The sequence below is a fragment of the Lacerta agilis genome, chromosome 16 (genome assembly GCF_009819535.1).
Source record: "Lacerta agilis isolate rLacAgi1 chromosome 16, rLacAgi1.pri, whole genome shotgun sequence".
Lineage (NCBI taxonomy): Eukaryota > Metazoa > Chordata > Lepidosauria > Squamata > Lacertidae > Lacerta > Lacerta agilis.
Window position 1 is genome coordinate 24,257,016 of NC_046327.1, and position 131,409 is coordinate 24,388,424.

Consider the following 131,409-nt stretch of genomic DNA (forward strand, 5'->3'; position numbering starts at 1 on the left):
CACCTTGTTGGAGAAGCCAGCTCTAAATTATTATTTTTTTCCCGCCTTGGAGAATAGCTGTTGCTCATTATCCCTCCAGCTCCCTGGCATGCATTGTGTTAGGTGAGTCACCTGGGAGAAATCTGATCAGGGAATTAACTTCCTACTGGGCGGAACAGCCGCAAGGTATCAGCACCTTCGCCCGTGATTTATTGCACATCAGCCGCACACAGGAGAGAGTTGAATATTTATTTCTAAGCACAATAAGCCTCACAGGCCCAAAGCCAGCCATCACCTCCAGTGCCGTTCTTCGATTTACCTGCCTTTCTTATTCCCTTCCAGAGCATGTCTTTATCGTATAATTGAAAGATAATGTCAAAATTAAATTCGAAAAGTTAAATGGTTTAGCACAAGGCACTTCAGAGTGAGGGACGAGTCTCGGTGCTTTGAAATGAAGCATCAGCGAGGAGCTGTCACTCTCAGGCCAAGCATAGCTCCTAACCTTATCTTTACATTACATAGAATTAAGTGGCACAGGTTTGAATGTTGTTTTAAAATTTCAGTTGCCTAAAACAATTGTTGATCCAATTCTACAGAGGCATCATTGAAACTGTTCTCTGTAATTCTATAACAGCTTGGTACGGTACAGCCTCCAAGAGAGACAAGAAAAGGCTCCAACGAGCTGTAAGAATTGCAGAAAGGGTAATTGGTGTTAGCTTGCCTTCAATAGAGTCAATTTATGCTACCCGAGTTAGGAAGAGAGCAGAGAGAATTGTAGCAGATCCTTTACATCCCGGTCATCATCTGCTTGATTTACTACCATCTGGACATCGCTACAGGACTTCATATACAAAATCGGCCAGGCACAAGAATAGTTTTTTCCCTTGTGCCATTAAATTGTTAAATTTGTAGTTGTATAGCTTAAGGGGGGGTAAAATATGGGTGGGGTTTCTTTGCTTCTTTGTATTGTGATAGGAACAGTGTCTGTATGTTTACATTGCAATGTAGCCGAAACAAATTCCAAGTATGTTGGAAAATGTACTTGGCCAATAACAACAACAACAACAACAACAACAACAACTTCTCTCTTTTTCAGTTGGGGGCTGCATTCCCTAAGAGATGACCTGTCAAGCCACATGCCAGCTGCAGGCAGAGTGAGAGACAAAAATGTTCTAGATCAGTGGTTCCCAACCTTTTTTTGGCCATGCCCCATCTGAGCATCTCTAAAATCCTGGTGCTTCCCCCCCCCCTGTGGCATATAATTCTTATTATTCAAAAAGTGAACTCCTATTCACGTGGAGGAAGCCTAAAAGGCCATTCACTGTTAATAACTCATTCTCGAATTGCCCCCCCTTAAAAATCAAATTGTCCCCCTGTGGGGTGTGTGCCCCACTTTGGGAACCACGGTTCTAGATTAAGTAATTTGCAGCAGGAGTGGGGAGCTGTTCGGGATCTTTATCCCCCACCACCACCTCACAGGCCGACTTCGACAGGTAGAAAAGGTTGCCTACCTGTCAGTCATCTGGTGTCATGATGACATCAGGTGACTGATAGGTGGATATCTCCACCACCCATCAAAGTTGGCCTTCTGGGGGGGGCAGGGGGTCTGCATCACACAGGAAATGCCCTAGTGAAACAGCACCCAGGGGGATTGAACTCTCGGTTCATCAGCTGATGAGATCTTTGAGACTTCTCTCGGTCCTGCCACCCTCACAGGCAAGCTTGCAGGAGAGGGCCTTCTCCATGGCTGCTCCCAGTCTGGAACTCCCTCCCTGGAGAAGCTAGACTGACTCCCACCTTGTTATCCTCCTTGCCAGCAGCTGAAGACTTTCTTGTTCCAACAGGCTTTGGGGAACTGACTGCTTTTAATGAAGGGGCTGGTGCCGTGCTGCTTAAATTGTAATCATTTCTGTGTTTTAAACAGGTTTTATACAGGTGAAACTCGAAAAATTAGAATATCATGGCAAAGTCCCTTTATGTAAGCAATTGTCTTCATTAGCTACTGGAGTTTAATATATGAGATAGACTCATGACAAAGAAAGAGAGATTTGTCAAGCCTTTCTTTGTTATAATTGTGATGATTATGGCGTACAGCCGATGAAAACCCCAAAGTTGAAATTGTGAATTTGGGGTTCTCATCAGCTGTACACCATAATCATCACAATTATAACAAATAAAGGTGTGACATATCTCGGTTTGCATGTCTTGAGTCTATCTCATATATTAGTTTCACCTTTTAAGTTGAATTACTGAAAGAAATGAACCTTTCCACAATATTCTAATTTTTCTTGAGTTTCACCTGTATGTGTGCATCAATCAATCGATTTTATTTCAGCTTTATATGTGCATCGTTTTTATTATATTAATTTTAAATTGTTTTTAACTATTGCTTTTTCTATGTTTTAAGCAATTCTTGTTTTTATCTGTGAGCTGGCTTGTGTTTTTTCAGGGGGGAAAGCCAGGGTATAAATAAATATGTCATGGAATAATAGAGTTGGAAGGGACCACAAGGGTCATCTAGTCCAAACCCCTGTCTAACGTGGGGCTGAAACCCACAACCCTACAATTAAGAGTCCTTGAAGGATATTATTAACAACAACTGGAGGGTTCAGTGCTTCTCTCTGCAGGGGTCGACTTGCCAACACACTAACCACAGGGTCTGCCCCCCACCCCCTGCATGATGGGCATTGCCATTCAAATGGTGTGTACTGGGAAATGATATACAATGAAATGAAAAGGATGTTTAAAAGAACGTTTGTAAAAATATAAAAACAAAACGCCAGCTGCCTTTCTTTTGGGAATTATAGGGATAGAACTACCTAAATTGTATAGAAATTTATTCATGTATGCAACTACAGTGGCAAGAATGTTACTTGCCCCAGAATGGAAAGAAACCGAGGAAGAATGGATACAATTTTTTTTGGAATATGCAGAAATGGCGAAACTTACAGGAAGAATAAGAAATCCAGATAACAAACTTTTTATAAAAGAATGGAAATGCCCTAGGGCCTAGGGCTAGGCCAACCCCAGCCTCTCTTACCACCAAAGGAACACAAGTGAATAGCAAAGAGAACCTGCACAAAGGACGCTGACACAAAACCCCACACATACATTAAGTAAAATAGAAACATCCCACCCCACCCCACCCCCACCCACCATGGCCCCCTCCACCTCTTCCCCCCTTTTCTTCCTAATGCAACACTCATGTCTCAGCAAATGAAACTGACCTGTAGAAAATGTAACTTGGGGGGGGGGGAGACATTGCACATGCTTTTGTAAACAAAGAAATCTTTAATTAAAAAAATGCCTTAAAAATAAATAAAAGAATGGAAATGGTTTATTGAATATTTACCGATAAATTGTAAACAGATAAGAACACCGGCAGGATTATTGTAATAACCTGCAGCTGCATAAGAGTATACATTTAAAGAAGATAAATAAATGAGTAAGTTAATTTGGATATGCAGAAGATATTACAAATAAATTTAAGGAACCGCAGAAAGAGGGGGAAGGAAGTCAAGTTTTAAAATGTCAAAATGATTGTGAAATCAGTGAAATGTATATATCTGAAAAGTATAAATAAAAATTAATAAATGGTGTGTGCACACTATGTCTTGTGATCGATTATGAATGGCAGGGCTAACCTGCCCCCCCCCCCAAAAAAATTTAACTCAAGTTGGCATCCTTGAACAGTGTCATGCTCTAACCAACTGACCTATGCAGGCACAAATACCCTGTTTCTCCTAAAATAAGACATAGCCATAAAATAAGCCATAGCAGGATTTCTATGCATTTGCGAAATATAAGCCGTTCCTCAAAAATAAGCCATACCCCGAAAATAAGCCATAGTGACGTGGTACCTCCCATCAAAACAGCCTGGGGAGGCGTGGCTATGCAGCGTACCGATGCGACACGGTTAAAATAAGACATCCCCTGAAAATAAGCCATACTGTGTTTTTTTGAGCAAAAAAAAATATATAAGACGGTGTCTTATTTTAGGAGAAACACGGTATACTCTGTGTTGGACTGCACTGGTCATGCTGGCGGGGGGGAGGGGGTGCTAATGGGCCTTGTGGTCCAAAACATCTGAAGAGCAACAGGTTGGAGAAGGCCAAAGTATTGTCAGGTCTGGTTTGAGACTGGGAATGGGAACACAATTAGGCTTGGGGGGTTTCAAACAGCTGCCGAAAAGGGGTTTTTACATCTTGGCGCTTGCAACTTCCTCTTAACTGCAGCTGGCATAGTACCAGCAGAGAGCAAGCCAAGCCAAAATGCATATGTGACAGAATGGAGGCTGCAAGAGTGTTGCATCCACAAAATTGAACCGGCCTGCGATTGAGGCAGCAGGGTTTGCTGCGGGCAGCTGGGAACAAGTCAAGCTGCACATTTCGCAGAACGGGGGACTTTGGGATTTCTCTCTCTCTAGAATCGGTCTTAGATTAAGGAGGAAGGATTTCCAGTGGCAGCCAGGAACATAGCTAGGGTTGCAGAATGCAGGCTTTTTTTAAAATTAGTAAGCAATAAAATGATAAAATATCATTTCAAGATAATAGCCTCAAGAGCCAGGAATGCTTTTCAACAGCTTCGGCTGAGAAAACCGCTACAGCTGTTCCTAACTGTGTCCCCATCTTCCTCCCTGCTGAGTTGAACAAGGCTAAGGAGGAGGAAACTGAGAAGCAGTACCACCCGAGATACTGGTTGTCAACAGGAAGGCAAGCAGCTGGGGGCAGACTAAGGGTGATGGGGCAGTGCCCCCCTTGCCTTAGTGGACCAGAGCTGTCTGCATTTAGTACCAGCTAATAGACGCGGTTGGTGCTGTGGTCTAAACCACAGAGCCTAGGGCCTGCTGATCAGAAGGTCGGCGGTTCGAATCCCCACGACGGGGTGAGCTCCCGTTGCTCGGTCCCAGCTCCTGCCAACCTAGCAGTTCGAAAGCACGTCAAAGTGCAAATAGATAAATAGGTACCCCTCCAGTGGGGAGGTAAACAGTGTTTCCGTGCACTGCTCTGGTTTGCCAGAAGCAGCTTAGTCATGCTGGCCACATGACCCAGAAGCTGTACTCCGGCTCCCTTGGCCAGTAAAGTGAGATGAGCACCGCAACCCCAGAGTTGTCTGCAACTGGACCTAACTGTCAGGGGTCCCTTTACCTTTAATGGACAGGAGCAAAGGCTGCTGATGCAACCAAAAACACCAGTGCCTGCCACATCCCCTGTCAGAAGGCTAATAATAATAATATTAATAATAATATTTATACCCCGTCGATCTGGCAGGATTGCCCCAGTCCCTCTGGGTGGCTTCCAACACATATAAAAACATAATAAAATATCAAGCATGCAGCTGATTGAACCTGGGATAGCTCAGTTGGTAGAGCATGAGACTCTTAATCTCAGGGAGGTGGGTTTGAGCCCCATGTTGGGCAAAAGATTCTTGCATTGCAAGGGGTTGGACTAGATGACCCTTTGTGGTCCCTTCTACAGTTCTATGATTCTGTGATTAAAAACATCCTGATACAGGGTTTCATAGTCGCATAGCTGTATAGTTCTCCCTCTCCTCGACATCTGACGGGAGGGAGGGCGTTCCACAGGGAGCGACGCCCTGTGGAAGGAGCCACAGGAAACACCCTCACCATAACAGGCTATTAAGACCCAAAGCCAGAGGTTTAACAACTTACAATGAGTCTCTAGAGTTGCAGGCTGCAGGGTGACAAGCAATTGAGAAGAGCAGCTGACCTCATGAAAGGATAACTGTGCTTATCTCTGTTAAATGGCCTTGAGATTTACAGATGAAAGGCCGTAAATGTGTTAAATGTCATTAAGAGGTGTTAATCAGCAGCCCTTTATGGGTTGCCAGAGAAGTGTGTTGCCTTCGGGAAGATTAAGGCAGGGAAAGCATTCTGATGGCCGTGCAGAAGTACCAGTAATGCCTTCTTTCATCATTCTCTTTTGGGGGGCATTGAAGAGAGCCCAGTGCTTGTGCTCCGTGTCCGAGAAACGCTCAGATCTGCCTTTGCTATCCGAGTTACAGGTGTTGGACTGCCATAGTAAAAAAAAAATAAAAAATTTTTCCTTCCTTAGAGACCAACTAAGTTTGTTCTTGGTATGAGCTTTCGTGTGCATGCACACGAAAGCTCATACCAAGAACAAACTTAGTTGGTCTCTAAGGTGCTACTGGAAGGAATTTTTTTATTTTTTATTTTGTTTTTGCCATCCGAGTTTGGGCAGTGTGTATGGAGGTCCTGGGATCCAAAGGAAAGCAGGGCAATAATTTTGACACTAGCCTGGCTGCAGGAGTTGAGTTGTCAGACTGGGAGGTGCACAAAGTGCCATCTTTGGGACTCTGCTCCGGATTTGTGTAGGGTTTACTCCCGAGCTTTTTTTCTTCTCCTGAAGATTTCCTACGAGGCAGAGGGTATGGCTTGTTCCTCAGGGTTTGGTCCTGAAGCCTTTCTCAGGAATGAGTATAGCTGCGAGGTAGTGGGGGTTCGGGATCAGAATTATCTATGCCTGAGTTCATCATCTCATATTTTAAGAGATTTAGCAGTTTCCAGAAGGGGTGAGTGGTTTAAAGTGGTGCAACAAACCAACAAGTGTTACCATGGCACTATAGAAACTAGCAAATTTATTACAGCAGACTCTCTCTTTCTTAAATTTGCATTAAATATGGAAAATTAATTTGCGTTAAATTTGCATTAAATCCATCAGATGCATCACATTAAAGACAGTGTATGGGGGTCCTACAGGGATGCGGGTGGCGCTGTGGGTTAAACCACAGAGCCTAGGGCTTGCTGATCAGAAGGTTGGCGGTTCGAACCCCCGCGACGGGTGAGCTCCCGTTGCTCGGTCCCAGCTCCTGCCCACCTAGCAGTTCGAAAGCATGTCAAAGTGCAAATAGATAAATAGGTGCCGCTCAGGCGGGAAGGTAAACAGCGTTTCCACGCGCTGCTCTGGTTCACCAGAAGCAGCTTAGTCATGCTGGCCACATGACCCGGAAGCTGTACGCCGGGCTCCCTCGGCCATTAATGCGAGATGAGCGCTGCAACCCCAGAGTCGGGCACGACTGGACTTAATGGTCAGCGGTCCCTTTACCTTATGGGGGTCCTGGGCTGCCCAGATGACAAGACCCCCCTCTCAGCCTAACTGATGGGGTCCAAAGGAAAGCAGACCAATACCTTTGGCACCAGTTTGGCTGTAGGAGTTGCCGGAAGGAGGCTTACAAGGCACCATCCAACTGTCTTAGGGACTCCACTCTGGATTTGTGTAGGGTTCACTCCTTAGCTTTTTCTTCTCCCAAAGATACCCCTCAAGGCAGCTGAAGTTTGGGACCAGAGTTTTCCTTCTCCTAGATGGGCTACCTTCCCAGGTTGACGAGCCCCACCTGCCCCTCACTTCCCTCTACAACACGTGCAGAAACCGCCTTCTTGACCGTTGGACCCACACTTGGTCTCGTCCGCTCAATCCACCAGAGCCGGTCTTCGCATACAAGGGACGTCCCTGTGAAATGTGTCATTAGCTTTCCCAATGTCATCCTCTCCCATCCTCACATTAACTCACCTCATTAGGTTGTGATTCTTCTACAAGCCTTTCTCGCAGAGGTGATTAAAATAGTTACCGCCTCTGAGCCCCATCTATAAGATATAACAGCAGGATGATTAAAGGGGTCAAAAGGTGGACAGCAACCAGCAATTCCCTGGTGCTTTAAAATACTCTGATCTTCAATTCCTCCAAAACTCTCCTGCAGTCAGAATAACTGAGGGCTCCATCTGCTGGCTGACAGAAAATGACGGGCAGGGCTTCAAAATTAACCTGCCAGAAAGAAGCTATTGCATTCTGGCGTTGAATCTAGAACAGGCACAGGCAAACTCGGCCCTCCAGATGTTTTGGGACTACAGCTCCCATCATCCCTAGCCAACAGTGGTCAGGGACGATGGGAGTTGTAGTCCCAAAAACATCTGGATGGCCGAGTTTGCCTATCTAGAAGAAGCAATCTCTTCAATTGAATGGGCTCAGGTGGGCACAAATGAAAGCCGTTGCTCCCGCTGCAACTCTTTCTAGAACCAGTCCACATCCTGGCTAGAATGCAAAATCAATGGATTATTTGGAAGTTGAGGGTGCTTCACTCTTAGATATCAAGGTTTACCGAGATGAAATTTCCCTGTGTTGTACAGTTGGGGGGGAAATGGAAATGGAAACTGAGAACGTCTCACTGTATGAACAAGGAATTGGCAAGGATGAAGGAGGACCATCACAGCTCTTAAAATCATGAGAGAACTTTCCTGCATCACCGTTGCAAGCCCTGGCACAAACAGCAATCGAGCACAATCTGTTGAATCATCCCAAGATATTAAGGAACAGTAAGCTGCATACATTTTTATAAAATAATTCAGGCTGAAATGCAGAAGAAATAGGAAAGGGTAATAAATTAATCAGCTACACCATAGCTGTTTGTTTCTACTTTTAACTTGCTTCTTGTTTTGCTTCCACATTTTGATTTAGGTTGGCTCGTTTCTTTTGAAAGCTGTTGAGCTTTCTTTTTTGGAAATGTGGATTTGGCACATATTATCAGTAAAATTTAATACAAAAAAAAGAAGATCTGGCCTATGTATCTAGGTGCGGAAAAGCGAATTGCAATTTGTGTGTTTCCCCCCTAAGTGTGAATGCCAATATATATTTAAAGAGTCTTCCATGCACATCATCTTTTAACGTCATCCAAATGAGTGGCTAACGCTGCTTTCTATGGCAGCGAGATCCATAGGTTAACTATGCACTGCCTTGCCCTGATCCATTTGTAGGCAGGGCTGAAGCAATATAAAGATGATAGCTTCCGCCACCGTTCACAAAGAGTCCATCCTCTGCATTCTACCATCACAGCAGCCACATGCCCTCCAACTTTTCTCCGATGAAAATAGGGATGTCCTATTCCATAATGGACCACGTGGGTGGTGCTGTGGTCTAAACCACAGAGCCTAGGGATTGCCAATCAGAAGGTTGGCGGTTCGAATCCCCGCAACGGGATGAGCTCCCATTGCTTGGTCCCTGCTCCTGCCAACCTAGCGGTTCGAAAGCACATCAAAGTGCAAGTAGATAAATAGGTACCACTCCAGTGGGAAGGTAAACGGCATTTCCGTGCACTGCTCTGGTTCAGCAGAAGCAGCTTAGTCATGCTGGCCACATGACCTGGAAGCTGTATGCCGGCTCCCTCAGCCAATAAATCGAGATGAGCGCCGCAACCCCAGAGTCGTCCGCAACTGGACCTAATGGTCAGGAGTCCCTTTACCTTTATTCCATAACAACAACAACAACAACAACAACAACAATTTTATTATTTATACCCTGCTCATCTGACTGAGTTGCCCCAGCCACTCTGGGCAGCTTCCAACATATAGAAAACAATGGATAATTTTTTTTAAAGGATAATAGAAACAAAAGCACTGGCACCACCTTACAAGATTGTTGTAAGTCCTATGGATATGATTCAAGAGACGTGCTTAAGCTCCACAGAAATCGCTTGCATTACATGTATCAGATAGGCTCCGGTGTGCTTAGTTGGCTGTGTGACCTAAGTTTAAAATGCATATCGCTTCATGATGTCAAGAGAAAGGCAGTTGCAATGACTGTTCAGTCAACCGGCAGATCCATAGACATGCTGGAATGCTGCAGCTTCAGCCGTAACTTGCAAGTGATGCTGGATCAAAAATGCCTCATATTGGATCAAGATGGGGAATTCCCGGAATGGCAGATCAAGCCTTGGACCCCCAGTTCGAAACACGCCAGTGGAGCAGGAGATCCTCTGGAACTGCATCTCAGCATTGACATCGTCCCTCGGTGTGCCCAGTAGCATGATTCGGTCTGGCTTTTTTCCGATCTGCTGCCACAAGTCGCAGCTGCTTGCTCAGCTGTGGGTGGGTGTAAGAAGGAGACTGAGTCATAGGCCATGTGAGCGCTTTCAGTTTTCCTCTCCTTCATGCCACAGCAAGGCTGCTGCACTCCTCGCTCAGCCTGGTGTGGAGAAAATGTGTGGCATGTGTGTGGGGGGGAAAGGGGTAAGTCTGTGTGTGATACAAAACACTGTAGTTAACTTAGGTCAAGTTTTCTTATGTCTGGGATGATCCTGCACAGGGCCTTTCCTGTTGCAGCACCTTGTGAGTGATGAGAGGAGTGGTGGTCCAATATCTGAAGTGCCATGTGTTCCCCACCCCTCTAATGAGCAAAGGAGAAGGCCCTGATCTTGACAGGTAGCATTCGGAGAATGTCATGGTAGAGTCACAGGAGGACGGGAAGCAGATTGTACCACATTACAGTGGTACCTTAGTTTACAAACTTAATCCGTTCTGGAAGTCCATTCTTAAACTGAAACCATTCTTAAACCGAGGCACGCTTTCCCTAATCAGGCCTCCCGCCGCCAGTGCCCTTCCATCGTTCAGATTCCACTCTTAGACTGAGGTAAATTTCGCAAACCGGGACACTATTTCCGGTTTTGCAGAGTTCGTAAACCGAATAGTTTGTAACAGGGCTGTTCTTAAACTGAGGTACCACTGTATTTTTATTATTAATTAATTATCACTACACACACCCTGCCTTTTTCCCTGCCAGGTGGGGGGGTGGTATTTGGGCATGCTCTCCCCTCATACATCATCATCATCATCAATTAAATTTCTATACTGCCCTTCATCTGGAAATCTCAGGGCAGTTCACAATATAAAATTACAGTACAATATAAAAACAACAAAATGCATAGTAAAAATAAGAACAAGTCAATAATCCCCCCCCCCCCCCGCTTTCCCACAAACACATTTAAAATTGGACTTTCACCTGACTGCTGACTCACGGCAAGGTTCAAAGTCCTGTGCAATCCCATACCTTCTTGTCTATAAAACCCCTGAAGGAAAAACAAGAGGATTTGTTCTGTGTGGGAAGTTTTTACCTCACAGGAACAGGTCAAAGAAAGCTTTAAAACATGGGGGTGGGGACGTGGGAGCCCTGACCCCCATGGCGAGTTGACAGGTTTAGACATCTGAGAGAGGGGCACTTGTCACTCTAGGAATTCCCACCCACCCCATGGCAGGTGTAATGTATCAAGACCAGGTTCCCACAGCTCTGCAGTAAGTTGCCACCTCCCACTTCTCATGGGCTTCTTAGCACCTGCACATCTGGCAGAAATCCAACAGGTGATGCTTCTGCTTTCTCTGCACCTGTTGAATGGATACCTGTCACACAAGCGGTTATTTTATCTCATTTGCAGCTCATCTTCCTTCCAAGGTACAATACATGGAGCTCCACCTTTTTTTTATCCTCACAGGAACCTGGTGAAGTTGGTGAAGAGGGGCAGGGAGCACAAGTCAACACAGTGAGCTTCAAATCTGAGCAGGAGGAAGTCCCTCCCAATTTCAGTCTAACCATGTTTCTCAAACTTGGGTCTCCAGCTGTTTTTGGACTACAGTTCCCATCATCCCTGGCCACTGGTCCTGCTAGCTAAGGATGATGGGAGTTGTCGTCCAACATCAGCAGGCAACCAAAGTTTGAGAAACACAGGAAGGTCAAATGCACAGCAAACATTTAAGGCATGCTTATGACACTTTAACGGTCATGGCTTCAAGGGTGCTGGGAACTGTAGCTCTGGGTGATCTTGACAACTCTCTCAGCACCCTGAAAAAACTACAGTTCCCAGGATTCTTTGCGGGAAGCCACAACTGTATATTGTAAGAGTAATGTATGGCGTGGTTGTAGCTCTGTAGTCAGGACTGCACGCCGGCTTTTAGCAGTTTGTTAAAAGCATAGGAACCTAGGGAGAAGGACTTTGAGGAGCTGCATTCACTGCGAACTCCGAAAATTGGGATCCCCTCCAAACCCGTGCCAAAAGTTTTGCAGTTGTTTTGCAGCGCAAAGCCGGCATTTGGGGCTCCCCCACCCCAAATGCTGCAAAAACGACTGCAAAACTTTAGCACAGGTTTGGAGGAGGTCCCAAATTCAGGGGCTCATAGTTAATGAACCTACTTTGAGGCAGAAGCAAGGGAGGATGGGGGCAGCTGCCCCCCTATCAATACCAATCAATACACATATTAGGTTCTCCCCCCCCCCAACAAAAGCCTGTCCCCCTAACAAAAATCGTGGCTATGCCCATGGGCAGAACCTCTCCCCCCAAAAAGCACCTGCAGGGCTCCTGGCTTACATTTTCAAGTAAGTAAAGTGATATATATGACCATCTAAAGCAGTAGGTCCCCATTGGAAGTGAATGGAGTAATACAAGTTCCCAGATTCTGGAACTCCCTCAGTAGTTAGACTGGTTCTCTCCTTGTTATCCTTCCACCAACAGGTAAAGGTGTTCTTGGTGCAACAGGTTTTGAGGAGCTGACATTTAATCAGGGAGCTGGAGCAGGGCTGGATTTAGGTTTGATGAGGCCCTAAGCTATTGAAGGTAATGGGGCCCTTTATATGTCCAGCTGTCCTTTGTCAACAACAAATTGTCGCTGTTTTTTTGTGTTGAATATATGCTATATGGCAATTTATGGACCAAATAGGTATCTAAAGCCATTTGCACATAACAAAATATGTATTTTATCAAAGTAATTGTTGAACTGAAATACAATTCAGAAGAAGTATATTAATAGTGAAATACAATTAAGAAGTATATTAATAGTGGGAAATTGTTAAGCTTGAACATGAAATGATTTTTTTTATTCGTAATAAACTTAATAATGCAAACACATTGGCATTTGGCAATAACAAAAGTTCCTTTAGAAACACAATTTACAAAGATTCATAATGAGCAAACCAGTGATATTTTAGGGAGTAGGCTAGCAGGCGGGGCCCATTACTTACATCATAGGAGCCTACACAACACAAAACACTGTTGCTGTTTTGTTTTACTTGTTTTTTTATCTTATATTTTGGAAATGTACATCCAGGTTTTTTTCCCTTTAAATTTTTTTGGGGCCCCCAAGAGAGTAGGGCCCTGAGCTATAGCTTGTTTAGCTTATACGTAAATCCGGCACTGATGGAGCCATGCTTCTTTTGCTGCGACAGACTGTGTTTTGCAGCGGGTTGGGCTAGATGATCTTAAGGGTCTACAACTCCGACCAAAGAAGAGTGGCAGACAAAATTGATGAACCATGTTGAGATGGCACAGCTTACATGCAGAATTAGAAACCAGGAAGAGGACGTCTTTAATAAAGAATGGGGATAAGTTTATAATTTATTTGAAAAGCTATTGTAAACAATTGCATAACATTGGTAGGATTGGCAGAAAACTTGTAAACATTTGAACTATGGATTGACAAATGATGTATAAGAATAGAGTTATGAAAGAGATGCAGAGGGGGGAAATCATTACATTAAGATCCACAGTGGGGAAAGGAGGGAAGTCAAAAGGCATTATATGTCTATGTATTTGTTTATGTAAAATAGAAAATGCAAAAAATATAATACTAATAGACAACCCTAAGGGTCCCTTCCAGCTCTAATAGATACACACACACACACACACACACACACACACTCTGTATGTGTAGTTTTAATTCTATTGCTTTTCAATGATTTTTACTTCTATGTTTTTAAGTGTTCTTATTTTATCTGTGAGCTGTCTTGGGTCACTGCCAGGCAAAAAGGCAGTGTGTGTGTGTGTGTATTTATACGTAAATATGGAATTTGCAAATCTCAGTAATTTGACGCTTATATAGCACACAGCAAAAGAACATTGTAGAACAGTGGTTCCCAACTGGGGGTCCACATAGCCCACCCAGGGGGTCCTCAGCTCAGCACCATTCACATACCAGAAATTATCATAGAGATATCCAAAAAATTCAAAAGTAGGGAATTCATGGCTTGGCTTTTGCAAAACGTATCTAATTGGGAACCACTGCCGTAGAGAATAAATGGGAAAGGTTTTGGAGGGGAAATATATTTAAAACAGTATCAGCCAGAATGAGAGGGATTGCACTGAAAATGAATTACATGTGGCAATTCAAATGAATTGCAGTTCAGCTGTCCTGCATCACCTCCAATCAATCTTCCAGTTACTGGAGAGGATGTGGAAGTAGAGGAGTGCATTTTCATCTGTACCCAAGGGCACGGACATTATGATCCAAATTTTTTTATTGAAACAATATTCTCAAAGAACGGGTTCAAACTACACCTCAATTGCCACTATTATCTATTTTTGCTGTGATCAAATTTCATGAAATAAATGAAATAAGAAATTGATCAGTCAGTAGAGTGTGGGACTCTTAATCTCAGGGTTGCTGGTTCAAACCTCACAATGGGCAAAAGATTTCTGCATTGCAGGGGGTTGGACTAGATGACCCTTGGGGTCTCCTTCCAACCCTACAAGTCTATGAAAAATGGAAAGGCTGACCTCCTGGAGGCAGGCAGCAGAGAGGCTGTAGACAGTGAGCAGGGAGCTATTTGTAAAAAGCAGGATCATTAACGTCTCACATCGAATATAACTGATCTGTACAAAGGATTTTATGATCTGAAAACAAAGACTCTTGCAACCCAATAAATGTTGTAATAAAAACAATTTAACATAAAAATAAAAAAGTCTAGATTGAGGTCAGAAAACATGGAATTCATAAAAGACTTGGGGGGGATACTTATTTAGGAGACCACTGTAAGCAGATGAAAACATTAGCAGGATTTTAATCTCACTTGTAATGTAACAAATACTATGGATCATATGGATAAAACATACGATTATGATAGAAGATGCTGTTGAAAATATTGGCCTTAGGACCCATGGAGGGGATGGGGGGGGAGGTCTCGAGATTTAGAGAAATCTCTTTATATGGAAATGCATTCGGTTTTGTTATAAATTTACATTTGTAAAATCAAGTAAAAACTATAAATTAATGCAAAAATGCAAAAGAAACCGAGAAGCAGGCGCTAGGACCCCGCAGGGCGCTCCGGGAGTGTCTCGGAACAAGCCAGCAAGTGGCCGTCTTTCTTTTTTTCCCGGCCGAGTGAAGGGGAAGTGAAACCAGCTCCGCCCCGTGCCAGACAGAAGCGCCTGGGACGGCGGAGGCAAGGCTAGGGGCGCGGCGCGCGCGAGGAACCGGCTTTTCAAGACCAGCTCGCCGACGATGTGGCAACTGCCTCGCCGGGCCCGAAAGATCCAGGGTGCATCCCAGGCTCCTGCGGGCAGGATGGCAGCGGAGACGTCGTAGCAGCGCGGGCCGTGCTGACTCGCCCGGAAAAGCAGCGAGCCCGAGCGCGGCGCCAACAAACCCGCCAGCGCAGGCAGCGCGCAACATGGACGCGGAGAGCGCCAGCAGCCACAGCAGCAACAGCAACAACAACAACAATCTGCAAGGGAGCCGCCTGTCCGGGACTTCTTTGGAGAAGATCGTCGCCGAGTCTCCGCCGGAGTCATACAAGGTCTACAAGCGGCGATGGCTGCTGCTGGGCGTCGTCTGCCTGCTCAATTGCTCCAATTCCATGGTGCGTAAAGAGCGCGCGCGGTTGGTTCTTGCTCGTCTCCAACTTCCCAGATTGCGCACGGTCGCGAGATTCCTTGCGCCGGCCGGTTTCCCCATCGAAGCAGCCCTTCGATTGGCCCGGCTTGGAGCTGCGGGGATTTCGGGAGCCGAGAGGCAGAAGCGTAGGAAGGTCAGGGGGTACCGGGTGCGGAAATTTTTTGATCCCCCCCTGCAAAAATGGTTTTACATTATTTCATATTTTCTTACAAAGGAATAATAACAAGTTGTTATAATAATAATATGAAAAACTTTTATTTATTCCCCGCCCGAAGTCGGGTTCAGGGTGGCTAACATCAGATACATAACATTGGTATAACATCAAACAATAATTAAATTACCTCCTAAAAACATCTCAAAATCAAATTAAAGTCTAATTAGATGGCTTTCCACAGGGTTAGGGTTGGGAACAGTAAGTGTTCCACTGAACTGAAATTTCAGCTTTCAGGACATACCGGTAGGAAAACAGCCAAGTAAATAGCTATTTTGGTGGAGGAGGGTCAAGATATTAACCAATATGCATGAAATTTCATATATAGCTATATAATCCCTAGTATAGTAAGATAATACCTTTGGAGCAGGCATTTTCAAAAAGGAAAAAGTTTTTTTATGAACCGCCCTAGTAGGGAAGTAATTGTTCCTTGATCATTTGTCAACCCCCCCCCCTTGCTATGTCCCTCACGAGAGGAAAATTTGAATGGTGCATCTGGCAACCCCAAAGTTTAAAAAACGCCTTCGAAGTGGCTGGATGGAGGTGCTTTGGAAGCGGAGAGGTGGCTGCGTGGCTGGATGTTCTCGGTTGTTAGCAAGCCTGACGGATGTGTCAAAGCGCCTGTCGTTGGAAGCTTGTGTTTTAAATCGTTGCCTTTCTAGCTTCCGAGGTGCCGGACAGAAGGTCTCGCTGCCCCATGTTATGCATGGCTTAGAATCATAGAATTCTTTTTTTAGAGTTGGAAAGGGACCCGGAGGATCATCTAGTCCAACCCCCTGCAATGCAGGAATATGCAGCTGTCCCATACCGGGATCGAACTTTCAACCTTGGTGTTATCAGCACCATGCTCTATCCAACTGAGCTATGCATGATCCGCACAACACCCCTGTGAGGTAGGTTAGGATTGGAGAGACAGAGGGACTGGCCTGTTAGGGATTTTTATTTTTCATTTTTTGGAAATAATTTTTGTTTGATTTTACAAATTTAAAGCTATAACAATACAACCATACATACCCACATTTACAGATTCCTCCGAATCTCTGGACTTCCCACCTTCCCCTTCATGGGTCCTATTATTAAACCTTTTCTACTGCATCTTTTCCAATATTCTATATTGAATATACTGTAACTCCATTGTCTCCATAGTACTGTACTTGCTACCTTACAAGTGTTATTGCAATCCTGCTAATAATGTTTTCATCTGTTTACAGTGGTCTCCAAGATAAATTATAAACTTTCCCCATTCTTTGTTAAAGTTTTGGTCTTCTTGGTTCCTGAGCTTTCCGTTCAGTTTTGCCATTTCAGCATAGTCCAACAATTTAATTTGCCATTCCTCTCTGGTAGGGACTTTATCTTCTTTCCGTCTCTGGGCTAATAGCATCTGTGCTGCTGTCGCTGCATGCATAAAAAGTCTTTTCTACTCCCTTGGAATACCAGCACCTACAATTCCTAATAAGAAAGCCTCTGTGTATATATATATATATATATGAACATTTTTTTTATCATTTCCCAGAATGCTTTTATTACCTGGCCTGGTAGGGATTTTAATGGGGGTTTCTGTGGTACAATGCTCAAATCCAGCCTTTCTCCACCTCGGGTTCCCAGATGTTGTTTGGCTACAACTCCCATTACACCCACACCATTTACAGGTGGGTAGCCGTGTTGGTCAGCACTAACAATTACCGGTACAGTAGAGGTGTGTTTTGGGCACAAGATTCAACTGGTATTTGCAGCTTTGGAAAGCAGACTGATCCCATCTTGGAGCTAATCTGTGTCTTTTGGGGCCAATCCAGCGTTTTGTTTCCTCATTATTTCAAGGTATTTCAAGTACAGGTAGGTAGCCATGTTGGTCTGCCATAGTCAAAACAAAACAAAATAAAAAATTCTTTCCAGTAGCACCTTAGAGACCAACTGAGTTTGTTCTTGGTATGAGCTTTCGTGTGCATGCACACTTCTTCAGATACCTTCATGCATGCACACGAAAGCTCATACCAAGAACAAACTTAGTTGGTCTCTAAGGTGCTACTGGAAAGAATTTTTTATTTTATTTTGACCCACACCATTTGTTAGTCTTACATTATGCAGTTGTGGCTTCCCCCAAATAATCCTGGGAACTGTAGTTTGTTCAAGGTGTTGAGGGTTGTTAAGATTGCACAGGGCTGCAGTTCCCAGCACCTTTGACAAACTACACTTCCCAGGATTCCTTGGGGGAAGCAATGACTATTAAAGTGTTAAAATGGATTGTGTGCATGGGACCTCCCTGTTTTCTCAAAGCTCTGGGGCAGGATGCTCTAAGCTGCATGGGGTATTTTAAATCCCGAGTTAACCATTCCTAGGCTGTGGTCACAGTCTGACCAAACCGGAGAATCATAAACTTTAATAGTTGGAAGGGATCCCGAGGGTCATCTAGTCCAACCCCATGCAATGCAGGAATCTCAGCTAGATCATACCTGACAGATGGCCATCCAAGGAAGAAGAGTCCACCACCTCTTGTGGGAGTCTGTTTCGGTGGGAGTGTAATCCAAAGTTAACAATCCAGAGCCTCTGAACATGTGCAGAGTGCCGCTTCCTCCCCTACACCAAAGCCCCGAGATGAGCTCATACCCCGACTCCTCTCAATTTGCAAATTTGTCCCATTTGCCTTTAGATAGAGTCGGCAGGGGCTAAATTAAAAGGTGCGTCTTGTTTGCTTCGTTCCTTGATTGATTTATTGGAGCACCAAGGAGCAAAATGTGTGTGAATCAGAATTCGGAAGGTGCAAGTGTTGAACTCCTTGGAATGGAATGTTTGGAATGCTTGGAATGTTCAAATTTGGGGGTCATTTTATGACTGTTCCAGGGGTTGAAAGGCCCCCTTTTTAGGACGAAAGGCAAAAAGGTTTGGAGCTTTTTGGTTGAGAGCTGAGGCAGTATGGCTAATTTTCAGTGCAGATGGGAGCTGTAGCCCAGCAACAATTCGTTCGGTGCAATGAGCGGGTTATGTTTTCCCCTCTCATTAAACTAGAACATGGAGTCACCTAAGGAGTCTGGTTGTCAGATCCAGAACCAAGAAAAGGAAGTACCTCTTTCTGCAAAGAGTAATTAATCCGTGGAACTCCCTGCCACAAGATTTTTTTTATTGGAAGTATCAGGCTAACACCCTTGCCATTCATTTCCTTCATATGTATGTTAGAAAAACATAGGGAGGCAGGTGCTACCTCTGGTTTGCCTGGAAGGAGGGAGCTGTGTATCTGGCTGCACCCACCATTGGTATGTTGCCCCCAGAAGGTTACCCACAAGGCAATGTGGCCCTGGGCTGATAAAGAGTTCTCCATCCCTATTGAGTGTCTGAGCAGGCCAGTGTGGAGGCAAGCGATCCAAATACAATGGACCTTGGGGCTGATCCAGTAAAGACGTTCAGATGTTTCTTCAAACATTGAAGTGGCCCTACCAGAACATAAGAAATTCTTGAACGAGGTGATGGGCAGGGTACAAAAATGTATTATTTTTATTTTATTTTATTACCTGCACATTCTCCAGCAGCAGAGATGCTACCATCTGCCAGCCAGGCCTTGCTGACATTAGAGACCCAACAGATCAGAAGCTGGGTGCCAAGGAGTGGATGGACACAAACCAGACACCATGAAAGGCGGCACTCAAAAGGAAGAGACAGTCTTTTCCACCAGTGTTATTTAAAGTCACGGGCGCCGCGAGGGGGGGCTGTCCGCCCCGGGTTCCAGGGGAGGGGGGGTGACACTTGGGCCAGCCCTGCCCCACCGGTGGGCCTCGAGCAAGCCGCGGAGCGAAGCCGCTCCGCCCCGCGGCCCATCCGGGGTCTGCCCGCTGGCGCCGCTATGGGAAGCCCCAGGAGCCAGCGCTCGCTTGGCGGGTCGCCGCTGAAGCAGCAGCGCCGGCGGGATGGACTGCGCATACCCGGATTTCCGGGCATGCGCAGTCTGTCCTGACACATGCGTCATGATGTCACGATGCATGCGTCAGGATGCCCCGCCCCCAGGGGGTGCCTCTGCGCAGCAACGGCGCCCCAGGGGCCCAAGAGACTTCCTACGCCTGTTTAAAGTGGGGTGCATGGAGTCCAAAGTGGGCAGAGCAAGGAAGGAAAAAGTTACCTTTGGTGCAGGAGGCAGGTTTTGTATGCCACTCTCTGACCTCCTCCCAGGAAAGCAAGAAGCATTTTTTTTTTTTAGTGTTGCAGGACACATTACAGCCCAGGAGACTGCAAAGCAGTGAGCAGGATGCCCTGGGGAGAGACCTCTGGGTCCAGGGAGTGTTGTTGTTGTTCAGTCGTTCAGTCGTGTCCGACTCTTCGTGACCCCATGGACCAGAGCACGCCAGGCACGCCTATCCTTCACTGCCTCTCGCAGTTTGGCCAAACTCATGCTAGTAGCTTCGAGAACACTGTCTAACCATCTCGTCCTCTGTCGTCCCCTTCTCCTTGTGTCCTCCATCTTTCCCAACATCAGGGTCTTTTCTAGGGAGTCTTCTCTTCTCATGAGGTGGCCAAAGTACTGGAGCCTCAACTTCAGGATCTGTCCTTCTAGTGAGCACTCAGGGCTGATTTCTTTGAGAATGGATAAGTTTAATCTTCTTGCAGTCCATGGGACTCTCAAGAGTCTCCTCCAGCACCATAATTCAAAAGCATCAATTCTTCGGCAATCAGCCTTCTTTATGGTCCAGCTCTCACTCCCAGGGAGTGAGGGAGGCATTTCAGCCACTGATTCACTGCTGGAGGAGCACACTTTACCCCTGGAAGGAATTGCACAGGGAGACTCTGAGTCTGGAAAATAAACAAAACACTAGGTTTGTTAAATAGAATATATATTCAGTAGGAAAGATCCTCGTTCTATCTCAGGTGGAGATGCAAAGAGACATTCTTGCTCTTTGTTTGTGTAATTTATGTATGCAACAAGATTTATATACAGTACTTAAGTGGCTTACTCAAAATAATACAAAATATTCTCAAGGAACTACCAATATAAGCCATAGTTTTAAAAGAAGAGCCTCATGCTAGCTGTCTACTTCTCCAACCAGCTCGGTTTTTGTTTGTTTTTTTAACAAATTGAGGCCAAGAGAACACCAAGGACTTCTACTCAGGAATGGGTTGTACCTGCCATGAATGGCTCCTATGTTAATTCTTTCTTCATTTATGCTTCACGTAGCTAGCAGCTATCTCGAGCGCTGTCCGGCCTTTCCCCTCGCTGTGCAAACAACAGCACATGTGCACACACCACATTTGAAAGCTTTCCTGTTTGTTTTTAAGGGACCGCAAGACTTTGCTGAAGGTTGCTACAGCAGAGTAAAGGTAAAGGTAAGGTAAAGTTGCGGGTCAAACCACAGGGCCTCTTGGGCTTGCCGATTGGAAGGTCACCGGTTCAAATCCCCGCGACAGAGTGAGCTCCCATTGCTCTGTCCCAGCTCCTGCTAGCTTAGCAGTTCAAAAGCATGCCAGTGCAAGTAGATAAATAGGTACCGCTGCGGCGGGAAGGTAAACAGTGTTTCCGTGCGCTCTGGCTTCTGTCACAGTGTTTCGTTGCGCCAGAAGCAGTTTAGTCATGCTGGCCACGTGACCCGGAAAGCTGTCTGTGGACAAACGCTGGCTACCTCGGCCTGAAAGCAAGATGAGCGCTGCAACCCCAGAGTCGCCTTTGACTGGACTTAACTGTCCAGGGGTCCTTTACCTTTTACCTTACAGCAGAGTGACTTCTCAGGTAACCCTCTGGAGCAGGGGTAGGCAACCTAAGGCCCAATCGCCTTCTCAATCTGGCCCATGGACGGTCCGGGAATCAGCGTGTTTTTACATGAGTAGAATGTGTGATTTTATTTAAAATGCATCTCTGGGTTATTTGTGATTTTATTTAAAATGCATCTCTGGGTTATTTGTGGGGCATAGGAATTCATTCAACCCCCCCCCAAAAAAAATATAGTCCAGCCCACCACATGGTCTGAGGGACAGTGGACCGGCCCACAGCTGAAAAAGGTTGCTGACCCCTGCATCTGGAGTTAGCAGTTGACGTCATCAAAGCACTGTTGAAAGTCAGTCTCCCTCCTTAGAAATTCTCCAAACTCTGCGCTTCCTGCCTGTGTTTGCTTGTTGGTTTGTTGGTTTGTTGAGGGATACGTCTGCTGAGAAACGGAGTGTTGGTTTGAGCTCAGAGTGGGGTGAAGCCGTGGAGAAGCAGTAATGAAAAGGCAACGATGATAAAGATAATGAGAAGTTCAGATAATGAAAGAGCAAGCTCAACAAACATGCCAATTAGATGATTAGAGGTGTTCCGACCTGGCTTCTTTCCAGGATATCAGTCAGAGCTGCCCGGCCCATGAAGTGAGGTGAGGCAGTCGCCTCAGGCGGCAGATCTGCCCTCCACCTCAGGCACCTGCCATTGCCTTTTCCTCTTACTCTCCTGCCACCTCCAGCACACATTGTGGAGGGAAGGGGTTGAGGAGGAAAAGGATGTAGGGCTGTGGGGCTGCAGAGGAAGAGATGGTGGCAGTTGTGGGGCAGGAGCTGCAACAAAGGAGGCAGGAGCAGCAACTTCTGTTTTGCCTCAGGCGGCAAAACTTCCTGACCCTGATAGTGGTCGTGTTTCAATGAGAAGAACGGCAGACTTTATCTGTGGCAGAATTCTTAGTCTTTATTGCCTGCTGAGTTACTTCTGTTCCTTAGTCAAATGTACAGTGGTACCTCAGGTTACATACGCTTCAGGTTACAGACTCCGCTAACCCAGAAATAACGCTTCAGGTTAAGAACTTTGCTTCAGGATAAGAACAGAAATTGTGCTCTGGTGGCACAGTGGCAGCGGGAGGTCCCATTAGCTAAAGTGGTGCTTCAAGTTAAGAACAGTTTCAGGTTAAGAACGGACCTCCAGAACGAATTAAGTTCTTAACCCGAGATACCACTGTACTCCAAAAACTGTGTTACACTTTGGACTACTTTACTCATGGCTTAATTGCTTAATTGCTTAATTGGACAATTAAGCTATTTGCCACACTTAACCTCTCCTTTGTTTTCATTGTGACCCAGACGTTTCTGTTACAGGTAGGTAGTCATGTTGGTCTGCCATAGTCAAAACAAAATAAAAAATAAAAAATCCCTTCCAGCAGTACCTTAGAGACCAACTAAGTTTGTTCTTGGTATGAGCTTTCGTGTGCATGCACACTTCTTCAGATAAAATTTCTGTAAGCAAAAGGAGTCTTCTGGGTTTGTTTCCAGTTAAACCAATCTGCTTTCTGTTCTCTTGCAAACAACCAGTGATACGTTCGGAGGGACAAGATGCACAAAACAACAGGATTGATGTGGACTTGTGGCCATATTGCACATTGACGTGCATCACTTGATGACCCTCAACTGAATGTGTGGGCCAACTCTGTTAAAACCAGTGAGGTGACAAAAAATGAACGGGTGCCTGTAGCAGCTACTCATTTTGACAGCTACTGCAGGCATCTGTTCAGAGCCACCTTCCAGCTCTCTTGAGGCCACCGTTTTTCTCCCACACATCCGGTCTAATTCAGACAGAATGGAACAAGGCAGCCAGTGCATCATCCAGGGTACAACCCCCCCCCCCACTACAAAGGATGGGGAAAGGCTCCTAGGAGTGCAAAACTGGGAGGGAGAACCACCAAGAAGCTTGTGGGTCTTTAACGGTAGTTTGTATCCAGCATCTTAGAACAAGGATGAGGGATGTCAGGCCAGAGGTCTGAATCTGGTCCTCAGGGACTCCCCCCAGGTATCACACACCCTGCCTGGGCACAGCTTTCACCGTCCCTTTTCTGCACTGCCTTTGATTTTCGCCTGGCTGAAATGTGTCCTTGCACTCCAATAATGTTGCTTGTTTGCCTGGACGGAGGCTAGAGAGGAGCATGTGTGTGTCTGTAGAAACAGGCCTATTGCACAAAGGTAAAACGTTTTTTTAAAATTGAATGCTCTCATCCTTTTTTGCCTCTGCCCTTGCCCACGCCTAGCATGGGTTGCCCAGAAGTGTGTGTGACCCTCTGGCTATAAAAGGTTTCCCATCTCTAATAACAGAAGATGGCTATTGATTTTGCACGCTGCTTTTTGTGTGCATGTGCATGTAGGAGAAAGAGCACTCTCTTATTAATGTGCTATAAGAAAAAACTGCTCCTTTTCCCTTTGGGGTACCCAAGAGCCCATATAGAGTGCTTTTGTAGGTTCTCTATCGGTAGGAGAAAATAACATAGGCCAACTAGAGAATATTCAGAAGCAAAGCAGCTAGTAAGCCTGATCTTTGTTAACTGTTGTAACAGGGTGCTCACAACCACACGCTGGAGGCAGGAGGGGAACCCCGAACAATGCTGTGCAAGCCCTTGTATAGACATTTTGAAATTGCCCACCCTGGAGCCCAAGACCCCCCCCCCTATACATCATACATACATCACAGAAGGGGGTGGTCTACTGTGGCGATAACCAATGCCTCACGTGTAGCCTCACACGGGGCATCAGTTGTGGGGATTGTTGCTGACGCCTCCCATGTGTAACCTCACACGGGGCACCAGCAATGGGACAGCCTGCGGATGGGACAGCCGGTAATCCTGGAGCCCGCTCCCACCGCGCCGTGAAGAAAGGAATCCGTTAGCTGCAATCTGAGGGTTGAGTCTGTGAGTCCGTGATGATTCTGCGTGGATGTTTGCAAGCGTCTGGTCCAAAAAGGTTCCGAAGAGGAAAACTAAGCTAAAAGGTGGCCAAAACCAAACGGCCAAATAAAAGACTTTTTAAAACAAAAGTGAAAATAAAACAACTGAGACTGCAGTCTGGTGAAGAAGCCTACCGTTGCCCTGCATGGTTGGTTTCGCTTTCTGTTTGCGACTGGGCTTGTCATGCAACGTTGTTCTCGCGCTTACTCCTCGGCTTTCTCCACACCACAAACAGGGAGAGGCAGCTATTTATTGAGGGAGTAACCAACGTCATAATCAATACAACAACCAATTACAATTCTGTTGCTGCCCTAAATTGGGCGGGAAGATGATTAACTGACCGTTGCTTAATTCAAAGTTGGAGCCACTTTTTCCCCGTGGAGGGATCCCAGCAGTGAGTCGCCTGCCGGATCCTATTGCCGGATCCAGGGCGGAAGGATACAGTAAAAATAAGTACAAATAAACACAAATAAACACAAATAACCACAGGTGCGAGCGCACCTGCAAGGTATATTCCCACAGTCTACAACAGAATCCTGTCTGACATGAAACCTGTTGATGGGTTTTTACCTGGCTAGCCTGGCTATTCTTTTGTGATGATAAATACTTAATTCCTGAGTCCAGGTCACAGGCTCACCCTATTCATATCTTAAAGGTAAAGGGACCCCTGACCATTAGGTCCAGTCACGGACGACTCTGGGGTTGTGGCGCTCATCTCGCTTTACTGGCCGAGGGAGCCGGCATTTGTCCGCAGACAGCTTCCGGGTCATGTGGCTTTAACCCACAGCGCCACCCACGTCTTTATTCATATTTTTAAATGTGCCATTTAGGCAGGATTTGTGAGCAAAGAGACAATGGGGAGGTACCGTATTTCTCATTTCCTCCCTCCTTGCAGAGAAACATTTGAGGTCAATTTGGGAGAGACAAAATGATTTCAGGACTTTTTTCCTGTACTGTTTCAGACATGCGGTGTGTGTGTATGTTTGCTTGGTACATTTATATCTTAGATGTTATAATTCTCATATCAATGCATATTCTGCATCGTCAGCTCTGCGTATTATTTCCCCACCTCTGCACATTGCATTCCTGCTCCTGAGTTCTGCACTCTTCACTCTGGGATTACCATATTCCACTTGTAATTAGCTAGGCAGGCTCTGTCAATTTGTCGGAGAACCTCTTTGATAGCGTTAAGGCTTCATTAGTTTCATTTCCTTAGGCAATTTCAGTTCATTGCTCTTGACAATTTGACAAGTGAGGATGTATCTTTAAGAAAGAGTTCAAGTTGACCTTGAACGAAACATCAAAGGTGTTCTTTGCAATTTTGCAAAATATACTCGTTTACCACCTAAAAGGTACTCCCTGGTTAACTCTTTTAATTTAACTTCCTAGTTTTCAAATGACTGAAGATTTTGACAGATTTTTCTGAGCACTTAGGGTCAAAAGAAAGTACGTGATTTCTTCGTTCTGTGAACCGCCCAGAGACCTCTGGGTATAGGGCAGTATATAAATTCAATTAATAATAGTAATAATAATTTAAAACAACTGTTGAGATACTTCATTCCGAATCCGCTAGACATGAGTGTTTTCTTCTATGTATGGGTTGTTTTTGTGTACAGTGCTTAGGAATGCAAATGATTAGGCTGTTTGCAAATGCATTAAATAAGTAAATAAATACTTCAGCTCCCTGCGTGGGTTTCAACTAAGGACTCCCACTAGCAGAATGGGGTTTCCCCCCTGCACCCCCCCCCAAAAAAATGGCTCGGAGGGTCAAGAGAACCCCAGAATAGTTTGCCTCTCAAATAACAGCATTCTGTGCCCATTGGGCAGTTTTGCAGGTTCATTGGCCTTCCTTAGGGTTTTGTTTTTGCTTTTTAAAAAAAGGTTTTGCTGCACTTACGTTAACTTGCAGGTTCTCCTGAACGTTCTGATACCTTCCTCTAATTTGGTAATGATTTTGCTCTTAGCATATGATGCTTTGCTTCCTCGCTCGGTTTCGCGAAGAGATGCCCAAATGCACCGCTTGCAGATTTTTCTAGTAATCGAAGGTGTCTTAGAATACATGTGTACTAAATTTCATGGGGGAGGGGAGGACGTAACCATTTTCATACATCCTTTTTCTGAGTCGTCATGTGAGACTTATGCGACACCTGTGGGAACGTTTATATTTGAAAATTACCGTATATACCCGAGTATAAGCCGACCCAAATATAAACCGAGGCACCTAATTTTCCTACAAAAACCTGGGAAAGCTTATTGACTCAAGTATAAGCCGATTCACCTTTGCCGCTGTGGAGGTGGCGGAGGAGGAGGAACGAGCAGCCCGAAAGCAGCCCTTTGGGCTGCTCCTTCCTCTTCCTCCTTTGCCAAGTTTGCATTTATGTGAGCAGGTCAGGAATGGAACAAGCTGCTTGGGGAGAGTAAAGAACCGCTGTATGCACACGAAAGCTCATACCAAGAACAAACTTAGTTGGTCTCTAAGGTGCTACTGCAAGGAATTTTTTAGTTTATTTTGTTTTGACTATGGCAGACCAACACGGCTACCTACCTGTAACTGAGACTAAAACTAACTGACACAAAGTGGCAGTTGGTCCTCCCTTAGAGTGTTGGACTTGACTGACACCATCCCACAACACCTGCCTGTGGAAATATGCGCGTATGGCCGGGCACACTAGAAAAATGTAAAAGCAGGATGCAGGTGGATGGGTAGATAGATCAGTATAAATAAATAATTTGCCTTTCGCCTGGAGATGTGTCTTGCACCAGTCTCCTGAGACCCAGCCAAACACTAATTTGAGATTGCATTAATTGCCTGGAGCCTTCCCAGCTACAATATGAATCCACTTGGAACATCGAGCTGCTAATGTCCTAAATGGTTTTCCTGGATTTGTCTTTCCTTCTTAAGCAGGATGCTTTAAGTCACCTTCAGCTCTAGCAACATGTGGCGACATGTAAGATCTTAAAGGAAATCCTGCCTGGCCCTGCGCAACCCAAGCTTCCTGTCTCTCTACCTCAGGGGACAGCAAACTTTTTCAGCAGGGGGCTGGTCCACTGTCCCTCAGACCTTGTGGGGGGCCAGACTATATATATATATTTGGGGGGGGGGGGATGAAATAATTCCTATGCCCCACAAATAACCCCAAGATGGATTTTAAATAAAAGGACACATTATACTCATGTAAAAACATGCTGATTCCCGGACCGTCCGTGGGCCGGATTTAGAAGGCAATTGGGCCGCATACGGCCCCCGGGCCTTAGTTTGCCTACCCATGCTCTACCTCAGTGTTCCCCAACCTTGGGCCTCCAGCTGTTTTTGGACTACAGCTCCCATCATCCATAGCTAGCAAGGACAGTGGTCAGGGATGATGGGAGTTGTAGGCCAAAAACAGCTGGAGCCCCAAGGCTGGGGAACACTGCTCTACCTGATAGCTCAGTTGGAAAGAGTGTGGTGCTGATAATGCCAAGGTTGCAGGTTTGATCCCACTATGGGGCAGCTGCATATACCGGTACCTGCATTACAGTGGGTTGGACTAAATGATCCTCAGGTTCCAATCTATGATCTTTCATTTTGACCATGTAGCAAGGTAAAAAGGTAAAAGGTAAAGGACCCCTGGATGGTTAAGTCCAGTCAAAGGCAACTATGGGGTTGCGGCGCTCACCTTGGTTTCAGGCCAAGGGAGCCAGTGTTTGTCCACAGACAGCTTTCCGGGTCATGTGGCCAGCATGACTAAACCGCTTCTGCTGCAACGGGGCACCGTGACAGAAGTCAGCGCGCACAGAAACGTTGTTTACCTTCCCGCTGCAGCGGTACCTATTTATCTACTTGCACTGGCATGCTTTCGAACTGCTAGGTTGGCAGAAGCAGGGACAGAGCAACGGGAGCTCACACCGTCATGTGGATTTGAACCACCAACCTTCTGATCAGGAAGCCCAAGAGGCTCAGTGGTTTAGACCACAGTGCCACCCGCATCCCACCATGTAGCACATTTCTTTAAAAGGATCTGAGGTAATGTGCTCTGCAAGTCTATGATTCTATGTTAAAGCACTGCCTGACAACGAAGCTTGCAGATTTTTTTCTAGCTTTCTTCTGCATAAATACCCATTTTAGTTACCTGTGGCCTAATAGAAACAGACATAACCTGCTAGGCAAAGCCTGATTATGCGGAGGTAATTTCTGCATGCCCAAGGAAAAGCAGGGAGTGGCTATTTGGGAATTACAGGGACTGAACCACCTGAATTGTATAGAAACTTATTCATGTATGCTATTACAGAGGCAAGAATGTTACTCGCCCCAAAATGGAAAGAAGCAGAAGTCTCAGCAAAGGAAGAATGGATACAAAAAAATTATGGAATATGCAGAAATGGCGAAACTTACTGGAAAAATTAGAAATCAAGATAACAGATTTTAAATAAATGGTTTATTGAATATTTACAGATAAATTGTAAACAGATAAGAACATTGGCAGGATTATTATAATAACCTGCAGCTTCATAACAGTATATATTTTAAGAAGATGAATAAATGAGCAAATTAAGTTAATTTGGACATGCAGAAGATATCTATCTATCTATATAAAAATGTTCCCATTGCGTGCGCGCGTGACACCACCTTGCTCCGTAACCGCTGCACCAAACAGCATCAAATTAGTACAAAGAGTAACATGACCATCCAGGACCTGGCCAGAGCAACAATGCCTGTATCCTCACCTAAAATGGCCGCCGCAACTTCGTATGCTCCGAGAAAAGAAAAAAAACACGGAGCAGGAGGCATGCCTGAGAGGTCGCACTGAGTAAGACCAGCTGGGGTGCGTGATTTTGGGACTGGGTAATTTTGGGACTGGGGTGGGGGAGAATGCTCTTTAAGGTCGCCAGTGCCCTCACCTAAAATGGCCGCCGCAGCTTCGCATGCCTGGTGTTTTTACATGAGTAGAATGTGTTCTTTTATGTAAAATTCATCTCTGGGTTATTTGCGGGGCATAGGAATTAGTTCATTTCCCCCCCCCCCAATATAGTCCAGCCTACCACATGGTCTGAGGGAAAGTGGACCGGCCCACGGCTGAAAAAGGTTGCTGACCCCTGCCCTAAAGGGACAGGGAAGAATGAAAACAGGAGCTTCCAGAATACTTTCGGGGGTCAGGAGAATTTTAAAAAGCAAAAAAAAAAAAAAAAAAAACCAGCAATGTGTGGCTGGGTCAGCTAGTTAAAAATAAATTTAAGGAACCGCAGGAAGAGGGGAAAGGAAGTCAAGCTTTGAAATGTCAAAATGATTGTAAAATTAGTGAAATGTATAAACTTGAAAAGTATAAAAAAATAAAAAAGGAAAAACATGGAGTGGCTGTTTGCAAGGCTGACAGCACAATCCTATCCATGTCTCTTGAGATGCAAGCCCCATTGAGTGCAAGGGGGTTTATCCCCAGGTAAGCAGGTGTAGGGTTGCAGCCTGATTTGGTAGCAAATGGCCATCACTGATTGTGTCTAGACATTGCTACTCACAGATGGCACCTCAAACATAACTACCTGCAAGTTTTGTGTTGTTATGCTATAACCTCTTTCCCCCTCCATCTGCAGCTATGGTTGACGTTCGCTCCAGTGGCTGATAAAACAGCAGAACAGTTTCACACCTCCATGGATATGGTCAACTGGCTGTCCCTTGTGTACCTCGTGATATCCATTCCAGTCGGGTTCATAGCAATATGGATTCTGGACACCGTCGGGCTGAAATGTGCCGTAAGTTGAAATGGAGGCTGGCGTGAAGCGGCGGTTTTTGCGTGGTAACCTGGGAATTTGCCTGGAAATCTATCACGGATTTCTTTGTTAGATAAAGGTAAAGGTACTCTTGACCGTAAGGTCCAGTCGCAGATGACTCTGGGGTTGCGCGCTCATCTCCCTCTATAGGCCGAAGGAGCCGGCGTTTGTCCGAAGACAGCTTCCGGGTCATGTGGCCAGCATGACTAAGCCGCTTCTGGAGAACCAGAGCAGTGCATGGAAATGCCGTTTACCTTCCCGCCGGAGTGGTACCTATTTATCTACTTGCACTTTGACGTGCTTTCGAACTGCTAGGTGGGCAGGAGCTGGGACCGAACAAAGGGAGCTCACCCAGTCATGGGGATTCGAACCGCCGACCTTCTGATCGGCAAGCCCTAGGCTCTGTGGTTTAGACCAGTGTTCCCCAACCTTGGGCCTCTTTTTTTCCTACTTACTGAGTTTTGTTGGATAAAATAACCTCTTACAACTGACTTGCCTGCATCCCAGGCCATCTTTCTACTAACTCCCTTGTTCTAGTTAAATTCAAAGTATTCTGTCATTGCTTTTTTTGCTCCCATTACAACGTTTTCATCGTTCAATAGGGAGTCGTTTAATCTCCATCTTTTCCTCCCCAGTTGGGCCTTTCCTTTTAAGTTTAGGAGTAGTGGATTGTGGTCCGATATAGTTCTGGGCAAAATCTGTATCTTATCTACTCTTCCAAGTAATTCTTTTGTCGTTCAAATGGCATCAATTCTGCTGGCTGAACTGTATCTAACACTGCTTCTGGCATGTAGCTCCAGGAAGGTTGACAAGGTGAGAACGTGCTCCTCAGTCTCATGGAGGTTTCTTGCCCTCTGTTGTGCAGTTGTGTGTCATGTGGAGTGGCATCAAACCCCTAGAGGCCTAGCTAATGTTTTGCACAAATAAAACCAGACAGTGATGCTAAATGGGTGGTCATATTTGTGTGTCTTGACCAGGGGTCTGCAACCTTTAAGACACAAAGAGCCACTTGGACCCGTTTCCAAAGGGAAAAACAACAACTGGGAGCCGCAAAACCATTGCGACATTTAAAACAAATATAACGCTGCATATATTGTTTCTTACCTTAATGCAATAATAATAAAAAACGTATAGGAGCCAATGCAAAGTAATAATTAGTAAAAACAACAAGAATAAGTTATTACTTTTTTGCATTGACTCAGGGGCGTACCCAGGATCAAAACTAGGGTGGGGGGGCAAGCCATGGTCATTCAGGTTGTGACATTTCAGCACGGAAAGGCGAATGAAACCAAAATTTTAGGGAAATTATATATAATTATAGCAGTGCTTTATTACAGTAGTTATTACAATTATTTGCTTGGTTTTTTTAAATTTTTATTCTAGTTACATGTCTTATACCATGGGTGGCCAACTCCCAAGAAACTGTGATCTACTTTCAGCAGTGATCTACCCCCGTTTTTTGGGGTTCAGCTCAAAGTTGTTTTTGGGGGTGTGTGGTGGGTGGGAGAGAGGGCTTCCCCCTCTAAGATAGGTTGGCAAGCGAACTAATAAAGAAAGAAAAAGGGGGGGTGGAAAAGTGGGGTGGAAAAATATAAATTGGGGGTGGGGTGGGGTGGGGAGAATATCTATTAAAAATATGTAGTAGTTTAAAAAATAAAAATAAAGGGGAAAAATCTTTTTCTTCTTTTTCCTTTTTTTGAAAACAAAAACAAAAGGGGAAGAGAAAAGAAAAAGGGGGGATAGAGGGAGAAAAGGGTAATAATAAAAATTCAAATAGAGTGGCTGCAGCAGCTGTGGGGGGTGTTTGTTTGTTTTTCGTTTGTTTGTTTGTTTGTTTTAAAAATGGGATTTCTCCCCTTGGATTAAAAAAGGAGGGGAGGAAGAAAAAGAGAGGGGGGTGGGAGAGCAAGGCAAAAAGCAAAAAAGCAAAAAACAGATTGGGGGGGAATCACGCCAGGCACTGCAGCGCGCCGGCCTCGGGGCTCCGGGCCCCCGAGCCGCCCTTGGGGCCATCTTGAGCATGTACACCGCCCGCAGCGAGCGCTGGCGAAGCACCGGTTGGCGGAGGTTTCAGAAGCAGCCCAGACATTTTTGCCGCCGCCGCCCCAAAGCAGCTCTACTTCATCCTGTCGGCGGCCATCCCCGCCCTCTCGTCACGGCGACGCCTGGCCCGCCTGCTCCGCCCTCCGCGCGGCCGCTTTGAAAAGGATTCCGCCCGACAGGGGCCGCTCAGAACAGGGGCCGCTCCAATCGCCACCGCCACCTCCCGCCGCCTTTATTATCCCGACTCTTCTCTCTCTCTCTCTCTCGATAACTTGCAAAGCCCAGCTCCTTCTTCTCCCCGCCCTAACGCCACCCTCATTGGCATGTTCCCCTCAAACAGGAACAGGCATCCCGGCGGCTCATTGGCCGGACGAAGCATCGCTCTCCCGTGCCCGCCTCCTGCCTTCATCCTCAGTGGCTACCTCGGCGGTAAGGCCCCGGCTCCGAGCCTATGCGCCAAGGCGGGCGATCTGTCCTGCCAATCGGCACGCCGAGGTGGCAAAAGCTCAGCCCTCCCCACACGCTTATTGGTGTGAAGAAGTCGCTTCCTCTCTCTGGGAGTGGTCAAGGTGGACATCAATCTTGGGTCTGTCCTCGGGAACCCCGAGAGGGCTGAGAAAGACCGCCCAGCTGTTCAACGTTGATGCGGATTATTCATGGTTTTTTTGGCCCTTTTTTTTGCCGATAACCATTTAATTATTATTGAAAGGGCATTGAAAGGGGGCATGCCGGAGCCGCGGGAGACCTGTCAGAGAGCCGCATGCGGCTCCGGAGCCGCAGGTTGCTGACCCCCGGTCTTGACTTTTTAAAAAAGAAAGAAAGAAACGGTTTTGGAGGAACCGGACCCAGATCAGGTGGTGTCAGAAACTTGCACCAACTTCTCACTTTCCCCAATGAAAAGCACTCCCTCCCAAACTGCTGTTTTTCTCAGGAAGCAAATTGTTATATGGGTGCTTTTCTTTTGGGACAAACTGCAGGTAAACGGGGAGGCAATTTGTTAATCCCTCCTGTACTGCACCCCCAATCTGATATTTTCACCCCTCCCATTGTGAGAATTTGCTCAGTGGATGTGAAACGGTGAGATGAATTGTGCCTGTTGGCCAAGAAATGTAGGGAAATGAAATAGTTCTGGAATTTCAATTGTTGAAATTTATTCCGTTCTCATGGATGGCTGCTTGAAATTAGTGTTGGTGACGTGGTTTCTTCTACTGCAGGTGATACTCTGTGCCTGGCTGAACATGATGGGAAGTGTAATTCGAATTTTCAGCATCCTCGATTTCCTGGATCTGGGCTCCCTCAACTTTGTGTACCTGCTTGTAGGACAGTGCCTCTGCGGCATGGCCCAGCCTCTCATCATTTTTTCACCCACCAAACTGGCAGCCTTATGGTTCCCAGAACACCAAAGGGCCACAGCCAATATGATTGCCTCCATGTGTAAGTAACTGGACCAGGGCATGTCGAGCCAGAATCAGTGTTAAATGCTCAGACTACACCGCCCTGATCATCAGCCTCGCCACCAAATTCTACACCGGCTGCAGTTTCCGAACCATCTCCAAAGGCAGCCCCACATGTAATGTATTGCAGTAGTCCAACCCAGAGGTTACCAGAGCATAGACAACTGAAGTTAAGCTGTCCTTGCCCAGCCAGCGGCGGAGCTGGCCCTCCAACTGAAGCTGATGGAAGGTACTCTGTGCCAGCATGGCCACTTGAACTTCAAATCAACAGTAATGGATCCAGAAGTGCCCCCCCCCACCCCCGCTCCTCACCTGCTCCCTCAGAGGACTGGGTCCTTATTGACAGGAATAGCAGACAGTCTGGAAACATACTGGTATGACTGCATGGAACCATACAAAAAAAGAGAAAGCAATACAGTCAAACCTCAGTTGTCAAACGTAATCCGTTCCGGAAGCCCGGCTTCCGAAATGTTCTACAACCGAGGCACGGCTTCCGATTGGCTGCAAGAGCTTCCCGCACTCAAGCGGAAGCTGCATCGGACGTTCAAAAACTGGAGCATTTACTTCTGGGTTTTTGGCGTTCAGGAGCCGAAACGTTCCAAAAAGGAGCCGTTCGGGAGCCGAGGTTTGACTGTATCCCCCACACAGAAAAATAGCATGTCAGGAAGAAAGTTGGGCTAGAATTCTTCCCCCATCGTCCTAGTTTTCTGTGTGAATGGATTGTTTTCTATGGAGGGCCATTCCCCCACGTGCTATCTGAAGTGGTACAGTTCAGAAACTTTCTCACCTGCGATTTATTAGTGTCTTTAGGGGGTCTTGAAGAAGAGGGCCCAAAATACCTGGTATCACCGCAGGGATATCTTTGGAGGAGCAGCCCTCAAATCACATTTCCGAGAAGCCACCCAACGAAAGGGGTTCCAAAGCAGGTCCTGAGTTCTAATCCAGTACAGACGTGTGGCTTCTCCTTTTGCTTTCCAGTCAGCTGGCTTGCTTTTTAAATGCTCGGCATTATGTTTCAGCTGCTTTGGAGGGAGAAGTCACATATTTCTCTCTCTCTCTCTCTCTTTTTAATTTCCATTTAGCCAATCCCTTGGGCATTCTCATCGCTAACTTGCTGTCACCTGCACTTGTACAGAAAGGAAAAGATATCCCTTTAATGGTAAATGAAAGCTAATCAATTTTAGTATTCTGCACCGCTTACATATCCTTGGCAGATGAGTTAAACCATTTCTCCTCCTCCTCCTCCTCCTTCTGCTTTCTACAGCTTGGAGTGTACGCAGGGCCTGCTGTCTTCGCCTGTGCCTTGGCCACATTGGGCGTTCGTGACAAGGTCCCGCCAACCCCACCATCAGCAAGTGCTAGCCACTCCAATTCGCCATCATTCTTCGGGGGCTTGAAGCTGGTATGTCCTTGCAAGCAAAGCAGAATTATTAACTCAGACAAAGGTACAACGAATGCTACGTGTCTCTATAGGACAGAAAGAAACGTAACTGTTGTGTCATATTAGATCAGTGTTTCCCAGCCTTTTTCCAACCGTGGCCCACTTCCAACCTTGTTTCCTTCCAGTGGCCCCCCCATGGGCATAGCCAAGGGGGGCAGGGGGGCAACTGCCCCCCAAATAAGTAAAAATCAATACAAATCTGAGGTTGTTCCCCCACTAACAAAAATCCTGGCTATGCCAATGCCCACCCCCATCCTACTGTTATGATACGTCCCGCGGGGGGGCAAGTTGTGAGACTGACCCCCAGGTAGGGACGAAGCTTGCGTGCCCTCCTGGCTACTCGAGTCCAGGGGCACGTTAGTAATATGTGATTGTTCCCCAGCTTGAAGAACAACACACACAACCCATTTAGGCTAAAACTACTTTATTGTAGGTAAATTGCAGAATATGTTTCTGCTAGCCAGCTCAAATAGTCAGAGCTGTGCATAAAAGCGTCTAGGATCTCTCGAGCCAGAACTGAAAGTAAAGTACAACAGTACAGTACAAAACATCACGTGTGTGGGAAAGCTGGTAGGACTAGTGGCTTTCCCACAAGATAAAAACAGACACAGTCATGTGAACCTCGCTTTTGCAGCTCGGCTTGTAATAATATCACAACACCTACCAGTAGAAAGGTAGCTATTTAAATGTTTTGTTTGTCAATAGGACATGTTTGTGGGACGTGGGCGGCGCTGTGGTCTAAACCACTGAGCATAGCACTTGCCGATCGGAAGGTCGGCGGTTCGAATCCCCGCGATGGGGTGAGCTCCCGTTGCTCGGTCCCTGCTCCTGTCAACCTAGCAGTTTGAAAGCACGTCAAAGTGCAAGTAGATAAATAGGTACCGCTCCAGCAGGAAGGTAAACAGCGTTTCCATGCGCTGCTCTGGTTTCGCCAGAAGCAGCTTAGTCATGCTGGCCACATGACCTGGAAAAACTTTTCTGCGGACAAACGTTGGCTCCCTCGGCCATCAAAGCGAGATGAGCTCCGCAACCCCAGAGTCATTCGTGACTGGACTTGACTGTCAGGGGTCCTTTACCTTTACCCTTTTAGGACATATTTTGTTTTAATTATATAATAATAATAATAATTTATTATTTGTACCCCACCCATCTGGCTGACTTTCCCCAGCCGTTTCTACAAAATACAATTACATAAAATGGTAGGAACATAATGAAATATTGTTGAAGCAGAGAAACATAGAATCGTGGAGCTGGAAGGGACCCCAAGGGTCATATTTCTAGTGCATCCCACTGCTATGTAGGAAACTCAGCTAAAGCATCCATGACAGATGGCCATCCAACCTCTGCTTAGAAACCTCCAAGGAAGGAGAGTCCAGAACCTCCTGAGGAAGATCCATCTTCCATGAATTATAAAAAGTAAACAATGATTATTTGACCCTAGTTATTTGACACAGAGGGGGAAACCTACAGATACAGTCCAGAAGGTGCACAGGGAGTTCCATATATATGGGATAATTTTAAAAGGCAAGTGGTCTTCACTGACCTGGTGCAAAAATATCTTGTCATCCAGAGGAGCCCTGGCTGCCTAGATAAAACACTGTAGCCCCAAACACACTTACTTGGGAGTAAGGTCCACTGAACTCAGTGCAGCTTTCTTCTGAGTAGACACTTATTTATTTACTAGATGCAAGTCAGCAGCACCAGACCCTGCTCAGCTGGATGCTGGGGTGGATTGCACCCTGCACCTTGCAGAGTCAGGACCAGGCTGCCACCGGGCCCAGCACTGGCAGCAGCAACAAGCAGCTCCGGCTCTCCCAGCCCTACCCATTGCCACCCCACCACCGCACATACCTGACCTGGGGGTTCTGGATCGCGAGCCAGTGTGGTGTAGTGGTTAAGAGCAGTAGACTTGTAATCTGGTGAACCAGGTTTGACCTTGGGCTTCTTTGAAGTCTCTCAGCCCTACTCACCTCACAGTGTGTTTGTTGTGGGTGAGGAAGGGAAAGGAGAATGTCAGCTGCTTTGAGACTCCTTCGGGTAGTGATAAAGCGGGATATCAAATCCAAACTCTTCTTCTTCTTCTTCTCTTCTCTACTGGTCAAAACGGGAGCCTCACCAGTCACCCTCTCCCGCCACAAACAAACCAGGACTGCTCCAAGAAAACACACGTGGCAAAAAGGAGTGCTAGGCTCTGGTGGGCCACTCACTTACCCTCTTGTGATTGGCCAAGCGGATAGCCAACCAATCAGGATTTTAAAAAAATAATGATTTCTCCCCCTTCACTTCTCACTTCCCTCTGTGGCCCCCTAGCCTCATGCTGTGGCTCCACATTTACGTGATTTTCACCTGTGGCGCCCCCTTGGAATCTCCTGGGCCCCGGTTGGGAAACATTGATGTAGATGGTTGAGTATGGTCTAGCTCAGTGCTGCCCCTGCCAGGAGTCAAAATGCCCACTTCCCCCTTCCCTGTTATGGAAAACCCATTACCCGGAGATTAAAGCGGGATGAAACATCATACAAAACATGGGCTCCGTGCTGCTAACCTGCTGCCCCTCCTTAGAAGACCCTGATCTAGCTAGCAATTATAGGCAGAAAGAAATGGGCTTCTCTGTATGTATCTCAGCTGGGTGAGGAATTGTGCGTACTGTACAAACCACTGAAATTAAATGCTCTCTTTGTGGAACGCACTCCCATCAGATGTCAAGGAGATAAAGAAATTTTTATCTCTTCTTACACAACTTTTAGAAGACATCTGAAGGCAGCCTTACACTGGGAAGTTTTTAGTGTTTAATGTTTTACAGTGGTACCTCTGGTTGCAAACAGAATCCGTTCCGGAGCCCCATTCGCAACATGAGCAGAGTGCAACCTGAAGCGCCGTGTCTGCGCATGTGTGTGGCGTGGTTCGGCACTTCTGCGCATGCGCAAAGCGCAATTTTTGTGGTTCGGCGCATGCGCACATGCCAAAACCCGGAAGTAACCCATTCCGGTACTTCCAGGTTCATCGCGTTCGTAACCCGTGCCGAACACAACCCTCAGCGAACGCAACCAGAGGTATTATGTTTTTATATGTGTTGGAAACCGCCCACAGTGCCTGGAGCAACCCAGCAAGATGAGTGGGGTACAAACAAAATCATCATCATCACCATCATAATCAGAATAATAAATGAAGGGTGCCCTAATGAAAAAATTTACCAGGAAGACTAGCATGGGAGTTGCATTGATTTATCCTCCGCACTCCCTGCCTGAAAGCTTATTAGCACAACTTCAGTCAACAGGGCTCACTTCTGAACAAGCATGTGTAGGATTACATCGCTAGGCACCGGGGTGTCCATGTCTGTTTCAAACTAACTACAGTTAATTGCCTTGCCTGAACCAGGACAGAATGTGGCTATGTTCAAAACTATAGTCCTTCCAAACTTGCCAAGATCAGACTCTGGTTTCTTATCTTAGATTGTTCCAGTAAACTAGAGGGTGGATGGAAAGTTTGTTCAGTGTGCTATCTGGAACAGACCAACACAACTGGCTGGTTCAGGATTTACACACTGATTGGAATGCAGCTCTTAGATTGCACACTTTCCTGAATTTTGTGATACAATTTTAGTCTAAAAAATGTGCAGAAAAATAGTATTTTGTATACAAGATGGAAAATTTTGGGCGGAAATGCATTGAAAAACACATAAAATGCATGCAAAAAAGGATAGAATCAAATACACACATACACCCACCCACCCACCCATGTTGTTGTTGTTGTTTTAAAAAATACCCTACCAAATGCAGGTTGGATTGTGATTGAGCATATTCAGAAATGACATGGAATGTAAATAGTCTGAGCTCTCTATCCCTAGTTTAAACTAACCACAGTTCCTGGTTCAGATGAAACAAACTGCAGATAGTTTGCAACAGTAACAGATGCTTTTGATCTCCTTCCTTGCAAAGGAGAAAAGGGAAGAGTGGGATTGTGCACATAGCACTAAACTGTTTTCAGGGCAGCTTAGATCGTAATAAAAATCAAACCAAAGAACACTGAATACAAATCCTGAAATGCAGCATTAAGCGATTAATGTAAGAGCAGAAAGAATTAAAACCACACCAGCAGCATAGAGTTTGACCTAAAGGCAATCCAGAAAAAAAAATGGGAGTAAAAGGATCAGATTTAATGTGACATCCAAACCAGGTCAGAGCGAGATACTGGAAGAAGGGAGATGACACCTGTTCTGGGATCCGCTGACCAAAGCAACTGCTTTCTTGGTAACTTGTTTCAAAAGAAATTAAGATCTTGTGGGACATCTGTGCCTCTATCCCAGGGGTCAGCAAACTTTTTCAGCAGGGGGCCGGTCCACTGTCCCTCAGACCTTGTGGGGGGCCGAACTATTTTTTTTTGGGGGGGGGAATGAACGAATTCCTATGCCCCACAAATAACCCAGAGATGCATTTTAAATAAAAGGACACATTCTGCTCATGTAAAAACACCAGGCAGGCCCCACAAATAACCCAGAGATGCATTTTCAATAAAAGGACACATTCTACTCATGTAAAAACACGCTGATTCCTGGACCGTCCGCGGGCTGGATTGAGAAGGCGATTGGGCCGCATCCGGCCCCGGGGCCTTAGTTTGCCTACCCATTCTCTATCCCAAGCTTTCTGAACGTATCTCTAGTTTGACAAAAGTCAAAGGTTTCCAGCAGACTGTTCAGTTACACTGGGGGGGGGGGGTAGTTGCAAGTTTTAGAAAACTCTGTATAAATGTGTATACCAGCTTGCTGGTGAACGATTTGCTGTTTTTTTCCCTGCCAACTCGTGCCTTGTCTTCCGTTTTTAGCTCCTGCGAAATACATCCTACATCATCCTGGCCCTTTCCTTCGCGACAGGGATAGCAATATTCACCTGCTTCAGTGCTCTGTTGGAACAGATCCTGTGTGTCAATGGATATTCAAATGTAAGTTGTTCCAGATTTCATCTGTGGCTTTTTGTCGTCTTGCGAGCTCAAGGGCGGGCAGGTGGAGCCAGGAGATCGAGAAGACAACCTGGGAGGGGACTGCAGAAATCCAGCTTCTGCCTATCACAGGGAGAAGCAGGGAGATGTGCAGAGGTGGTGGTGGTGGTGGGGTGTGTGTGTGAAAGTCTGCAGGGAGGTTTTCACCAGCGCTCCCTCCCCTACCTGGATACTCCAGCCCTTGAACCTGGAACCTTCTGCATGTTAAGCAGATGCTGTGCCACTGAACTGTAATCCTTCTACAATAGGAATATAAGACTCTGCCTTATACCAAGCCGGATTACCGCCCCATCTAGCTCTGCATTGTCTGCACAGCGACTGATAACTGCTGTCCAGGTTTCAGGCAGAGGACATTCCCAGCCATTCCTGGAGATACCAGGGATTGAACATTGGGTTCACAGAATCACAGCTTTGTAGAGTTGGAAGGGACCACTGGGGATCATCTAGTCCAACCCCCTGCAATGCAGGAATCTTTCATTCAATGCTTTTTTTCTTTTAAAAAATGCTTAGGGGTACTCTCATTTTGACTCAAGAAAACTACCATTTTCTAGTTCAAATTGGGAAAAATAAATACAGTAAATGGACAAAAGTACAAAGATTCACAAAATGTTTAGGGGTATGCGCCCCCCCCCCTGCATACCCCCAGGGAAAAAAGCACTGCTTTCACCCAACGTGGGACTTGAACCCACAACCCTCAGATTAAGAATCTTATGCTCTACTGGCTGAACTGTTCCTCAGGGATATCTTGCATAAATAAATTTTAAATATATGCCAACTTTTGTAAACCACGTTGAGTTGGTGTTTGTGTGTGTGTGTGTGTGTGTGTTTACAATCAAGCGGTGTATAAATTCTATGAAATAAAATAAACTTCATGAAATTTAATGAAAAAGTGCCATTCCCTTGTTTATCAGCTTGGACCTATACAGCCAGAATTCTAGTTAGGAGTGGGCCTTTGTGGAGCAATGGGTTGGTGTGTCCAGAAGGTTGGTGGTTCAAGCCCAGCCAGGGACAGGTGTAGGCAGGATTGCTCCCTCCTCCACTCCTCTCTCGCTGCGGGTACAATGTAATAAGTGATCCAGGGAGATCCTTGGGTTCAAATAAATATAAGATCTGCCTGGTACTGTGAGTTGGGGGAAAACGTTCCTTCATTTCTAGGCTTCAGTATGCTGTCATTACAAATATTGGTAATTCAGCTGCTTTGAAAAAATACAACTAAAACTAATGTTGGTTGGATAAATATCAAGCAAATAAAACTGAAGAAAAAATGTAGCTTTATTTTCTGTGGTTTAAAATGAAGCAATTTGGATCTCTTCATTACACAAACCCTGTGTAGCGCCATCTTATCTGGTACGACATAATTAACGACAAGATCAGAAGACTCTTGATGGCTTTCCAGTGAAGGGAGGCAGGGTGGGGTGAGAGAAATGTGCTGCACCTTATTCTTAGGTGCCGCAATCATTGGGTTGACGCCAAGTAAATTGCCATCAAAGTAGGCTCATTGAAATCTATGGGCATTGCTAGTGCAAGGTCTTTTGGCTGCGCAATGGCTCTACCTTGCCTTCTCCTCTCCCCCGTGTGTATCTCCCCTATCTGCTTTTGGGGCTCCCCTACTTTCTGGAGAAGATTTGGGAAGGGTTGGGGGGAGGAGGAGAATGGGAGGATCCATTGTGCAAGTGGAAGTCCTTGCAGTTGTGGATCTACTTTGTCAAACTCCGCTCTCTGATTTCAATGGGTTTGCTCTTAGCTGGAGTTTGCCCATAGCATTTAATCCAGGCATAGGCAAACTCTGCCCTCCAGATGTTTTGGGACTACAACTCCTATGATCCCTAGCTAACAGGACCAGTGGTCAGGGACGATGGGAATTGTAGTCCCAAAACATCTGGAGGGCCAAGTTTGCCTATGCCTGATCTAATCAATCCCTCATTTACAGTTCTTTTCAGGTCTGAGTGGCGCCTTGTTCATTGTGTTCGGACTCATCGGGGCCTTCTTCCTTGGGCTGTACGTCGACCGGACAAAGAAATTCACAGAAGCTACAAAGATCTTTCTCTGTCTATCTGCGCTGGCTAGCATTGGATTTGCAGTGGTAAATGCCATTAACGCTGTGTCTCTTAAATTGCCATTATTGGGGGTGCGCAAGCACGATGGAGCTGAATTGCTGAAAGTCGGCTCTGCAGCCTTGTCGTTGCTCAATTTAGACTCTCTTCATACAGGTGTCTCAGCTGAGAAACCAGTCCTATGCTTTGGCAACCATCACCTCACTCTATGGGTTTTTTGGATTTGCTATCTATCCTGTCGCTATGGAACTAGCGGTCGAATGCTCTTATCCCGTGGGGGAAGGATCCTCGTCAGGGCTGATTTTTGTGATCAGGCAAGTAGCAGAATCAGGATATCCGATCTCTTCTGTACTATGCGCTGTGTAGTTGTAGTCTTAATATATGGATTCTTTCCGAAAGCCTGCCAGGCCAAGGTTAAAGAAGAAAGAACTGGAGCAGGGAAGGGAAAACTCAGGCCCAGGCGTCAGTTGCAGCTGTCCAGGTCTTTCTCGTGTGGCCCAATGGATTCTCCCCAGGCCACTGCCAGGAACTGGAGTTGGGCAGGTCAGCAATAAAACACCCAATGTCAGTGCACAGAAACCAAAACAACGCAGGCCTAGCGGTCACAGCAACTCTTCCCAGTAGGTCTTGCCCCAATGAGGCAGCTCCACCTTCCCACCACTCTCTAAGGCTCCTCCCCTGGTTCCCTCCCCAGCAGCCTAAAGCTCTGCCTTCTTGTCTCTTTGTTCTGCCCTCTTCATTCCTCTCCATGGACTGGGAGACCAGGAGGAGGGAGCTGGTTGCAGCAAGAGGGGGAGGCTCCCTGGCTTCTTCAGCGGCCTGCCTCATCTTGTGTCTCCTGGCCCCGCTCCTCTCCTGCCTCTGATTCTGAACTGCTCTCTGCCACACCCTCACTAAACCCTGTTGCCTCTTCAGCTTCCAACACCTCCTTTTCCCAGTCTGTTCCCTCTTCTCCCTCTGACCGCTCATTGTTGTCACACCACTCCCCTGGCTTCGAACCTTCTTCCCCTGGGGGTTCCCCAGTTGGGGTCTCCCACCGCTCATCTGCATCCAGCCATTCCATGACATCACACCCTCTTCAGTCCTACTTGTTGCCCACTTCACCCAGGCATAAACCCTCAAAAATGTGCCTCTGAACTGTCCTGATGCCTCTTGGTTGCCTGGATAAAGGGTGTGTGTATGTAGAAACTAGCCAATGGTACAATTCCTTGCTCCACCCACTCTTGCCTCTGGCATTTGGTCCCCCAGAAGGCTGCCCAAATGAGAATTTGGTCCGTGTTCTGCAAAAGGTTCCCCGACCCTGAACATCACTAATTACTTCCGAGTGAAAGAGAAAACATGGCCAGTGTCTTCAGGTCTCCGGAGGTCTTTTCAGGCCGAAGGTGGAGCAGACTCCATCTCTGTTGCTCCAGAGGGCAGGACCAGAACCAGTGGTTGGAAATTGCAATGAGACTGATTATGGCTAAACATTAAGGAGAAACATTCTAACAGTGGAACTGGCTGCCTTAGGAGGTGAGAGACTCACCTTCGCTGCAGAGGCCGGATAGCCATCTTTCAGGGATGCTATGGTTGCATCCTACATTGCAGATCATGCCTTGTGCATTGTTTCCTCCAGGTTTCCCTCCACCTCCATGATTCTATGTTGTATGGGCTTATTATGGGAGGGACTTCATGCACATGCAGGTATTGGCAATTCTGTGCCATTAAAGACACATTTTCCAGAGCGGCAGGGCTGTATCAACAGGATGGTGGGCTTCCAATGGTTTCAACACACAGATAACGCTGCAACACATGATCTCATTCAAGTAATGCCGGTTTCAAGAAAACAGACTGGTTAGGTAGCAGTTGAGAAGGCAGCAGGGAAAGCTCCCTTTCCGCAGGTGGCTGAATTAGCACTGGCTCCTTCAGAGGTAGCCGATTTCCAAACGTCTTCAGCACCTGCTCCTTTGCATGGCTGGCAAGTTTGCAGCGGCGTTTCCTGTGATGCAGTTGCCCACATATGGGCAAGGGGGAACCACATGGCAAGTACAGGATGTGAGGTGAGGGAAAGCTTCAGACAGCTTTCCAGTAGGACGTCACTGGTCTCAGAAATAGTAGAGGACGCCGGATGGGGAGGAGAATCACCACAGTACGGCTGTATCTGGCTGGCTGGCATATCTCCTACCAAGACTTGATGGGGCATCTTCCTCGGTTTTCGATCGTCTCGGAAGTTGAACGTTTCGGCTTTCAAACGCCAAAAACCAGAAAGTAACTGCTTTGGTTTTTGGAAGCCGAATGTGCCATGCAGCTTCCGTATTGAGTTTTCCAGACTTAAATGCTTCCGGAAATGCATGCTTTGGTTTTCAAACATTTCGGAAGTCAAATGGTCTTCTGGAATGGATTACGTTCAAAAACCAAGGTACCGCTGTACACAGAGGGTGGCAATTCAGCCAAATCCTCCCCAGAGTAGAGGCACTGAAATTATTTAACTCATTTTTTAAAAAATATATAGGGCTCTCCATACATGGGGGAATCAGCTGCTCGAACCAAAGTTTAAGCTTCTAATCATTTCAAGGCTTTTCAGACTGCAGAAACAGAACATCAAAGCGGAGCATTCTTGAATCCTCTGGTGTTGCCCCTTCTCTTGAAGAAGCAGGAATGGTTTTGAACCATTCTTGTGTTCCTCCTTCTCTTTATTCCTGCATGGCATGGCATGGCAGGGGGTTGGACTAGATCAGTGTTTTTCAAGCACTGTTCCGCGGCACACTAGTGTGCCGTGAGATGTTGCCTGGTGTGCCGTGGGAAAAATTGTGTTTATTTGATTCCTATTCAAGAGAATTACTTTATATATAGTTAATATAGGCACAGAGTTAATTTTTTTAACATTTTCTAATGGTGGTGTGCCTCGTGATTTTTTTCATGAAATAAGTGTGCCTTTGCCCAAAAAAGGTTGAAAAACACTGGACTAGATGACCCTTGGGACCCTCCCAACACTACCACCCTATGATTCTAAGTCACGCCCATTCCCTTCAGTGGGTCTAGTCTGCACAGGACTAGCACGGAGTAACACCTGAAATGTCTGCTCTAGACATAAAAGTGAATCTTGACTGTTACAGACAATATCCCCCCCCCCTCCCGCGCACACACAAAAAAGCCAGTCTTGGACATGGGTGACATAACCATGAAAAGGAGACCTGCGTGATGGACTGATTTTGTTTCCACAGCCAACTTCTAGGTGTTGTGTTCATGCTTTTGCTGCAAAGCCTGGCTGTGGAAAAGAAAGATGCTCCGTTTTCTACTTGCACCTCAGCCATCGGCAAAGCACTAGACTGGTCAAGTAAGTTTTTGTTAAGTATTTATTTTATGTATTATAAATATATCCTCTCCCTCTCTCACACACACCTGTGGCCGTTTCCTTCGGGGGTGAATACCAGCTGCAAGGGGGCGGGGGAGGCAGTTTGTTGAGGCACAGCAATGGCAGTAGAGGTCTCCTTCCCTGACCTGCTCCCTTCCGTCTTGGTGTGGGTACTGAGGTTCTGCAAACAAGGAGTCCACCAGCTTCTTAGGTTGGAGGAACCTCCAGCCAAGGGCCTATCAGGCCCTCAAGACTCGCCCCTAGACGCATACCCCAGCAGCCCTGCTTCACTATACTTTCCTTTTGCCTGACAAAAGTGTGACCTTGAACTCTGATAATGTCTTTCCTGCCCAGATGGCAAGGAAAGTTTGTGCGGCAACAGGGCAAAAGTAAATTCACATTTGTTGCTCACCCACAAGATTGTCAACAAGGTCTCGGACCAAAAAGGGTTCCCCACCCTGGGTTTACACTGTGTAGTTTCCCTGTAGTGTAATTGTTGAGATGCAGTTATTTTAGTTGCTCTTAAGATCTTTATGTATTTTGAGGCCCTCCTCTCTTTTGGTCTCTGCGTAGCAGCAACAGGGATTTTGTCTGGCAGCGCTGAGAGACTGCATTCTCCATCACATATAGGGACGTGGGTGGTGCTGTGGTCTGAACCACTGAGCCTCTTGGGCTTGCCGATCGGAAGGTCGGCGGTTTGAATCCCCGTGACAGAGTGAGCTCCCACTGCTGTCCCAGCTCCTGCCAACCCAGCAGTTTGAAAGCACGCCAGTGCAAGTAGATAAATAGGCACCGCTGCGGCGGGAAGGTAAATTGTGTTTCCATGCACTCTGGCTCATGCCCCGGAAAAGCTGTCTGTGGACAAATGCCACCTCCCTTGGCCTGAAAGCAGAGATGAACACCATGCCCCATAGTCGAATTTGACTGGACTTAATCATCCAAGGGTCCTTTACCTTTTTTTAAAAAAAAACAAAAAACAAAACCATTACATCTTTATAGTTCATCATGCCGTTGTTTTTCAATTCAGTTACACATTTTCTTCAAAGTGCATAATGGCTGATTTTTGTTGGCTATACATTCTAGTAGATTTAAGATTGAATTTTCAATATGAACAGAAATTAACGAATAAGTTTGGGTCTATAGTTACTGATGCTGACCTACCTTGCTGTGCAATCCTAGCAGTTACTTCCAAGTAAGTAGGCTCAGGATTGCAGCTGAAGTTCCTAAACTGATCTTGTCATTCTCATATATTTTTAAGCTGCTGGGTTTCATTCTCAATACACCTGTAGAAATATCCTCTCTTTCTCATCACAGCTTCAACCCTAATGATGGCTGGAATCTGCAGCCTGGCAGCATGTTTCTTTGTGGCCGCCTTTCACACTAATTACAAGAGGATCTTTGCAGAAATATCTCACGACTTCTCAGTCAACAAAACAGAAGAGGATTTTGCAGTAACAGCAGAAAAATGAACTGCTTCTAGTTGAAATATGAACTAACCCAAGTGCCTCAAGAAAAGTTTAAGACTTTTGAGACCCCAAGTGCCATAGCTGCACAGTAAGTTACAACTCTTTGGGAACTGGCTGCAGCAAAAAATGATGGTTATCTTAACAGGAAACTTCTCACACGTACAGCCCAAATTCCCTGCAACAGTTGGAGAGTGTCTTTTTCAAGACAGAATGCAAAAAGAGTCTACCCCCATTAAAATACAATTTAATCCTTAGTGGTGGTGCTGAAATGCAGCAGAAATCAGGCAAACAACCCCCTCCCCAGTGTCAGTGTCTGAGACTCACTAAGAGTGGCTATTTTGATTCTTCCAGTGTGCTACACTCCGAGGGCAATTAAATGGAATAAGCATATTTATACCAACCTGAATTCTGTGAACAAAGAAGGGAATGCAAATGTCCTGTAACTATTCATTTTCAGTATCTCCCATTGTTGGGCAACAGCATATTTCCTTTTGATGAACTTTTGTTTGAAAAGTGATCTATAAATGTTTAAATTAAATAAATTATGTTTCTGACGGTGAGGCTGCGAGTGGCATTGCTTATGTAACAAAGACAACATCAACCATCCAGAAGAAGGAAGTACCAGCAGGCTCTGGAGAAATTTGCAAAAGGATGCAGAATCTTTAGAGGGGAAACGCAACAGGGGGTCCCCCGCCCTATGAAGGCTGAATGTGCTTAGTAACTTTGTAATGTTGATTTTTTAGGGGGGAACAGAATGGGTGAGAGAGATGTGCAAAGTCTCCCTTACAGACAACCTGGCAAATAAACTGACGTTATCAAGTTATTACACCATAGGGAACGGAGACACATTCACCTGCTTACACATAGCGATGCTAGTTATTTGTGGACTAAGCTGGAACAGTTTCTTACACACTCTCAGTGCTCCTTGCAGGCATGTGTGCACAAGCCTTCTTGTTGCCACAAAACACAATAAGGCCAGTTTATTCAGGGCTCAACAGAAATTAGCAGTTATATTTGTCACAGACAAATTCTAATCAGATGGTCAATACTCACAAAGCAATCGATACAGAATTCCAAATCAGTGCAAAAATATACATACAATCAAAATGAAACCAAACACAAATACGTAGCAAAAATATACAGAGAATCTCTATACGAATATAGTATATACTCTGAAGACAAACTGATATTTAAATACAAAAAGAAAGAGCACACCATATAAATAATTCTTTTACAGTCATTGCGTGTCAGGACTGATCATTCAAAGGCAAGAAGGGGTTTACAAGGCAGACATCTAGAAACTAGTACACAATAAAAACCCTGTTTAAGACAGAACAAGTAAACAAGTATGATGTGCATTTCTAGCTTCTGTTTAGGCACACAATGTGGAAATGGTTCATCTAACAGTTACAATTTTACAATTACTCTGAAGCGAATTATTAAGCACACAGATTGCAAAGAGCAAGAACTACACAATAGGCAAACTATTGCAGGTGGCAAATTTTGCATTGTGGCATAATCAGGGGTGCTTTTAAAGCTATTTGCTACTAAACTTTGCTCAGCTTATTTAAATGGGTCTCAAACTTTCTCACACAGTGTTTCTCAGATTTATTTTTTAAAACCCAGGCCCACTTCTAAGCTTACTGCACTTTCAAAGCCATCTCTTTGGCTGGTGGGCACACACAACCTCTCACACATCAGGACATGTATTCAGCCTACTGTGGGATCTGTGGACTGAGCCATTAATTCAATGCTAGCATTAGAGAAGTCCTACAACATGGCACCTCCGTCTCTCTCCTAATCCAGTTCTTCCATAGGAGGAAGCAGGAAGGAGGGAAGCTTGGTGGCTAGAAGATCTCATATCTACAGCTTGCAGAGTTAGCAAAGGTAGTTTGGGTGGCTGCAAAGCTCAGTCTCTGCTGCCAGCACAAAAGTGTGCCTGGCTTTTCCACAGCTGGGCCTAATACCTCCCTGCAACTTTCTCGCCCATCACCAAAGAGGAAAAGGGGGTAACCCCAGAGTATGAGAACCGCTGCATCTACTACCAAAATGTTTTGCAGTTCAAGATGAGCCACAGCACAGAACATATGTGCACAGCATATATTTAGACTTCTAATACCCGACCACACTGGTATAAAATTGATGTATTTGTAGTGTAGATGTGGCCTGAAATTTGCAGTTCTACTAGATTATAGTTCCTATTTAGCCTTTATCAAACAAGAGCAAGAATGTATCTAGACATCTTCCCTCAGTTACAAAGAAATGAGCAGAACGACTTACAACAGATACTAATTTTTGCATTTAACATTTGCCAAATTAAGTTTCTCTCACATTATATATACTGTTGCTATTTTGGGAAACAGAACAGTCATGGGCTCCAAAAGCACAAAATTGTGCCTGCCCTTTGTTTGTGTAGATTTGGCGAGAATTGGTAGAAAGTGAATAAATTTTAACAAGGCCACATCAGAACAATCTGGTTTAAACAAATCATTGGAAAATTAAACAGGCTCATCAAGAGGTGACCAAACACTTAAGAATTTGCACATTATACTCATAGCAGTGGTCTTCAAGCTGTGCTGTGGAGGTTAAACCTAAGATTCCTTGCAAGCTGATCAGAGATTCTCTTTGGTGAGATAATACACAATGGTGAACAAGCTTCGCTGAAAGACAGCTTGCCCGCCAGAATTAATTGTGCAGTGCAATTCTGTATGGGGTGTTCTAGGGCACATTCATTATTTGTACGATACAACTCTGAAACTTTTACCAGGCTGGGCCAGTTTGAAAATCACTGACTGAGAAGAATGAGCACAGCTGAATACAGACATATATGGAAATTTAAAGCTAAGCAGCTGTTCCAAGTTCTCTCAACTGTAGATATGCAAGAAGGACCAAGCATGATTTACATAAAATGATTCATGCAATCCACCTCATAACACTGCACAGAGCATTCCCTGCTGAAAAGGACCGGCTTTATACAAACCAAATTTCACTTTCCATATAGGAAATAATGCACACACAGTTAGCACATGCAATCACTGTGATCAACACACATGTATTTTAGTATGTCTATGGACCTCAACTGTCCCAGATCAGGGTTTCCAATCGTGTGTTTTACACAGGGAAATATGCACGTGTGTTTGTCATATACAATTGCATGTACATAGGAAATTAAAATTCCCTTCCTGGAAGCCATATTTGTGTATGAAGGTTTGGCATGTACTGAAATGTTACAAGAAAATGCAGCATTAAAGGGAATTATAAACATACTTTTTATTCAGTCTGATGGGAAGGGGCAGAACCCTGAAAATAGGTTCTTAGTTGTTTACAGAATGAATATTTGAATTATCATTTACATCGCTACTATAATTGCATAGAAAACCTTCCTTATAAATTATCTTCAGAAAATATAAACCTTCTTAGAAATATTCTAATTCAATATCTGTGTCAACACAAACTTCTCTCATCCTGGTCTTCAGAAGAATTAAAAACAACAACAACAACAACCCACAGCTTTTGAAGGGTTCTACTTAATAGGTTGTGTCGAGAAAGGCAATTAATACCATTAACTGTCATTAGCAAGTAGACTGACAAGCCTTCGAGTGGAAGCAGTGCATCGATATGGAAGCTTACAATCAACAGTCACCATATTGTAAACATTAAATTCGCTAACCTAACCGCATTAAATTATGCTACTGTAAGCAATGCAAAGATTCGCTTTACATTCAACGCAGAACTATAGAAAGTTAAAACCATAACGAATGGAGCACCTGTTCCAGTATAACCCAATTCACAACCTAGCCAGTCTGAAGTACATGGATTTCAGCTACACATTTTGTTGGAAGACCTCCCTAACTTAATACAGACAGACAGACAAAGGCTTAGCGGCCACATGTGATCTAGAACTGGATCTAAGCAATGGGGCTGGGTTGTTTTTAAATCCCTATTTTGTTCCCTCATTCATAATCACCTCACAAAGCTCCCATGGGGGAGCATCAAAAGGCTTTCCCCCAACATGACCCATAGCAGCTTTGGGACAAATTTCAAGTGGGGAAACATTGCAAGTAATAATATAACTCTACCTTCTTTGGCGCCACCCAGACCCAATTTGGGGGAGACAAGCTGCTCTGAATCTTACACAACTGTTAGAATATCTGGCTACGGATCTTTAACATAACATGTTTTTTGGATGTAGTGCTTCAGCTCAGTGTGGCTGTAGATAAAGGGCAGACAGAATCATCACAGTAATTTGTTCCTATGGAACTGAATGGGGCTAAATTTACATAAGAGGTCTGGGACAGAGCTCAATCTGCATACACCCAAGCCACAAGATCTGTATACTACAAAATTGGATACACGTTGAGCTGTGAGTGTGCATTGGTCCCAGTGCAAGCGCTGAAAGCTAACACTGTCTGTCGGACAGAACATCTGTACAGGGTTTTACTTTACAAATCTTTAACACGCAGTTTATATCTGAGCTTAAAAGTGAACTTTCAATTAATTTATTAGTAGCCTGCTATATTCCTCTCCTGAATCTCTGAGTGGGCAACAGGAGGTTGGGGGGTAATTAAATAGGCATAAATGAATATACTAGAATTACAAAACTGAATTTCCTGTGGTGTACTTCAGACATGACCTCAATCCTAAAATGCACTTGTACAAAAAGGGCTTTGTATTAAGCTAGACCAAATATAATGCAATTTCTCTTACAATTACAAGTGCAAAACAAAGGTAGCATGTAAACAATGGATGCAGAGCCTGGTTTTGTTTTTTTTTTTAAAAAAGTATATTGGCTGAAATCAATAATGCAGTTGATTTCAAAGATCCCCGCATAAAGACAGATTACAGCACTACATTTTTGTCAATGCTGACCTAAGCTTGGACATGAAGATGAGCGCTCTGTACAGTGAGAAAAGCTGCACTAGTGGTGACAGGGGTTTTTTGTCCTGGAAAATTGGACCATGCATTTACTGTACTTCATAATGTATATAATGGTACACACACACACACACACACACACACACACACACCGATTTTAGAAACTTCACATCTCTGCACACATGAGTGTGGACCTCTGCATCACATACAAAAACAATGTGTTAATTAGCCACAATCCTGACTCTGTTTAGTAAAGAAAAGCATCCAATACAGATGAAATACTAGTTTCATGCAAACCATGGTTCGCAAATCAGAAGCAGGTGCTCTCTCCTCAAAACTCTCCCCCCTTCCTCCACTGCCTTCCTGGAGTTAACTTTGGTTGCCTTACATTTGTGTCAAACCATCCATGGTTCCCTTGTAGACTGGAAGTTCAAGTGTGCTTGCAAACCAGGATTGCCTCTGTGTTTACATGTGCACCATCACAAACCATGGTTATGCAAAGCCATAGTTAATGCAAGGAAGAGGGAGGAACTGCAAGTTCCTGCAACCCATGCTTTGCAGGGAGCTAATGGTACATCTGCACCAGACCAGAGTCAGGCGAGAAACAGGCATGAAAATAATGGTGATGCAGCCTACTATTAGGAAAAATTGGTCCCCATGACAAATCACACCATCACAACTGGAAGCTTCAATGGTTTCAGGAGAAATGATAGAAACTGGCAGGAAATCCATTCCATCTCCAAAAGACCCTAAATATCTCCCTGGTTTCAAAATTAATTTTCCATGGGCTGTTGTTAGAAAAACATCATTAATCTTTGGATCCCTTTCCATTACCTTAAAAAAAAACTCCAAAAAGCCATGGTCTACAAATAGAGAAAGGCTTACAGACAAACTATTGCTGAAATAGTCCTGTGAACGTAGTCAATTACAATATTATTAGGCTGACATGTCACTTGGACTAAATATATGTGAAGAATGCAGTAAAAATGCAGTGGATAAGATTACATTCTGGGAAGAGCACTCTTTGCTGTCCTCGATGAGCTGTCTCACAATACGTCTCCCCCAGACCCCTAATGAGACATTGTTCCTTAGCTCACATGAAGTGGAGAAACTGAAATGCAAACAACAAGTTCTAGTTCCCAAACACAAAAACCAGATGCACAAGTACTGCTTAGTGTGCCAGCTTTAGCTTGTTTTGGGGCACTTAGTTCACAGATGAAGGGTTGAGTTCGACCATAGACAAAACAAGCTGCCACTTGACTTCAAAGTAATCTCTCTTGGGTTGTATTTAGACTTTGTGCTGGAGATGTACTTCTCGTAGTGCACAAGTTTACTCTAGCCAAGCAGCTGTGCAAACCAGTACTAAATTGCACAATATTTGTGCATGACAAGAAACAGTAACTTGCTGCAGCTACTTTCTGCCAACAAATTCATAGTGTACTACTGCAATTTATATCACAATCTAAGGGATTTATTTGGGGAAACATACACTCTTCATAAATAGCATATTGCACTGTGCTATTTCACTAATGAACAGTGAAAATCAACAATATGATAAACCAAGGTAAGAACAGTTTATGCTTTCAGGGAGAAACTATAAATAACTAAATACAGAGCATGGTAACCAAAGAGGTACTGTGAGATAGCTCAAAGTTTGAGCACATTCAGTGAAATTTGATGGTCCCGCCCCAGCCATATGACAAAATGCATTATCCAAAATGAAACTCAACCTTTAGTTTTAAAAGTAGTATTTCTTGGGGGAAGTTGCCATTCAAGAAAAATGAGTTCAAAGCCCCCTTGAATATTTCTATTCTACCTGCACAATATTTTATACCTAGAAGGATCAAACAAGATGAAAGGGTCTTAAATGTCTATTCACATTCATCTGTGTATCAAAGCTCAGAGTTTTTGCAAAGAAAGCACCTGCCAATGTTACAAGAAGGTCTACAAAATATGCAGCATTCCCCAGCTAAACTCTGGTTGGTGTGGAAGTACGTTTAAACTGCAACGTGCTCTAACAATCTGGAAGACAAATGCATGTAACGAAGAAGCCACAGTGTTTTTTCGCTGTGTGGCGCACAGTGCATGAAGAGAGCCTTTGTGTAAACATAGTGCAAATCAGAAATGGACCCACAAGCAACACTGGAAGCTTTGTGCAGATAAAGCACTGGCAATGCGTGGGGTCTCGCTGGGTGGGTCCAGTCCCGATGCCACCCTTCTCCCAGGAGACTCTTGCAGCGGCGAATGCCGTGTCAAAATGACAGTGCTCCGGCAGGCATTCCTGTTGTGTAGGAACAGTTGTTCTGCAGCAATTACACATGCAATGAGAGAGCTGCTCACAGGAATACCTGCTGCAAACCAGAGCAACTTGCAGTTCCTTTAGGTTGCAAAGTGTCCCAGGCATGAATGCCTGGTGGAGCGGGAAAGGAGTTGCTCACCTCCACTGCTTTTCTGATGCTGTGCATGCCACCATTTTTTTAAAAAAGCCATAGTTGTGCACAAAAGCTTGATATGTTCTCATTAACTACATACGAAATGGGGTATTAGAATAGATGACGAGTGCAATACTGCAGCTACCACAGCCCTCTCAGGCTGCTTCCAGATGGAGAAAGGCAGCCTAAGCATATCTGTTGCAAAAGCACCTGAAAGATGCAAAGTTGCATCTATAGGATTTTGACCCTGTTTGGGGGTACTGCTGTTGCTTCTGCATTCAGGAGTAATGATATTCATTCCATAATTAAGTACAACTTGTATTGGTATTATCAGAAACGAGGCTAAAGTCACCAGCTCTCTTGCTTAATCTTCCTTCTGCAATTAGCAACTACAGAAAGATACTATCTTCATTTGGACACAATAAAAAACTATGAGTTATCTCCTCGTATCCATGCAGTGGCTGATCCCTGAAATGATAAATGATGGTTTATCATTACAGGAATGGAGTGTAGCATAGTTGTGAGAAGATCAGAAGCCTTTACTTCCATTTTTGATTAACTAGTTTTCACATCATGCCTAAGCTCCAAACAGTGGTTAATTTCAACTATGGTTTACTGAAACATGCCAGCTTCATAACTCATAAACCATAGTTTGTCCAGGTTCAGATATAACAACAAGTTACAATTAATCAAAACTGAAGTAGAAGCTTCTAATCTCCTTCTTATGATAATACTGGAGAAGGAAGTGGGGGAGAGTGCAAGTCTGAGACCTGATGCAGCTTGTTCACATAACCATAAACCATGGCTTAGCCTTATGTCTGAACAGAGTCTGCACTAACTTTTCCTTGTATGGCCAATATATTTATGGAGCAGGGAATGATTCCCTATACAGGTAGTTATAAGCAAGGACCTTTCTATGTAGCATTTTTATCTGCACAATCATTACAGCCACATCTGGATCTAGTCACATAAGACACACTTTAAAGACAAACAAACGTCTAGACCAGTTCATCAATAGAGAAGAAACTAAGGCATATTTCAACTTAGTGTATCAATACTTAACATAAATGAATGCTGATTTGTTTACTAAATTGTGCCATATTTACTGACTATTGGTTTGCCATTCATAGTCTCTTTGTATGTTAAAATAATTTAGGGAACAAAATTGGAATAATAATTTAAGGAATGAAATTAGAATTTAGGGAATGAAGTAAGAAAAATCTCAATATAGGGACCTGAACTATTAAAAAAACACGGGGGGGGGGGGAGAGAAAGAAAGAAATGGAGAAAACCAGAAGCTTGTAGTGTATAGAAAAAGACTGTGCAGTATAAAAATAGATAAAATTATATTAGATTTTTAGGGTTCACTGGCCATGTTCACACATTAAACCATCGTTTACCACTATGCATACATGTAGGAAGGAGCCACAAGAGTTATTGTGCTTCCCCTTCTCCCAAAACACCAGAAGAAGAACTTCACCAGAGTTTAGTTTTCCTTTTCCTGAATGTCAGCCGGTCTTGCCTTTCTGGACAAGGGATTGTGGCTTAAAACAAAACTGGTTCATATAACAAGCAGAATCATGGTTTGCAGCTGGCTAGTTTTGAAACTGAGAACCACAATCCCTGGTCTGGATGATAAGACGTTGTTTACCATTACATGTAGACACAGCCATTGAGTAGTGTGGAAGTGTTCATGCAGGCAAATAAAAAACTAGCTAAATATCCGAGGCACAATCCATAGAGAGCTATGCAAGAGGGAGGTGATCCCCACTGCCATTCAGCCAAGCCCTTCCCCCTACCAGCTCTCTGCTGAGTGCATCTTTCCAATCAAGGGAGTGCTGAGTAATCTGTGCTTTGCAGACTTGGAAAGGAGCTGCTGGATCCCTTTTATATGCAGTTTGGAAGAGCGCTCCCTTAACTGGAATCTGCCAGGAACGTTGCAGTGAACCTTGGCATGGTGGCAGCACACCTAGTACAGCGGAAGATGGGATTGTGCCGCTGGAATGATATCCACTTGCTCCCAGTCCTACTTAAAGCATTATTGCACAAGTAATCAGCAACATCACAAAAGTGACAATTTTATCCCTCTTGGGGAACGCCGGGGTAGCTTTAAAACTCTTTTAAGTAGGTTTGGGGTGTTTTTTTAAGGGTTAAGAACTTATTTTATAAAAATAAGTGACTCCCAGGGAGAATAAGGCAAGGAAAGCGTAGTATATAAAGAATACGGCATAATGGGGTCTCTGCTGTATTGGCAACGGGCATGAAGCAGTAACTGGTTAATGGTTTATGGGAAGGCTACCTAATGCGAACTTCTCTGACCAACACGAGATGCATAAACTAAATCTCATGTCGGCTACAGGATAGGCACTGTACAACAAACATGGAAATATAATTACAACAGGCTCTTGTGCAACCAATTCTTAACTTGGAACTGTTTTACACCAGGCAGATCCATCTCATCTATAGTAGGTGTGCTGCATTTGTTCTGTGGATATCATTTTCCATCAGCGTCCCACTTCATTGACCATCATGCTCTCAGATCTTGAGTCCTTTAAATTTCCTGATTTTTTCTGTTTCTGTTTTGATTTCTTTAACATACGAACCTGTAATAAATATGTTAAAAACAATCACCACAACACAACCTTTCTTGAAATACATTCTTATTCGAAATAATTCTTTTTTAATGTCAACAAGAAGCTTTACACCCCATTTTCTTCTTTCCCATCTACAGGTATTGGTAAAATACATAACAAAAGGCTGCTAGAGTAGACTAGAGTTGAGATTAAAAGGTGGGGGTTTAATTGACATGGACTCTTTCAACATTTCAGAGCTTACATACTAAGAAAACACCCCTATATAGATGTTACTTATCTTTAATCCATCTGTCTCAAGAGATAACGCAGTGCACCTTGGTGAACTGAGTCTGGGCTGTGGGTTAGCCAACCCTACCTTAGACATTGCCCATTTTGGATGCAACATCAATTCTACAAGCTGAGATGTTCAAGAGCATTATGCTTGCACCAGCCAGCCCTTTCTGGCAGGCTAACATTGAAAACTTCTCGGGTAAATTAACTTAATGGAAAATTGTAATGGCCAGAATTGGAAGAAACCACAATATAAAACCATGCCTGAAATTAGTTTTGGATCCTGGTTTGCTCCAATTCTGGTTCAGATGTAATAGGAAACTATGGTAAATTAAGCCAGGAAGACTTCTGTCACAGCATACCAAGAAGGTAGAGAGGGAGAATGGGGCTGCAGGCACAAAGCTCATGCATCTTAACAAGCCAACAAGGATTATGGTCCATAGTAGGGTGGTCCAATGCATGCCCCGAGTGCAACAACATTTGACACACACACACCCAGCCCTCCTGTTACCTTCCAAAAGCTGACTAAGTGAGGCACTGGGCTTTGGAATGGAAGCATGAGGATTCTGACAGGGTCCTAGCGTCCTCCTGTCTCCTTCCCAAAGCCTAGTTAGCATTTTCCCAGCTTTGGGAAGGAGGTAGGAGGGCTCTAGGACCCTGCTAAAGTCTTGTGCCTCCTTCTTAAAGCCCGGCACCTTGCTTAGCCAGCTTTGGGAAGGCAGTACAAAGGTTGGAGGGGGGGGACACAAATATTAGCCTCCCTCACTCCCCACTCGGCAGGGCATACCATTTGGTATGAAAAGTTGGGCCACCCTAGTCTATAGGTGTAGGGGGGTGTGCATTTTAATGCCTTATCTCTGTAACATTCCCATCACAAAATGTTTATCAATACCTTTGGTCCTGCTGTAGAAATAATGATCTGGCCTGGTGGCTGGATCCAGGGCTCTCCATCAACTTGTACTGGGATTGGCTTCAGAAGCGTCAACCGGAAGTAGGAGCCCTGGGCTATCCGGATGCCTGAACGTAGACCCCCCTGGACTTGACCCTATGAAGAACAACCAGAACGGTCCTTTCAAAATCAAATATCAATGTAAAGAGAAACCACAAACATGTTTTACAAGATAAAGTATTGATCAAACTTATAGCACTAGTGTACTAGATATTTACAATTCTGGAAACCTTTCCTAAGTTTTTATCCCCATGAAACATTCCCAGAATTGTGACCAGAGAATGTACTTATTAGGGGGGGGGGAATGGTAAGAGAATACAGTGGAACCTTGGTTCTCAAACAGCTTAGTTGAAGAACAAATTGGCTCCCGAATGCTGAAAACCTGGAAGTAAGTTTTCCGGAAGCTGAACATCCGATACAGCTGTTGGTTATTGTTTCCGGGGCGCCAGCACCAATCAGAAACCATGCCTTGGTTTTTGAACATTTTGGGAGTCAAACGGACTTCCAGAATGGATTAGGTTCGAGAACCAAGGTTTCACTGCACTTTGATCACCAATACAGTTTATTTTTACAACCTCTCATTTAGATATCAATTTAAATTTCATTTACGACTTAAGGCATCCCATGTCAAGTCAAACGGGGTGAAAATATTGTTATGATTGGCATCACATTGCCTTTATGAGTCAAAGGAAGATATTTTTAGACATAAGGTGCTAATGGTTCTGTTTGATTAAGCCGAATGCAATGGCAATTGAAACTAGACTTACCATGTGAACAACTCCAGTGACACCAACTACTTCTAGTAAGCCATCGTCAATTCTTGGTTTTTCAAACCGATTATCGTTATCAGACCCCCAAAGATCGGCACCGGAACCCCAGCTGGACATAATACAAAATAACTGTAAGTAACATTTTTTTAAAAACCAAGTACCTTGTTCTTTAATCAGTGCAGTGTAATATCCTCCTACAGAGAATTATTTTATACCATAAAATAATTTACATGAATATGTTCCCAAACCAGTTACCTTCATGCTTATAGTTTGTACTTCTTACAGAAGCAATGGCAGCAGAAGTAAGAGGCCCATGTCCTCTACTGTCCAGAAGTGCAAAGAGTGAGAGTCACTTGTGCTTCTTTTGTTGAGCTACCCTGACCCATAGCATTAAAAAGTTAGAGAGAGGGTGCAGGAAAGGAGATGCACCCACTGAAGTGAATAGAGCTAGGGATGGGAAACTCCTAAACAACATGGTGCCATCCAGATGTTGCTCCATTCACCCCAGCTAGAAGGACCAGTGGTCTGGGATGATGGGTGCTGCAGTCCAATAACATCTGGAAGGTACCACTTTGAACCTCTAAGGTGGGGGAGCAAAAAGAGTCCATTCTCATTCAATTATAGTGGTACCTCTGGTTACGTATACTTAATTCGTTCCGGAGGTCCGTTCTTAACCTGAAACTGTTCTTAACCTGAAGCACCACTTTAGCTAATGGGACCTCCCGCTGCTGCTGCGCCGCCAGGGCACAATTTCTGTTCTTATCCTGAAGCAAGGTTCTTAACCTGAAGCGTTATTTCTGGGTTAGCGGAGTATGTAACCTTAAGCATAAGTAACCTGAAGCATATGTAACCCAAGGTACCACTGTAATGCATTCACTAAACTTATTTTTCCTTCAGAAACCATACTTGTGCCCTCAACCCACCTCTGAGGTAGGCTTCTCATTGCTTATCAACATCAACATAAAACACTTGCGTGATGCTTTTTAGTTCTGTGATGTTAAAATCAATACCACACTGAAACAGAATGGTTGCAATTTGACCACAAGGAGGCAAAAGATGTGACGGGCATAGTAGTCATTCGGCTGTGTAAAATGCAGATATGTCCTCTCAAGTATTTTACTTTCGGTAGTGGCAGATAAAACTGGAGTTGTGCTCAAACTACAACTTTGTTAAGCATGGAGTTAAAGGAAACATAACCAGCCACGAACATAGCCCTTCTGTCTAGGAGTAATGATTTGTCCACAGAGATTTTCATATCGCCGTCGGGACCAGAGATCTACAACATACTCTGGTTATCAGGAAAGTCACCAACTTTCAGACACTCTGTGCTTTTGACTTAATGACCAGCAGAGGGCACTTTAGGATACTTCAGAAGACAGCACAAGTTACTAAACAAAGTGGAGGTGAGCCTTTAACCTTACACTAACTACAAACACTTTACGCTTATCTAGGAACACTTTAAAGGCTCTGCCATGAAGATATATAGATAAGAAGAGAATGGATATCCTGATGAACCCTAACTCCACCAGCAAGCATAATGTATCAGCTAGCCTATCAAGCTGCTTAGCTAGAATGGAGATTTTCCAATTAGAGAGGCATACACTATCTAGACATGATATAGGGACCTTAAGAGATGTGCTATCTGTTTATCTGGTTCATTTGGAATTTATTTGGAGGGGAATATGACTTTGTAAGAAACTAGTCCTGCAGTTTAGCTTGAGTCAGAATACCAGGCCCATTATATGTTATCTTTTAATTTACTGAGAAATGTTAGAAAGAAAACAGTTCTTGTATAAAGAAAATGTATAGGTTTTTAAAAAAAATCTCATCAAAACCTTCTTCCAATTCTCCTTAAAAAATTATTATGCATGTGCATTTGCATCTGGCCACTGAGAAATGTTAGAAAGAAAACAAACATTTCTTGTTTCCTTTTCCTTTCCCCTTCCCTTTTTTTCTGAAGAAACCCTTCTGGGTCCCTACATTAAAATTCTTCCCTGGTCTCCCTACTGGCCTAGCATGACTAACCTGGCCAGTTAGACCTGGTGATCCCACTGGTGTTTGTTTTTATGCTGTTTTTTAGCTGTTTTTTAAGTTGTTTTAATCATTGTCTTATATTTGTTGTTAGCCGCCCTGGCATCTGGCCACTCTTTGAACAGATGCTGATTTATTTAAGGCTTGTCTGGGTCTATTTCATCAAGAATGTTAGTAGCATTGGCTTTGTTCAATATATTTGTGCTGTAACTCTATATTTAAAGGAATAAGAACATAGTGATGTAGCCCATGTTTTGCACTTGGGAGGCTGCTGGCATCTCTAGTTTGAAGGAGGGGGGAGAAATAATTTGGAAAACAATGAAAAGCTGTTGCCAACTGGAACAAATGATTACTGAGCTAGGAGGATCAATGGTATGACTCAATATTAAGGCAGCTTTTCACGCCATCACAAGCTGAATGGACAAAGGCAGAAGGGAGAATGAACAAAGCAGCCCAAACTCTGTGTGTCTTTAAACATTTCTGAAATGGGCTACACTTTATCAAAATACAGTAGTTGCCTCTCTGCAAATCAATGTATTGCAACTCAGCAAACAGTTCTTGCTGACACCTGACCAACTGCTATATACTTTCAGTGTAAGTCAGTGTTTTTCAACCTTTTTTGGGCAAAGGCACACTTGTTTCATGAAAAAAATCACGAGGCACACCACCATTAGAAAATGTTAAAAAATTTAACTCTGTGCCTATATTGACTATATATAAAGTAATTTTTCAATTTTTCCCACAGCACACCAGGCAACATCTCGCGGCACACTAGTGTGCCGCGGAACAGTGGTTGAAAAACACTGGTGTAAGTGAAACTGAAGCTAAATGGAAGAATCCTACCGGTATTGAAGAGCTTTTGGCTATTAAAATACAGAACAGGGTGCAACCAAAAGACAAGAACTCTGACAAAACTGCATGCACAGACATATGTATGGTTTCTACCTGGGAATATTAATGAAAATAAGGCCTTCAATATTTGGAAGCTCAACTTCATGCTGGTCCACTTGAAGTTTTATTTCTTTATGAAGATTTCTTGTGTGGCTCATTTTCTGCAATCCAACTTTTACATAGACACCTTTGTTGTGAAACCTAGAAAAAGAAGGTCTTCATTCAACACAAACACAACGCTTCATATTACACCACTGGTTTTGCTTTCCTTGCTGATAAAAAAATTGAAGATGAAAATGTATTCAGGGAGACTCATTTTCTTCTTTTTACGGCAAGAAAATACTCAGGTGCAGAACAGAGCTAAAACACAGGCTATACTTTAAAAAAAAGGTTGAACATCATATACAACTACATACTACAGCTCCCAAGAATGGGACAATTCAAAACAAACCTACTGATCTTCCCTGGTTGCCTGATTTTTCATAGCATAACCTGGCTAAATACACCCTTAAATGGAAATATCAAAACAAATGTCCAGAAATCTAATCAGGAAATGGAATTCAGAGTGAAAAAAAAAACAGTTTGATCCTATGAATATTTACTAGGGTGCTATGTTGAAAGTAGCTTATTCCATAGTATTTGTACATAGGACTGTTTAAAAAAGAATGCAAGGCTAAACTGACTTCCAATGTGGCATAAACTCAGAGAAACAAAACTTTAAAAGAAACATGCATCCTTCAGTAATGTTCACTACACATATTGCTATTCATTGTACACTTTGGACTAGTAAATAATATCCTTGTAGGAAGAGATCACTGAAGAGTAACGGTGTTTGTGTAATATTTGTGCTTACTTACAAATCTACAATTTAAGCCTAGGTGGAGGTACACCTTGTATCATTCTTACAAACAATTCCACTGCCCCGTCAGATCTCCAGAACCGCAAATAGTGCCTACCTTTCTTCAGCTCCCAGTTCATCCATCTCTCCTTTGCCCTCCTCTAAAACTCATTCAAACTAGTTTCTTTGTTCCTGTACACACCCAAACCTAGTTTACCATTATTTATCCTTAGTGGGGATGACGAGTGGAATGCTACCTTATGAGTTTCCTAGCTTTTCAAGGCCATATACCCATAAATTCCCTAACAAAGGATGTAACGGACAGCTTAGCTTCTGATCATAAAGGAATACTGAACAGTCAGAACACCCTAAACTGTGGTCCGAACTTCCCAGCAAATTTACATTCTAATTCATCTTAAAAACAGTGATAGGTTAAGCTGAGGCCAACTAATTACAGTTTGCAGTTGTGAAAGAAAGAAGCTCTTCAGAGCAGTCATGTACCCAGATCTTGGTAGTGGTTTAACTCAGATACAGAAAACCACATTACAGATCCTGCCTACATGGTTCCAATTCACAGAGAGGGTGTGGCAGGAAGCCACAAAAAAGTGCTCCCACACCCACCTGATTCATATTGATGCAACCAAATGCGAACAGTTACAGCAGGAACAAAATGATCTTAGGCAGTGTCAAAGAAATAAGCATCCATGTTTTTCCTCTGTGAATATGAATGAGAAAGTTTTATCCATTTGCACAAGAACAGGGTCCACATACCTGCTATTGAATTTGTCTGGCTCCTCTTCCCTGGCATGATGAAAACCTAGGCTCAGCTCTGCATCAATTCCAAGGCCACAGTAATTGTTCATTTGCACAATCTAATAAAATAGAAAAAGTAAAATTTTACAACCTAGTCCAGATTTTTTAATTTCCAACCAGCAGAATGGAACATTCACATCACAACCCCTTCACCTACAGAAAACGACTGATTCACGCACGTCCACTGACACCCAACAACACACACGCGCATCACGGCAATTCAGAAGTGGCCAGAAAAGGGGGCGTCACAGGGGCGGGGTCATAACACAATAAACATGAGAAAAATACCTTAGGAGGCTCAGGCTCTAACACACCATTTTCTGCACTTTCAATAGCCTCTTGAGCATCTAAAAGGATGGTCCAGCGATCCATAAGCACATCATCAGCTTCATCTACAGATATCAGAATGGAGTATGGATCTTCGCCACTATATCCAGCACCCCATCGGAGCACCCTCCCCAAGTCGTTACCTGTTTTTAAAAAGGACAAGTTTTTGTTAACAACCTATATGAAAGCAAAAGCCCTCACTCCAAAACAGATCATGGCTACTACCTACTTCTGTACCACATTTTTCTTTTAATCTGCAAACTTACAACGCTTTAAACTTTTTGTTGCACTTGACCTCGTCATAACAAATATCCGGCTCGCCAGAACAGCAAACCAGAATATTTTCAGGGGAGGAGGGAACCTGTGAAGTCATGAGTGCGAATAACAATTTTTCCCATTATTGTTCCTGAAATCCAGTTTCAAACTCACCTGTTCCTAAAGGTAAAATAGCCACAGACGGCTCTGAACAAGCAAGCTTGTGTCTGATCTCTTCCAGGGCGCCAAGAACCCAACCAACAGTGCCATCACCACCACACACCAGTATTCGGAAACATGGAATTTGAGAGAACGAGTGAAACCTTCAATATAAAAAGCAAAACACAAGTGAGCACAGCATTTTAGCAGGAATGCTGTTAAATTCCAACACACACTCAGGTCTCTAATTATTTAGTGGATATAGGGTTGTAGCCTAATTCTCAAAAATATGTGTTTCGTGTGTTCCAAAGTTCCCTTCCAACACGTTGTGCAATTCTTTGAATGCAGGACCACATGTTTATCTCCAGAGTATTATGGGACTTACCAAATGGTTTCCAAATGTATATGAAATATTCCTAGCTAGCCTAATGCTAAAAAGAAAGAGTGAAATGTTTACAGCCTCACTTGCCAACTGTATGATACCAGGTTGCATGCAAAAGGAGTACCTGCACGTACATACCCACATGAAATAGAAATAGAAGCAGCTTGCTGATTGCATCCGAAAACTAAACTTCTCAGCAAACAGACAGTCCAAATTTAAAAATGAAAAATGAAAATACATGCACCAATCTGAAATATATTCAGTGTTTCCAGCTACTAAAAAAGACCCCAACTACTAGTACAACAAAGAACCACTGGTAGCAATTTTAATTGATTTTTTTTTAAAATAAAAAAGTATTATACACACTTATTTATTTCAACACTTGAAAGTTTAGCGCCCCCCCCCCCGGACACTTTCATCATACTAAAATATAAACAATCCTATAGAAATAATAATAGGGGCCACTGCTACCTTAGATTGAAAGATGTAGCAAACAGCAAAAGGAAAATAGATAGACTCTTTAAGCCAGATAATAACAGTTCATTCTAATTTTCAATAAAAGACAAGAAAGATCATTAGACTTTACAGTCTTCACTCCCAGTTCACACTTGGGACATCACTGTACAAACAAATGTGCTTCTGTTGCATTTCTTTAACTGCTGCCAAATGCCAGATGTAAAAATAGAAATGCTATTTATTATGCCCACCCCTGCAGTTCTGTTAGCTGACAGTAAAAGCTGTTGGAAATAGTGAAAAGGTTTATTATTTGACACGAGGGTTATACATCCCCAATGCCACTGAGTCTTTTGGCATTGACAGTGATCATCCTCAGCTGTACTACTACTCACACTGCAGCTGTGCCCAGTTTCCACAATGCAAAGCTGTTGAAACTGATGGCTGGGATCCAAAGACCTGGACAAGAAGTCCTGCACATCCATGAGGCTTTGGATTGGCAATCTGCAAACAGGAGCTCTACACCACTACTAAAGCATGGGGTTTCAGAAATGATTCATGACACAGCATTGCAGCTACGTTCAAAGAAAAAAATGAAACCCCTAACAAATCCCACTAGACAGCTGCTAAGACCTTAGAAGCACCTTAAACAGTTTTTGCAAAACCCAACCCTTGTGTTTGTTGCTGGTCAATGTTGAAAGCAAGTATGCCTTTATGACGACATTGTGAGAAAACAGTTTTAAGTAAAAATGAACCATGGGCTGGATTCAGCTGAAAAGTTGCACGAGCAGGAGCTAAATTAGACTTTCTCTCCCTCTCCTCTAGGGCTGGGCAATATATAATCCAAAATCGGTATGAAGTCCATATTGTGATATCAGTTTCACAGTTTTTGACCTGGCAATATATCACAAATCATGATGGGTGTGTGTGTGTGTGTGTGTGTGTGTGTTATCAAAAATCACTATGTGGGGGAAAACCATGAAGCCAGCCAATGCCTCTACACAGCTCAATCCTTATTTCTGACATCATGCTGTATCAGTATCTTACAATGTTTAGCTGATGCTATATCAATGTTGAAAACCAGGTATTGCCCAGCCCTACTCTCCTCCCACTGTGCATGCCCCCACCCCAAATCAGTTCTGGGAGGTTGGGAGAATCTCCACATCACTGCATGGGGAGAGGAGAGAACAGACATTTCTACCTGGCAAGGAGAAATACTTGCACTGATGGAACAATTACAATAGTGCAATGTTGAACTGCACCCAAAGTACAAATTATTAAACCAGCTCTATCACACACAATGCCATATCATGGAAGGGGCTTCAAGGAGGGAAAAGGGTGAGGTGGGAAATGGGTACAGCAGTTTGATGGGGAGGAAAAGGTTACTGGTTTCATTCATTGAATATACCCAATTCTTTCTCCAAGGACCATACATGTAGCTCTCAGATAGTCTCCCCACCTAGGCATTGTTGAGGGTCAATCAGCTTAGTTTCAGCGGCTGAACTGTATAATTTTCTTTCAAGACTAGGAAGTGGAAGAATGGAAGCAAGGAGCCCAACACACCATTAAAGTACCACTTGCAACAACAAAAAATCACATTAACAGAGATATCTGAACACCCCTACCAGCAAAACTAACCAGTAACCTGAAACTGACACGGGGACAAACAGAAGAAGACACCTTCACCCCGGTATGGTTCCCCTTCATCACACACACAGTCCAACAAGACAATGACAAAAATCTACCGACAGCATACAAATCAATATGGCTAACCTGATCAAAAATACCCACCCACCCCACTCACACAGGAAACCAAAGATCACCACAGCCAACCACAAATGAACAATCACACCCTACGCCAATCCCGACCTCTCTCACAGCCAAAGAAACACAAGCGAACAACAGAGAACCTACACAATCAACGCTGACACCAAACCCTACATATATTAAGGAAAATAGAAACATCGTCACCCCACCTCACCCACCCCCTTTCCCACTTCTCTCCCTAATGTCTCAACAACCAAAACTGATTTGTAAAAATGTTACATGGAAAAAATACGAGAGAGACATTGCACACACTTCTGTAAATCAAGAAAATATTTATTAATAATAATAAAAAACCAGAGATATCTGAATTGAGCAAAAACCTAATAATTACCCAGGCAGTGGTCCTCCATTCGTTAGTTCAAAGACTTGATGAGGATTTAACAGTTTTCTAAAACTGTAGAGCAAAGCCCGGCCTTTAAGTCCTCCACTCTTTGGATTCACAAATACAAGCAACGGGCAGCAGTTCTGAGGAAGGTTGGTATGCTAGAAGAGGGGGAAAGTAGTGGTTAAACAACGCTGCACATGTGCTCAACCAGACACCATTCCAAAAATACCCAGTGAAACCTAAAAAAGGAAGACATAAAACATGGGCTTCTAAGAGGTTCAGGGCACTATCTACTTTACCTCATTCTCAGTTTTAGGTTTGTTCACTGCAAGCATTAAAAAAAAAACAATTTTAAGAATTACAAGGGTGTTTTGCCCCTCTTTTTTGCACATGCAAGCAACGCAGGAGCTCAGCGCTTAATGCTAAATGAGGAACTAAGCCATTTCCTACAATATAAATCATGCAAATTCTGTTCTTTTTGGAAGTAATATGTACACAGGTGGTGAACTGTAATTTAGCTCTTCTACACATTTATTTATTACATGTATGTACTGCCCTTCATCTGAGGACCACAGGGCGGTTTACAGTATAAAAACACAAAAATACATAACAGAATAAAAACCAAACAATACTCCTCCAGTTTAAAAGGCTATAGAAGAGGACTGTTTTTGCTTGGTGCCTAAAAATATGTAATCAAGGCACCAGGCAAGCCTTCCCAGGGAGAGCATCCCAAAAACACATTAACAAGCAACAGCTATACAGCTCATTTTTATGTCTGAAGTGGTTCATAAACGTTATCGCAGCTTACAATTAACTTGCAAACCATGAAGATCTTGTAAGATAATCAGGTGGCAGTTCAAAAACAGTGGCATATCTAACAGTGCCCAGTAAGAGGGCAGCTCCATACTTCAACTGTAACGGCAACCATCATGTTTTCTGTTTGAAGTAGAATCAACATGTTTGCTTCTTTAAATATATCACTGGGATGAATGATGGGGCTGGGGCTTCAGCATGTGTACACAACTTGTTTAAAAAGATTTGTCTATACTGTTCCTACTGCACCCACTTGCTCCAAACAAGACTTAGCATACCCACACCAATGTTTTCTTACGTAAAATGTGGTGCCACTCTGAGTTCATGACAGAGGCAAGATTGCAACAATCTTCAATTTATAATCAGAATTGAGGATAATGTACTGATTGTTTCAGGCAGCTGCTAAAATACATGGACAGCTTGCTTCTATCTCTGTAGGCAACTGGTAATCATACCACCAATGGAAGAAAGCAACTTTTGTTAGCTTAGGCAAATAAGAACTGGCAGCTACAGAGAGAGATTTATTCTGCACAGAATGAGTGACCTAACATAACCAAACCCAGATCTGTTTGTGCCTACAGATCAACAATGGCAGGATACATGATGAGATGTATCAGACATCACACCATGGTTTGCACTAACCACAATTTGGGACTGAAAAAATGCTGAGCTGCTGACCACACTGGCAAACTATGTTTTAGAACAGGTTCTCTGCTTTCGTTTTCCATTTGTTCAATATTTAAGATGCACAGGTCACCAGAGGCAGAGCAACAGTGCTAACTACAGGTTGGTAAATTCAGATATCACATGTAAACCACGGTTAGCACAATTCATGATTTGCTAAACCACTCCAGACCATAGTTTCAAATTATGATCTGATGGCCAATCATAAACCACCGTTTATCCTCAGCCATTGGTACTTACTTCATCGTTACTTAATTGTTGGTTTAAATTTACACACATACACCTGAAAAAGAACCCCAGAGTCTAAAAGACAGTAGCATTTTTAACTAGCTAGTTCAGATAGGAATAATATTCTGCTTCGATATTCTATATGCACTAGAATAGCTCTTCCCTTTTAATCATTAGAATACTTGGCATGATTACAATGGACCTCAACTTCCTAGTGATTGTATGTGGAGTGAAACAAATGTGAAACCACTATGATTACATAAACATTAGTGCTTCCAAATCCACTTTTGGTTAACAGCAGTTGAGCATGTCATTCAAATCACAAACCATGGTTTATCTTAACTATGGTTAGTTAAATCAGGATAGCTCATACAGTATGGTTTGAAGTTAGCTTGTTTCCATTAACCTTAGCTAAGATTAGCCACACTCTGGGTCCAGATGACAGCAATCTAAAATGGAAGCAAGAGCTTTTTAAGTCCTCCTCATGGCCATGCTGCTAAAGAAAGGGGGCAGGAGTGCAAGAGCAAAGCTCACTGCAATTTCTTCTAGTATTACTAAACTATAGCTTAGCATTACGTGTGTGTGTGTGTGACTTTCATGCTTTACTTTCCATGAAGGAAAAGCTCAATATAAGAAGCCACTCCTGTTTATCTTTGCATCTCTCTTCCTGCAGCAGTTTTCTTCACTCTCACAATTCTTAGAGAAAAGGAGAGCCATGCAGGGATAAACAGAGAAAATCAACTAGTAACTCCTCTGTTCCCATGTGAGATATTTGCTGATCTCTTAAATTGTCTTGGCCTGTAGATAGGGGAGACTTCAGTCATCTCAAAGGCATAGCTGCTGACATGAAAAGTAGGGTTTACCAGCACGGTACGTCCTATGACGCCTGCAAACAATTTCAGTAAATACCCCCCATTAAAATTCATAATGCATGAGATATTATTTGTTCTTCCTATGCAGTTCCTGTTTGCACAGGTTCAGCCTGTCCTATATGCTCCCACGGCACCCAATTTGTGTTATGCCCCACCTCGAAGGCAGTCATTTTGTTACTGGTGCCTCTGAAACTTTCTCAAAATTCAGAACGTGCCCACTGGCCTGAACAAGTTTGTGAATGCTGGTGTAACCTGTCTCTTATTTATGTTAATCCAATTTCCGCATTAAAACAATATGCACAGGGGCCTCTGCAAAGGTGATGGAAAAACAGCAAGAACTGTCGCTCTCGCTGTTTATCTTCAAGTGAGAGTGGAGGCTTTCCAAAAGCTTCATTATAAATCAAAGATATATGTAACTGCACCCATTATTCATCATGTAATCTTCAAAGCCTATATTTAGAATGCAATTTTTCCTACACTTCATAAGAAAAAAAACGACCCGTTCTGGCCCCAGATGCAAGCACCAGCAATAGCACAATCCGGCACCGCAAAAATAATGCAACCAACAGGTTAGGTAGTGAATAAATCAGTCTGGGGAGAAAGACCCAAGCTGTTGGTCTCACTCATGTACCTGTTACTTTCACACACACATACTTTGCTGAGTGGCACGTAAATCTCACCGCAGGGAAGAGGCTCCCATACTAAATGCTTGCTTAAGAGGCCACTATGCATTCTCACATTTCAGGAGGCTTAAACTTGGCAAAGTAGTTTAGAAATTACTTATGAGCTCACACAACAGGCTTCAAGAGAGCCAAGTAGATATGGACTCATTTTTTAAAGGGTACCTTAAAGTGGAGTAAATTAATCCATCATTATGCTCTCAACATACAGACAGCTTTGTTATTTAAGTCACATTTTAACTATCCTTCAAGATTATAAATGTTAAAGCTGTTTTTCTTTTAGGTAGAACAAAAATAGCTCATTATTTTAAGGACAAAATCAAACATGACTGTTCTTTGTTTATAACCACACATTCCTTTGTTGGCAGTAAACTTTGCTCCATTCCCTTATTTGTTAATTGCTCCCATCCCCTCTGTAGCCAGAGTAAAATGGCTAAGCAAAGCAGGGCTGGATTTAATTTATTTTCATGTGGAGTTCATAGAATTATAGAATTATGGAACTGTAGAATTGGAAGGAACCCTGAGGGCCACCTAGTCCAACCCACTGCAATGCAGGAATCTCAACTGGATCACACATGACAGATGACCATCCAACCTCTGCGTTGCACATGAAACATGCTGTATTTATCGCCTAAGCATTAGTTAATTTCTTATATAACTTGAAGCCAATTGTTCTTACCAGAACTTCAGGGATGACAACTGCAGTCAGTGGCTTGTCATTAACAGTGGTGTCTTTAGCTAGCATATACAGTCTTTCAGCTTCAGCAAAACATGAAATTTCTAGTACAACAGCACCTAGAACAAATGAATTCAAGAATACTGGTAATTTTTAAAGGCCATACACTCATAAATGCATATAGTGATAAGATGATACATCTTTATCATGTCACGAAAGGGTATATACAATGAAGACTGAGTGCACTGAACGCAACTCAGCTCACAAAAGTTAAAGAGGCTTAAACCTGATCAGGTTGGTGTCTTTGGGTGACTGAGGTTATTCTTTGACAACATGAGCCCAGCTATGAGACACCTTTTTTGATGGTACCTTCTCTACCCGACAGAGGGTCTGTTTCTCTCAATGGAGTTTCTATGGGAAAGGGTCATGGCTCAGTGGTAAAGCACATGTTTTGCATCAGAGGGTCTCCTGTTCAATTCCCAACACCTCCAGGTAGGTTTGGGAGAGACCCCTAAAGACCTAAAGAGTCACTTCCAGTCACTGAAGACAGCAATGAGACTGATGAACCAGTGCTCTGACTTTGTATACATCAATGTCCCATATTCCTACGTAGACAGAACACTCTTAGACATTTTAGTGCTTAGCACACCACCTTCCGGATCAATTTGCCATCTGACCATGAGCAGTTAAGGTCAGAAGAGCTGCAAATCAATATCTAAGAGCTCAAATAGGGCAAGAACCTAAGCTAAACATAAGAGGGGACAATAAGTACTTAGCATCTTGAATAGTGCACTTAATCTTCCTCCAGAGAGGACAACTGTGCTACAAATTGCTATGTTTTTCAAAAGGTTGTCAAGAAAAGTAGGGAAATTTCAAACATGAAACAGGGCTGCAAGACGAAATCCTCAGAAGGCATTCTTGCTCATATTGCTTGTTCCCCATGCTCTACATCATTGGCTTGTGGAGATAGTGACATTTATGTTACAGCATGAGTAAGTATCCTTGCACATTACAGGAGAAAGTGAGGTAAGTAGACTGTGTTGATGGTAAAGTGTACTGTACTTCCACCCTTAAAAAGATTACTGAAACAGGAATTACGCAAGATGAATGGTATGATTTTAATGGCAACCATTGGAAGGTACGCAACACAGAACCTTTCAACATAACCTGTTTTTTTTCCTTCTAAATAAACATTTGTTCCCAGTTTTTCCAGGCTGGTGTTTTTGGTTTTTGTTATAGTACAACTGCGTCTTCACAAGTACATTTTGACATATTTCCAGGTAGCATGTTCATAGCCTTTGTAAATGGGATGCACATTTGGTTCCAGCACAAAACACTTACGTTTTCAGGAGAAAAATGCATGCACCTGTGAAAGAAAAGCCTACTCAAGGCTTGGGCAGGAGAGTGGCCCTGGTTTCTAGTCATGGAGTGCTTCGCAAAACATCCTCAACCTCTAGGCAATATGTTGGTAGCTTGCAGTAAAACTGGAGTGGGGATTATTCAGTTGTACAGCTGCCACCATAATGATTCCAACCCGTGGCAAGAACGAACTACACATTTAAGGTAACAGTAAACATTATCCAAGAGAGTACTGCTTTTTTCTCTACATGGATAAATTTATTGCCTGATCCCAGTGAAAACTGTGATAGAGAAGTGGTCAAGACAGGTACCTATTGATGCTCTGAACAAGCAAGAAATGCAGGTTGTTTCTCTCCCAATCCTCGATGAAACATGGGGTTGATTTGGTACTCTACATATGCTGAGTTCAGAAGCAAGCCTCAGACTTGCATGCTTCCTCCCGGCACCCCCACCACAAAAAGAAGGAAACACTTGGACAATAAGGTCCCTGAATATAAAAATCACTAGATTACTACATGCAGTGAAGGGATCTGGAGGAAGCAGACATGCCAAAAGACCTCTCCCAATCTCACCATATGACGAGTGCAAGATGCAAAACATTTGAACAGACCCAAAGGTGGCACTTTATAACCAAACACTTTTTACACAGCCATCAAACTCAAGACAAAACGCTCTAGTCTTACCTTGAGATGAATATACGTGGCTCACAGAAACTAGATTTGCTGAAAAAGTAGAAAAAGCAAAACTTATTTTCTATGTGTAACATTAAAATGTCTTTCTTCCTCCCCAAGTGGAAACAAACTATAGGTTACCAAAATCAATTTTAAAATTTAATGCTGTCCCATTTTACACACATTCTGTGAGATCAGTCTTGTTTATTTGAAGATGCACGAATTTTAAACACAAATTGCCCATGGGTTTAAAGCTAAAGGCTTCAGGACAATAAACAGGATCAACTGGTTCACAGCAGAACAAAGCTAGTTCCAAATCCTGCTAATGGAATATATTAGCTTGAGTAATAAACACAAATCATATTTAAGATGCCTATTAATCTTAATTTAAATTGCTGTAGCAAACACTGCATGGGTGGGATTCCAAAGGGATGCAAGCATAGCTCTGTGCGTGCAATGGAGCTTCTGTGGAGAACCTTCGCTCCTTCTGTGGTCAATCTTTGAAAAGTGATGAAGTGGTCAGGAGAAACATGCCGTCACTGTATAGCATTGAGCACCACACAATGTCCAATAGCTAGGCAACAGATCCACATATCTTCACCTCCCCCCCCCCACATCCCCCCTTTTTGCCAGAAGCCCAGCCAAGATGGATCTATAAACAATTCAGTAGTGTTCACTGGCTTCTGGCTCTTTTACGCAATCTGTTTAAGCCCATATAAAATTTTATTTCACCTTATTCATTTAAAAAATTTTAAATGGCTCAATTGACAAACAGATTAAGGGGAAATACAAAACAATCATTCACGCAAAAATGGGATTATGTTCAAGAAATACCTACAAAAATATAATAATGACATAACATCTATGGTAGCGTTTGAATGACCCTTATGTAAATTAAACATTATTAAATAAGGAAAAATGGTACGATACGTTGTAAGAAACTATTAGAAAATATATTAAGAGTAAGGTAATAAGTAGAAGTACATTCAATGTTGTAAATGTAAATTACATCGGGAAATGACGGGAAGTCTATTTTGACATAGTTTAGTTTATTGGATTTTACTTTGGTTTATTTTTGTTTAGTTAGAAAGTATAAGAAAAGAGCACTTATAAGCACAAGTTTAAATCCATATTTAACAGTATAATTGTTTAAGGTTGTTGTTGTTATTATAATTATTATTAGTTTTACCTTTTCTTTGTACGTGTATTTAAGATTGTGTATGATATCCTTGGATGTCAATTAATAATAATAATAATAATAAACTTTTAAACGTCCAAATACTTCAAAATGGTTTACAAATGAAGTGTGTTCAAAACCAATCAGGTTTTCATATAAAGTAATAATAACATTTTTTAAAATCCCAATGAGTATTGTTTCAGAGAAAGAACAAATATAAAAGGCAGTACCAATAGTTGTGGGGAAGAACAGGTGACAATCTGTGTATGAGGCATTTCATTAAATACTGGCCTCTGCTTTACCACTTCTAAGACATAGCACCAAGAAAAATAATGCACCGAAGGTACAAAAAACAAGACTGAGAATGACAGAGTGCCTTTTAGTGTGTTTCAAAATTTAAAATAGATTTTTATTTGACAATGGACACACCCAGATAATTAAATATCATCTTCATAAGGCAAAATATGAACTTCATATACCTACACACAGCTGCTTTGCTCCTCCCTTTGTGTGAGTAGAGAAACAAGCCAGAAAGCTTCAGTTAACTAATAGTTTCCTATGATATCTGAATTGTGAATTGCCCTGAGAGCTTCCATACATGCCAGTAAAAGTAAGCTATCTTTAAACCCTGGGTCCAGAGTCAAATCAGTAGCTGTGTGAGTGGAAGCCAGTGCAAAAAGTTCCACTAGCACAACTGGACTTTCCTCCCCTCTCCTCCTTTCCATGCAACCCCTCCAAATCAGTTTGGGAGGGTCTGCAGAACCCCCAGAACAGCAACCCAGGGGGAGGAGAGGGGAGATCATTCTGTTGGACAGGCTGAAATGCTTATGCTGATGAAATCATGGGAAGAGCGTGATGATTAATTCCTCCCATGGCTTCATGGCTTGGCTTTTTTGGAAGCTACTAACCATAGTTTCCTAGCTCTGACATAATGAGAAACAATGGTTAACAGTGGACTCACTCATGTGAAGCAGGGGCAAAGCAGATGTAAGCAGATGTGTGAGGATTGTTCATATGTCAGTTTATTTAGCCATTTGATCAACCAAAAGCAGCCAGAGACGAAAACATGAACTGTTTTGGTATGCGACTTACTTTTGAGGCTTAATTCATCTCTGAGGATGTTTGTGTATTCATCAGTAGAGAGATGAGGAGGCAGACCACCAACAAACAAATGTACCCGCGTAGCTGATATATTGTTTTCTACAATGTAAAATCTTGTTTGATTCATCTGACGTAGTGAAGTCTGTAAAAGGGCAAAGACAGCTGAGAACTCACATTACAAATACAATGCATACAGAGAGAAGGTTAAGATTCCAATAAGCAGAAACTCTTGCCTCCAACTACCAAAAACAGCTACCAGACCACTAAGTCTGCCTGCGTAAGAGAACTTCCCTTTTGTTTGGACTTGTGCAATTGTTCTCATTTTGTGCTACATGTTAGCAAAAGGTTGAGGAGTACTGGTTAAATGCAGGGCAATCAAAATGCCAGAGTTATGAGCAACCTCTCAAATAATTCTAGATTACGTGTCACAAATCTCTGAATTCCATGACCAAAATGCATGACGCAAGTAAACACTCATACTGTAATGTTTAGTACTCTTAGGCAGTGTTTTTCAACCACTGTTCCGCGGCACACTAGTGTGCCACGAGATGTTGCCTGGTGTGCCGTGGGAAAAATTGAAAAATTACTTTATATATAGTCAATATAGGCACAGAGTTAATTTTTTTAACATTTTCTAATGGTGGTGTGCCTCGTGATTTTTTTCATGAAACAAGTGTGCCTTTGCCCAGAAAAGGTTGAAAAACACTGCTCTTAGGTAATTTGGAATACGTCAAGATGAATGTGCAGTGGAAGAAGTTAAGATGATAATGGAATTTGGGGTAGCTAGTGAAGGGAACAAGAGTCTACGAGGCATGAGGGAAAGATAGGAATTTGTGAAGAGTCCTAACCCAATGACCTTGGGAATATGTGTCAACTACTCCCTTTCTGTTTCTGAATATTCTGATAATGCTCAAAAAAGCAGCCAGCCCACAGAGAGGTTTTAACCCTGTGGAAACCTGTTCCTAAAAGGTCCCCAGAACTCCCTGGCTATATCTTTCATCACCACTGTGTGTGTACAGTGGTACCTCCGGTTGCGGACAGGATCCGTTCCGGAGCTCCGGACGGATCCCGCGGTTCCCGCAACCGGAGGTGCCTGTTCTGCACATGCGCGCGCGGGGCGAAACCCGGAAAAATACTTCCAGGTTTGCCGCGTGTGTATCCCGAAGGATACGTAACCGTAGGTGAACGTAAGTAGAGGTACCACGGTACATCTATTTTTATTTTAAGGGTTCTCACCTTCCCATTAAGCAGGCATGTCTAATTCTTCCTGGCCATTTTTGCTGAGGCTGGGGTGAGTTCTCTGAAGAAGCTGGACCCTGAAAAACCCCTTTACCTCCCCTGCCTTCTGACATATTCTGCCCACACATTTTCAATCTTTGCTCAGCCAGCAGAAAATACTTGCTTCAATTTTTTAAAAAAAGAGGTTGGGGGGACATGGGATGGGATGGTACAGAGCAGGTCTCAACATTCTAAAATGGGTAAGCTATAGAAAGACCCACAGAGTTGTTTTTACATGGAAACAAAAAGAATTCAGCTGGGAAATAGATGAACAGGGAATTGAAGTAATGAGCAAGGCATCATGAGCATCAGTGGCTCTCTCCTTGTCCAAAGTATGGAATGAGGAGATTGCTAACGGGAGGTCTTGAGGTACAGCTGCTTTTTGGCTGCTTCAGGAATTGTAGTTACTACAACAGCTGGGATGCCTTTTTCTATGTGATGCCTCACCAGGAGGCAGAATGCACAAATCGGAACTGAAGAGATAAAGGTAAAGGGACCCCTGACCATTAGGTCTAGTCATGTCCGACTCTGGGGATGTGGCGCTCATCTCGCTTTACTGGCAGAGGGAGCTGGCGTACAGCTTCCGGGTCATGTGGCCAGCATGACTAAGCCGCTTCTGGTGCACCAGAGCAGCGCACGGAAATGCCATTTACCTTCCCGCCGGAGTGGTACCTATTTATCTACTTGCACTTTGACGTGCTTTCTAACTGCTAGGTGGGCAGGAGCTGGGACCGAGCAATGGGAGCTCACCCCGTCGCGGGGATTCAAACTGCCAACCTTCTGATCAGCAAGCCCTAGGCTCTGTGGTTTAACCCACAGCTAGATGCATTTTAAAGTGGTGTGTGCAGCTATTAGCAGTGGCTGGCAAGAGCTGACAGCTTTTTGTCTGAATTTCTTCTCGTTGGTTTAAATGTAAAGTCCAGTAATGATGCAAAAATGAGAATAACATTAATTCAATAAAGAAATATGGGAAGGTGGTATTGTAGGCAACTCTCTTTTTTTGTTTACCTTTCTTATGTCTTGGAATCTGTTGAGAATCAATTCGTGATCATCCAGAACCATTCGCTGAACTAAGGGGGAAGAAAAAAATCAATTCATATGTGGTTCCTTTTATAAAAAAATAAATAAAAATGTGCAGCTCATTAGCACACTAAGCACTGCCAATATGGACACTAATTTATCCAGTTAAATTTAACCTTCCAAGTAGAAAGTGAAAACGCCAGAAACGACAATTAAAAAAAACAAAATCCCAAATCTCCAGCCTCTTGAAGCTGAAACGTAACATTCAGGATTCTGATAACAAGTGCAGGCATTAAAACTGCAGTGACATCCTGTAATAATGAGAACTATCTGTGACTTACCTTGCTTAGAGCCCATGAGTACCTCCACCAATTTGAAGTTTTGAAAGCTCTCCAACTGCCAAAAAAAATTCATCAAGATTTCTAGTAAGTTACATTCTTTTAACTTTAAGACTATTAAGGTTTTGTTTTTGTTTTTAGGCAGTATTAAAGATGAAGAAATATGACTAAAGCTGTGCTTTAGACCTCTCTTCTTCCTTTTCTGGCACAGTTCTGTCTCACCTTAAGACATTATCCTGGTTTACCTGTCACATTAAACAACAGTTTTCAAATTAAGCGATGGTTTAATGCAGCGAAACAAAATAGAAAATTCTTTCCAGTAGCACCTTAGAGACCAACTGAGTTTGTTCTTGGTATGAGCTTTTGTGTGCATGGACACTTCTTCAGATACACTGAAACGGAAGTCACCAGACCCTTAAATATAGTGAGGGAGTGGGGAGGGGTATTACTCAGAAGGGTGGTGGGAATGGGTGATCAGCTGATAGGTGTGGAAAACCTGTTGACGCTTAACGGCTGCAATTAGTCTTGCAGGGAAAGGCAAGGGGTGAGATGGCTAAAGATGGCTATGTTATGTATAATGAGATAAGAATCCAATGTCTTTGTTCAAACCAGGTTTCTCCATGGTTTTAAGTTTGGTGATTAGTTGCAATTCAGCCACTTCTCTTTCCAGTCTATTTCTGAAATTTCTTTGTATTAAGACAGCTACTTTGGGATCTTTTATAGAATGTCCTGGGAGATTGAAGTGTTCTCCTACTGGTTTCTCTGTCTTGTGATTCCTGATATCAGATTTATGTCCATTTATCCTTTGGCGTAGGGTTTGGCCTGTTTGTCCAATATAGAGAGCTGAAGGGCACTGTTGGGCACTGTAACTGGTTTAATGCAGGAGTGAGGAACCTCCAGCCCATAGACTTAACTTGGCCCATCAAGTGCCTCTGCATTTGATTGTTTTGGTGAAGCCATGCCTACCTGCCCTGCAAGTGTGGGGCTTGCAAGTTTGAGCTTGGCCAAAGGAGTTGTGCAGGCACTGCACTTTGAAAGGGGCATCTGCAGGTGTCTTCAGAAGCCCTTCTCACCGCGTAGTGCTTTGCAACCATCACCAACCAACTTATGGCAAGGTCTTCAGAAGCACCACTCAAAGCACTACAAAAAAAATTGCATATTGATAAGGGCTCCCAAAGACCCATAGAGGCAATGAAGGTCACTTGATGTCACTGTGACGTCGGGGTGGGTGGCTGCCAGGGGTGAGGGAGAAAACAATTTTGCCTGCCAGCCCAGAAAGGTTCAGCCCTGGGTTTAATGTGAGTGAGCAGCATGTTGGTACACACTGCTCAAAAGATTTCACCTTGCCCCCCCCCCACCTCCACCTCTTTTTTCAGGATGTCAGGGTGAAAACAAAGAAGGGCTGACTTCCATCATGTGGAAAGTAGTGTGGTTTGTCCATTTCCTAAGAAAGAGGTTAGTTATTGGCTTACAATCATGGATTGCTGAAAGACAAACAAACCAAGAGTCCTGGCACACATGTAATTGGAAGCTATCCCCTGTTCCAATTCTTCCCACTCTGAAACACAGCACACATTCATTTAACTATTGTTTAAAGTAAGGTGAGAACTAGAATACGGTACTATAAATCCACACTGTGAAAAGGTGGATAAAAATCACTTCTTTAAAAATAAAAAAGGTATTTACATGTTGGGGGAGAAAACCCTGAAGTTATCTTAAATGATTATGTTAAGTAATTTGGATGTGAGCCTTAGAAGTTCATCTGTAAACTGAATCAATGCCTCTTCCAGTTACTCTGAATTAAAGAAGAACCAATCCAATCCACTCTCAAGTACAAATGCAATGAAAATAAATTCATTAACTAGCAGACCTTGCTTCCATCTATCATTCATGGGCATTTCATTTTTGTTTCCTACTTTCTTTTTGTGAGGGTGGGACAAGGCCATAGCAGAGTGAAACAGAAAAGAGCAATGCTGGAGAGAAAAGAAGATCAAATTCTCCAAACTCCACAGATTGTCAAAGGAAGACCCTATAGGGGATTACTGTACCTCAAAGACATTCCCCCTACAGATAAAAACAAGTGTGTGGAAAACGTACATTGGAACAAATAGATGCAAGGTCCAGTTGTATTAATAATGAAACAACCTCATAAATAATATTGTAGCTGTAAATAAATATGGTTTAGTGAAAAGATTTGCAGCATTTTATTTAAAGAAAAATATGCAGTATCAACAATAAACTTGATTTAAGTCGTATTTGTTTTCCTTGTTGATTTAACACAATCCACCCCACATTGTGTATAGTCTGTAGAGCAACACCAAATTGCAGGGTTCAATTAATTCTGAAGCACAAGCTTCCTCACTCACTGGAGTATTGCCAGAATATTAAAACATTACTCATGTTGGAGAAAAGGTGGGGCTTCTTGCATATAGTTTAATGACCAATAAGCTAACTAACAGGAGAGGGCTTTGCATAAAAGCATTTACTTTGGTCAACTAGCTTTGGTCAGTTCCCCCCCCCCCAAGCTTTTGACTAAAGTAGCATCCCTCACCTGGCTGATTTAGTTATACTATTAACAATAACAATAACAATTTATTCGACCGTCAGTCAGAACACAATCATCCATACAAATTTTAAAAACCTGAGACAACTCAGAGGGGTTTACACTAAAACATACAGTAAAAGTAAATTATACATAAAAACCCATATCGATACCATCGATTTTGACCTTACGCTGTTTAAGGGCCAAAAAAAGAAATTTGGCCACCTCAAAAGTTGTGGTGCCAGTAAAATTATTCAGCAAAAACGAAACCTGACATTCTCCATCTACCAGGCTAAGGTGGCCTAAGAGTGGAGCTATCAGTTTCTGTCTAAGAGCAACATAAAATGGGCAGGTCAGGAGAATGTGTTCGGTTGATTCAACCTTTCCCGAGGCACAGGGACAGACCCTCAGAGCATATGGGACTCCCTTATATCTTCCCAACAGGACCTCTGTTTCCAGGACGTTTAATCTTGCTGCTGTGAGGAGTCTGCGATATTCTACATATTGGATTTCCACCAGGTAAGGGGCTGGTGAATTCCGGAAGATCTGCTCCCCCAAAAACATCCCTGGTTTCACACAAGCAATGTCCTCTTGTCTTGCAATGTCCCTCAGTCTTTGAGAGATCACAGCTTTGGCATGAGAGAATGTCATGGACTCCAGAAAGAGCTGTGACAGTCCGCAAGTCTGCACTTCGTTTAAAATCTCTTTTTCCCACATAGATTGGAAATCATCCCTTAGTATCAGGGGTGCCATGCCTACCGGGTTAAAACAAAGTTTAAGCCATAACCAAAGCTTGGTCTTTAGGGCCACATATCGAAAGGCTTGCCAACCCACTTCTAATCTCATGACTGCACCCGCTACAGACGGGGGAATCCTGAGAATAGCTCTGAGAAATCGAGTTTGGACAGCTTCCAATCTAAGAAAGTCCCTGCGTGTTCCCAAAGATATGCCCGCCAACATAAGAGGGAGAACTTTCATTTGAAAGAGCCTCAAGGCAACTTTCACAGATTGGGCCTGGTTCTTAGCATATAAAGATCTGATCATCATGGCTGCTTTAGAGGCATTAGCAAATATATACTCTTTATGAGCTACAAAGGACCTATTTGATCGGATCACTTGGCCCAAATATTTAAAGCTGTTAACCTGTTCCAGTGTAACACCATTCATCGACCACGAGAGCAATTTTGGTCGAGCAGAGCAAACCATAACCTTAGTCTTAGCATAATTTAGTTGCAGCTCATGTTGTACACAGTATTCATGAAGTGCTACTAACATTCTCCTCAACCCAATCGGGGATCTAGCCAAAAGTGCGGCATCGTCTGCGTACAGGAGGACATTTAGAGGCCGGCCAGCTAATTTGGGAGGATGGTAAGCATTGTTGGCCATATGGGCCACCAATGAATTAAGATACATTGTCTGTTTTTAAGCTGAATTTAAATAAAACATTATTTTATTATATCTGAACCTGTTTCAGTATTTTATCCTTTGTGCGTTTCCAAGTACTGTAAATTTCTCTTGATTTTATTGTTTTATCTTTTTGCAAACTGCTTTGAGGTGTTGTTGTTTTTACAATCAAGCGGTGTATAAATATTATGAAATAAATAAATAAAATAACATGAATGTTGTTCTTCACTCTGCAACTGTGTGAATGAAGAACAGGTTATAAATGTTTTAAATAAATACTTGAAACTGTCTAGTCGCTGCTCAATGGAACTCCCTTGCAATTTTTACTATGCTGTTTGTTTAATCTATCTGTGGTACTCTTGTTTGAATCATACAGTTAAATACAAGTCAAAGCAGAGGGGAAACTGAAACAATCCATTTGATATTGCTTACCTGGTATCCAAGTAACGGGAGAACTTCTTTAATCACCATCTGGGTAGTGCTTTCTTTATTTACTCGTATTGAGACACAGGCCATTCCAATCCTAGAGACGGGAAATAATTTACAGAAGGTGGGTTGGGTCAAAGGAACATCAGCAGGGAAATACTGCTTTGCCAACATGCTTAACAGCCACAAAGATAGGATTATTCATTATGCTGAATGACCATGACGCTTCTGTCCATAAAACCAATCAAATAAATGTTGCTGTAAGTTCATTCTGAAGTTTAGAGATTCAAATTTCCAAGTTATATTAATACTTTTTGATGTGCAGACAAACCTTACAGAGATTTTTTTTTCTTAAAAAAAAAGAAGACTACCACCTCACAGAGCCTACATTCTGTATAGGAGGAAAGTGATAGTTGTATGGCTGTGCTTTAATCATTCTAGAAGCTACTTTGATTTATAAAGAGAGGGGGTTCAATAAATCAAAAACCAATAACCTCTCATTTTCTCAACACAGATTTATTTAAATGCATTATACACGACACTCTTCTTATTTATGACACTGTTCCATAAATATGGAATTTAGTAAAGGAAGTATCACTTACTTCAGCCAGCCAGGGTAAATTTTTACAACTTCATTATCTCTCGGTTTGGCTCTAATGATCCAAGCTTCAGGAACGGCTTCTCGGAATACAGACCCTGGCTGGGTCTCTTCTGTGGTATCATTCCTATTGATGATGTCGTCACAAAACAAGGCCTGTTGAGTGAATGTCTGAAGCTCATAATCTTGTGGGTCATCGTTGATGTAATATGACCTCAGTGCAGCCTCCTACAACACCACAAAACACACAAACACACAGTAAGTAGTTGAGCATTTTGAGATGGTATGAATATTCTTGAATGGAAAGAAGCAGCAACCATCATGTACATGAAAACACAACCTATTAGAGCCCTGGTCAGCAATTATATTTTCTTGTGGAACATTTTTTGGCAAGAGTAAGGAGTGGCAGACTCCTTCAACCCACTTCCTAAAGTGGCCAGCTGAAGAATTGTCCCCCTAATATGTCATTTTATTATTTATAGTCACAGCTTCCCTTTCACCATATAGTCCCGGGATTTTAAAAATATTACCATTAAAGTAAGTACCTTTAAAATAATGAAATAAAAACCACAAAAAGCAGAACAGCAGTGCATAGCAATACAAAGGGAGGCAAGATAGCTACCATACCCAATTCAAGACCTGGGTAATGACGTACCTCTTGACCAACTGTCAATTGTCAGATAGCATACACTGCTGGCACAAGACACACCTTAGAGGGAAAGTCATTCCACAACCTGGGGGCCATCACAGAGAAGGCTCTCTCATGCACCACCACTCCTTGAGCCACAAAGGATGGTGGCACTATCAAAAGGGTCCCGACGACTGACTTTAGCAGTTGGGCAGGTCAATGTAGAAGGAGGTGCTTCTTTGGCTATTTGAGGTCTAAGTTATTTGGAGTTCTACATGTCAGTGTTAACTCCTTATATTGAGCTTGGTAGCAAATGGTAACCAGTGCAGGCCTTTCAAGACAGGCCTAGTATGAGAGGGAACATGTGACCTTATGGCAATATTGCTTACCACATGTCACTTTTTCTAATCTGCTTTATTTCCACGTTAGCAACTGGGTAGCTGATGGAACTCCACAGTGGGAAGGATTTGGTTTGGGAGCAGTTGCTGACCCCCAAACATGGGGGTGGGAATCAAAAGTCACAATAGTAAGTAGTACTATTATGCATAAGATAGTAGGTTTGAAAGAGGTACTAAAAGATAGTATATGTACCCCAGAAAGAAGAAGCTCTAACTATTGTTAGCCAAAGAGAAAGGGTAGAGGCTCACAGAAGAAAAGATGTGATTCTGCACAGGTTCGTATTAACAAGGTAAAAAAGGGGGGGAAGGACCCCTGGACAGTTAAATCCAGTCAAAGGCACTCATTTCGCTTTTGAGGCCGAGGGACCCGGTGTTCCACAGACAGCTTTCTGAGTCATGTGCCCAGCATGACTAACTAAACCACTTTTGGAGCAACGGAACACTGTAACGGAAGCCAGAGCACATGCAAACGCTGTTTACCTTCCCGCCACATCTACTTGTGCTGGTACGCTTTCAAATTGCTAGGTTGGCAGAAGCTGGGACAGAAGTAACAGGAGCTCACCCCATCACACGGATTCGAACTGCTGACCTTCCGATCGGCAAGCCAAAGAGGCTCAGTGGTTTAGACCACAGACCCACTGTTTCAGATGCCACTTGAACTACAAATACCTAAGTATTTAACGTTATGATGAACTGCTTATTATTTTGAAAGAAAATATTTAATAATAAAGCTAAGATGAAGTGATCAGCTTCATATATAAACACAGTTAACATTTTTCAGTTTTTCTATTTGAGAATCCATACAATTTTAGAGGCAGTGAAAGATAGGCGTGCTTGGTGTGCTCCGGTCCATGGGGTCATGAAGAGTTGGACACGACTGAACGACAACAACAACAACAACAACAACAACAACAATTTTAGAATGCACGCAACAGGCACTCTTACCACAACTTCTTCATTTTTTGTAATCCTTGGGACGGTAATAAGCCGAAACTGATTGCGTTTTACTGCATCGTTCCCGTCGTATATTTTCAAGATCTGTTTACCTAAAAGGAAAATGGTACTTTAGCATTTAATACAAAGTAGTTTACTGCATCCAGACCACTGAGACAATTTGCAGGGAGTTTTAACTTTCAGCTGCATTGGAAACCTATTGTATTTACATTGCTTACATCAGTGCAACAAAATTTCCCAGCTTCCACATGAACCTTGTTTTATTTATCTGAAAGAGGAATGATGTCTTTAAGGTGAAGTTTGCACCTTTTTCTCCTTCTGTCACACACAAACACCCCCTTAGCATTAGCAGCTTACTCTTGGATCTAGGGCTGCCAACTTTTGATTTCAAAGGTAGTGGCCTCCTGGATGGGGCCATGGTAGTATTTGAAGTTAACGATATTACCATACACCAGCAATGGTTACATTACAGACTATGGCTTTAGTGGTTTGAACATCACCGAACTGGCTTATTGGCAACTTTCATCAGAAATAACAGTTTACAACATGGGTAGGCAAACTAAGGCCCGGGGGCCGAATCCGGCCCAACCGCCTTCTAAATCCAGCCCGCGGACGGTCCGGGAATCAGCGCATTTTTACATGAGTAGAATGTGCGCTTTTATTTAAAATGCATCTCTGGGTTATTTGTGGGACATAGGAATTCATTCATCCCTCCCCCCAAAAAATATAGTCCTGCCCCCCACAAGGTCTGAGGAACAGTGGACCGGCCCCCTGCTGAAAAAGTTTGCTGACCCTTGGTTTACAATCTTCAAAGTAAATACTAGAGGATTGAAAGTCCATAGCACTAACAAATAAAGAAAAAACAGTCCCCCAAAAGCTGGGTGTGTATAATTAATGTAGCCTACAAAGAGAAAAAGCCATGGCTGCACCCAAATTGACTATATGGAGCTCATGTTTTGCAAAATGGACCAAGTAGGAATATTCCGGTACTGGAGAAGTAAAAGCACTAACAGGAAGAAAACATTCTAGTTCCAGTGTTTTTTGGATTCTACCCAGAGTCTTTATTTTTATGAAGGTTTAAATTAAGCACAGCTCTTCAAACATTTCAAAAAGATATCAAGCGCTTAAAGACCCTGAACATGAAGGAATTATGAAGTTAACTACGAAGGAAGTCATTGTATTCACCTACAAATCTACATTCATTTCAGCAAACGAACCTTTTATATATGGAGTTCTAAATTATTACCGTTTATTGTTAAATCGCTTCAAGGTGTCTCAAAAGAAGCGGTTCACAAAAGAGATGAAATAAAAATTAAATAAATAATGTGCCAGATAAGATGAAAAAACAGGTGGCAGAATGCATCCCTAATTATATGACATATTTCTATGGATTTTTATTGCGAGCTATTTTGGGGGGTCATCCTGGCCGAAAAATAGTATGTATTAAAAAACACAAGCTAACAAAATAATAAACCACTCTTTCGATCATTTCCAGGAGAAAGGGCAAAACGAATTATATTACTGAGTTATTATTTATTAAAAATAAAGTTTATCCTGTCTTTCTGTTAAAGGAAATGCACAAGAAGGCTTACAAACTAGCACTGTACATATGTGTTCTCAGTTATGACAGTAGGAGATGACTAAGTGGATTTGCAAGCAGCGGCTTATGCCTTGTTGCATTTTACTGCCAACTCCTTGAAAATTGGACTGTACAGTACCATGTTTTGTACACCAACAAAAGGCATCATATGCTCCTAGCACAAATCTTGCTGCAAACAGATACTCTCTGCTTAGTAACAAATGCTACTTACTTGAGTCTGTGGAAACCTGGGACTCTTTTAGTGATAATTGTGTTGAACTGTCAACATCGTCGTCGTCATCTGTGAAAAGAAAAGTCTCCTTTAAAGGTTTTCCTTGAAAAACAAGGTGTTCATCCTTTACAATAAAGTGTTGCGATGAAAACAATACTATCAGATTTTCCTATTATAGTACTCACATTACTGAAACAGATAGACATGTGAGCATGCCCATGCCCGTGATAAATAAATATACATTCTCTACAGCCGTATACTGGAAAGCCGCATGGAATTCTTGTTTTTATGAAGATGACATATGAACTTTTATGAGCCCTGGAAAACCAGGGTTCAAATTCCCACTCAGTCATGAAGCTCACTTGGTGATCGAGGGCAAGCCAAAGTCTTTTAGCCTGACCTACCTCACATGTTTGTTGTGAGGATAAAAGGAGTGTCTCCACCCCCACCATTCAGCCCAGTCACTGAGGTCCAGCTCCAAGGGCCTTCTGGCAGTTCCCTCTCTGCAAGAAGCAAGGTTACAAGGAACCAGGCAGCGGGCCTTCTTGGTAGTCACGCTCACCCTGGGAAATGTCCTCCCATCAGATGTCAAGAAAATAAGCAACTATCTGACTTTTAGAAGACACCTGAAGGCAGCCCTGTTTAGGGAAGTTTTAATGTTTGATGTTTTATTGCATTATTATTATTATTATTATTATTATTATTCTGTTGGGAGCCGCCCAGAGTGGCTGGGGAAACCCAGCCAAACGGATGGGGTATAAATAAATTTATTATTATTATTATTATTATTATTATTATTATTAGGTGAGAGCCATGTTCGCCACCTTTAGCTCCTTAGAGGAAAGGTGGGAAATGAAGTGTGTGTGTGCTTAGCTTGTCTCCATTTAAAGAATTAAAATCACCCTCACTTTTTTCTGTGAAAATGTAATGTTTGTAAGATAACTGCAGTTATCACTTACCTAATGCGAGTCAGAAAAAGATCTAACCTGCAAATGCTTTTCTTAACAGACAAAAGTAGAGGATAAGCCATCCCATAATGCCAATGGTAAAGGTAAAGGTACCTCTGACCGTTAGGTCCAGTCGCGGACGACTCTGGGGTTGCGCACTCATCTCACTCTATAGGCCCAGGGAGCCGGCGTTTGTCTGCAGACAGCTTCTGAGTCATGACTAAGCCACTTCAGGTGAACCAGAGCAAACCAGAGCAGCGCACAGAAATGCTGTTTACCTTCCCACCAGAGCGGTACCTATTTATCTGCTTGCACTTGATGTGCTTTCGAACTGCGAGGTGGGCAGGAGCTGGGACCGAACAACGGGAGCTCACCCCATCACAGGGATTCGAACTGCTGACCTTCCAATTGGCAAGCCCTAGGCTTTGCGTTTTAGACCACAGCACCACCCGCATCCCAATATCAATGGTAATCTATTGCAAATATATTTTATTACTTTCTTCGGCTTGGATTCTGGTTTTGCTATCATGGGTAGAAGGATCCTCTGTTCCATTCTCTGGACTGGCATCAGAATGAATCAACTCAATTTCCCTGTCCCCCACCCCCACCCCACCCACCGCCACAAAGTACTGCATTTCTATTATTGATACTTCCAGGTTTGTTGAACTGCTGCATATTGAGTATTCAACAAGAAGAAAGTTAAATAAGTGCAAAATGTAATTCCCCATTCATAGCAAATAAACTGAAGGACAACTAGAGCATTACTTCAAAATATGACTCTCCAAACTGAAGGTCAAAGAAAAAGAGTGACATAGAATGACAATGGAATAAAGTCATCTTTCATAGCTGAGGATAGTAACATTTGAAGCATTATCTAGCATGAAGTCTTAGAAGAGCCACAATTCGAGGTTTGTAAATTATTCCTTAAGGCAAAAAATAGAAGTAATAAAAATAACTTGCACAAGACACAAGGAAGAAGTGCTTTATCGATGAGAGGACTTCTTCAGTATTTCTTTCTCAAATTCTGATAAGGAAGTTTTTAGCTAAAGGGGAAAGCTATTTGTGGGAGTCTAAAAACAAGTCAAATTGCCATCCTGAATGGATGGAGAAGACCTATTGCCTAATTTCTGTAAATCAAGTGATGCAAGCCATACTTGGTCAGAAGTCTTGACAGATCAGCCATGGCAAATTTATTACATACAGATTCTGCTTGCAGCTTAGAGATATTCCTCTTGGTTAAAAAGGATGTTTATCACTTAACTATGAAATGCAAAGCCAATCTTCCACTAGTTTCCTGGCCTGTCCATCAAAAGATTTTCCATTACTGCACTTTCCCAGAGGTGCCAACTTGAATAAAATACTGGGGGTGGGCAGGTAAGCCCCACCCCCCACATAACTGATCACATGACATGGCACGCGCACACACACACACACACACCATTTGAATGGCAATGCCCATCAACCTTGGGCGCCCTGGCCCCCTCAAATATTTTATTGGGGGGGTCAAAGGGACCTCAGCCCCTAGGAGTTGACTCCTATGCTCTTTCCTAAGGGCCTCTTCACACATTAGTTTAAGGCATATTCCAAAAAGAGGATCTGAAAACAGGTCTTTGAAGACACATGCATTGTACTGGCATACTTATCAGAGTCAGGGAGGGTTCTGGCTCCCTGATAAATATACACCTGGCAGCCAACCTGATCTTGCTGCTGTGCAATGGATACAACAGCTCTTACGTACACCAAAAGCAAAGGCAGTGACTGTAAGCTATGCATCATGCTAGGTTGATCTGAAAAGAATGGCAGATTACTCCTTTCCCAACATAATCTCTTTACAACACAGCTATCTTACTTCAACATCTACTAATTTCCTAAGAGACACACTGTCATAGCCATTCCAATACAGTTTATGGCCACAGACAACTGCCCTACATGTCCTGAGAGGTGTGTCTCAAAATCTATGGCAGTCCAGGCTTGCACCCTTGGTATTATACAGAGTTTTCCAGCCACAAGATGTTTCATTAGTGCCTCTCAAAAAAATATTGCAGTCCAAAGCAGTTGCTTATGTTGCTTGTTCTGTCAAGCCATGCCTGAGCACGGAAAATCTGAGGGCATGATAAAACATGACACAAGAGAACAGACACACAAACAAGTTTAAAAGAATATGCCGACAGAAAGCAAAGGGTAATCTGTAGCATCACAGCTACAACAGCCTACGTGATTATAGACACATGATGCAATGTCCACTAACAGAGGGAGATTTTACATGCACTGACTTGATCCAGAAGCCACTTTTCAAAAATTTCCAGAAAATACCATTAGCATTTCTGGTGAAGAACGATTGCTACAGGCAACAACCAATTTACGCGCATCCAATTGATGGGCAATCGTGCACACATGCATGATGCCAACTCTGGAAATGACCCAAAAATGTCACCCAAAAGGCACAACAGGGTGGAGCAGGACAGAACGCTTTATGCGGGCCTGAACGTAACCCTCGAGCAAAACGAGGACTTCCTGTACATAACAGCTTTAGGTGTATTCCTGTAACCACCAGCAAAGCAGAACTCAACCATTCCAGCAAATTCAATACAGTACTTCAAGCAATTTCTACTCCTCACAGGTAGACATTTTTGAAAGACAGACAAATGGGTCTTTTTGTTTTTTTATAAAGGGAGTCATTTTCTACATGAGTGTACAGTGTTAAATATGCATAGTGTATTTATTCATATTTAATATGTGCAAAGGTCCTATAACTTCCCCACCTTGTTTACATATCTAACTGAAACAGGTTTATTCGCTTTTCAAGCTACGTAATGCAACCTAATGAATTAGCACAAACAATAAGCTATTTTTGTTTGGTGGGAAAGGTCTGACCAAGTTGCTTTTGTTAGCTTTAAAATTATCCAGAAAACAATAAATATTTATTAAAAGATTTGAAAGGTAGCTTCGTACATAAGCAAACAGGTTTGAAAAGAAAAGCAGTGCATTTGCAAACTAAAAATTCCAAGCTAACATTTTTAGCAAGGGGGACACATGGTTGGCTTTGACACAAGCCACCCAATTGATTGTTTGGTCAATTTGTGCCTTAGAGAATTTTTTTGTAAAATACAAACACACAAGAGATTAGCACTTGGAAGCCAGTGATAAAAAATGCAAGCTCCTTCCTCCCATCACTGTTCTCAAGGGAAACGTCAGCACTGACCTTAACCGCAGCTAATGTGAACCAGGGATCTTAAAAACCAAACAGTAACATTAACAGCGTAATCCTAAAAAAGGTTTCCTCAGAAGTCTCATCGAGGTCAATGAGACTTACTGCCTAGTAGCTGTATTCAGAATTGTAGCCTAAATCATATTTAGGAAGAAGGCAGCACTTCACAGACCCTAAGCTAAGACTCGTCAGACACCCTGCAAATCAGGGTTGAAACCATTAGTTACGCTAAAAGACATTTGCCCATCTTTCATGTTTGCTTAAAATAAATCTTTGCAAGCATCTGAGCAAGTTTATTCATGACCACTGACATTCACGTTTAATGAAAACCTGACGAATTACCTTTTCCAAAGGCTCTGTAGCCTACCTATCTCCAGGACACGTGAAGTGTTGCAAGATTTAAAATGTGCTTTACTAAAGCAGCACATTTATAATGGATTGTAAAGTACCTAGCATGCAGGATATGCAAGGCAACAGAAGAATTTAAGAACATCAGAATCAACTTGTTGGACTGACTAAGGTTCATCCAGTAGTTTCAAATAGCAGCCAGGCATATGAAGACGAAGGCCAAATCCTGCTCAACACTGAAGATGGAGGTTCCATTTAGCTATTATGGCTTATTAAGCACTGCCGATTATAGTTACAGTCCTAGCCTTGTGGGGAAATAGGGAAATATGAATATATTCTTGAGAACCTGAGGGGAAAAAATATATGTAGGATGTACTCTAGGGGGCAGTAAAATATTATGTTAGAAACCGAACGAAGTATTTTCAGTACAGCCAAGGCAAAGGAAACGCATTTAAACATGCTGTCTATTTACTGCCTCAGCTCAGCATAGAATTAGTTTGCTGTTTTTCTTGAAGGTTTGCCATCATTCTTAAGTTGTTGTTTTTCTAGTACAGTATCAGAACATTTACCTGTACCTGGGTAAGCACAAAGACAAAAAGATGAAGAAAATGTAAGCACTAAAATATGCTCCTTCCTTGTGCTCCATTGTCATGGATTTGTTGTATATGAAAGCAAGCAAACCTTCCCCACACACTGCAAAAGGAACCAATCCCTACAAGTTTAGCCATGAATCAAAAGTGATTTACTCTGTACAAGAAAAGTGAGGAACCTTTCTGACTCCATGGACCATTAAGTCTTTATCAAGAATGGCCTAGAGGGCCAAATCTGACAGATGGGTGCAGCCAAGGTGAAACATGCTTTGAAGTCCCAAAGCCAGGACTTTAAAGCACTATGTCAGGGGTCAGCAAACTTTTTCAGCTGTGGGCCAGTCCACCGTCCCTCTGACCATGTGGTGGACCAGACTATATTTTTGGGGGGGAAATGAATGAATTCCTATGCCCCACAAATAACCCAGAGATGCATTTTAAATAAAAGCACACATTCTACTCATGTAAAAACACACTGATTCCCGGACCGTCCACAGGCCAGATTGAGAAGGTGATTGGGCCGGATCCAGCCCCCAGGCCTTAGGTTGCCTACCCCTGCACTATGTACAGTAATTTGTTGCTAAAATGGAAGTTCAGCTGATGTGTGGGGGGTTAAACTTAGCTGCTTTGGCTGTGCACCTTTGTTCCCCCGCAGGGAACAGGAGAGCACAGCTACAGCAGGATTTGGCCTAGTCCTCCCACTCATCAGACGACATTATGAGTGATGCCAGCTGATGGGTAGGTAGGGCATGACTTGTGGGGAATGATGTCATGAGCCAACTTGGACTCCCTGGCAGGTCAATACTGGCCCACAGGCTGACAGTTCCCAACCCGATTGTAAAATACGCACCTTGCTTAAAGATATTGACCCCCTACTTATTTTCTACAGCAAATACATTTTCAAAATGTGAAAAAGTGTTGATATTTTAAACCAGGCACACTCCTACTTTAAGCTAAGAAAAATCTTGAATAAAGGTAATTTGATTGGGGGACGGGGATGTAAAGAAACTAACAAGCATGCTTTTTTTAAAAAAAAAAAAGAAGCAGCAAGAGATTTCTAGTTTAGCAAATAGCAGCCTAAAATGGTTAATTCTTAACAAGTATGTCTAAGACTTCTTAAAGCACAATGCATGCCTGCTCAGAAGAAAGCCCTGTTGTGTTCAATTAAATGTATTCCCAGGTAAGTGTTGATAGGGTGGCAGCCTACGTAAGCAACTGGACAGCACATGGTATTCAACCCAAATCTGACTCACAAAGACTTTAACTCTCAGAAACGCTTTCCTGCCCAGAATAACCACCTGCAGGCAGATTGCCAGAACTACACAGGATAGGAAAGCATATGGTGGACTGAATGAGGCTTAGGGGCTTGTTTCCTACCCCTGTTCTCAGAAGTTCCTCCTTTTAACAAGGATACCCCTTTGACAATTGTGCATTTTGGCTTTTAATAAAAATAAAAAGTAACCACTAAATTGTTAAATAAACCAATGGATTAATATTACGCAGTCAAAACTTTACCTGCTTCCGCCTGTAAGCTTTCCGATATCCGAAAACAGTGCATTTTACTGAAGTTGCGAGAACATAAGTGCACACAGTTTGGAGGAAGAATCATGTTTCTTAGTCTTCCAAATGTACATTCTGGAGGTACAATCACATAGCAAGCAGCATGAGCCTATGGAAAACACAGCATCAGGTTCTTGTAAAGTCATGTCTAATTTCTATTTCAGAGCTACAAATTTTGAGCCTAGACAACTGTTGACCACCCAATTTAAATTAATCTATACCCATAGTTCGTAGCTGGCAGCATATATATATATATAGCAGTGATAAAGGGCACCCAAAGAAAAGCTGCAACCTTTGACAAAGTTAATACTTCCTTCTGATCTCCTATCATATGGTATATAATTATGAACACTTTAAAATTCAGTGTTATTTTATATCCCCTTAGTCACAGAGGACAGATATTAAATATCAGTAAGCAAAATTAATCCCATGTGAGCTCAAATATTCATATTCTATGTGCTCAGAAGTTCAATGAATGGAAGAGGCTTGGTCACACAGAATATGTGAGCGTGGATCAGCAATTTCCTATAAAATTAATCAGGGAGCCGTTTTAAATTGGGGAACAGTCCATTTTACAGATAAGTAAAAGCTTATTGCCTCAGTTCTTCTAGTTTTTTGTTAGTTTGTTTTTTAAAAAAAAAACTATCTCCATTTAGTTTTCCCTCCTGGCTAGTTTACAATTGAACACAAAGTAAAATGATCACAGCCTCTCTCCTCCCTATAGATATTCATTATCCACACACACACACACACCCACACACACCCTGGTTAAACAGTTCTGTAACCCGTGGAGTTTAATGAGTAGCAAATATAACACACTGGCACATTGGAAGCACTATTACTGATTGCCAGTAGTGTTGCTTTCCAAAGCACAGTAAAATACAAATTTAGTTGTATTCAGATCTTCCCATTTCTACAGTGCCTAATACCTTTTCACCTAGATGATTTCTGGCTTTGCAAGAATAAGCAAAACAAATACTCACAAACCTAACGCAAGTTTGGGATCACCAAGGTCAGATTTTAAGAGCAGGGTGGGTGGTGGGTGGGTGGGTGCTGAAGCCTCACTGCACTCCCTGCCCCCAAGTTGTCTCCCAGTGCCCCCTCACTGGACGTGATCCCAGCTGAGAGAAAATGCTGGGACGTGGGGAAAGTCTGCTGCAGATGAAAACTTCAGATTTGGAGAACACCCACAGTAAGACCCCACTCCTTGTATTATATAAGATTGAGGCAGACCCAGACTTTAAAAAGAGACAGGTCTGCCACTGTCACATACTGCTTGGCCTTAAGCCTAGCTAAATACAAGTATTTTAGATGGAACCTTGTGGTTTCAATAGGGAAGAGACACAACTGAGTAGCAGTACACATTCTATGCATGCAGAAGGTCCGAAGTGCACTCCCTGGTATTTCCAGTTAAAAAGATGTCAGGCAACAAGACTGGGAAAGACCTTTTGTCTGAAGCACTGGGGCGTGTACAGCCAAGTCAGAGGACGTGCTGGGCTAGAGGGGCATGATATGCTCCTGTAGAAAACAACTATGTTCATATGATGTTTAAAATATAAACCAAATCACAAAGGAAGAGTAGTCTAAAGCCGAGTATGTTGCTACGAAAATAACTCCACATACTGTTACACCTAAAAGTGAATTTCCACAGTAGTGTACATTCTTAGTTTAATGCTGCCATTCAGAAACAAACAAACAAACAAAATGTATTTGAAGAGTAAGGAAAGGCGGTTTTCATTTTCTGAGTTATTTTATTTGCAAAGCCCAGAGTACACTTACTGTCCTGTTAGATAGTTCTTAAGATGGTAGAAACCCAGCTGGGTGGGTTTTCTAAAAATGTTTATATAGTGACTACTTATAGATTGTAATGACAGTTATCATTATATTTTTCCAGACTACATTCACTGCATTATGGACATTTGTTATTTTGTTTTTTTCTGTTTATTTACTTAGCTGATGTTTTTATACCACGCCCTTCGTCCACTCTGGAGCACAGAGAAACTTCGCATACAAAATTATTAAAAAACAACCATCTTTAATTAAAACAGGAAATACATTAGAATCATATTTTATTATGTATAATATATTGTGATGGGCTTCCAGCTAAACTATCTTTTCATTGCTTCTTTAAGTTGCCTTGAGGATTCTGGCTGGTTCACTTGCCAGGGTATCAAATTTGGGAAAAAAACAAATAAATCTTGTTTACATACCAGAACACCGCACCATTCACATCTCATACCCGAGAGAACCTCTGAAGAGCCACACGTTTTCCTGCAGACCTTACAACGTGCACCTGAAGAAAGATTTCCCTCCCTCCAGTGATGATGGTATGTATCCTACAGAAAGTGTGAGAAATAAATCAATTATTTAAAAAATGTACTGCAACCTTTAAAATTGCTTTACAATTTTGGTAAAGCAGTTGAATTAGCTGCACTTGAAATCTGAATATTTAACCTGTCAGAAAGTCCAGAAAAATCAACCAAAACGAACAATTAATGACAGAGTCTTCGGAGCAAGTAACAAAAAGTTCAACTTCGCATTAGGCCCTTGGAAGCAAAGCTTTCCTAGGAGATTTATTTCATCTGTTGTTTAAACAAAAACCTTTGTACTTACATGATCCTGACTGCCATCTTGATGGCACTGGCGACAGTCGCTACAAGCAAACGGGGCACAATCTGTATGCACGTGCAGCTCACAAACTAGGAGTAAACAGAGGGAAAGGGGAGGAAATTGCCTCTCGTTTGCTTTAATCTTGCTTTTATCTATATTTTAAATTTCCTACTTTACTTTTAAAATATATTTCATCATTATTATAGTAAAGATGCAACATCATGTACACAGTTAGCGGAATCATAAGAACTTAAGAAGAGCCTGCTGGATCAGGCCAATGCCACAGCTAGTCGAACATCCTGTTCTCACAAGGACCCACCAGATGCAATCACAAGGAGGATGTGAGCAAAACAGTAGTCTCCCCTCCTACAGGAACCAGCAATTGGTATTCAGAAGCACACTGCCTGTGACTGTGGAGGCAAAGCACAGCAATTGTGGCTAGCAGACATTGATAGCCTTATCCTCCATGAACTTGCCTAATTTTATTTAAATCCATCCAAGTGGGTGGCTTTAAAGTAACAAGTGCAGAGGCCCAATGTGGGCCAGAACTACAATGGGGTCAAAGCATTCAAGCACTACTCTGAAGACCACCGGGGTCTTGACCTGCAGCAGAGGTAGGCTTGCTTGCTATTTACATGTTACAAACAACAGCAGCCACTCAGATTCTAATTTCATGAATAATGGCATGTCTAGATTGGTCCTCAGTGCTTTGCATGCAAAAGATCCCAGCTCCAGTCCCTAGAATTACCAGTTAAAGGATCTTAAAGATCTTATTAAATAGGAACCCCAAAATTTGGGATCCGTTCCAAACTGATGCCAATATTTTGCAATAGTTTGAACCCCTTTGGCACCACAAATCCCACTCTCAAAATGAGGAGCTGATACTAAAACCTGGGTTCCTAATTAATGTCACTCGTTAACAGCACTCAAAATCCCATATTGTCCAATGGATTCCAATGTCATATTTGTCCAATTGTTTTGAATCATTTTGTAGCCCAAACCCTATGTTTAGCACTACCCCCTAAAAAGCACAGCAACTAATGCATCAAACCTGGGAAATATCTCTGTCCCTTTGGGAAGCAGAACATGCTATAGTTTCAAACACAGACCACTGTAGTTTTTCCTTTAAAGCATTTTTCATTGAGATTTTTCTAACAGATAAAAAAAGCCTTCCATCTTCTAACTAACAGAGACATCCGGGAGGGACTTCGCACATTTGCCTGAATGGCAAGTCTCTGCCTTGCTGATGGCTCATCTACGTAGTTTGTTTTATGTGTCAAGTGATCTCCTGGACATGGGAAGATGGCCTGTCTCTAATTTTTGCCCTTGCTAGAACTCTGCCCAAGACCTTGGCGGCCCACCATCAATTGAAACAGACAGCTATTGGGTTAGATCAGGGGTCCCCAAACTAAGGCCCGGGGGCCGGATGCGGCCCAATCACCTTCTAAATGCAGCCGGTCCGGGAATCAGCGTGAGTAGAATGTGTCCTTTTATTTAAAATGCATCTCTGGGTTATTTGTAGAGCCTGCCTGGTGTTTTTACATGAGTAGAATGTGTGCTTTTAATTAAAATGCATCTCTGGGTTATTTGTGGGGCAAAGGAATTTGTTCATATTTTTTTTCAAAATATAGTCCGGCCCCCCACAAGGTCTGAGAGACAGTGGACCGGCCCCCTGCTGAAAAAGTTTGCTGACCCCTGGGTTAGATGGAACAACTCTCAATATAAGGCTGTTTTGTATGGAATTACATTAGATTTGTACATTGAGATTAACCTATGAAATCGCCATTTCTCATACAACATCAACAACTGGGAAATACTATGAGAGCACCGCCTCAACATTTTTTCAAGGGTAGTAACTCTGCTGGGGAAAAGGGAGGAAGAGAGAAATGCAGCTTATCAATAGGCTTCCTCCCCGCACTCTCTACAATCCCTCACACTTCCTAGTAAGTCCTCATTTATCTTTCTAGGAAGTGTCTTAAAAATATTGTGCTTGTGCCAGAGTGACAGACAGTTAAGATACAAATTAGAATAAGCCGACAGCACCATGATCCATTACAGCTCAGCCTTACCTTCACAGCGAAATGCTGGAGACTCCAAAAGCTTTCTGCACACGGCACAGAACTTTCTCTTGTAATGTCCTGGAGGTCCTAAACAATGTGCAACTGGAACCTGCACAGAAAACAAAGTGTGCTTTAACTGTATACTGTGCCCTTAAGATCTACAGGTGCAGCATAACTTTATATAGGCAACTAAAAACACTGAGCAACTCGGGTGACTTTTAATTTATGTGTACAGTATTCAATTTATGCCCAATCAGAAACCAAGGCCCTCTGTGAGAATCTTTTTCTTTTTTAACATCTCCCATGAGAATATCGAGTCAGCAGCAGTCCAATCAAGCAGTTTTAAAGATTAATTGTATTTATACAATTTCTTAATCACACTTCAGTAAGGAGATCCCATTAGAACATTGCCAACCAAATCCCTAGGAGGGACACAGAACAATCAATTAGGTACTCACACCATCATGGTATAGTGATCTGCATCCCAGAAAGGCAAATATACATAGGGACAAAATTACATAAACAAAAAACAAAAGTAAATCACAGGAGAAAATGCTGCAAAGCCAATGTTCCAATGACAAGGATCAATCTTAACTACAAGTTCTGGAAGAGCTGCTCTGCTCCCTGTCTTGCGGACCTTGTTCCACCTGGCCTGGGAGGGAAGGGGCCCTGACTGACTCCAGCTACAAAAGCTAAGCCTGCTGAACTGACTCTTGGGCTGGGGTATTGTTTTGAAGTTTTGTTGGGGGGGGGGGGGTTGCTGCTGTTATTTATATTATTTTTTATCTTTATTTTTAGATCTTATGACCCTATGACTTGTGTGGAAAGGTTGTGCACTTTTTGATGTGTTCTACTTTTGTAATGTAAATCTTTTCACTCTGTAAACTACCTTGAGCAGGGCTTTAACTTTGGAAATGTGGCTTACAAATAAAATGATGGTAATGATGAATAAAGGATGATGTAGTGCCAGCCACTTCTTACCCAGTGACCCAGGCATAAAAAGTTTCTCTGTTACACAAAGATTGCAAAAGATATGTTCTCCCTTCTTTACGTTATCAAATGACGCAATTTCTGCTGACTGGTTTCTAACAATCAAAGGGAATAGTCACTTCCTTTGCCTCCGTGTCAGTGTAGGGCTTAAAGTGGATATGCCCCAAGGAACCACTTTATGCATATATTTTCTGCTTCTGAAAGTGGGTGGAAAGATGCAATTTTAATTACTCTCTCCAATCCCATCTTCCCCTTCCCCGATCCCACAGAGGATACTAAGGAAACAGAGACTAATTATACTGTCCTCACCACACAGAGTCTCAATTATTCCTGTTCTAAATACGGTAGTCACCATAGACAATTTAGCTACATGAATTCTATGTGGTGATGTCACAAGACACACTGACAAAGCTGTATAATTTTTGCCTCTCATTTATTATTGAAAGCCCTTTCTAGAATATGATCTTGATATGAGCCATTAAAATCAATTAGCAAAACACAGCATAGCAATCTGATTCTATAAATGCTTTTAAAGCCATCTAAGTGCCTTTATTATACTGAACACATTATCTAATCAACATGCAATACTGGCAGCAGAAAAGGGAAACTGTGTTTTTCTTCAAGAGAGCGAGAGAGAGAATGTGAACAAATAAAAAACAAACACATAGTTTAGCTCTAGATAATAGAACCATTAAGAGTTATTTGTGGCACAAGGATGCCTGTTCTATTTTCAGCTATCTTCAGCAGTTAAACTTCCTGTTTCAAGTTTTTGGTAGGGGTTTCCCTTTGCTGTGCAAGACTTCATTACACTGATAGGCTTAGAACAATGACACACGCAACTGCAAAAGAAAAACAATATACCAAACCAAAGACAGCTGAAAAGGCACTCAGTCTGCAACAAAAGTCACCAGGGAGATGGTAAATTGTTACCTTTGAAAAGCTATGTTCAATGCATGGCTGAATTGGAGCCAGGACTCACCAGCATAGAAATTATTCAGAATCCTGGAACATGCGAAATATTGACAAAGATGCCTGTGAGCATGCACATAACCCTTTTCAGCAACTACAGAATGACCTCATTCACATATGAGACCTCATACCAGTGCATGCTGCCCTCATCCCCAGGTGCAAGTGGGAGCATCGAGCCAAGGTTTCAAGGCTTACTGTTATGGGCAAACCCAGGGTCATGGTTGATTTCCCTAAAACAAAACCACAAGCAGCAAGCCAAGAACCAACAATGGCTTTTTGATTGTGGTTTGTCGGGGTGGGGGTGGGGAGGGAAATCACAGCCCTGAGTTCCGAGGAAACAACAAGTTTGGTTTGCTGTTCCTGCTTGCACCAGGGGAGAGTGAAGCAGAAGCAACTGAGCAGCTTGCAATCCCAAAAAGCCGTAAGCCACAGGATATCATTAAAATTCAACACAGCACCTGCAATCTGAGGTTTTAGCTAACTACATCCTGGTTAGTAGAAATAATTTCCAGAAACCTGACATCCTTCATTTTAGAGATTAAGCACTTTCAAGGCAGCGACTTTTCGCCAATATCAACAAAAGCAAGTAAATCCATTGAGGTCAGCAGCAGTAGCTATGCAAATCAAGCTTGAAAAGAGGATTGTATTTGACTGTTTACACAGTAAACAATTTGCTCAGCAAGGGCCAAACTGGAGGCAATTAGAACAGATAAACACATGATGAAAAATACTTATCAAGATATGGTCTTGATATAATTCAATTCTGGTTTGGGGCACAAACCAAGCCATGTTTGTGTGTGTGTGTGTGTGTGTGTGTGTGTGTAGAATCAAATTCAACCTACAATATAGCACAATTCTTATAAGGTGGCTTCCTATGTTCTATGTCCTGCTAGAGGAAGATCAAGGGCTGCATGTGCCAGGGGCGAAACTAGGCTTTATTTCACCTGGGTCAAAGACCCAGTTTGGCACACCCCCGTGCACATTTGTGTACCCATACACACCCAGGCTGGGAGCCTCAATGGCGCTCCTCTGGAGGCTTCACCCAGAGCAAAAAACCTGACTATCTTCCCCTTCCTAAAGCGCAGCTCATGCAAAGGATGATTTGCTTACCTATAGCTGCTGTAAACAAAGCAAGCAAGCAAATAAATCCTACCTCTTATCTTATCCTTGTATACTTTGGAATGATAAAAGCCAAATTAACAAGACAACAAAAGATCTTTAGATATGGGATAATGGAAAAGATGCAAGGAAGAAGTATTGAACAAGACAGAATGCAAATCAAAGCAATACAGTAGTAGCAAAAGAATTTTATCAGGACTAAATGAAATGACACATATAGGGCAGTAGTGAGAAGCTTTAGAGTTCAACCAGAACTCCAAAAGAATATATATTTTGGACTCTAGCCAGCTTGTAACCAAGTTCAAGCAACAAAGATTCGTCATAGTACGCAAATGCCATAATTTCTCTTTGAACATTGTCGACACATGAACTTATCTGACTCATGCCATGCTTCTTATTTTGTGAGCCTTTACTTGACCTTGAATTCCATGTCCTGCTTTAAAGTGACATTTTCATTAAGTCCGGGATAATCCCCATTTTGCTTAGCATCAAACGAAAAATTCAGATGAAGTTGACTCTTTGCCAGATTCCCTTTACCTTTAGGTATTCAAAATGCAATTCCTGGTGTATAACATTAGTATGCTCTAAGAATCCAGCAGGAAGAAATCTTTAACACCCTTCATATACAGTATTAGAACTTTCCACAAATAGCCACTTTGTATAATCAGCAAGAAGGGTAAGGGACAAAAATAGAAGCTTCCCATACATAGAATAAACTACCATTAAGCCTTCTGTTATGTTTTTAAGCTAAGAGCCAAAGTGAATATTTGCCTCATGTAGCCAACACACAATACAGCTGTCCCATATGGCTGCTTTTGGACAGCAGAATATTAACTTCGAAGCCCATCAGACAGCCTGTAAATAACAGAAGCAGTTGAACATTTCATGACACCTTTTAATGCTGAAGACTTAAAAGTCACACGCAAGAGGGGGTTGCTTATGTTAGCCTGAAGGAAAAGACTTCTGAGGATAAAGCACAGAAATTAAAAAGCATTCCTTGCAGTAGCAAATGCAGGAAACTCCACTGCAACCATGTCACTTACGCTTGCTATAGTTTTAAGCTTAAAAAATAAGTATCATGCTACAGAGGCAACATAAATTCAAAGACATTATCCTGACCTCAACTTGACCATCAACAAGAATAATAATGAAACTGAAAGAAAAAATGAAATCATCGTTGGCCATGACTTTTAACCGATATTATGGATGACATACTAAATCAGGGGTTGGCAAGGCTTACGGGGCATGGGCTGGATCACTCCCACGGAGATACTCCGTGGGCGGGGCCGGCACAGCACAACACCGGAAATCATGGCTGCGCATGTCCGTGGCATCAGAAATTGCTTCTGCGCATGCCCAGACGCCGAAAATTGCGCCTGGGCAGAAGCAATTTCTGGCGCCGCGGACATGCGCAGACGTGATTTCTGGCATCTGGGCATGTGCAGAAGTGATTTCCGGAGCCGCAGAAGAGAGTCCCCGGCCACACTGCGCCGATTTAGAAGAAGGAGAACAATAGTTTGGACTTGATATCCTGCCTTTTACTCCCTTTAAGGAGTCTCAAAGCGGCTCACAATCTCCTTTCCCTCCCTCCCTCACAACAAACACTCTGTGAGGTGAGTGAGGCTGAGAGACTTCAGAGAAGTGTGACTAGCCCAAGGTCACCAAGCAGCTGCATGTGGAGGAGCGGGGAAGCAAACCCGGTTCACCAGATTACGAGTCCACCGCTCTTAACCACTACACCACGCTGGCACCCCACGTGCAGGGACTCGCCGAGCGGGCTGCTTGGTTCAGGGGCGGTTCATGGGCCAGTTAAGTGACCCTCATGGGCCGCTTCCGGCCCATGGGCCTTAGGTTGCCAATCTCTGTACTAAATCTAAACTTAAAAGTGCAGCTATTTGCATACAGGTAGGATGCAGAAACAGGCAATTCCACATCCTCTCCTTTTCCCACCTCTCTGCCTGGAGGAGCTGTTGTCAAAGTAATATCCAATAAGAAAATGTCCCTTCTCCTTTTCATTGTGTCCCAGACTGTAGATATGTATTCACCATGAAAGGTATGTATGCATATCAGGAAGTAAGGGTCCACTTGATCCTGGGGTATTTTCAAAAGGGGTGGTGGGAGCTATTATGTCACCTTGACAACTCTCCATCATTTGGCTCCAAACACCTGGTATTTTGCATGGCCAATGATCATGAAGACCTTCATATGTCTAGAAGATCTTATAAAATCTCTAAACTAAAAAGAACTGTTCTTCACAAGTTGTACAATTCCATCTACACCCTATTCAGCCACCTACATGTAGATACTATCATAACCACAGTCACTTTGATTATATTTCTATGGACAGAACTAAAGGCTTCAGATATCTCCAGTTTGTGTTCCAGTAAATAATAGCTGCGATAATTCTTATTTTCGAAAGTAACAGGGAAAAGTTCAGGCCAGACTGAAATACTGAATACAATTTTGAAGATTTACTTTAAAATGTCCCAAACTCTTGCAAGATAGGAGTTTCCATTTTTTATCCTTGCACAAGATTGACCACATGTTATCACACAATGTATTATGTTGCCTTATTTCAGTTCTGCTAATTGATATTTTAAAACTGCAAATTTTCCAGATCTTTGGGGCAGAATAAATACTGCTAGGCATTTCATTACCTCTTCTAGTTGTTAACAGAATTAGTATACTGAAATGTTAACCTACACCTTTGTTTAGGGACAATGTGTTATTTTGTTTACTTGCATTTCTCCTACAGAAACATTTCAACGAAAAGCATCTAACATCAAATGGTTTTCAGCATAAAGGCAGACAAAAGGGAAGGAGAAAGAAACTCAAGAGATATGCAGGAGAAGTAGACATTTTGGGCAACTTACCCTTACAAGACTTGGGGCAACACAGGAGCATGGCATCTTCACATGCTTCAGGCACTTCTCGTGAGACATAAAATTGCAAACTGTAGAAAATAAAGTATGTGTGTTAATTGGTCTTTAAAAAAAAATTAAAAATCCAATTACACCATTAATCCCGGATTCAATGTTGTATTGTGTAAAGGAGTCCTTGTTTTTTTCTGTCCTGAAACTACTGTTAGTTTTATTACATGACCCCAACTTCTAGTATTATGAGAGAGAGAAACTTCTTTCTATCCCCTTTCTCTATACCACCACAATTTTTTTATAAACCTCTGTCATGTCCCTCCGTACTTGCCAAAAAAAAAAAAAACCCCAAATGTTGTAGAATTTCCTCATAGTCCCAGGCCCCTGATTATTTTGGTTATGCTCTTCTACCGCTTTTCCAGAACTAAGCTCTCCTTTTTCAGATTCTGTAAGGGTACTATGGTCTCTGAAGTTTTATTTTTAATTCATTTCTTAATCATCTGCAGCATGGAATTTGCATTTTTCACAGCTACATCCTACCTTCTCCCATCTGAAAGATGGGGACAATAATTGCCTACCATACAGAGATAAAGTATCTATAGCAGTCTAAAGCACTGAATTCTGCTATATAAATACCAAATTATTCAGAAAAGCGAAAATCCAAGCAAACTGCAAAGAGCTCCAAATGAGTTTCTCCAGATTGGGTGAATAGACAACTAAATAGCAAAGGCAGATCAATGAAAGCAAGTGTAAAAAGAGGCATATAAGGGCAAAAAAATCCTGTTGTTGCATGCAGGTTGATGTCTGAACTAGCAGTGACTAGCTAGGAAAGACATCTTGGGGTTTTAGCAGATAGCTCAATAAAAACATCAACCCAGCGCATGGCATGGCAGGGCAGCTGTGAAAAAAGGACATCCTTTGTCACACCTTGTCATTATGCTCTATCAGTGCTTGAATTCCACATCCTGTTACATCTATTGTCACATGTAAATCTTGTGATCAACATACAGTAGTTTGAACCCATTTCTTAATCGCTTTGACTTCTTCCTATGTGGCGTCACTGGCAAGGCAATTCCACATTTTCTATGTTGTCTTGTAATTCCAAACATGTTTACTTAAGTCCAACTGAACTTATTAAGACTTAACTTCCTCATGACTTTCAACCTTACTCAACATACTTTGACAGGCAGCATCAATTTTCAAGGAGAGAAAATGGCTGCTTTTCAGATGCTAAAAATTCAGCTGCCATTTTAAAAGGGCTCTGTGGGATTTGCCATCTTTTGATCATGTGCTATTCATTTTGCTTGAAGTGTAATTGCTTCTATTTCTTTCCATTGTCCTCTTCAGCGGATGCTGTAGCTGAGCACAGATGACCTTGAAGCTATCAGCTATTGGATGCAGAAGCAGAAGCCTTTAATGTTTGTAGCATTTAAGCTGAAGCATCTTAGTCGTTGCTTTATCTATCATAGCTGTTTTAAGTCGTGTTGATTAGAGTTCTCAATCAGAACCTAAATTAATATGCAAAGAGTGGGTCCTATTAAGTGCTATATAGTTGATGACAATTCGAGCACCTTGGCCTGTAATACAAGAAATTGGGGGTTTTAAACTTGTTTTTGCTCATTTCTGGACTATACCAGTTTATATTAAATTTAACTTAATAACAAGGGCTATTACTAAGTATTATTATTATGATGATCTACTAGATTTCCTACAAAATAAAAGTTTTGTGGTCAGCATCTGTCTATTTCACAACATGCTTTCAAAAATGGTTCTGTACATATTTAATGGGAAAGAGTATTTTTGTCTGAATTATGAAATTTGTGGATGCCTATCAAAACACATCCTTTATAGGAAACATGTTGGTAAATATGGTATGACATCAAGGTGATATATTTGCTTTGCAATACCATACAAAATATTTTTTTGAAACAACTTCCTCTTTAGTGTGATCATTATTAGCCAAGGCCCTGCTAAAGGTGTTCATATCTTCAACGATTTCCATGGACAGGGCCTTTTATGCAGTGGCTGACAATAGAGGAGGCAAAACATCCCACATATAGAAAAATGACACATTTCAGAAATTCTTTTCTTTTATAAGTAAAAGAAGAAAAGAAATAGAAAAAAGTCCTTAAACTTTTTTTAAATCCTCTACCATTTTTTAAACAACGTAAAACTGTTATTATCCTAGCTGTCAACAAAAAATTATAATAGAATTCAAAATTCGTTCAGTTTAAAGGGGGGGAGATATGTTGGTATAACATTCCAAAACTATAGTCTTAAAGACGAAAGCTACTACAGTATGTTGGACCCTCACAATGCAACTTAAATTCCTCATTGAATTATTAGGAAGCACTGGAGAAGAAAACACAAGAGATGCATAGGTAAAATACTGGGTTCACAGTAAATAATGGTAGGGGTCTAATACCCATAATAACCCAACAGGGATTTTCCCCTGAAAAGCACATTATAAGGAAGAGTTCAGAATTTAATCTAATTTAACACCATTTCTACCATGCCTAATTTCCCAAAGAAACCCCAGGCATTTAATGAACTTGCTCAACAGAAAATTCCATACTGAGATTCAGTCATTGGAAAAGGAAGCTACACTTGATCTTAGCCAAAAGGCCGAGAAGCTAATACCTACGTTTCCTTCATGTCAATCAATTGCTCCTTTTACATAGAAGATAGAAAAAGATAACAGCTTACAAATTGTAGAACTGTTGAGCTATTGCAGACTCAAGCAAACAGCCCCAATTAGTTAGTTTCTCAAACCCGATATATTATCATGTATGTCCATTGGGTTTTCTTGTTATGAAAGGTTTTGAAATAATTTAGTAGTAGTCCTGGAAATAAATTTGTCTTCCGGATGGATAGCCAGTTGAAATGTGGTTTTTTCCCCTTCAAGACTTCCAAGTTCTACATCATAAAAGGTCGTGCCTTCCATTAGTTGCAAGATATTGATTCTCTTGGTCTGGTTACAAGTAATTGATGTATTCTGCTCCACTTGTTATCACAACCTCTTCTGTCTTTTGTATCAAGGATGAAATTGCTTCTACAGGCAAACCTCCAGAACTGAATACTTTGTTCCAGTTTTTTAGATTAAGTGCATGTGAGAAAAGAGTATCCGGTAAACCCAAACTGCTTCTTAGACAGGAACAAGCAGCTCAGAAAACCTTATCATTTGAACTTGAGTTAGTTATCAAGGTTATCAAGATAGGCAAAACCAGTCTGTGATTAATTATGAACCTAACCGTGTGTGTGTGTGCACTTCTTCCCAGGTGAGACATGTATCCTGGGTTGAGAGAATATCTTCAGTGCTTGCCTGTTGGAGCCCTATAATGTGGCACCCAGCAATTCTCCTGGGATAAGTAGCAACTGCCTCCAAACAGTTGGCAGCCTACACATCCCTATGAGCAACATTCATGGGCTCCAACAGGCAAGTAGCTGCTAAAGGCTGGAAGACACAACAGCATGACACTGTGCTCAGAATGGTAAGAGAGAGGAACAATGGCTGGACTACTTGGAAACAGAACAAGACTGGGTAGGATTCAGTAGTAAAATCATCAGCAACTAGACCCCTGGCAACCTTCGAAAACCTCCTCCTAAAAACAAAGGCACACAGCAAAGGGATGGTATCCGCAATATACAAAATACTACTCCAAAATCACACAAAGCCCCTAGATGTAATTAAAAAACTGGGAGGACAACATAGGCTATGAGATTAACCCCTCAGTGGACCAAAATGTGGTCTAAACCTCCCTTTAAATCCATATCACTGAAAAGGAAAGCACTCACTCTGAAACTCACTTACAGATGTACCTAACACCAATGAAACTAGCGCTAATACACCCAGGAACCTCACCAAAATGCTGGAGAGGATGCACCTCCACAGGCGCATACCTCCACATGTGGTGGGAATGCCCCAAAATTCAACTATTCTGGACAACAATCATACAAGAAATATGCAAAAAAACTAAGCAAGTAATAGAAGTCATCCCAAAACTTGCCCTACTAAACATCTTCCAAGATAATAATGCCCACTCACATCATAAAGAGCTTATAATCCACCTACTCTCAGTAGCCAGAAACATCATAGCCAGACACTAGAGAGACCTGTCAGGAGTAAGAATGGATCAATGGTATCAAATAGTATGGGAAACAGCTTTATTTGAAAAACTAACCAATAAACTGAAACCGACACGGGGACAAATAGAAGAAGACGCCTTCACCCTGGTATGGCTCCCCTATATCAAGTACACAGCCCAACAAGACAATGACAAGAATCCGCCAACAGCATGCAAATCAATATGGCTAACACTCACCCACCCCTCACACATGAAAACAAAGTTCACCACAGCCAATCACAAGCAGACAACCACACCCTAGGCCAACCCCAACCTCTCTCACCACCAAAGGAACACAAGCGAATAGTAAAGAGAACCTGCACAAGCCATGCTGACACAAAACCCCACACATACATTAAGTAAAACAGAAGCATTGCCACCTGACCCCCACTCATCATGCCCCCTCCACCTCTTTCCCCCTTTTCTTCCTAAAGTACCGTAACATTAATGTCTCAACAAATGAAACTGATCTGTAGAAAAAGTAATGTGAAAAAAGAGATAGGCACATCCTTTTGTAAACCAAGAAATCTTTAATAAAAAATATGTTTTTTAAAAAAAACAAGACTGGGTAGGGAAGAAGAAGACAACACCGCACAGTGTGGCAATGGTTAAACAACTGTTTCCAAGATTAAGCCATCACCCACATATTCACACCATTAGATAAAAAATTAGCTGCTAAATGTAAAAGTACATCTCAAAAATACACAATAAAGCAATCACCAGATAAAGCTTCACAGAAAATGCCTATCTGATTTGCCATAGGGACATATAGACATCAAAACCAAGCTCACTATTGACTTCTAAATTGTGGGTTGACTGTGTGGCAAAGACCTTTTATAGCTGTGTTTCTTAGAAAACCAGAAGTAAAAATAGCTATTTCTAACCTAATGTTCATTCAATCAACATTGGGTGTATGCTTCCGGGGAGGGGAAGACTTAGCCTGCCTGGAAAGTAACAACTGCTACAAGATTTAATGGCACAAGCAGGCTTCACTCTGAGCACTGAGTGTAGTCCATCTTCCCATTTGGATGGATTTGGCCCATGGGCAGGATGTGTACTGCCCCAGTCAATTTAGTGATGCATAACTATGCCCTGGTATGTTGCTTAGCAGTTATAGGCCACTGTTGATACCTGCTAGAGGACCTGTGGTATATGGGGGAGGGCCATACTTTTCACCAGGAAACCCCAGTTAGAAATGGAGTCAAAACTGGGGAAAGGATAAACAAGCTATCAGGAGGAGGCAGTGCAGAATCTGAACCACAATGGCCAAGAAAATCAAATACATTTCTAGCACAGTGAAACTAACACCAGATCCTCAGACTTATGCATGTATGGAGGGAAACCTAATAGCCCAATATCCAGGAGGTCTGAAACAACTGACTAATTGAAGCAGAAATGTTACTCACTGTGGCAGTGCTGCAATTGAATTAAGAAAGAAGTTACAGCCAAAGATGTTTAAGTGACCTCATTTCCCTCTTCAACTTCAGTCTGGATTATTATTTGCCAATGGGATTGCTACAACCCGAAAATTACTTAGGTTTCCAGAAAATGCACTCAGATGACTGCTAACTTTTATAAAATCTACAAGTTTTGCTCTTTTTTTTTCAAAACAAGAGTCAGCATTGTGGGGCAGGGGGAGATCTCCCTAGAAAATTAGGGCCTTTATAACCATGTTTGCCTCACAAAGCAAGTCATGGTATTGAAACAGAAGCATTACATGAAGTATATCAAACTCTCATTGGATGCCTTAAGTCAGAGGTTTTCCACACTTTTGAGTCTACGGCTCCCTTGACTGATTACATTCTTTCTGTGGCACCCCTGTGGGGCTCAGGAGCCCAGTTATGTCACCCATTGCCTGCAGAGCTGGCAGCCTCTCAACCGTTTTTGAACGCCCTCCCTTGTGGAGTGTTCCCTCAGCTTCCTCTCCTCTCCCCTCTCCTTGGGCGTCCTCTGGGCAACTGCTGCTGCCTCCCCTGGTCTCTGAGTTTCCCCACCCCACCCCCCCACCCCAAAGAGAGGTGCCTCCCAGAGGCATCATTCACTTGCGGGGCTCATAGTCAGGGCTGCTGCAATAAACAGCTGTGCAAGCCTTTGGGAGGCAGAGAGCAAGAGGGCATCAGAGGAGGAGGGAAAGAAAGAGGGACAGTGGCCAGTGTTGCCTGCGGCACCCCTGAGCATCATTCAAAGCACCCTAGGGTGCCACAGCACACTGGTTGAAAATCTCTGCCTTAAATGATAAAAATTATTAAACAGTGATCATGGGACCTATATTCAAATTGAAAACTTTTGCATGTTACTGGCACTAGACTTCTCTCAAATTTCCTTTTCTGGTTCCTACAGAAACTGTCATCTCTCCTTAAGAAATCCTTTGGCATGAAGCTCCCAAAAACATACAGTTGATCAGTTTTGGTAATCAAGAGAAAGTAATAAGATCATTTCCTGGAACTGCAATCCTCTTTTCAACAAGCAAACTTTGAACTCAGAACTCAGGGATGAGGACCAGATCAAGACAGAACGGGGCATTCTTCACAAATATTATATGTGTGATAAATAATGGGATTATGCTTGAACCTAACTATCTAACAGCACAGAAATTTTAGCAGTATTTTCACAAAGGAGTCAAAATTCTAGATTATCACATTGAATATCGCTTATGAGTTTATGGTTGAATCACCACTTTCCTTACTGATAATTACCAGTAAGTGAATCAACTTTCAACGGATCAGTGGGGAAGGTCAGACTATAGTAAGTGAGCAGCAGAGAAGGTCTATGGCAGGTTCAAGCAACAGTGGAATCAAACGTAACTAAAATAAATCGGGGGGGGGGACGACATGCTGGGGAAATTAATTTTCACAGAGCAACTTCAAAAGGTAGAGGGATCTAAGTCAAAAAGAAAACTAATCTATCAGTGTTAGAAACTCAGATATATAAGCTAGTTCAGTGTTTTTCAACCTTTTTGGGGCAAAGGCACACTTGTTTCATGGAAAAAATCACGAGGCACACCACCATTAGAAAATGTTAAAAAATTTAACTCTGTGCCTATATTGACTATATATAAAGTAATTCTCTTGAATTTTTCAATTTTTCCCACGGCACACCAGGCAACATCTCGCGGCACACTAGTGTGCCACGGAACAGTGGTTGAAAAACACTGAGCTAGTTGCCAAATGGCATCTTAAACCAAGGCTACAGTCGCCAAAACAAAATGTCTAGGTGCCATTTTTGAGCAAGACAGCTCTAAAGTCTTATTTTTCAAATGATTTGGACACAGCAGCAAACTGTTACTCTCCTCTCATGTGCAGGCAAATCAGGGCACATGAGCCCAAGATTCATCACTACTTGTTTCTGATTCACCAAACCAAAATTTAATGGATTATCTGAATGTAGTTAATGTCTACTTTTGCGATCTGGAGTGTGCTGTGGGGTTACACGTCCCCCCTAACTTCTTTGTTATTTCACCCACATCAGTGTTCTTCAACCTTGGGTCCTCAGATGTTGTACTACAACTCCCATCAACCCCAGTAAACAAAAACAATGCTCATAGCAAATCCACTGCCTCACATGAATTTTACCCATCCCATCCACAATATGTTTTAACTATAGTACAATGTTATGTCTGTATCATTCCCAATCAAATATTCCCCTTTTTACCAGAGTTTTAAATGAGTTTGTATGCCCAGATTAAGATGGAATCCAATGATACAGACAATAACAATACCTCATAGTTAAAGCCAACAATGAAGGGCAAGGGAGTATTTACATGGGGGTGGGGGGGTGCATCACATGAGCCCAAGTCATGCTCCATATCTCCTAGCCATGGCTAGATGAAAAACATTATATATGACCAGATCTAATGGTGAGACATTGTAAATACTGAAGAAAATTGATGGCACAGACCTAGAGATGGAAACATACAAGTCTAACCAAGTAGGCTGAGCTGTTTGTATTGCTATTTGCTTCAGAACTCTTTGTAATGAGAAACAGTAATTAATATTATTTATTTTTTCTAACTTACGGATAAAGTTTTCAGAGATGTAAAAAAGATTAAAATTAGGGTAAAATGTAGCCCATTTCAGTAGCATTCCTGTAAAAGCATTTATGAACATTTTCAAAGTACTTTAAAACAAATGGTACTGTATGCCTAAATTTTGTTTTAATTTGCTCTGGGTCAAAAATCCTACAAAGTTAAATAAATGAACTCCAAAGTACAATTATGCAGTCAAAATTGTTATTTCTTAACTGCAAATGTTCGCCTCAAATACTTTATATCCATTGTTTAAAACATTCAGAGCATAACCACACTGAGCAGACATTTTATGATGACTTTTCCTCTAGCCAAGGACCATTCATAATGAATGTAATTTATCAAGGTGTGTAGGAAGGAATGAAGTAGATTATTGACTAAAATGGGACCAGAGATGAAAGGAGAAAAGCTGTGTAAAAGGCCATGAGACTAATATTAGTACTTATTTATTAATCTATGGGTCAATATTTCAAAGGTTATCAGCTAAAGAAGGGACTAGAAAACAAGGAAGGAAAAATCTACTGAACATGTTCATGGTAAGTATATTACTGCTTTGCACTGAAGTAATGATTAAGGCAAGCAAAAATGTATCACCTTTACATCAAGATTTTCCTTTGTTATTTATGATAAACATTTTTGTGTAATCTTCTGTAAGTGAGTTCGCATAAGATTCTCTCTCCTCTCACATGCAAAATACCGGTAGGCACTTCAGTGTTCCTAGTTTAAAATTCTTCAAAATTAGTTGATGCAAAGGAACTCCTGGTTGGTGCATAAACACACACACACTACTGTGTTGCTCAATTATACCCAGCTATATAGTATATGACTCATTCCTTGGGTTCCATACCTAGCTCACACCCTCTTTTTTATGCAATATGGATATGAGCAATGCTTAATCATAGTGCCACTCTAAATCTTTAAATAACGTATGTCACCCTTCTGTATGCGACCTTTGTGCTCAAGGCCATGGCCATCTTATGATGTCTGCATCTTAGCAAGTTAGAACAGATCAGTGTGGCGTGTCAAGATGCTCAGACCCTAATGCATCAAGAACAAACAGGGACAACAGCTGCTTCCTCCAAAGGAAAGGGAAGGAAACAGCCCTGCAGACTCAGAAATTATGCATAGCATAAAACTTCAAATAGGCTCAATGCGTCCAATAACTTGCTTTACACTCAGGATACAAGGTAGCTAAGAGAAGCAAATCTCAAAGCCAGATGTTCCTTCCCCTTTTTTATCATGGTCCCCTTGCTGTATGGAGAAAAAACCAAATTATCTGGGGAGATCTCACTCCCAGTAAACTGGCCCCCACCTCAATAAAGCCCAAGTAGCAAAGTATCATAATGAACAGGCTCTAACAGCTGGATGGAAGAAAAAGGATCTTTACCTGAAACTAACAAAGATGTCAAAACCATGTTTCAGAAAGAAAGAATAATTTAGACAGGACGGAATGCATGCCACAGTGAAAATAATCCAAGTTCTGAATAAAGGATAATTAAATTCTTTGTTCAGAATAACCTTCAGGTTGTTCAGTATTTATTTCAACTATAAAATGTAGGTTGCAAAAAGTGTCATACCCTGGCCGGTGGAGTTGTGCCCCAAAAAGCACCTAGAAAGTCCATTGTGGCGACTGTAACCTGGGTGCCATTTGACAATTACATAACATATCTCAGTTTCTAACACTGGGCACCCTTCCTATACACAAAAACAGCAGCCTCTACAGGCATACTGGCGTTTGCACAGAGTTTTTCCATGCAAAGGTGATCCTGGCTGGTCCAAGATCCCCATTCATATAAAGGAGCTCTATGAGTGTACATCAGTACATGCACAGAACCTCTTGCCATGTGCACCAAATGTATGGCATGGCTAGCATGCGCAGCAGAGGGGGGGGGACAACCCTATTTCCCCTTCTCTCTTCTCCTTTATTGAAACCAATACCATTTGCGTAAGTTGACCTACCAACCTCCAAGATGGAAGAATAGCAGGCCATGAACAGGAGGCAATTTTAAAACAGAAAACCACACTTAACAAGCGACACTAAGGAACAACTCTTCAGCCCACCAATAGCAGCCCATCAGCATGGAAGGACCAAGACCCTGCCAGTCCCAAAAGACTCAAGTTCACACAGAAGGGGTTTAACACTTACACCCCTTGTAAGCATCTGTTCATCTCTGACCCCTGAAAAAGAGAGCAAGTCCCACCTTTTCTATCTTCTATAGAATCTCAGTGGCAGCTAAGACAGCATACAGCCAGTCACAGAAAACCATAAATGTTGCACCAAATCATCAGCCCATATATCCTATTCTACCTGTGGCTGGCAGTTTCTTGAGTAATCAAATCTAACACAACCAGCTTCCATGGAATGACTTGCTCTGAGATGATGTGACTAGTTTGTTTCTGGCAACAGAGAGGAAACTATGATAAAGGACTCAGCTGCTAAGTTTCTACCTGCCAGGAGGCAAATGTACACAGGTCTCACTAACCAAACACAATGCATTCTCAGGGAATTGTTTGTTAGGTGAATGTTTGCACAAGAAGTTCACAACTTCCATTTATTCCTATGGGGAAATTTCTAATGCGCTCCCAACCACAGAATTTTGGCCCCAAAATGATGAAAAAACCAGAGAAAACCCAGAAAAACCCTCTGAAACCTTGCAAAAGGCAAACAAGGAAGGGTAAAATGCTCTCTTATTTGTCCAATCTCTCCACTTCCTCCCTCCCACCATGGTTTCTGGTGAAACGGCTACACACAGGTATGCCTGTTTGGATATCTGAATCAGTGGTGTGCATAGCAAGGTTTGGGTACTAATTCTTCGTGTTTGGATAAGTGAATTTTCATATAACGAGTGCTTGGATAACGGGACCTGCAAGTACTGGCAAGCCTATTAAGAGGGAATTCCCTTATAGCTGTGGTGCAACAGGGAGGTTTTCCCCAGGGCAAAATGAAGTGATGAGGAACACTTCATCTGATAAACCTCAAGATGTCAAGACAAAGAAATCTTGTCAGGAATATATACATACACATACACATATACATAGCCACCTCTACAAGGAAAAGTCCCTGGCATCTGGCTCTATGGCAACCCAGTAAGTTTTTACCGGCACATAAATGGCACAAAGAGCTTCACCCAAATAATACCAACCTGTTAGGCAACTATTTAAGTAACAGAAGCCCCACCTTGGCAATCTTACAAGGGAAAGTGATTTGCATTTGCTGCTGCTGCAACAGGAAAAGCTTTTCCCAACACAGAGATGAATCACAGAATTGTAGAGTTGGAAGGGGGCCTAAGGGTCATCTAGTCCCACCCCCTGCAATGGAGCAATATGAACGTACAATCCCCCATCCAATCTGATACCACACCGGGCCCTGCAAATGTGCTAGCAGTTTCTTTGCCAGAGGAAGAAAACCCCACACTGAGAGGCTGGTTTAAGACAAAATGAGAACCACCAGGAAGGGAAATGTTGGCAAACCTACAAAAGGAAGTCCTTTGTATCTGCTGCTGGTATGGAGATCAAGTGACTGAGAAAGCTTCACCAGCTGAATTTCTGCCTGTTCACAGGCACAGGAGCCCTTGCAAAAAGTGTGTGTGTGTGTGTGTGTGTTGCCTAACCCTTTCTCTTGAGGACAGGCTGGCACTCACCCAAAATAGGAAGAAAAATGAAATCTGTCCCTAACACACACATACACCCACCCAAAAACCACATTTCTCCTATTGATAACACCCCCATCAGGAGTTGTGAGATTAACGTTCTTGCTTTTATTATGTATCATGTGTGTCTGCGTCTGTGTGTGTTGCATTTGTATGCTGTGAACAGCCCTGAGATCTTCGGGTGGAGGGCAGCATACAAAATAACTAACTAGATAGATAGATAGATCAATCCAGGGTCTCTCTCTCACACACATATCCACATCAGCTCAGTCAGCAGAACAGGAGACTTTTAATCTCAGGATCACGGCTTCGAGCCTCACATTGGGCAAAAGATTACTCCATTGCCGGGGGTTGGCCTAGATGACCCTTAAGGTCCCTTCCAACTGTACAATTCTATGATTCTTCTATGGATAATTTCCCCGATATGGTTGTAAGGAGATTATTCTTGTTATTATTATGTATTCTGTGCGTTGTATTCATATGTTATGAACCACCTGAAACCCTTGGGTGGAGGGCTGCATACCAAGAAACAAATTGATTAATTCAGGGTCTCACGCGTAACACACAAAAACCACATCTCTTCTATTGGTAATTCCCCCACTAGGGGTCGTGAGGAGATTCACGTTCTTGTTTTTTTTATTATATATCGTGTGTGTGTGTGTGTGTGTTTTGTATTTGTATGCTGTGAACCGCCCTGAGATTTCCGGCTGGACAGCGGTATACAAATTAATTAAATAATCGATCGATCGATCAATCGATCGATTAATTTGCAGGAGTCTCTCCCTCCCACAGGCGCGCGCTCTCTCGCTCTCCCTCTCTCGCTCCTCCCACAGAGCCCGCATTTTACCTTCGCACAGGTACCCCGCCAGCCCCCAGATGAAGTCGGTGCAGTAGTGGCAGAAGGTGGGCTTGGTGAGGGTCACCCTCTTGAAGCAATGCCCGGGCGCGTTCCCACGAGACGCCGCTTGATGCTGTTGCTGTTGCTGCTGCTGCTTGGGCGACGCGGGCGGCGTCCGCCGTTGCTGGTGCAGCGAAGACGCGGAGGACGACGACGACGACGACGACGTGGTGGGCAGCGAGCAACTCTTTCCCCCTCTGCCCAAGAGGGGGCTGGCGGCGGGGCTGGAGCCCCGGCTGCCGCCTCCGAGCAGGGAGTGAGCTCCGTCTGCCATGCTCGCCCGGCTCGGGAGGGAAGCAGCGGCTCGGGGGTCCTCCGCCTCGAGAGAGCGAGCGCGCGCACGGGCTGCCGCGTCTCCGTCTCTCTCTTTTCCCCCTCAGGGGCGCGTCGTGAGGAGACGGGTGGCGGCGGGCGGGCGGGCAGGCAGCCCCTCTCTTGCGAGACTTCCGCCGCGCTGCCAGGGGAAGCCGGAGGCGGCAGCGGCGGCGGCTGAGGAGGCGGCCTGAGGGAGGAGGAAGAGGAGGGGATGGGGAGGGACGCAGAAGGGCGGCGCTTCAGCGGCCGCCGCGGCGCCGCAACCGCCTCATGCCGGGCTCGCGGGCGGCTTGGGCGAGAGTCCCTCTCCCTCCCTCCCTCACCCTCTCCCGGGCGGGGAAGGGCCGATGGAACTCCTCGCTCCAGGACCACGGCAGCCCCGACGTGCTGCTTGGCATACCCTCCAACCAGTGCAGGATCTTAATGTAATGATTTGCATCTCTTTCATAACTCTATTTTTATAAATCATTTGTCAATCCACAGTTCAATTTTTTTTACTACAAGTTTTCTGTCAATCCTGCCAATGTATGCAATTGTTTACAATAGCTTTTCAAATAATTAAACTTTCCCCCATTCTTTATTAAAGATGTCCTCTTCCTGGTTTCTAATTCTGCCTGCTGTAAGCTTTTTGGCATCTCGACATAGTTCATAAATTTTGTCTGCCGCTCTTCTTTGGTCGGAGTTGTAGACCCTTAGGATCATCTAGTCTAACCCCCTGCAAAACACAGTCGCAGCAAAAGCAGCATGGCTCCATCAGTGCCGGATTTATGTATGAACTAAACAAGCTATAGCTTAGGGCCCCACTCTCTTGGGGGCCCTCCAAAAAAATTAAAGGATAAAAAACCTGGATGTACATTTCCAAAATATAAGATTAAAAAAAACCAAATAAAATAAAACCTACATACAGCAACAGTGTTTTGTGTTGTGTAGGCTCCTATGATGTAACTAATGGGCCCTGCCTGCTAGCCTGCTCCCTAAAATATCACTGGTTTGCTCATTTCTAAATATAGGGTCCCTAGATTCTGCATGTGCAAATGGCTTTAGATACCTATTAGGTCCATTAATTACCATATAACATATACTCAACACAAAAAGTGACAATTTTGTCATTGACAGCTGGACATATAAAGGGCCCCATTACCTTCAGTAGCCTCATCAAACCTAAATCTGGCCCTGCATACCCTCCCAACATTTCCCCGATGAAAACATGGACGTCCTATTGTAGAATAAAAATAATAATTTTACTATTTATACCCCACCCACCTATTTGACTGCATTGTCCTAGCTACTCTGGCAGACTTCCAACATATATAAAAACATAATAAAACATTAATCGTTAAAAAAAATTAACTTCCCTATACATGGCTGCCTTCAGATGGCTTGGGGGGTGGGATAACACCAAAGCCTCCAACATTTCTCCGATGAAAATAGGGATATCCTAAGGAAAAGCGGGATCAAATCAGAAAAAGGAATGGCTTTTGCAAATCTGGGACTGTCCCTCAAAAATAGGGACACTTGGGGGGGGGAGTCTTGGTTAGAGCACTCTGCTCCTCCACCACAAAAGGAAGCCTTGGTTGCCCCTCATGGAGGCTTTCCTCAGGTATAAAGACCCGCCGCAACATACAAGGCCTTTGGGGGATTATTATTATGTAATTATAGCCTGCATTTCCCCCCTGGCAGGGACTCAATATGATGGGTAAAAATAAGAACATTTATTTATTGGGGGGGGGGAGGTAACAATCTTTTAAAAGCAATTAAATAAATAGCTCTGTCGGTAAAGCATGAGACACTTGATGTCAGGATCATGGGTCCGAGACCCACATTGGGCAAAAAGATTCCTGCCTTGCAGGGGGTTGGGCTAGATGACCCTTGTGGCCTTTTCATTTTTTTCAATTTCACTTATAATTTGTATACCGCCATTTATTCTTTGCTATACACAAAGCGGGTTTACAGCAACCAAATGTGCAGCAAAGTATCAACACCTTCGAATAATCTGATCGAATACGAAAACTCTACAATTCTATGACTCTATTAGTTGGCATCCGTCTGCCTTGAAAGATACCTCCAGGAGTGAAGTCAAACCACTGTGTTGGCAGCACCAAAGTGACCTCACTGGGGTGCAAGCAGCGGCAGTTTGCATGGAGGTCCTGGGCTGCCCAGACAAGACCCTGCTCTCAGCCTCGCTGATGGGTCCAAAGCAAAGCAGAGCAATAGCTTTGGCACCAGCTTGGATGCAAGACTTTCCAGAAGAGGCATACAAGACGCCATCCAACAGTCTTAGGGACTCCACTCCAGATTTGTGAAGGGTTTACTCCTTAGCCTTTGCTTCTCCCACAAGGCAGTGGGAGGTTTGGGATCTGTTTGGGATCAGACACCTTGCTCTGACCATCTCTCCAGCTTGTCACCTTTAACAGACTGCAACCTTTTTTCCTAGGTCAACTCTAAAGACTCTACCTTTCTCCATTCACTAACTAAGAGCTGGAGGAGGGTCTCCACCCACTTGCTGTCTGCCCCAGAGCCCCTCTCTATAATGGGCCATTATCTTACTTCTGTTTTCTTAATGGCTCATCTCCCAGGCAATTACCTCATTAGTAGACTGGCCTAGATTATATTTTAACCCTTGATGGATCCAGGGTTTCAGGGGGCTTGATGAAATTCTAACACCTACTGGACTCACAAATTTAGGGTGCCATAGACCCACAAACTCATAACAATATTTTCACAGAAGTCTACCTTTTCCCAGCCCCAGCCCCAGCCCCCCCCCAAACTGATCCTAGGACCATTGAAGCAAATGCTTAACCACTCATATTATGCTTACTAGATGCACTGTTGGGATTGACTACATTTATATAGGTGATGTCCAAAGTTATAAACAGAGTAGACCTCAGAACTCCATTGATTTCATTGGGTCTACTCTGAGTATTACTAACATTGGTTTTACCCCATGTGTTTTTAAGTCATGGTTTGAATGAGTATATTCAAGCGCTAGTTTAAAAACCCATGTTTGTTTTGGAACATCAAGCCACGTACTTTGCTGCCAACATAATGTGCAGGCTGGCAGTGTTACATTTTCCACGTTTTATTTACTCTAGCCCCAGCTGAGTTGAGTAGCTATAGTGACAAAACTTAGGTGCCCAAGCGTTGCTATTACACAAGCGAAGTGAGCCTAAGATATGCTTGACATTTCTCATTTCTGGGCTGCGCTGGAAGTGAAGGAACAATTGCTGCCTGCCAGTCTTCTAATCTGAGATACTTAAAACCCTCCTTGGATCAGCAGAAATAATGCTTTCGTACAATTCTTTCTACATACCAGGGTAAGGGCTTAAAACTGAACTTTTAGAACACCAGCAATTTGCAAAGAAAATATTTCTTCCCAATCCATGGGGCTGTTGATAGCCTGTCAGTTTCTTCTGAAAGCCGATTAAATCTTGAGTGAAGATAAATCGGGGCTGGAGGAAAACATGCAAACAGATCCAAAAACAGGGCACATTACAAACTACTCCCCCCCCCCACTATCACTACTCTTCAACCAGACTTTTTGGGGACTACTGAAAATTGTTTAATTAAGTGGGGTGCATTTCGCATACTGATAAGCTGATCATCACACTGTTGTGGCAAGTATTAAGAAGTTGTTTACTGCTTCCCTCTCCAAATTTCTGATCAGGAGCAGAAAGTTGGCAAAATTCTTCACACTGCTCCTCAGGATATTATTATACCTGGCTAGAGTAGTGAGCACAGGCATGACGTGGCTAATGGTATTCTGTATGAATCACCCTTTGCTTTGAGGACTTGTGAGGATACATGGGACTTCTGCAGTCTCTTTGCACATTACATTTGTTTTATTGGTGTAAACTGCACTGGAGCTCCTTCCTGCACTGCTAGGATAACTTGAAAAGCCTACACCGGTTCCTTTCTCTTCCGGTTTTCCCGAGAGGCGACGCTGATTACAGGGAGGAGCATCGGTGTGGGCTCCTTCCCGTGTAGTCCAGGGATTCTCAAGGGCCCTTGAGTAAAGTCAGCAAGGAACTACACTACAGCAATTCCCATACCATGAACAAAACAAGAGAAGAGGCCCTCAAGTTATTCCATGTGGGCAGAAGATGACACCTGCATCAGGAGGGACATGCTGCCATGTTTTCAACACAGCTGTTTGTTTAACTTTGTTGCAAGGGTTGCACGCCACCCAGGGCCATCTTAAGCTTATCTGGCGCCGTGGTGCAAGGATCCCTCCGGCGCCCCCCACCCCACCCCCACGTTTCCCTCCAGGTGGGCAGCAGCTGGAGGGTGGCTCCTCCGGTGGGACGGAAGCTCCGGGCGCGGCGCAGCATGGCGGAGGCGGACAAGGGCGGCAAACTGATGTCGGGTGGCGCTGCGTCCAGCCTCCGCCTCTTCCCTGGCGCCCTCCAGAACTTGGTGCCGTGGTTCTCCGCACCACTAGCCTCTATGGCTAAGACGCCCCCAATCTCTGCCAAGCAGTAACAAGAGTCTAGGGGTACCAGGTGGTTACCCAGGGTCATGTTTCCATTGGGAATCAAGACAGGGCAGAGGGAGCAAAGGTGGGGACTAGGCTGGAGGTGAGGTTTAGGGAGAATCCAAGCAAGGCTTGGAGGAACCTATTCAATCCTAATCCTACAAAGTCCCATCATCTCTGGCCACTGGCCATGCTGACTGGGGCTGAAAGAGGCTGAAATACAGTGACAATGGGAGGGAAACTGATTCCCATTCCCCTTTTCTCTAAACATACACTGAACAGGAAAAAAATATGAAAGACAAACAGGAGCATCATATTGGCATGCTGGTCAGGGGGGCTTTGTTAGCTGTAGTTGCCTGTGAGATAGATTAGATAGAAAGATAGATGGATAGATGATAGATAGATGATAGATAGATATATTACACACACATCCTTTACTGGAAAATAAAAAGTACATAATTACAAGTGCACACAGTAAGATAGGACACAAAAAGATGAAGAAAAAACAATTAGTACCCATGTAGAAAACAAAAGAGAACCAAAATAATGTATACATTACAAAAAAAAGAAAATAAAAAAATGTTATTGTAGTTAACCAGACCTTAATCTAATACAGTATTTATAAAAATGAATTCCAAATATTGTTAAATTTGTCCATGGCAAGCCTATGTTTGTACTCAGCTTGTTCATGTGCAGCAAGTTTGTACATATCTTCAATCGTTAAAGAGAGCTGTATTTTTATTTTTCCACTTCACCAATACCTGTATTTTTGCCATAGTAAGGGCACGGAGAGTCCATTCATATTGCCCCTTTGTTAGATTCCATGTATTGGGTATATAATTCAAAATGATATTTTCCTCTGCTAATTTAAGATTATTCCTGCAGTTCTCTGTTGAGGATAGACTTGATGGTGAACTACTGAGTCTAATCGTCTTCTTCTTCTTCCAGATATACAGGTTTCATTCCAAATCTTGAAAGCATTGTTGGGGAAACTTACGGCAATGCCACCAGAAAGCTGCTTGCCTGTCAGGCAAAGTTGCTGCGGTTAAGCCATACTGCTGCTGGCAGAAATACTGCATATGGTATGACTTATTTCCTTAAGATATGATTCAATATATTTGAGAAAATTATAATGAAGAATGCCCCCTGCTCCAGCACCAATAATTCCTAAGAACACAAGAAGAACTGTGTTGAATCAGACCAATGGTCCACCTGGTCCAGATTCTTGTTCTCACAGTGGCCAATCAGAAAACTATGGGAAGCAATCCCCATGTACGATTCCCAGCAACTAGTATTCAGAAGCATAAAGATGTAAAACATAGCCTTATCCTCCATGGATCCTGCTTTTTAAGGGTGGTACTGCACATGTAATCAGGGGTGGAGGAAGGGGGGCGGTGGGGACAGTCTGCACCAGGTGTCATCACTGAGGGGGGTGACATTAGGCGCGCCACCCACCCACGACTCCCAAGCCTCCCCTGAGCCGTTGGGGGAAGGGGCGGAGCTGCGCCGCTTTGCCGATGGCCTTCCCCCTTCATTTTGACAGCTCAGGGGAGGCTTGGGAGTCACAGGTGGGTGGCGCACTGTTGCCCCCCGCTCCCTGGCCGCTTCCTGGGGAGGGAAGCCTCCCCTGAGCTGTCAAAAGGAAGAGGGGAGGGAGGAAGGCTGCCCCCCCATTTCATCAAGAGAAAATCATACTGTGGTTCAATTCCACTTTCCCTTGGAATAAAGAGAGCATGAAAATTACCATAATCTCTCCAGTTCCAACCGTGTGCAACACACATTTCCAACAATAGTGCAAAGCCACCTGACATTAATACTGAGATACTGAGAATCTTTATAAGGAAAATGAAATAGGAAGTAAGAAGACACCAATCCACTGAGTTGTCTGTCTTAAAATGACAACCAGGAATAAAATTCCAGCATTAAGCCTTACTATCTAGGATTAAAGGAATCCCTTCCTGATTTCAAATGCATGTTCAGCTTTTATCTCAGCAACTGTTGCAAACTTCCCTCCATGTCCCAGAATACCCACCAATGAATACCAATCACCACCTCTTTGCACGAAGTCTTCTGTATGACTGCGATCCTTCAACTGCTTCAGCTGTTCAGACAATTGAAAGAGCAAAGGAAGACTTGAAATCACCACCAAAACCAAAAAAGACAAGACAACTCACCCTAGCAAAGCCAGGAGACAAAACAGTTATGGTATGTAGGTTTCAGGCATTACTATGACTTTCATATACTCCAGAAAGTATCAGTGCTATTTGGTTTTGATGATACGCATCTAGGACTTCAGGGCTCATCTGATTTAAGTCAATGGCTTGGTCTAGAATATAATACTAAACCATTCTTTGGCATTATGCAAACAAGTTATCAAGTTGTGACATCTCCCTCTCTTCTCCTGCACTAATAACTTTCTGGGCTTGGGCAAACCATAGTTCAGGGCTACATCTGATCTGGCAAATTAAAGTTTGCATGAGCCCTTCAAATCAGGATTAGGAACCAGCGTTTGATTCTGGCTTCCCTTCTTAGTTTACAGCGTAAGAACAACCATTGTTTTGCCAGTTCAGATGTGACATGAAACTGTAGTTTGTCAAAACCCAGGAAAGTCTTCATGAAAAATAAGGGAAGCGAGGAAGGATTTGAAGGCTGGCGGGGGGTGGGGGTGGGCAGGGAGAGATGACATCACACTATGTTCTGGAAGGGGTCCAGGCAAAGGGACAGCAAGAGAGATTGAGCAGAATAGCTTAAGACTTTTGGACAACTGAAGATGCTAGAGCTGGAGGAGAGAAGGGCAGTGTGTCATAATTTTACTCTGAATTAATTATGTCATGACAGATTTCTGCTTCTGCAACACCTGGTTTGCCCTCTGACAACAAAATATTGGGTGCCACCATCCCGGAGTCAGTCAGAGTTCAAAAAGCAGAGGGTGCACTAACTTCTACTCCCAAGAAGAGAGATGCTATTCAAAAAATTCCCGGAAAGCCAATATACAGAGCGGATAGGGGTCTCCCTCCATCCTACACCGGCTACATCCCAGGTATGTTTCCCCACCCACCCCAGTATAAATTTGTGGTTCCATTTGCGTTAATCCATCCACATTAAAAGAAAAACACCCTTAATCTATTTCGCTAGAGAAGATTAAAAGCAAACCCGGAAATAAAGTATATCTAGGTCATTTCATCTGCCCCTTTAATCTCCCAGTTATAAGCTATTAGGTAAAGTGGAAACATTGCCCAGGCATATGCAGATCCAATCCTTAGCGAATTGCATTTTGCAAAGAGGGTAAAGGGCAATTTCACAAATGAAAACCGAGACAGTCTGTATGGAGGCTGTCTTGACCCTGTCCCTGTGTTGGGTCACACACAGAAGCAAAGAACTTCAATACTTGAGGATTTTCATGACCAGATTCCAAATCATTTGCTTAAGCACCTAGAGAAGATCAGAGATGTTGGCAACAGTTGTACCTGCTTTACAGTTGTCCTGGCTACTGTATTGCTCCTCTCCTACTGCTGGAGAAGATATAACTTTTAAATATAAGTTTGGTTTTGACATAAGTACCAAACCATAGTTTCATGTGACTGGAACTAGCCTTAAGATTGCATGACCCCTCCTCCTCTCATCATATGTGCCATTTCTTTCCCTTCTGGGACTTCAGCAAAACACAGTTTGCTGTTGTGTCTGAACCAGCAAGCAAGTTTGCACTTGTGAACCAACTATAAAACTGAGGCTCATTCCAGGTTTTTTTCCTGTAATGCCAAACCAGGATTTGGTGTTATGCCCGAAGTGGGCATATATGGAAAAAGTGGTAGTGATATTTTTTAAATGGAACAACCATGGCAAGAATCTACTTGTCTCTGGGGCAAAATATAATCAAGATAAAATCTGAAAGTGCCCTCTTAAGTAGGAAGCATCTGAGACTCTGCACTGAACTGGTAAGTTTAACTTTCCCCAGCTGATATCAAATATCAGGTGTAGACCAATCTTCCTACCTTATTTTAAAAGCACTGAAAGTGACATAGTACAATACTAATTGAAATCATTGTGTCCCTCCTGTAGGTTTAGATTTTAAAAAGAGTTAGAAACATACACAACCAGGGGAGGGGAGGAGGAGGAGGAGACATGAAGACAGACATTCTGGAGTAGAGAAAAAATGTTTCAACAAGGCATGGTTTAGTTTGGCTTACTTTCTGAAAACGTTAGCTGTGCAGTTGGGAAACAGATTTATCTCCCTGTTTATCAAATCTCATACCTGGATTGCAGACGTGAATCAATGGCCAACACTTTAGAGGAAAGGAAATATGAGGCCTCTCTCTCAACCACAGAGGATGTTCTGTGAAGCAGGGGACAGCCTCTGTCTCTCTCAACCAGCTGCATCTTAAGAGCTTCGAGTGATATAAACCCAAGTTAAAACAGTCACTTTTGCCACCAACAAGTAAACACTTGGGGTGGCTTGAAGAGGTGGGTAGAGGTCATGTGGTGCAGTGGTTAGAGTACTGGGCTAGGACCTGGGCAGCCAAGGTTCAAATCCCCATTCAGCCATGAAGTAGGGGAGGGATGCTCACTTGGTTGACCATGAGACTCCTAATCTCAGGGTCCTAGGTTTGAACCTCACGTTGGCCAAAGATTCCTGCATTGCAGGGGGCTGGACTTGATGACCCTCGCAGTCCCTTCCAACTCTACAATTCTATGATTCTACATGAAGGTCAATAGGTTCAGCCTTTAGAAAAAGAGAAGCATACCTTTGAAGCGTTTTTCTCTTTTCCTAGCACTCTTAAACACATATCTTTTTTTCCCATTAGGAGCACTTTAATTGTAGCATGCATATTCCTTCACTGTCAGAATTAATTTGTTTGTGCATTTCCACATTTGATTCAGTGTCATGGAGATACTCTTCCAGATGATGGCTGAGGCAGCCTGAATTTTGCAAGCTGAACGTCATAATCCACAAAGGTGTATGATGTATAATCATGGTGCTGCAGATTCTTGTAGGTAGACATGTCAAATGTTTCTGGAGCAGTTTCAACTGGCGGTTTGGCCTTTTTTTTTTTGGAGACTTTTTTTATCATCCCCTGGTTTGGTGCAGAGAGAAACAGCAGGAGGTACACTTCGAAGCCCCCATGCTTGCAACGGCCGCAGGAGATTAGCAGACACGGCGCCATTTCGGCGTCCCACCCCTTAAACACATATCTTGAGCAGGAAGCACCTTTCTTAAGATCAAAGAAGTAGATGCGGTACAACCACGTAAAATTGCCTAAACCTCTTACCTCTTCAGATCTATTTCTAGCAACTCATCTAGTAGGAGGTTATTTGGAACACAGAAGAAAGTTTGCCAGGTACAGCGTAGAGCCAGCAAAAGTAAACACACATGGTTGAGGTTTCACTGACATAGGCTGATCGCAACTCAAGTGCTACCAGTGCAGAACTGCAGTCCAGAACAATTAGACAAACTCTTCCTCTTCCCTCCATATTTCTTTTTCCTTTTGTATCATGTCTCTTAGATTGTAAACCATTATTACAAAATGCAAGTGCCTCAACTGCTTTAGCAGAAAGGCAGCGTGTTGAAGTAATTGGCTAGTTAGTAACTAAAAGCTCATTAATGTTCCCTTACATGCCTAAATGTTAGTTACAAGTTACACAAAATAGTAAAATGAACAGTGAATCCTTCTGTTTCTTCAAAAACAGGTCACAAGTTCTCATTTGGAAAGACCTGGGGAGTGAGCACCAGGAACTCTCTGGATGCAGGAAAGAGGCAGCCTTTTGTATGGACTTCTCATATGTAAGCAGGGCATGCTTAATCAAATTGCATGCCATAAATTGCCATCAGTGCAAATATGTGTTGTCATCTGAAACATATTAAAGTTTTCCTGTCCTTTCCTTTATAAGTATACACATAAGATAGTTTCTACTAAGGCTTAAGCTGAAACTATTTTCACAATCTTCCCTCACCCACAGAAAACAAACCCTCCTTTTTATGATTTTTGGTACTCCTTGCAAAAAACAAAAACAAAAAAAGAGGTTTCTATTTTGCTCTCTAATGCAGACTGCATTCAGACACCTTGGTAAACTATGGTTTAGCTTTCTGCAAACAAGCCTCATACTTCTGCATATCTTACTTCTTCCCGTACATGCACAGACAGGACAGCAGAAGCATTTGTGTCCATTTACAACTAACTGCAGTTTATGTCTGAACCAGGACAAACTGTGGTTCATCATAACTACGGTTTGCCCCAAAGTTGTTTTCAAACCGTGATTTTGATCTCAGCTTCTTTGAAGAAACTATGATTAAAACTAATTGCAGTGCCCCATTGGGAGAAAATGACAAATCGCGATTACTTTAGAACAAAAAAGGATGCTTCTCTTTTTAAACATTTTTTAAATTAAAGATTTATTGCTTTACAAAAGTATGTGCAATGTCTCTTTTTATCAAGTTAAATTTTCTACAGATCAGTTTCATTTGTTGAGACATTAGTGTTACATTAGGAAGAAAAGGGGGGAAGAGGTGGGGGGCCATGGTGTGTTGGGTGGGGTCGGGTGGCGATGTCTCTATTTTACTTACCGGTAATTTATGTGTGGGGTTTTGTGTCAGCATGGCTTGTGCAGGTTCTCTTTACTATTCGCTTGTGTTCCTTTGGTGGTGAGAGAGGTTGGGGTTGGCCTAGGGTGTGGTTGTTTGCTTGTGATTGGCTGTGGTGAACTTTGTTTTCATGTGTGAGTGGGGTGTGTGTGTGTGTTTTTGACTCAGGTCAGCCATATTGATTCGTATACTGCTGGCTGATTCTTGTCGTTGTCTTGTTGGGCTGTGTATGTGATAAAGGGGAGCCATACCAGGGTGAAGGCGTCTTCTTGCATTTGTCCCCATGTCAGTTTCAGTTTATTGGTTAGTTTTTCTAATAAGGCTGTTTTCCCATACTATTTGGTACCATTGGTCCATGCTTATTCCTGACAGGTCTCTCCAGAGAAAAGGATGCTTCTGAGATCTCTACAGCTGCACTGGAAGAAACAGGGGGATGGCAAAAAGGCTTGTGCGTGTATCACTGAACTATGGCTTAGCAGTACTTCCCAAAGAGGCCACAAGGCTTTGCTTGCTTTCAGTGACATCACTGTGTGACCTAATAGACTTGGCTGCTTTACACTGTGACATCATCTCTTTCCTGGGTTTTCTCCAGCTGGGCGGGATCAGCTACAACCACACCAGCACAATACATTTAAAGCAGTATCATACTACTTTGGCTTGCCCCAAAGCATCCTATAGATTGTTAAGGTTGCTGGGAGTTGCTAGGAGACCCCCATTGCCCCCACAGAGCTATAATTTTCAGATTGGTCTAACTGTAACAAGCAATTTCGTGCACCAAAGCAAAACCATTTTCAGTGTAGTTCATTCTGACTGCTTTTCACAGTGGCCACAAGAGTGTCACTAAGTGGTGGGTAAAGGAGAAAGGAACAGCAGAAAACAAAATGCCAATTCACAGGCCACTAATGATCAAGAGCTTACAAGTTCATGTTGTCAACCTTCCTCTGATCCTTGGATGAAGGTTGGTATATACCGGTAAATTTAATAAAGAAGAGTAATAATTACACGGAGACATTTCAAGAAAGGAATCAATCTTTTATCACTTGAAACTCTGCTAGGATCTCTCAGTCTGTAGAGCACGAGGCTTTTAATCCCAGGGTCATGGGTTTGAGCCCCACATTGGACGAAAGATTCCTGCATTGCAGGGGGTTGGACTAGAAATTGGATGTCCAACCAGTAGATCACCAGCTGATTCTGGTACACCCTTTACCGTGTACAAAAAGTTATGTTGAAAAAACTCTGTGCAGCCCTCCCCCAAAAAGCTCAACAACTCTGGGCACTTCCCTCCGAAAAAAAAGCTCAGCAATTCTGGGCAGTCCACATACCCCACGCATGCTCCTCCTCCCTCCAATGACAATGGGTAGATCACTGCCAGTTTTTTTTAATACTGGGAGTAGGTCACAATTTCTTGGAGTTGGATATGCCTGGACTAGATAATTATTTCTTTGGGTTTGATTTTATATGCTGTGGTCTTGTTTGTGAACCGTCCTGAGACCTCCAGTTATAGGGCGGTGTATAAATTGAAAAACAAACAAACAAACAAACAAATATTAAAAATAATAGATAATTTTTATGGTCCCTTCCAACTCTACAATTCTGTGATTCAGCACAGACAAGATCAGGTATGTTAAGCCTCAGCATAAACTCTCATTTATCCCAATGTTCGACTTGTGCCAATGTTGTCCAGTTCACCAGCAAATCCTCACCAACCTTTCACTCAGCAAGCTGTAGGTATTTCTGTTACTGAGAAATGTTCTTTTGATCTATTTGGCACAAATGTATATTTCCCCCTGTTACATAGTTAACATTTGGGACACTCAAATCCTCGTCTTAATCCCAGTTTTAAAAAGTATTTCCCAACACTTTTTGATCCTGAAGTACCACCTAGTGACTTATATAATTCTCCTAATCACATTTTTGCAGTGAATTTCTTGCTGCAAGATTATGGGAAAAAGAAAATTGAGAGAATAACAGATACTCTCTCCATGTTTATTATATTAATAGCCCATTCACATTTACCAACAGACATTTCATTGACCGCATTTGTCTGAACACTTCCTTGTTCTGATGAAAGGGGGGAAAATAAAGACAATTGCATATATAGGATTATCTTACAGAATTCAGGAAGCTGTGCTAATTACTTGAGAACATAATTTGACCCAAACTATAAGCATTTACATTCATTTGCTTCAATCTGCCACCCTCCGCCATTTCAGAAAGCAGCTTATGCAAATTGCATATGCTAGTGAAGAATTAGAAGACATACTATACAAATCTTGTAACTTTAACATAGAGATTAAATGATCAGTTTGTCCTTTGATCATTGTCCCCTTCACAGGAAATTCTTTAGTGGTTTCTGACTTCCATAGTCATGGATACAAAACCTTATGTAACAGAGTCTTGCAAAGCTTCTGTTACACAACCTTCACAACCCCATTAAGTAACTTTTTACAGAATTACTACAGGGTACTGGTTATTCAAACATTTTAACAATGAAAACCTGCATTGTTGGTGATCCGTTCTGTATTTTTTAGCGCGTACACACCCATTGAGTGGAACCAAATGCTTGTTTTTTTGGACTTTGAAAGTCTGTGGACTATTAAACCTGAAGTGAACTCATGCATTCTAACTACTTGTTGTGTTTTCTACCCTGCGTGCTTCAAGAACTACGATCCCTCTCCCTAACGTTTGTGGAAACACTCATTTATTTATCAATATATTTATATACCACTGTATCATAGAAAAACACATCAAAGTTATTCACAGCAATAAAACATAAAACTGTACCCTAAAATTCATTAAAAGGTTTAAACATATGTCAATTAACCAGTCAAAGGATGCGTTTTTAATTGCCTGGGGGAATAGAAACTTTTTTGGCATGCGCTTAAAAGCTGACACCAAAGGAGCCTGCAGATCTCTATTGGCAGAGCACTCTTGCATTTGCTTCCATAGAATCCTAGTCTTAAAAATCCACTTGCAGCTTTTAATTATTAGATTTCACCCATATCTTTGCACTAATGTAAAAGCTGGTGCACTGGATTCTCGCCTTCTCACCCATCTGCCTAACTTTTTTAAGGTAAAGGCAACTATTAGGTGAAATATTTGGGAATGGGGTGGGGAGAGTATTCCATATCCATTTATTAAAAAATCAGGATTTCTCCAAAGCCAACCACTGCTGTAGCTGGTCTCTGCTAGGCCAAGGTGCTCACCTTGCTGCTGAAAAGTCTATTTTTCCCCCTCCCTCCAAAAAGTGTTGTGCAAGCAAGGAATGGCTGAAGACTGCCTATATATATACATACACACACATATATCATTATACATATGTATAATACATATATTACATTACATAATAACTTTAACCATTTCAAAACATTAAAATTAAAAAGGTTCTTTTGAACCTTCCCTCCCT

The 131,409-nt window shown here is 42.8% G+C and overlaps 2 protein-coding genes across 2 annotated transcripts; one reads left to right on the top strand and one right to left on the bottom strand.

Moving 5' to 3' along the window:
* Positions 1–14,937: 14,937 nt before the first annotated feature.
* Positions 14,938–47,384, top strand: SLC49A3 (solute carrier family 49 member 3). The gene is made up of 10 exons (XM_033173550.1): positions 14,938–15,407; positions 29,864–30,022; positions 33,298–33,517; positions 34,620–34,696; positions 34,802–34,939; positions 39,797–39,913; positions 41,901–42,053; positions 42,181–42,338; positions 45,228–45,340; positions 46,673–47,384. Exons 1-10 carry the CDS (start codon positions 15,219–15,221, stop codon positions 46,825–46,827), a joined length of 1,479 nt encoding a protein of 492 aa, XP_033029441.1. The 5' UTR covers positions 14,938–15,218; the 3' UTR covers positions 46,828–47,384.
* An 8,019-nt stretch (positions 47,385–55,403) lies between these two features.
* DGKQ (diacylglycerol kinase theta) lies at positions 55,404–116,951 on the bottom strand. The gene is made up of 23 exons (XM_033174020.1): positions 116,590–116,951; positions 103,945–104,024; positions 98,003–98,102; positions 95,937–96,022; positions 95,534–95,659; positions 93,279–93,432; positions 86,674–86,742; positions 84,854–84,954; positions 82,887–83,110; positions 82,291–82,381; positions 77,916–77,970; positions 77,563–77,624; positions 75,268–75,418; positions 73,011–73,049; positions 70,972–71,087; positions 67,022–67,173; positions 64,044–64,192; positions 63,576–63,757; positions 63,246–63,346; positions 61,691–61,837; positions 58,712–58,823; positions 57,888–58,040; positions 55,404–56,734 (listed from the first exon to the last, which is right to left on the bottom strand). The coding sequence occupies exons 1-23, from the start codon at positions 116,912–116,914 to the stop codon at positions 56,636–56,638; spliced, it is 2,874 nt and encodes a 957-aa protein (XP_033029911.1). The 5' UTR covers positions 116,915–116,951; the 3' UTR covers positions 55,404–56,635.
* Between the last annotated feature and the right edge of the window lie 14,458 nt (positions 116,952–131,409).

What these genes read in the sequence shown, in the direction of transcription:
- DGKQ (XM_033174020.1), bottom strand. Translation starts at nt 116,914, where the DNA reads ATGGCAGACGGAGCTCACTCCCTGCTCGGAGGCGGCAGCCGGGGCTCC. An exon ending in GTGAATGGTGCGGTGTTCTG is followed by an intron (nt 93,433 to 95,533) that starts GTATGTAAACAA and finishes TGTTTTCCATAG; the next exon opens with GCTCATGCTGCTTGCTATGT. An exon ending in TATTTTACCTTTAGGAACAG is followed by an intron (nt 63,758 to 64,043) that starts GTGAGTTTGAAA and finishes TTTTAAAAACAG; the next exon opens with GTAACGACTTGGGGAGGGTG.
- SLC49A3 (XM_033173550.1), top strand. Translation starts at nt 15,219, where the DNA reads ATGGACGCGGAGAGCGCCAGCAGCCACAGCAGCAACAGCAACAACAAC. An exon ending in TCAATTGCTCCAATTCCATG is followed by an intron (nt 15,408 to 29,863) that starts GTGCGTAAAGAG and finishes CTCCATCTGCAG; the next exon opens with CTATGGTTGACGTTCGCTCC. An exon ending in CTAGCATTGGATTTGCAGTG is followed by an intron (nt 42,054 to 42,180) that starts GTAAATGCCATT and finishes CTCTTCATACAG; the next exon opens with GTGTCTCAGCTGAGAAACCA.